A 144,179-nucleotide genomic window follows, 5' to 3' on the forward strand; every position below is an offset into this window, starting at 1 on the left:
TCATGAAAACATAATAGGTTCAGATCTGAAATCATGGCACTCGGGCCCTAGTGACAAGCATTAAGCATAGCAAAGTCATAGCAACATCAATCTCAAAACATAGTGGATACTAGGGATCAAACCCTAACAAAAATAACTCGATTACATGATAGATCTCATCCAACCCATCACCGTCCAGCAAGCCTACAATGGAATTACTCACGCACGGCGGTGAGCATCATGAAATTGGTGATGAAGGATGGTTGATGATGATGACGGCAACGGATTCCCCTCTCTGGAGCCCCGAACGGACTCCAGATCAGCCCTCCTGAGAGGTTTTAGGGCTTGGCGGTGGCTCCGTATCGTAAAACGCGATGAATCCTTCTCTCTGATTTTTTTCTCCCCGAACTCAAATATATCGAGTTGGAGTTGAGGTCGGTGGAGCGTCAGGGGGCCCACGAGGCAGGGGCATGCCCAGGGGGGCAGGCGCGCTCCCCACCCTCGTAGACAGGGTGTGGTCCCCTGACGTGGATTTTTCTTCCAGTATTTTTTAATATTTTCCAAAAAGATGTTCCGTGGAGTTTCAGGTCATTCCGAGAACATTTGTTTCTGCACATCAATAACACCATGGAAAGTCTGCTGAAAACAGCGTCAGTCCGGGTTAGTTCCATTCAAATCATGCAAGTTAGAGTCCAAAACAAGAGCAAAAGTGTTTGGAAAAGTGGATACGACGGAGATGTATCAATAATCAGCATGAATAATAGCACTTACATGTAAGTGGGACAGGAAGATGTGAAAATGGTGGTTGTCTTCACTATAATCTTCCCATGATGGGAATATATGCACGTAGTCCCTAACAACATTGAAAGCATTGTATTTTAAACTGGGAATAACTGGAATGGGGTTCCAATCTGTAGGAATTGGCCGTCTCTGTAGTTGGGATAGGTCTTCGGCCGGTGGACTTGCTGTACTTTTTGCAGGAGTGGGATTTTTCTGTAGTACAGCTGATGCTATGGCAACTGAAATCGGCATACCTTTTGTTGGAGTGCAGGTCCTGTGTGGTGGGGCTAGTGGTGTGGCCAGTGAAGTATGGGTACAGTTTGCTGGAGTCGGTCCTACATTTTGTGTCACTGGTTGTAGAGCCAATATAAGTGGGGTGTTGTCTGATTTCTCCGGCACCACCACGTTTTTCAAGGACTTTGCTGGTGCTCCTTCAGGTTCACCAATCACCCTCTGTAGCGACCCGACCTCAGACGGTCAAGTCTCTGTGCTTAAGTGTCATCCCTGGATCGGTATGCTGACACACACAGTACTCGAGGATTTATAACAGAGGTAAATCACATGTATAAAATAACGTAAATACTATTACCTCAATCCAAATAGCGGAAGTAACAACAAGGTTGTGGATTCCCGTCAACACCAACGGCAAAGTTGAGTGTAGAAATCGTAACCCTAACGTATCACTTACTCGTCGTAAGATATCCTGCAACATGAGACGTTGCAGCCACAAAGGGTCAGTACATTAAATGTACTGGCAAATTCACACCATAGAGAAATCATGAACAAAGGCTATCACTACATGCATATATGGCTGGTGGAAAAGCTCTATGGTTATAAGGTTTTTGCGAAAAGCCAATTTTTCCCTACTACAAAGGAATATGTTTTATTTAACTATCATGGTGGTTGTTAAACATTGAGAAGGTACCTCCAACTCAATCCCAATTAAGAACGTGATTAAACCCAATCAAATTTCAATTAAAGTAACATGATGATGAGATTCACATGATAATCCAAGAACTAGATACTTAGGATGTCCATAACCGGGGACACAGCTAATCATGATTAGTTTGTACACTCTGCAGAGGTTTGCGCACTTTTCCCCACAAGACTCGATCGCCTCCGTTTGATTCCTCGCACTACATGGTGTTTGAGAAACGGATGACCGAGACACAGTCTTTCAGAAACAATACGCTTTACTCCGGGTGGACAATTACACCTACTTGCCACTACATCTGCTAGCCCACCTCTTCAAGAGGTCATGTAACCTACTCAACTATGCTAGAGCCCATAATAGCTTGTGGCTGCACACAGAAGTTTCTAGCATGAATAATCTCATGATCCCTTTGAGCCTGGGTCGCGGTGCATAGGATGATCACACGGGTACTCCGGGATATCCAAAAATACAGGCAACACTGGGTTCTCCAGGTGCCTCAATCCACTCAGATGTAAATTGAAGTAGCCACCTTAAGTTGAACCATTAATTTAACAATCTCACTTCTGTCATGAAAATTTGCTCGAACCCAATCCACGTCTACGAGCATAGCATAGCAATATAAGCAAACGTAGAAGTAACTCCCAAAGGTTTGATAATAAACAGGGCAATAGGTACTACCTCATCTACTTCCCAGAACCCACATATTAATCAGATCCTAATCATGCAGTTCTTTGAGGATTGATCTAATGCAATAAAACTGGGTGGTAAAGAGGTATGATCAAAGTGTGAACTTGCCTGTACTGTTGATGAAGATGATTCGCACTCATAACTCCTGATAGTTCTACTCATCCCACTCCGATCAATCTATCGTAAGCAAGCAATGGTAACCACACATAAGCAATCACTCAAAAGACCGGATAGAACGAAGAAGACAATTCGGAAGACATCAAAACCAACCAAATAACTCTTGCAACATAAAACAATTTCTAACAGTACCAAAATTATGTGAATTTGACCTTATCAGAAAGTTTAGGTCAAGAGCTTCGATATGCAAAAAGAATCAACTTAAACGGAGTTATAAAACTCAAGTTACGATCAAATGAAGTTCAAATACAAATCTGTTTGAAATTCAAACTTTAAAATTTCAAAAACATGTTTAAGTTGTTTTACTGGATAGAGGGGATCATAACGAAGAAGATGGCGCTGGTTTCGTTGGATTTGGACAAACGAGTAAAAAGATGTGAACGTTTGAAAACCAGGGGCTATTATGTAAGAAAAACAAATTGCAACTAGGTCCCTAGACAGAAAATAAAAAAGAAAAACCTACTGAGCGAACGCTCGCTTTCTAACTCTAACCAGCGAACGTTCTCTAAATAAAAACAAAACAAAAAAACGGAAAGATCTGGATCGGACCGGTCGGAGGCGGTTTTTCGTTAAAAACCGGCGGCGGATCGGGGTTAGGGTTTATCGCGGCGGCGGCGGTTCCGGCGGTTCTCCGGCGACTCGGATCCGATCGGGGCGGCGGCTCCGGCGGTCGTCGAGGCCAGCGAAGAGGTCGGGGAGGGGCGGCGCTGGGCGGCAGGTGTAGTGGTGGCATCGGGGGCGGTCGACGACGTCGCGGGCGGCGGCTCCGGCGCTCGACGGCGGAGGCGGCGATGAAGTGCGCCGGCGGCTGCGAGCGGGAGAGGCGGCGGGGCAGGTGCGGGGAGAGAGAGAGGGGGTCCGGCTCCTTTTTAAAGGGCCCTTGGATGCGGCGCCTTGCGCGAGGGGGCAGGGAAAGTCCGGCCTCGGCACGGACGCTCGGGGACGAGCGGTATGGGCCGTTGGGCCGCGGCCTCGCTCGGGCGCTGGGCCGGCCCAGTCGGCGACGGGGAGAGAGAGGAGAGAGAGAGCAGTGCTGGGCTTCGGCCTGGCACTGTTCGAAGAGTTTTTTTTAAACATTTTTCCACAAAAAGGAAAAAAATAAAACCGAAATCAATAAATAAAAAATATTATATAGGCATATAATATATCAAAATTTTCAGAAAAATATTTTCTACAACGTGAACATTTTTATAGCATCAAATAAAATCCACAATAATTCAAATAAAGGAAAGAGTGCTACTGCTCTAATAAAATCCAAAACAAATCATTTTAAAAATACCAAAATTAATTCAAATTTATTTCTCTCCAATTTTCTCATGTAGGGAATCATTTTACCCTAATTTCCATATATTTTATTTTTGGAGAAAAATAATTTGAATAAAAATCAAATAACTCAAAATTGAAAAATAATTTCAAAAGGATTTTAAATTTGATCCTTCTAAACTTCCAACTCCTATTTCATATGTTTTGAAGAAGTCATTTTATCTTCTCTCATGAAAATCATTGAGTTGATTAAAGTTTCTGAATTTGAAATATTTTCAAATGAAATTCAAATATTTTCAACAACCCTTTTCATTTAAATAAATGGAAGAAGTCATGTCATCTTATCTCCAGGGTTTTGTGATGAAAAGAATTTGAATTCATGGAGATCATAAAAGCAAAATGAAAGTTTGGGAAAGTCCTTTTATTCCCTCTCATTTAACTTTCAAAATTTTCAAATTCACTCACTTTCAGTCAATCAATCAAACAATCAATCAAATCTATCTATTTATTATAACATTCCAAAATTTAGAATTTTGGGATGTTACAAACCTACCACCCTTAAAATAAATCTCGTCCTCGAGATTCGGAGAGGCTAGAAAGAAATAGGTTAGGTTTGGGGTCTTCTCAATTTCCAACGATCGTCTCCGGGGTTTGGGGTGCTACCACCCTTAGAAACATGGTTACAGTCCCATCAAAACTTATATACTCCATCCATTATTCTTGACAGTGTCGGTCTTCTCAAAATTCTCGGGAAAATTCCTTCCCTGGGCTTTTCCGGTAGTGGCATAACCTTTATCGCAATTCTTTTGTCCTTTCATCTTGGTAAGGTTATTCTGAGACTGGGTCTTCTTAGCTGACGGGCCTGGCGCCCATACTAAACAACTATCGATATCTCATGGTGGTCAACGATTTATGGTTTCTCCTGCAGGAAATGGGTCTGGTTGATCCTCACCGTATAACCTACGGTTGGCAAAAGCTGCCTTGTACAAGGGAAAAATACTTATACCATTCTAAGGTTCAAACAAGGTTTTGATCGTCGTCTCTCTACTATAGGCAAGTCACTCAGATTTACCATCCCATATAGCAAGGCGAATAATAAGAGTAAGTCGGTATGGTGATCAATCCATCCCGCACCCAAATCATTACCCTGTATACGGTTTAGTGAATCTCGCATTCTAACACTCGGTCATCCTCACGAGCATTGCAGAATTTCTCTTGTCAACGAACTAGGTTCGGATAAATCCATTGATTCTGCAAGCCAAACAAACATCTATCGTTCCTTCATAACTCTCAGGTTTTGCGTTACCCCTATAAAATCGCCTGCTGATAAAATCGTAACTTCTTCCAGGGTTTTTCCTTCAGCAAGAATGTGCTTGGTTCTTGGCAAGTCCTGGGGCCTGTGGGTTATGGGCCCACCTCATCACTTGCAAACCCTGAATTCATCATCAGGGCAACTGATCCTTATTCCAACTTCCAACTTCCTAGTATTCTTAAATCCATCCAATTGTACTGTCTTCCTTCCTTCTATTGGCACCAAACTGAGACGTGATTACTCCGACTCATCATGGAGTTACAATCGTTCCATAGTACCAACATTCTATCTCCTTTATATCCAATAGTGCTTCATCCCTTCATAAACTTGGGATACCCCACATACTGAGATAAAACTTATACTTATGAAGTCCATAATCCACTTCGTGGAACATCATTATCCTTTCCAGGGTCAACCGTCCTTACAGGGGAATATTGGCCATCTCTGCAGGGCACTTCTTCAACTGGGAAACGTGAAACACATCATGAACTCCTGACAGTCCTTCAGGGTGACTCCAACTTGTTGGCCACTTCTCCCATACACTCAAAAACTCGGTATGGTCCTACCAATCTCGGGGCAAACTTTCCCTTAACTCCAAATCGTTTAACTCCTCGCAGAGGGGACACACGAAGACATGCTCTGTCTCCAATTTCATAGACTACCTCCTTGCGTTTTTGAGTCTGCATAACTCTTCTGCCTGGACTGAGCTACCTTCAGTCTATCTCGAATCAACTTAACATTCTATTCTGACTCCTTGATCACATTTGGTCCAAACAATTGACGTTCTCCAACTTCATCCCACATCAACGGTGTCTGGCTCCTTCTCCCATACAAAGCTTCAAAAGGGGCCATCTTCAAACTGGCTTGGTAATTGTTGTTGTATGAGAACTCCGCGTAAGGTAGATTATCATCCCTACTAGATCCATAATCTAGCGCACACGCTCTCAACATGTCCTCCAGAATATGATTAACTCTCTCAGTGTATCCATCTGTCTGCGGATGAAAGGTTGTAATGAACTCTAGCCTAGTACCCAAAGTCTGGTGCAGCTGATTCCAAAACTTTGAGGTAAACTGTGTTCCTCTATCTGATACGATGGTCCTCGGAACTCCATGCAGACACACGATTCCTGGTCATATATATCTTGGCCACCTTCGCACTTGTATAGGTGGTTTTCACTGGGATAAAGTGAGCCACTTTGGTCAAGCGAATCAACTACTACCCAGATGGAATCATATCCCGATCGGGTTCTGGGAAATCCGGTAATGAAATCCATGCCAAGCTTATCCCACTTCCATTCGGCTGTCGGCATAGGCTGTAGTAATTCGGCTGGCTTCTGATGCTCTGCCTTTACTCTCTGGCATACATCACCTATGACTACATACTCCGCAATATCCTTCTTAATACCAGTCGACCAGAAATGCTCCTTCAAATCCAAATACATCTTGGTGTTTCCAGGGCGAATTGAGTATGGTGAGTCATGAGCCTCCTGAAGTATTAACTTCCTGATCTTTGCATTATTGGGCACATATACACGGTCCTCCAACCATAAGGTGTCGTGCTCATCCTTACGAAAACCTTTGGCCTTTCCTTTGCTCATCCTCTCTTTTAACTGAGCAACCTCTTTGTCATCCTTCTGAGCTTCACGGATCTTTCCCAACAATGTAGACTGAACTCCTATTGCTGCAACAAAACCTTTGGGAACAATCTCCAACCAAAATTCCCTGAGATCCTCGGCTAACTCCTTTGGTAACCTCCGCTTATGAGGGTATTCGTCCTTGTTTTCTTTATGGTTGTGTCCTATTTCTCCACAAAGCTTGTATGCACAAGGTTTCTTCATACCCTTTCCATAAGGCCTCAACTTCTGGGACACAAACCGAGACTTTAGCAGAGTCAACTTAAATTCTTTCCAAGTGGTTACTCCTTGCCATCCATTGCTGGTTTGGTACATCCTCCACCAGGTAGTGGCACCTCTTTCAAAGCACTCAAGAGCATGCTGGGTCATATCCTTTCCGGCTATAGGGTTATTCTCCATGTGATCCACCATGTTCTGAATCCATCGGTCCATCTCCAATGGACTCGTCGGTCCAGAAAATACAAGCTCATCTCCATTCATCCTCTGTTGGGTCGAAGGGTTTTGGGGTGGGATAAGAGAGATAGAGAGGGATACACACAATGCAAACAATAGTTTTGAGAAGAAAGATTTTATTTGTGGCTGTCGAAAAAACAACAAACAAAATGACAGCTCACAATCGTCGCATCTAACGTAGTTATATAATAGGGGTTTGGTCTTCTAAAGGTCAATAAATCTTCAAAGTCATCAAACTCTTCAAGTCTTGTTCATGCCTCCAATGGCTTCTTCCAATCATGCTTGTCTTTCTCCAGTTCTTTTGCCAGATCATCTCTATTGACGTGAAGTCTCTCGTGACATCCTTTAATATTTTTCGAGTTGCGTTCCAAACTTCCGGGTTTCAACATCCTTGACATGAACCATGGCACTACGGTCCTTCCGTTCCTGACAAATCTCCTGTATCTCGAGGTTTTGCTCCTCCAGCTTGGCTACTTTCAGCTTCTAGGTCCTGAGTTCTTCACAAAATGCTTCCTTTCAAATACGGCTTCTTGTAGCTCCATCTTAACTTCTTGATGTAACACTCCAGATCTTGGTGATACACCGGCTAAGGTTAAAACTTCACCTTGCTGATAGGTGCTTCATCAGCCTTCTACCATCAAATCCTTCCATGCATATGCATGCTTAACTCAGCATGGTGACAATAGCATAAGTGGGCGATAACATCATGGATAGCCCTGTTTCTGCTCTTGTCATTTCCATGAGCTATCTCTCCATAGTTGATATCTCCTGCCTTAGGGTTTTCTTACAAAACTTTGGATTCTTATGCTCCATGTTTCGGTCTTTCTCCGATACACCTTGTTCTCGGGTATTGACAGCTTCCATAGTCTGCCAAGTTCCATAGGGGTAGCCTTCCTAGGTCATACACATCTGGCAATTCTTCAGAGCCTTCAAATTCTCCTAGTCTTCGGAGTCTTCAACCGTTGTAGTTCCAATTATAAAAAATGCTTGGTAAAAATGCTCTTCATTCCGAAGTAGTCTTGGTTGTCCGATATCTTGTCCTTCTTGGAGTGGTCTCATCAGTCGAATCTTTGTGGTCAAAAGGGGAAAGGGGTATAGTCTCACTAAAAAGGAATATTTGAATAACCTCGGAAGAGTAGGGAGGTAAAATATCCTTTTTGAAAAGAAAGTTGTAGAGAAAATCATTTCCTATGGGCTTGCCAGTTTCTAGGGTCACGTCCTACAGTCAACATGTGCTCTGATACCATCTTGTAGCGACCCGACCTTAGACGGTCAAGTCTCTGTGCTAAAGTGTCATCCCTGGATCGGTATGCTGACACACACAGTACTCGAGGATTTATAATAGAGGTAAATCAAATGTATAAAATAACGTAAGTACTATTACCTCAATCCAAATAGCGGAAGTAACAACAAGGTTGTGGATTCCCATCAACACCAACGGCAAATTTGAGTGTAGAAATCGTAACCCTAACGTATCACTTACTCGTCGTAAGATATCCTGCAACATGATACGTTGCAGCCACAAAGGGTCAGTACATTGAATGTACTGGCAAATTCACACCATAGAGAAATGATGAACAAAGGCTATCACTACATGCATAATGGCTGGTGGAAAAGCTCTATGGTTATAAGGTTTTTGCGAAAAGCCAATTTTTCCCTACTGCAAAGGAATATATTTTATTTAACTGTCATGGTGGTTGTTAAACATTGAGAAGGTACCTCCAACTCAATCCCAATTAAGAACGTGATTAAACCCAATCAAATTTAAATTAAAGTAACATGATGATGAGATTCACATGATAATCCAAGAACTAGATACTCAAGATGTCCATAACCGGGGACACGGCTAATCATGATTAGTTTGTACACTCTGCAGAGGTTTGCGCACTTTTCCCCACAAGACTCGATCGCCTCCGTTTGATTTCTCGCACTGCATGGTGTTTGAGAAACGGATGACCGAGACACAGTCTTTCAGAAACAATACTCTTTACTCCGGGTGGACAGTTACACCTACTTTCCCCTACATCTGCTAGCCCACCTCTTCAAGAGGTCATGTAACCTACTCAACTATGCTAGATCCCATAATAGCTTGTGGCTGCACACGGAAGTTTCTAGCATGAATAATCTCATGATCCCTTTGAGCCTGGGTGGCGGTCCATAGGATGATCACACGGGTACTCCGGGATATCCAAAAATACAGGCAACACTGGGTTCTCCAGGTGCCTCAATCCACTCAGATGTAAATTAAAGTAGCCACCTTAAGTTGAACCATTAATTTAACAATCTCACTTCTGTCATGAAAATTCACTCGAACCCAATCCACGTCTACGAGCATAGCATAACAATATAAGAAAACGTAGAAATAACTCCCAAAGGTTTAAACAGGGCAATAGGTACTACCTCATCTACTTCCCAGAACCCACATATTAATCAGATCCTAATCATGCAGTTGTTGGATTGATCTAATGCAATAAAACTGGGTGGTAAAGAGGTATGATCAAAGTGTGAACTTGCCTGTACTGTTGATGAATATGATTTGCACTCATAATTCCTGATAGTTCTACTCGTCACACTCCGGTCAATCTATCGTAAGCAAGCAATGGTAACCACACATAAGCAATCACTCAACAGACCAGATAGAACGAAGAAGACAATTCAGAAGACATCAAAACCAACCAAATAACTCTTGCAACATAAAACAATTTCTAACAGTACCAAAATTATGTGAATTTGGCCTTATCAGAAAGTTTAGGTCAAGAGCTTCGATCTGCAAAAGAATCAACTCAAACGGAGTTATAAAACTCAAGTTACGATCAAATGAAGTTCAAATACAAATCTGTTTGAAATTCTAACATTAAAATTTCAAAAACATGTTTAAGTTGTTTTACTGGATAGAGGGGATCATAACGAAGAAGATGGCGCTGGTTTCGTTGGATTTGGACAAACGAGTAAAAAGATGTGAACGTTTGAAAACCAGGGGCTATTTTGTAAGAAAAACACATTACAAATAGGTCCCTGGACAGAAAACAAAAAAGAAAAAAGAAAAACCTACTGAGCGAACGCTCGCTTTCTAACTCTAACCAGCGAACGTTCTCTAAATAAAAACAAAACGAAAAAAACAGAAAGATCTGGATCGGACCGGTCGGAGGCGGTTTTTCGTTAAAAACCGGCGACGGATCGGAGTTAGGGTTTACCGCGGCGGCGGCGGTTCCGGCGGTTCAAGGCGACTCGGATCCGATCGGGGCGGCGGCTCCGGCGGTCTTCGAGGCCAGCGAAGAGGTTGGGGAGGGGCGGCGCTGGGCGGCGGGTGCAGTGGTGGCATCGGGGGCGGTCGACGACGTCGCGAGCGGCGGCTGCGGCGCTCGACGGCGGAGGCGGCGATGAAGTGCGCCGGCGGCTGCTAGCGGGAGAGGCGGCGGGGCATGTGCGGGGAGAGAGAGGGGGTCCGGCTCCTTTTTAAAGGGCCCTCGGGTGCGGCGCCTTGCGCGAGGGGGCAGGGAAAGTCCGGCCTCGGCACGGACGCCGAGGTCGGCGCGGCGGCGCACCGTGGCGCGGCTGGAAACCGAGCGAAGCTCGGAGACGAGCGGTATGGGCCGTTGGGCCACGGCCTGGCTCAGGCGCTGGGCCGGCCCAGTCGGCGACGGGGAGAGAGAGGAGAGAGAGCAGTGCTGGGCTTCGGCCTGGCATTGCTCGAAGAGTTTTTTAAAACATTTTTCCAAACAAAGGAAAAAACTAATAATAAAAACGAAATAAATAAAAAATATATTATATAGGCATATAATATATCAAGTTTTTCAGAAAAAGATTTTCTACAACGTGAACATTTTTATAGCATCAAATAAAATCCACAATAATTCAAATAAAGCAAAGAGTGCTACTGCTCTAATAAAATCCAAAAAAATCATTTTAAAAATACCAAAATTAATTCAAATTTTTCTCTCTCCAATTTTCTGATGAAGGGAATCGTTTTACCCTAATTCCATATATTTTATTTTTGGAGAAAAATAATTTGAATAAAAATCAAATAACTCAAAATTGAAAAATAATTTCAAAAGGATTTTAAATTTGATCCTTTTAAACTTCCAACTCATATTTCATATGTTTTGAAGAAGTCATTTTATCTTCTCTCATGAAATTCATTGAGTTGCTTAAAGTTTCTGAATTTGAAATATTTTCAAATGAAATTCAAATATTTTCAACAACCCTTTTCATTTAAATAAATGGAAGAAGTCATGTCATCTTCTCTCCAGGGTTTTGTGATGAAAAGAATTTGAATTCATGGAGATCATAAAAGCAAAATGAAAGTTTGGGAAAGTCCTTTTATTCCCTCTCATTTAACTTTCAAAAGTTTCAAATTCACTCACTTTCAGTCAATCAATCAAACAATCAATCAAATCTATCTATTTATTATAACATTCCAAAATTAAGAATTTTGGGATGTTACACCCTCTTCCTTTCTGATGTCTGATGCACAAGAACAACATTTGAGAGGAAAAACGTGGTATGATGACAGATGGAATATGTATTAATAATGGATAGGCATGGCATCTTGACATATATGATGAGTAAACTAAGCAAATGGCGGTGCTACAAAGTAGAAGAAATGCAAGACAACTTATGCAAGATACGCGCAATCAATAAAACCTTGCCAAATTAGAAAAGGCACCTTGATGGGTGAACAGGACAGGGCATCTGCCTTTGACTCCTCGAGGTCAGAATAGTCATTAGGATCATATTCTGAACAAGAATCTACAGGTGGGGAGTGTATGAATTTCATTGCACCCAGAATGGCACTCAATGCCTTGGTGCCAATTTTGTAAGTCGTTGCAGTGTTCCACAATATTCTTCTGATGCCCCGATACTGATATTCACTATGATTACGTATAATATCTGAGAAGCATGAAAACATAAATAGTACTGAGATTATCTTTGTAATGCAGAGGATATTCTAATATAGGGGCGCCCGTGTAAACCCTTGTGTGCTATCACTGGATTCTGATGAGAGAGCCCATGTGTGCTGTAATATGGTGTGTGCATTAATATAATCTGGCACAAGTACACACAAAAATAGGCTCTAGAAGCAAGGATAGTTGGCAGATGATAAGTTCATAATATACTGTATAGAGAGTTTATTGCCAAACCATGATAACAAGAGCACACAACAACTAGGCAGATCATAGTATACATAAAAGGGGTACACCATAACCAGGATATATAAATCGGGAAAGTGGAACTGGCTGGAAATTACGGTGTTGTATTGCCGCTACTAATTGAAAGCCTATCGATCACGTACAGACCAGATCTATCAGCTGTTGACTGCAGATGTCCCTGCTCCCCTTCCTGACAAGGAACATACTGTACGTACTAAATACGAAATAACAAAAGAGTAACATGTTAAAGAATAGAAGAGGAAGCATATTCTTGAGGTTCCGCTTCATTGCATACAGTGTTGGTTGCCCACTCATGATGAATCACAACGCCCAAAGAAATGCAATTCCATGTTGTCTCTCTATATGTGGCCACATGCATTTGGAAAATCAAGTGGGAGCATTACCTGACCAATTAAATGTGTGTCTGTTAACTAATATCAGTATCATATCACAATTCATATTTGAAGAAGTAAGCTTTGGACTTATGATTGGTGTGTTGTTTAGCTTCAAGAGTGGACTGCTGCTAGTGCGACACAAAGCACCTACGCAGATCATAGTGTAGATATAACGGGAAAACCGTAAGCATCACAAGTAAAATCAGCAATGTGGAACTTGCTAGATTATATGTGCAAGTATTGCCGGTATGGCTAGAAAGGCTTCGGATACCAGCTCTCTTCAACTGAAGGTGCGATACTGTTAATATCTGTGTAACTCTCAAAGGCGACACAGCTCCCTGCATTTCCTTGCTAATCTTATAGGATTCAAGTGGGCAGGCCACTAGAATTCCTATTCCTATGTTTACAAAATCCTACGAATCAAAGAGGCCCGAAGAGTTCAAAGTGTCCATCACAACCGACCGTATAGACCTCTACACTGCAAATGTCCCTGCTCATCTTCACTACAAGGAACATACTGTACTACTATCATACTCCCTCCGTTCCAAAATATAAGTCTTTGTAGAGATTTCCACTATGGATCACATACATATGTATACAGATACATCTTAGAGTGTAGATTCACTCATTTTGCTCCATATGTAGTCCATGGTGGAATCTATACAAAGACTTGTATTTAGGAACGGAGAGAGTACTTATTAAAGAAGAACGAAAGAGGAACATGCTAAAGAAGAGCAAGCAGATTTTGGATAATAAAATGTTCGTTGCGCAGTGCCCACACATGATGAACCAGAGCGCATTAAGAATGCAACTCCCTGCTGCCTCTCTATGTGTGGTGCACGTCCTTTTCGAAAGTAGAGTAGGAACATTAGCTGACCAATTAAACGTTATCTATTTTAGTAATATCAGCATCATATCAGATTCGTATTTGAGCAACAAGTTTGGAATTATGAGTGGCACGCTGTTTAGCTTGATGGATTCAGGAGCAGTGCTAAGCAGGTACGATGATGGTACTGAATATAAAGGCATGTCTGCATGCAAGTCGCGTGACTTTTGTCAATTGGGTCAGTCGACCATTTCAGGCGGTTGGATGAAGATCCTACGTCTCCTAACACTTCTTCTTCCTCGTCTCCGATTCTTCCCATACAGAACACCGTACGGGCCGCCGGCCGAACCACCGGCCCCCACCGCATGTGTTCCTCCGCCACCCCCACCCCACCCCCGCCCCCACCCGCGTCGAGTTTTCTTCGTTCAGCAAGGCCCCACCATCGGCCCCCACAACCACCATCCCCACCCGAACCCCTTCCTTCGCACCGGCGAACTCTGGCGAGCTCTCAAAAATAGACTGACCCAATTTTGAAATTTAGTCTACTGTCATTTAACTAGTGTGGAATATAAAAGGGGAAAACCATAAGCATTGCGGGTATAGTGTTGAGCATGCCATGGCGGATCTGAAGGTGCAAACCGGACAAAGGCAACTTCACAACCAATGTTTGCTTTCAACTAGCAAGTAAGTGATGGATAATAAATCAGAGTAAAGCAGTGCCGATCTATTTTCTTGCTGCGATAAATAAGTTGAGCAGATACGAAAGAGTACCGCCTCTGGTGCGGCGCCGTGTATGCATGTGCTGAGAATTTGACGGTGCTGCGATAGCGATGGTTGTCGGTGGCGTGGAAGAAGATCTAGGAGGGTAGACGGTGGCGGCGGGGCGCGGTGGACGAGACGGTCGTAGGAGCGGCGCCGGCAAGGTGGACAATGGCGGGGATGAAGCGAGAGGACGGGATGCAAGGATCCCGGTTCGAAGCCATGGATGAGAGAAGTCAATCTCTTGTAATGGCCGACGGTGTCGGGGTATCAGCTCCGGCATGGTGGAGGAGGATGCCGGTGGATGGGGTTGCGGACGGAGGAGGCTAGGGTGGAGAGGGTGTTTTGGCGCCCACGGAGTACGAATGGGGAAATGGAGGGAGAGAGGAAGGGGGGAACCATGTCTTCAGGGCGCACTTGTCTCAAATGCGAGGAAATTTACAAACTTAGCCCCCGTTTAAAATTTCCTACATCACAGCAATATTAGTCGGTTGGGGATAGGACGGTAATCTCGCATACACCGAATATTTGCCGATGAGAGTTTGTTTTTGGCACCCACCGTGTATGAATCGGGGAGGGAGTCGATTTCGACCGACGAGACACTGTGTTTTGGCGCCCATCGTGTATGAATCCGGGTGAGAGGCGGTTATGTCACGTTTGAGTGAAATTACAAACCTACCCCTATCGAAACCTATAGAAATTGAGCCGATAGGCTTTGCGTGGTAGGGATAGGCAGTAATTTCCATCTCGCAGATTTTAGTTTCGGGCGGTTACTGCGACTTTCCCCGCTTCGCTCAAATTTTTGCAGAGCAAGAGTGCACGTTTACCGTGCCAACTCAATTCAAATCCAGTTTGTATTCTATTTTTGTTCGGGCAGGATCCATTTTCGATTGGAATAAAATTCTATATACATCATTTTTTATATATACTTTCAAAAGCACAACAAAGAATTCTGCTCCTTTATATGTACAATATGATTTACAAGTACAATGATCTCAAAATCATAAGGTTGAATTCAAAAAATTTGAACCAAATTATGTTCTACTAAAATGTATGGATTAGTAATATCTACATATTAAATAACATAGATGCGCGTGAATTCATATGAGTATGCATGTTTGATAGATCAATTTTGGTTCGAGTATGAATTACATGTATCATCATCTCGAATTCAAATATTTGAATCCCTTTTATGTTGACTCCTTTCACGCCCATCTCTCTCGAATGCATGCTCCTTCATGTAGCTATCACTCTCTTTTCTCCAGCTCACCCGCACGCTCACTTCATGTTTCTCCTATCTTCGCAAACATGGTCTCTTGATGTCTCCCTTGAGAAGTGTCACACTTCCCTATCGTTATCCATTACACGGTTTTCATTATCTCTCACGTCTCTACCGTTCTCTGGTAGCACTAGGTACCTAAGCCTTCTTTTTCACCGCCACACACACAGTCTCACTCGTCTTTCACTTTGTCTTTCTCTCTATGGGGTTCTCTCACACACCCTATATGTCTCTAGATATGAGTCATACCACTAAAATTACTCTCTCCTGCAGACACAACATTTGTTGCGGTCTCCTTTCCGTCTCCATCCCAGTTATAAAGTTGACATTATTCATTTGTTTACCAATCAGACAAACTCCCCCCTCTCTCTCACACACGCACACAACTCCTGCTTCCACTCCCCTTCCCGACTACCGTCTTTCTCTCACACACACAAAACTCTTGCTTTCGCACCCCCGACTCGTATTTCTCTCACAAACATTTATCGACTAGCCTCTAGATAGGTTTATACACCCGCACACTCGTGCTTCCACTATCGCATACATGTCTCTCTCGCGCTCCTTGTATCTATGTAGATTTTTCTTCCCTTCTTGAGACACGCCCTCTCGATCGTGCACACACACACACTATCGCCTCATTTTAAGCTGATACCTCTCGCACACACACTCTTTGTGTCTTTGTCTCACATGCACTCCGTCCTCCTCCTCTCTCCCTCTCTCACACACACATGGGCTTTTCGCAACAACTAGCAAGATGCACATGCGTTGCACGGAACATCAAGATGCCTTTTTATGAGTAGTTTATCTTGTGGGAGAAAAGGATGAACGAGGGAAGGCCTTATTTGCAAATGTGGAGAGGAGTGTGGGTATCTTTTTGCAAAATTTCCATAGTTTCCTTCCTATCCGCCAGATATAAATCGGATGGCCTATATTGCAGGATGGCAGGCACACCATCTTCACCAATTCAATTTTTTTATCTCTACTCTTATAAAAAGCATAGTAGGTGATGATGGTGTGCCTGCCATCCTGCAATATAGGCCATCCGATCTATATCTAACGGATAGGAAGGAAACTATGGCAATTTACCCGCACTCCTCTCCACATTCGCAGATAAGGCCTTCCCTCGTTCATCTTTTCTCCCACAAGATCTTGATGTTCCGTGCAACGCATGGGCATCTTGCTAGTAAGAGTAGAAATTAGACATATACCACTTCTCGAATCTTGAAACCAACAACATTCCTCCCTTATCTCATCAAAACCGCCAAAGGAATATATTTTGAGTGAAACATAACATATTTTTAGTGATATACGTATTTCCAAACTAGACTCTTTTTTCTATCAAATCGGTGAATGTGTATTAATCAACTTTGCTCGTGTGGCAACGCATCGTTCCACAATGTAGTGCCTATAGATTTTTTAAGAAGTCAAACTTTGCAAACTTTGACCAAGTTTGTAGAGAAAAATATTTATATCTACAATAGCAAAAATATATAATGTGAAACTACATCATATGATGAATCTAGTGATATATGTTTCGCACTCTAGCTATAAATATTTTTCTCCACAAACTTGGTCAAAGTTTGTGAGGTTTGACTTTTAGAAAAATCTATAGGCACTACATTATGGAACGGAGGGAGTAGTTATTACCACTGTATAATTTTTTGGACACCAGACAAATGGTGGAGTACATATACAAAGAGAAGAGGCGCACGCATGCAGTCGGTCTCTCGCTGTCTCGCACACATGAGAGTTACGTAGAGGCACCGTTAACAAATAAACCCTAAAACCCTAGGTGCACAATTGCTGCATGCGCGGGTACCGGCTACGTGGTGGAGCGAACCTTTGTAGCAATAGTCAGCTCGCGTGATAATTTGATCCGTAGGAGTGGATGGTCGGGACCACAGGTGAACGACCTGGAGGCGGTGGCTCGCCAGTTGCCACAGATCGAGTAGCCATGTTTAAAATATCATTTTTTAGCGGGGTAAGAGTTCTAATATTGAATGGTGCATATAAGTACTAAGTAGTTTTTAGAACGATTGGTATGGAGCAAAAATGGAATTCATAACTACTACCTCCTTGGCGTATGGTTGTATGGGTTTATGTTGCGAGATGTTGAACCTGGTAGTTCTAGGGCAAATACTATGGTTTAGATGTTGGTTTCCAGTAATGAAAATCAGAAGGGGGAAACCCTTCTTTGATAAAAAAACTACTACCTCCGTTCCAGTTTACTAGTCCCCATCGTAGTTTCGGTCAAAGTTTGTCCACGAATTTTACTTGTAAAATGTGAATGGAAAACGAAATTTTGTTATACCCAAACAAAAAAGGACTGGAGGGAGTGATTGCTCTGACACGGACGCGACCTCTCATAGCGCAGGCATTGAACTGGCCGCCGGCCAAGAGGGTCCCACTCGCTGCAGGCCCGACTGAACACGCCTCCTCACCGCATGCAACCGGCTTCAGACTGCCCCGCCTGCCTCCATTGAATCCGCGCGTGTGCTGGTAAAACTTCCTTCCACGAGCCGGCCGACATTTTAGAACACAAAAAATGACCAAACTATAATTAATTACGCATGGTCTTGACTTGTTGTGCTCGCAGTGGTAGCAGGAACTAGAGGTTTTTCTTTATTTATAACTCTCCTCACATTTTTTTGGCTTTGAAGTGAATCATGGTTGTAGACATTATCTATAAATGTGTAGATATCTGCGAACATGAGTTTGATGTGGAAGTTGAACTTGGAATGTCGGGCTTGCGCGTGAACTATACCATGTCCAATGCTTCGTCTGTTATTGTTTGGAAAGTAATTGTTGTTTTTACATGACCCAAAAAAATTTATTTTGTGCCACTTCAGTAGATGCACGGACATCACAACAGGCATGCTGACTGGATAAACATTTGAACCTAGCTATTATGAAGGAAATTTTGTATTGACAACAATTTTAGATAATAGGAGACGCCTAGCCTGCTCTGCCTCTACTAGCTTATTTCTGGCTTCTTCCATCTCTTCTTTGGCTTGGGTGAAGAGAGCATCTGATTGCTCTTTTCGCTTCTTCAGGAACTCAGCTACATTCTCAAGGGCTGCTGCACGCTTTCTTTTAGCCTTTACTAGAGCCATGAGGACACGAACAGCTCACGACTCCACCTGGCTTGTGTGTAATCCAGCATCATATGGGAATTTGCACCTTGTGTCTAATCCAGCATCATTAGGGAACTGGCACCTTGTGTGTAATCCAGCCTCATTTTGGAAACATGATCTTGAGGTTGACCATACTTCCCTCCTCGCATGAACTACATCCTAACATGAAGTTACTTCTTTTTTAGATCAATACTCAGAGCAACCCAGATCCATTTAGTAGAAGCCAGATAAACAGGACTCGTAGAAGTGAATTCAAAAGGAAAAATATAAAAACAGACTACATGGTGAGAACACCCACTTCCTGCATCAAGCTAAAAACGAAAGCATTAGGACGATTAAGAGTCTTCTTATTACACATCAAAGAACATGAGGCTAAGAGAAACAGAAACTACAACATATACACATCAAAGTACACGAGGCTAAACAAAAGTAATTGAAAGGGTGTTACTTACCAAAGCTCGTTTTACAAGTTCGATGCAGCTCCTCTTTAACTTGCCACGCTCCTTGAAGATGTACCCAATATCATGTGTTTGGTTTTCATTGCTCCTCTACATGTTCGCACTCGTGGTTTTAAAATCTCAACATGGCAAGATAAATATACTACTAGTAATACTCACGCATCTTGTAACATTAAAGCACTCGTCTGCCATGTTAGAGCCTCTCCAACAGAAGCGCAACGCGTGGCGCTTTAAAAAAGCGTTTACAGTGCTGCCATCGAGAAGTAGAGATAGAGAGTAGAGACTAGAGAGTAGAGCATAGTTCTCAGCATAGATAGATAAAAATAGATAGTTCAACTACTCCTCGTCGTCCGACTCCTCCTCAGTGATGTCCTCCTCCGACGTCTCAATGTAGGCGTGAAGATACCGATCGTCGTCGGATTCCCAGGGCGACGCTGCTCCTAGCCTCATTTTGAATTGAGCGTCCGCTTTTCGCGTACGTTTGTCCTCGCGATAGGCGGCTCGCTCCGCCCTCCTCTTCTCCCTCTCTACCCTCCTTTGCGCATAGAACTCGCGCTCGTTGATGATGTCCTGCGGGAAGCATTGGCGCCACAACGCCATGGCTTCCTTGTCCATCTCGGCGAAGCCGAGACAGTGCTCCCGCCTCCGGTTGTCGCGACGATCCTCGTCGGTGATAAGCCGCGGCAGAGACGCAAGCTCCTGCGCCCGCTCCCGCGTCGGCACGTTGGGGAAGTTCAATGTTCTATGAGGCCACCGGAGGCGCCACGCTGCCGTGTCGTACGCGCGGGCGGCCTCGTTGGCGGTGTCAAAATTGCTGAGGCCGAGGCGCATCTCGCGGAACTGGATCTCGGCGGAGAAGCCGCCGGAGGGGCGCGCGCAGACGCCACGGTATCCCCAAGTTTCCCGGCGACGCGGCGGCATGGTGGCGCGGCGGCGGCAAGGCGAGAAAGAGCGGGGAGAGAGCCGTGGCAAGGCATAGAGCGGGGAGAGAGCAGTGGCAAGGCACAGAGCGGTGGGAGGGCGTTGGATTTTATAAAGCACCCCGGACGCCGTGCGCCAAAACTAGCATGCGCCCGACCGATTTTTCCCGCGCGCGCGATCCTTTCCCGACGTCCCTACTATCTCTACTCTCTTCTCTACTGTTATATTATTTTATATTTAATATTTATCTCTACTTCTCTACTCTCTACTCTTTTTTCTTTTAAAAAACAGAGTTGGTGATGATGGTGTGCCTACCATCCTGCAATATAGGCCGTCCGATTTATATCCGACGGATAGGAAGGAAACTATGGCAATTTTGCAGAAAGATACCCACACCCCTCTTCAGATTTGCAAATAAGGCCTTCCCTCGTTCATCCATTTCTCTCACAAGGTAAACTACTCATACAAATGCATCTTGATGCGTGCAATGCATGGGCATCTTGCTAGTTCTGAAAAACTTTTCATCATTTGCCACACTACTGGTTGCAGATGAAGAACCTACCCAAGCACAGCGCGATACAGGAGCGACGCACAATTACAAGCTAATATTCTGTTGGACAATGGAGGCTATAACCAATTACTTTTACGGGAACAATAGCAACTAGGAAATTTGAAGGTTAGGTATGAACAAAATTGGAACTACACATGTATTGCTAAGTGATTCAATACACACATTACCAATCAAGGAGGAGAACGATGGTCGCGGTGGCCTCTGTGCATCATTGTCGGCGTTCTGGGAATGGGGGTCCCCAGACTTGCCTGCCTGCGGCCCACGGCGTGGCTGTGCTAGCAGGCCTGTACGGCCCATCTTCATCAACAAGGCATCCAAGACCCTCACGAAGGGCCAAGCTTCGTGAGGCGGACGACGCAAGACCTCCTCAGGAGAGGCCCCTCTAGGAGGGCTCACGAGGAGCAGAGATATCAAGGCAGGGCAAACCTCGCGAGGCTCAAGTGACGTGAGCCATGACAATCGACACCAGGCGGGCGCTAGCGCGCGCAGCGTCCTTGTTTCCTCTTTGGTGCTAAGGAGGCAAGCGCAAGCGAGGAGTACCGAGGCATCAGGCAAAGGATGCCATATCGGTGCAACGAGACCAAGACCAGAAGGACGGCAAGATCGAGGTCATCGTGGAGCCCAAGACGGCGTCACCGCCAGGGACTTTTGCAGGCAAAGACCACTTTTGTCAGGATAGCTTGTACTAGCTATCCCCTTTCAAATTTTCCGCCGTTGTTGGCTCCCTTCCTGCTCAATATTTGGGGAGAGGACCAGGGCCTGTATAAGTAGAACTAGCCACCACCGTAGGGGGTATCTGATAGATCATCGAGTCCTCACCCACAAGTTTGCAGAGCACAAGAACACCTTGTAACGCCCACGATGCGGCTATATCTCCCACGTGTCGAGGCACGACTTAGGGGCATAACCGCATTGTGGCTTTGTCGCAAGAAGGGTCATCTTCACACAATCCCATGTAATGAACAAGAATGGGATAACGAGAGTTGGCTTACAATCGCCACTTCACACAATATATAAATATAATTCATACATCATCCAAAATGCACACATAGACCGACTACGGTCAAAATTCAAATGAAAATAAGATAACCCCAAATGCTAGATCCCCGATCGTCCCAACTGGGCTCCACTACTGATCATCAGGAAAAGACACATAGTAACAACCACGTTCCTCATCGAACTCCCACTTGAGGTCGATCTCATCATCTGCGCTGGCATCGTCGGCACCTGCAACTGTTTTGGTAGAATCTGTGAGTCACGAGGACTCAGCAATCTCACAACCGTGAGATCAAGACTATTTAAGCTTATAGGAAAGGATGGTGTAATGAGGTGGAGCTGCAGCAGGCACTAAGCATATATGGTGGCTAACATATGCAAAAGAGAGCGAGAAGAGAAGCAACGGAACGGTCGTCATCTAGAAATGACCAAGAAGTGATCCTGAACTCCTACTTACATCATTCATAACTCAAACCGTGTTCGCTTCCCGGACTCCGCCGAGAAGAGACCATCACGGCTACACACACGGTTGATGTATTTTAATTAAGTCAAGTGACAAGTTCTCTACAACCGGACATTAACAAATTACCATCTGCCTCATAACCGCGGGCACGGCTTTCGAAAGATATTACCCTGCAGGGGTGTCCCAACTTAGCCCATCATAAGCTCTCACGGTCAACGAAGGATAAACCTTCTCCCAGAAAGACCCGATCAGTCTCGGAATCCCGGTTTACAAGACATTTCGACAATGGTAAAACAAGACCAGCAAAGCCGCCCGATGCGCCGACAAATCCCGATAGGAGCTGCACATATCTCATTCTCAGGGCACACCGGATAAGTCAAGCTACGAGTAAAACCAGTCCTCGAGTTTCCCCGTGGTGGCCCCGCAGGCTGCTCGGTTCGGACCAACACTTGAAGGAACACTGGCCCGGGGGGGGGGGTTAAAATAAGATGACCCTCGGGCTCGCGAAAACCCGGGGGAAAAGGCTTAGGTGGCAAATGGTAAAACCAAAGTTGGGCCTTGCTGGAGGAGTTTTATTCAAGGCGAACTGTCAAGGGAGTCCCATAAATCACCCAACCGCGTAAGGAACGCAAACTCAAGGAACATAATACCGGTATGACAGAAACTAGGGCGGCAAGAGTGGAACAAAACACCAGGCATAAGGCAGAGCCTTCCACCCTTTACCAAATATATATATAGATGCATTAATATAATAAGAGATATTGTGATATCCCAAAATATCCATGTTCCAACATGGAACCAACTTCGTCTTCACCTGCAACTAGCAACGCTATAAGAAGGGCTGAGCAAAAGCGGTAACATAGCTGTCGTGGAATTGTCACGGCAGATGTCCTGGAGCTAGGACTTAGTCGTGGAGCCATCGCAGCTAGGAAGCTTAAAGGGGTTAAACGGGACAAGGAACACGAGGGTTATACTGGTTCGGCCCCTTACGGTGAAGGTAAAAGCCTACGTCCAGTGAGGTGGTATTGATTAAGGTTTCGATGACCAGGGAGCTTAATTGCTATGCCTGGCTCTCGATGAGATCTTACTTGTCCCTAAACCGCCGCCGGGTCGTCCCTTTATATAGAGAGGTTGGCGCCCAGCGGCCCTCAGAGTCCCGGCCGGCTCATAAGAGTGTCCGGCTCGGACTCTCAACTATTCTTGCCTTACACTACAAGTCTTGCCATACGGCGGTTTATCACTACGGGCCTTAAGCCATCTCCGGGTCTTAGGCCCATCATTGACCCGCCGTCTTCAAGCTCGGTACTAGGCTCCGCGTGGTGACCATTATGAGTAACCCAGCCCCTCCTGGCGGGTGACCTTAAGGGTTATATCCTCAACATTAGGCCCCAGATTGATTTGAACCGGTTCATGTCAATCTTCAATCCCCTTGAAAGAAAATTTTCCGGCTTACATCTGTGTGAAGGTTTTAACCCGCCGTGACGTCATCTTCTGGATTCCTTATAACCCACCATGACGTCATCTTCCATTAAGTTCATTTCTTTATTCCATTAAACCCCAACGGATCTTATATTTAATGGTCATCCCGAAAATCGAGGGGCCTCTGGGGCGAGATAATCACGCCGTGACCTCCTCGTTTCTCGCGCCCACTTATGAGCTTCACCTTATAAATAGCCCGGCCCATGAACCTCTAGTCACTCGTCGACTCCATCTTCTTCCTCCTCTCGCCACTGTGCTGCCGCCCGAGCTCCGCCGCCGCCGCCGCGGGTTCCTCATCTTCACCAACTCAGGCCACTGCATCACCCTGACGTGACCAGAGAAATGCGACGAGCCCCCGCCGTAACTCCGCACCTGTAAGTCCCTGCACCTGTCCACCATAGATCCACATTAGGGTTCCACTGTCTTCGCTGTTCTTCGCGAGTTCCCTGTAGTTCTGCCACTATGGTCATGTTTCGATCCAAGAGTAGCGCAGAGCTCCTGCGGTAGTTGTTGCACATCCATTTTGACACTAGTAGATCCCCTTTGTTTGAAATAAGGCCCCATTCTGAATCCATGGACTTCTTCTGTGTCAGTTCTAGGTCTAGAAATTTTTCCTTTTTATCCAACCGTTTGATCCAAAATAATTACTGCGATCTGTGAAACTTGTTTTCACCACACTTAGTCAAAAATTGCATCTGCTGAGCTATGGCGGCTCACATTTCCGGCTTAAAAGAAGCCACGCGCTGTAAAATTTCCGGCTCATTTATGATAAAGCTGTAGACAATTTGAATTACTCACAATACCTGCAGCGGCTTAGATAACCCGATGTACTTAACCATATGTCATTAGGCCCCTCTTATAAGCCGCCATTGAGTATTAAACTGTAGACGTCTGCCGGCTTATAATTGAACCGGACATTTTTCTTTTGTCATAGGCTTCATCTTTCACAATGCCTCCCGAAGCTCCCAAGGCACCCATCACGTGCAACTGGATGAGATCCAATGTCACCGACGACACTCTAGCTGATTTCGTAAAGACGGGTTACCTACCCAAGAAACGAATCATGTCTTATCGTGCCCCTGACCCGTCGGAGGAGAGACTGCAACCAAGGGATGGTGAGGTGGTGATTTTTGCTGATCACATGAGCCGGGGCTTCGCACCGCCCGGCTCAAAATTCTTTAGAGACGTGCTGAATTTCTTTGATCTGTGGCTGCAAGACAAAGGACCCAATTCCGTGTCAAATATATGCAACTTCCAAGTATTCTGCGAAGTCTATCTTGGAGAAGAGCCCAGCCTGCTGCTCTTTAGAGAGCTCTTTTATCTGAACCGCCAGAACGAGTGCGCCAACGGGCCGAGCCTGGAACTTGGTGGGATCTCCATTCAACGCTGTAGAGACTGCCTCTTTCCTTACGCTGAGCCGCCCAGCCATCCAAAGGACTGGAACCAGACATGGTTCTACTGCCAGGCTTTCGTGCCCTGCGTCTGGAGCCAAGTCACTCCCTGCCGGATAAGCTAACTCAAGCTGAGCGTCAACCTCTGATCCCCACCATCAACAAAATTAAGGCTCTCCTGGGAAATGGCCTCAACGGCATTGATCTGGTCCGGGTCTGGATCTCCTGGCGGGTGATCCCCTTAAGCCGCCGCCCCGGCTTAATGTGTGATTACACGGGCCGGAAAGATGACCCTCTGCGACACAGCCGCAACGATCTACCTAAAGACATTGTTGACGACATGACCAAGTCCCTCTTGAATGAGAGCTTGACATACTGCGGGAGTACCGGCTTAAGCCCCTTCTGCAAGACTAACCCGACCCCAGCGGTAAGCCACTGATCTGAACACCTTATTTTCTCCTTAGATAGTTTTCATCTGAACCTTAAGAAGTCTTCATTGTATTTTTCAGGCTGATGATAAATTCTGGAAGGTCAAGTATGACCATGAGGCGGCTAAAAAAGCCAGAAAGGCTAAGAAAGCTGCAAGGAGAGCCGCTCCCCGCAAGAAGGGAAGCAGGCCTACTGCCTCAGAGCTGCTTCAACTAAGTGACAGCTCCGAGTCAGAGGTAACCCCTGAACCTGTAAGCTCTTGTTTTGTTTCTTGTTTACTCCTATCCACCTTATTGATACTGATCATCAGCAGGATGACACCGGAGCAAGTAACCCGGTGACTGAAGAGGTAATGACACTTTCCTCCGACTCGGAGCCCTTGCCAAGGCTGAAAGTCCGAAGAGTAACCCGGAAAGTAAGATTTTCACATCCTTTAGCTTATCAAGATCCTCAATTTCTTTTGAAGCAACAGATTCATGAGAGCCGGCGGCACACCCGGACCAACAAGGATGCAGAACTCTCCTCCGGCTTACCTGAAGCGTCAAGGAAGCGCCGGACCGAGGTTATCTCCAACTTATATCCTTTTCATCCTTTGGCGGGCGTTATACGTCAACCGCTCAATTCTTCTGATTCAAATTATCAGGAAACTTCACCTTCCTCTGGTCACTCTATGCAATCGAACCTGCCGGCTTTCAAGACCGTACCCGGGTAATGACGATCATCTCTTTTTGTGCTTATCTTTACTCATACTTTTGTACTAACCTTTTGTCCTTTCAGTGCCCAGGCAAAGCTCAGCAAGAGGGCGAAGAAGAACAAACCGGTCGAAGAGCCGGTCTTGACTGAGCCGGAGGTTTCAGTTCAAGAGCCGCCAGCTGCCTCTGCTCCTGAAGCCACCGTTCCAACCGACGAGCCAGCCATGGAGACTTCCACCAACCCGGACATCTCCAGCCCGGCTCAGCCGGCCGATGACCCGGACGTGGTAATCACCCGGACGGAGTTTGTCGAGCCGGGGAGACCCACTGCGCTGGCTAAGTGCTCTGCCAAGGAAGAGTTACTAGAGCGCCGCAGGGCCAAGCTGGACATCACCAACTACGCTAACCTGAGCATTGGAGATATCATCTCTGGCTATGTCAATCAGGTGCACAGCAGCCGGGACCTGGAGATTGACATGGTGAAGTAGATACAGCAGAAGTCTAAGGTACCCCTCTATTGCTTACTGCATAGTCATCTTTACCACACTCTAGCCCCCAAGTCTACTACTTATGATAGAATATGTTGTAGACTTAACTTCCGGCTTACTTTCATGAACCGGTAATTTTGTAGATAGAAAACTTTCGACATGCATTAGCCCCCAAGTGCCAAGTGGCTTTGCGTGGAAAGTGCTTGGGACTTTAAAGTTGCATAATAATTATTCATACTATAACCCTGAAATTGTACAGGCTGCTTGCAAGAAATTTGAGGCTAATATCTCTGAGCTGAAGAACCCGCTGAAGACTCAGGAAACTGAGACCCGGAAGGCCAACATTAAATTTGAATCCAGTGTTGCTGCTCAAGAGAAGCTGAAGAAGAAGTTTGAAGCTGAAAGGAAGACTTGGGCCGAAGAAAAGGCTGCTCTGGTAAGCCGGGCCAAACAGGCGGAGAAGGCTCTGACGGAGAGAACCGCAGAACCCTCCGGCTTAAAACGCCATGTGTCACAGATGGTCGCCGCAATCTTCGGTAAGCCATGCTGCAGGCTTTGAACAAGTTTACAGTCTTTATGTCTCATAACTTCCATCATTGCTAACGGCTTATCCTACTTTGTTAAACAGGTCCCAGAAGCACCAACCTCAATCAGAATGTGCTGACCAAGCTGAAGGCCGTGTACACCCTGGTGGAGCAACTCTACACCAGGTCACAGCGCGCCTTGGCCGTTGTGGCCCTATCCAATGAGGTTCTGACTCACCTGGCGGACGTACTTCGCCAGCTTGCCGTTCTTCCTCAGCATTTCCAAGAGCTGCGACGGGCCTCTGCAAGAGCCGGAGCCATAGCTGCTCTGAGCCGGGCCAAGGCTTTCCTTCTAGAGCTAGACCCGGCTGACATTGCACTTGGATACCCCAGCCTGAAGGAAGACGACACCCCCTTCGACCAAAAAGACTTTGCTGCGTGTGTGAAGATCGTGCGCCCGGTGGCCACCTTGATTGGGAATGACACCGATCTGACCAAGTACCAGCCGGGGTACGACGTAGAGAATCAGAGGATCCCCACACCGCGTTATGAAGCCATCAGCTTGGTCCCGCCGACTCGTAAGCACACCTTTGCCCCAGAAATTGACCCGGCCGGGTTAATTGACGAGGAGGCTCAATTTGAAGCTTTGAGCGGCATTGACTGGAAATCGTCGACCTTCCAGGTCATAGGAACAGCCGGAGGAGTGGAGAGGGATGAGCCGGAATCTTTGACCCAGCAAGCATCTTGACTCTTTAGGCGGCCCATGATTATGCTTGTTAAACAATGCTTCACCCTTTTGGACTCGGGGAGTCTTGTAATAGAGTAGGACCAACACTTTAACTTTATCGTGCCATCATGCATGTGTTGAATGCTTAACTCCATTGAAGTTGCTTCCTTATATTCCTCCGGGTCATAATTGATCATTTATTTTCCTTAAGCTCGAATAGCTGTCTTTAACCATCCTGCATAGAAAAACAAGTCACAAGTCTCTAGGCGGCTTACTGCACTGAGAATCATAGTCTCATACATATAACCCGGAATATGAATCTAAGTCACCATGATAGCATACTTACAGGCCTTCAAGTATACTTCCGGTTTATGTAACCCGGATAATGAGATTGGTACCTCAATTCCGGTTTACCAGTTTTGATAATGCTTATTGTGTGTGACTAACACTGTGAATCAAAGTTAAGCCGGTGGAGTAAGAACCGCCGTGCACATTATTGATACAATCAGAAGAACTTGTTGCAGATCAAAAAATCAAAACTTAGGGGCTTCCAGTTCGAATATGACCAGAGACACGTCCCAAAGGGGTTAAGCAAAGATTCGAATGCGATCATATAGCCCCCAGTGGGTTTGGCGATGCTGATCAAGAGGGTACCGACAGCTATGTTCTCTTTGGTTCGAATACGACCCATGTTTGAACAGGAAGCCCCCAAATGACCTTAAAAGTTGTTTAACGACGCTGATTCGAATACGATCCACGTCGGTTCCCAAAGGGGGTTGAGCTATGATTCAAATATGATCAAAGAAAACTCCCCAATGAGCTCGGCGGTGTGCCAATCAAGTGGGTATCGATAGCTATGTTCTCTTTGGTTCGAATACGACCTATGTTTGAACAGGAAGCCCCCAGGTGATCATATTGGTAACGGCCAGATTCGGATACGATCGTAAGCCGGACTCACCTCCAAGTGATCATGTAATGTAGTAATGGAAATAACACATGTACCTCTGGAGGAGAAAAGGACAGAGGTCCTGCTTTATTATTTATCATAATATATACATGGCTATAGAAATATGTACATTATGAGAGCCGGTGGCTCAAGTGTAATAAGGCCGAAGCTGAGCTATGCTCCACGGCCGACGGGTCTCTTCCTCCGACTTGCGTGAATCCTTGTGCTCCCGAATGTCGATGAGGTAGTATGACCCGTTGTGCAAATTCTTGCTGACCACAAAGGGCCCTTCCCAAGGCGGGGATAACTTGTGCGCATCTGTTTGATCTTGGATGAGCCGGAGCACCAGATCACCTTCCTGGAAGACCCGGGACTTAACCCGGCGGCTGTGATAACGGCGCAGGTCTTGTTGGTAAATCGCTGAGCGAGCCGCTGCCACATCACGCTGCTCGTCGAACAAGTCAAGAGCATCTTGGCGCGCCTGCTCATTATCCGTCTCAACATAAGCCACCACTCGAGGTGAATCATGACGGATGTCGCTAGGGAGGACTGCTTCCGTTCCGTAAACCATGAAGAAAGGCGTGTAACCCGTAGATCTGTTAGGAGTAGTGTTGATGCTCCATAACACGGAGGGTAACTCCTCCACCCAACAACCCGGCGTCCATTGCAAAGCGACCAAAAGTCGGGGCTTGATACCCTTCAAAATCTCCTGATTAGCTCTCTCAGCTTGACCATTGGATTGAGGGTGAGCCACCGATGAAACATCAAGTCGAATATGCTCTCGTTGACAAAACTCCTCCATGGCGCCTTTAGACAGATTGGTCCCATTGTCAGTGATAATGCTATGTGGGAAACCAAAGCGAAATATCACCCTTTTCATGAACTGAACCGCCGTGGCTGCATCACACTTGCTAACAGGCTCTGCCTCCACCCACTTTGTGAATTTATCAACTGCCACCAAGAGGTGGGTCTTCTTATCTTTGGATCTTTTAAAAGGCCCAACCATATCAAGCCCCCAGACCGCAAATGGCCAAGTAATTGGAATCATCCTGAGCTCTTGAGCCGGCACATGAGCCCGTCGCGAGAACCTTTGACAACCGTCGCATTTACTGACCAAGTCCTCTGCATCAGCATGAGCTGTCAGCCAGTAGAAACCATGACGAAAAGCCTTGGCCACAAGGGTTTTTGAGCCGGCATGATGGCCACAATCCCCTTCGTGAATCTCACGTAAGATTTCTTGACCCTCCTCAGGGGAAAAACAACGCTGGAACGTTCCAGTAACACTGCGACGATGCAGCTCCTCATTAATAATGACCATTGACTTAGACCGCCGGGTTATTTGTCTGGCCAAAGTTTCGTCCTCAGGCAAATCTCCCCGGGTCCTGTAAGCCAAGTAGGGCACTGTCCAGTCCAGGGTGATGTGGAGAGCCGCCACCAACTGTGCCTCCGGGTCAGGGACAGCCAAGTCTTCCTCTGTAGGTACCTTAACAGAAGGGTTATGCAGGATGTCCAAGAAAGTATTACGCGGCACCGGTTTTCGCTGAGAGCCCAGCTGGCTTAATGCATCAGCCGCCTCGTTCTTCCTGCGATCAATGTGCTCTACTTGGTAACCTTGAAAGTGTCCAGCAATGGCATCAACTTCACGGTGATAAGCCGCCATGAGAGGGTTCTTGGAGTCCCACTTGCCTGATACTTGTTGAGCCACTAAGTCTGAGTCACCGAAGCATCTTACCCGGCTCAAGCTCATCTCCTTAGCCATCCAAAGACCATGGAGCAAGGCCTCGTACTCAGCCGCATTGTTATTACAAGGAAACATCAACCGTAGCACATAATGAAACTTGTCAACTTTAGGGGAAGCCAATACAACTCCAGCCCCTGAGCCCTCCAATTGCCTGGACCCATCAAAGTGAATAGTCCAGTATGTATTGTCCGGCTTTTCTTCAAGCACTTGTAGCTTTGTCCAATCGTTGATGAAATCCACCAAAGCTTGAGATTTAACAGCAGTGCGTGGTATGTACTTCAGACCATGAGGCCCAAGCTCAATAGCCCACTTAGCCACTCTTCCTGTGGCTTCTCTGTTTTGGATGATATCTCCAAGGGGAGCAGAACTAACCACAGTGATGGGGTGACCTTGGAAATAATGCTTGAGCTTCCGGCTTGCCATGAATACACCATAAACAAGCTTCTGCCAATGTGGACACCGCTGTTTGGACTCTATGAGCACCTCGCTGACGTAGTAAACCGGCCGCTGAACCGGATACTCTCTACCCTCTTCCTTGCGCTCCACCACCACAGCCACGCTGACAGCTCATGTGTTAGCAGCTACATACAGTAATAAGGGCTCCTTATCAACCGGAGCAGCAAGGACTGGGGGCTCAGCCAGCTGTCTCTTCAAATCCTCAAAAGCAGCATTAGCAGCATCATTCTAGATAAAGTCATCAGTTTTCTTCATCAACTGGTACGGTGGCATGGCCTTTTCACCCAAATGGCTTATAAACCGGCTTAAAGCAGCGATACGACCCGCCAGGCGCTGGACGTCATTTATACACGCCGGCTTAGCCAGAGAGGTGATCGCCTTGATCTTCTCCGGGTTAGCTTCAATGCCTCTATGAGAAACCAGAAAACCCAAGAGCTTGCCTGCAGGAACACCAAAAATGCACTTGGCCGGGTTAAGCATCATCTTGTAGACCCAGAGATTATCAAAGGTTTCTCTCAGATCATCTATCAAGGTTTCCTTCTCTCTGGACTTAACCACAATATCATCCACATAGGCATGAACATTGCGCCCAATCTGGTTATGAAGACAGTTATGCACGCAACGCTGATAAGTCGCCTGTGCACTCTTGAGCCCAAAAGGCATAGAGACATAACAAAAGGCTCCAAAGGGAGTGATGAATGCTGTTTTCTCCTGGTCTTTAACTGCCATTTTAATCTGATGGTATCCAGAATAAGCATCCAAGAAACTTAAGCGCTCACAACCTGCCGTAGCATCAATGATTTGATCAATACGGGGGAGGGCAAAAGGATCAGCCGGACATGCCTTGTTTAAGTCCGTGTAGTCCACACACATCCGCCAGGTGCCATTCTTCTTGAGCACAAGCACCGGGTTAGCTAACCACTCTGGGTGAAAGACTTCAACAATAAAACCGGCCGCTAAGAGCCGGGCCACCTCTTCTCCAATGGCTTTCCGCCTTTCCTCATTAAACCGCCGAAGGAATTGCCTGACCGGCTTGAATTTCGGATCAACATTGAGTGTGTGCTCAGCGAGTTCTCTAGGTACACCTGGCATATCAGAAGGTTTCCATGCAAAAATGTCCCTATTCTCACGGATGAACTCGATGAGCGCGCTTTCCTATTTTGGATCCAGATTGGCACTGATGCTAAACTGCTGAGACGAATCACCGGGAACGAAATCAACAAGTTTAGTCTCATCAGCCGACTTAAATTTCATTGCCGGCTCATGCTCCGTAGTCGGCTTTTTTAGAGAGGTCATATCTGTTAGGTCAACATTGTCCTTGTAAAACTTCAACTCCTCTGTTGCACAAACAGATTCCGCATAAGCCGCATCACCTTCCTCACACTCCAAGGCCACCTTCCGGCTGCCATGAACCGTAATGGTCCCATTGTGACCCGGCATCTTGAGATGTAAATACATGTAACACGGCCGTGCCATGAACTTGGCGTAAGCCGGCCGCCCAAATATGGCATGATACAGACTTCTTATCTTCACCACCTCAAAGGTCAAATTTTCCACCCTGTAGTTATACTCGTCTCCAAAGGCCACTTCCAATTCGATCTTACCAACTGGATAAGCCGACTTACCAGACACCACGCCATGGAAAACAGTATTGGACTGGCTGAGGTTCTTATCAATCAACCCCATACGACGGAAAGTCTCATAATAAAGGATGTTGATGCTGCTGCCTCCATCCATGAGCACCTTAGTGAACTTATATCCTCCCACCTGAGGAGCCACCACCAGGGCCAAGTGACCCGGATTATCAACCCGGGGAGGGTGATCCTCCCTACTCCACACAATAGGCTGCTCAGACCATCTTAAATAGCGTGGAACCGCCGGCTCAACAGCATTCATAGCCCTCTTATGAAGCTTCTGATCTCGCTTACACAGACTGGTGGTAAATACGTGATACTGTCCACCGTTAAGCTGCTTTGGATTGGTCTGATAACCCCCCTGCTGCTGTTGATGACCCTGGCCAGATTGCTGATTAAAGCCCCCTAGACCGTTCTGAGGATTAAGATTTGAGCCGCCGCCCGGGCCATGAAAACCGCCAGCGCCTGAGCCGCCGCCCGGGCCATTGTTACCATTAAAGGCATTGGAATTCTTAAAGGCCTTCATGATTGCGCAATCCTTCCATAGATGAGTAGCTGGCTTCTCCCTAGAGCCATGCCTTGGACAAGGCTCATTCAACAGCTGCTCCAGCGTCGGGCCTGACCCACTGGCTCGGGGAGGTGGCCTCCCCTTGCGTCGCTGGTTATTACCCTGTGAGCTGGCATTGGCCATGAATTATAGGCTGCCGTCGGCCTTACGCTTGCCACCTCCTTGGTTCACCGGGTTATGCTGAGGACCCTTGCCATTGCCGTTCTTCTTTCCCTTCCCTGTCCTTTCATCATCCGACGCGGGGTCCTTGGTACTATCAGAGTCGGCATACTTGACGAGAGCCGCCATCAGCGTACCCATATCATTACAATCACGCTTGAGCCACCCGAGTTTCATCTTCAGGGGCAAGAAACGACAATTCTGTTCCAACATTAAGACTACAGAGCCGGCATCCATCTTATCAGACGAATGTATTATCTCTTTGACCTGGCGAATCCAATGTGTTGTAGACTCGCCCTCTTGCTGTTTACAGTTAGTCAAATCCACAATTGACATAGACTGCCTACAGGTATCTTTGAAGTTTTGGATGAACCGGGCTTTCAGCTCAGCCCAAGACCCGATGGAATTCAGTGGCAGCCCTTTCAACCAAGTGCGGGCAGTCCCATCTAACATCATGGTGAAGTACTTGGCCATCGCCGCTTCGCTGACCTCCAGCAATTCCATGGCCATCTCATAACTCTCGATCCAGGCTCCGGGTTGTAAATCAGCCGTGTAATTAGGCACCTTCCTAGGCCCATTGAAGTCCTTGGGTAGACGTTCGTTGCGGAGAGCCGGCACTAAACAAGGGACACCTCCAGTCCTTGTAGGGATACCCACGTCGACGGAAGCCGTCGGATAAGCCGGGGGTGTCTGGTAAGCCGTCAACTGAGGCACCTGCTCCACCTCTTGCCGTGCTCTGTCTTGGTCTGTCGCGTGAAAGGCTCTGTTATGAGCCGGGCCATGGCCCGGTGGCAAGTCATGGCGTTGGACATTACTTGAGCCGGTCACTGAAACCATGTGTCTGCTATAACTCGGGCTTCGGCCTGGACGAGGGGTTGAATGGATCCTGTCCCGACTGTAAGAGTACGCCTCTTGCTGCGCCAGAGCCGTCTGAAGGAGCTCCCTGACCCGGCGGGTTTCAACCGCTGTTGGAGAATCACCATCAATTGGGAGAGCCGCCAGCCGTGCCGCCACGGCGACCATATTTTCCAGCGGGTTGGCATAATGACCCGGTGGTATTGGCACGTACTGAGGCGGGGCAGGGTTCACCCGGGGAGGCCCCATCACCTGGGGTTGAATTGGTGTTCCAGTCCCGGGTGCCATGGTCTCTGGCGGGTTACTAGGCCCTGCACCAGGCGTGTTGAAGAGGTTCTGAGGATCGTAAACCGGAGGGAGTCGAGATTGGGTCTTGTGGTGCCTCCTTCTCATGACCTCATTGGACGCGTTTTGATCCATCGTGAGGTGGAAAGATTGTGCCTGAATCAGCTGAGTCTGGGTGTTGAGAGCCGCCCTCTCTGCAGCCATCCTGATCCCCTCCGCCGCCAGATCCTCCTTGGCTTTTACTAGATCTAACTTTATCTGTGCCACCCCCGCGTCATGCTGAGCTTGATCCACCGGGTGAACCGTAGCGGTCAACAGGGCCGTCATCTTGTCCGTGAGATCCATCAGCACCTGAGCCGGCGAGGGCACCGGGTTTCCTGACCCGGCGGCAGGGTTTTGAACAGGCTGTGCACCGGCCATGAAGATTCCAACCCGGCTCGGCGGCTCAAAAGGGTCCGGAATACTGTCGCTGTCCGAACAGCCCCCGAGCCTGCCATCCTGGAGTTGATATAACGAGTTTGACTCATCCGTAGCCGACTCGCCGTCTGAACCGGCGGCCGCCTCATCACCAGATCCAGATCCTTCAGAGAGTCCTCCATGGACACACCCCACGAAAGCATGCTTCAAGGCAGGTAGAGCCCGGGCGGGTCGTGCCCGCTGTGCCGTCTCGATGAGGCCGGTGCAGAGCTCCGGCTCAGGGCCCGGCTCACCAATTTTGCCAATGAAGACGTGGATTCCACCAAAGGGGACTCGGTACCCGTACTCGATTGAGCCGGCGTCAGGGCCCCAGGTTGCATCGTCGATGTAGAGCTTGCCGCGATGACTCTTGGTCATCCGGCCCATAGCGTATCCCTTGAGCCCTTCGAAGCTGCCCTTCAAGAACTCAAATCCATCGTGCGCTGGCCCCACGGTGGGCGCCAACTGTCGTGGAATTTTCACGGCAGATGTCCTCGAGCTAGGACTTAGTCCTGGAGCCATCGCAGGTAGGAAGCTTAAAGAGGTTAAACGGGACAAGGAACATGAGGGTTATACTGGTTCGGCCCCTTACGGTGAAGGTAAAAGCCTACGTCCAGTTGAGGTGGTATTGATTACGGTTTCGATGACCAGGGAGCTTAATTGCTATGCCTGGCTCTCGATGAGATCATACTTGTCCCTAAACCGCCGCCAGGTCGTCCCTTTATATAGAGAGGTTGGCGTCCAGCGGCCCTCAGAGTCCCGGCTGGCTCATAAGAGTGTCCGGCTCGGACTCTCAACTATTCTTCCCTTACACTACAAGTCTTGCCATACGGCGGTTTATCACTACGGGCCTTAAGCCATCTCCGGGTCTTAGGCCCATCATTGACCCGCCGTCTTCAAGCTCGGTACTGGGCTCCGCGTGGTGACCATTATGAGTAACCCGGCCCCTCCTGGCGGGTGACCTTAAGGGTTATATCCTCAACAATAGCCAAACAACGGTTTGCTAGAAAAGAATGGTTTGGGGCTTGACATGGAAAAAACATGGGAGGCATGATATAGCAAGTGGTAGGTAGCGCAGCATGGCAATAGAGCGAAAACAAGCAAAGCAAAGATAGAAGTGATTTCGAGGGTATGGTCATCTTGCCTGCAAGGTTCTCAGAGTTGTCGAAAGCTTGATCCTCGTAAGTGTACTCAACAGGTTCCTCGTTCACGAACTCGTCTCCCGGCTCTACCAAAAACAAGAACACAAGCAAACGGAACCACAATCAATCAAGGGAGATGCGCAAGCAACATGATGCAATACAAGAATGATATGCAAGATATGATATGCGATGCATATGCGTGCTCCGGAAGAAAAATGATGAACAAGGCAGTAACATGGCAAACCAAGCATGCCACTGGAAAGATGAGATGATTTCGGTCAAAATCGATATAAAGATCACCGGAAACGGATGCACGGTTTGCAAATGGCAAGCAAAACAAGAATGACACGAAACTGCGATTAACAGCATGATAGCACTTAGAATGCAACAAGTAACAATGCTACAGCACTCCAACGTAGCAAAAAAGCATATGGAAGTAATCTACAGGAGATGCTTGACAAAAGATGAACACTAAGCTACGGCTAGATCACAACACAGCAGATTCAAACAAGCACGGAAAAATGCAAAAGATAACAGGTTCCCAGACTTGGTGAAAATTACTGGACATGCCTGAAACAGCATCAGGTAGCAATGTGCAGAGCACGAAATCAACATGCTACAGGAACTTAACATGGCAAAACAAGGCATGGCAGTATTCTACTACATGCATATGACAAAAGTCCCTTACTGACCATAAGCCAAAAAGGGTCAGAAGATATGATGGCAACCATGTAAACATAGCAAGTTTCGTTAACAGGTTCCAGACTTGGCAGAAATAGAGCATGGAAGAAACAGACATTATGAGGGCATCTTTGTGAGCTTTATGCACTCACCACAAAGCAATTCATGACAAAACAAGCATACCTACAGCAAGATGGCATTATGAATCTATCCATGGCAAGAGCAAACATATAGCATGGATGAAACAACTACAACTAGCTTGGCAAAATTGAATATCATGTTAAGAATCTGCCAGAAATATTTTATAGCAAAAGTAGAGTAAGATTGAGTCATGCTATGGCACTCTATAATTGCAAGGAAAGGCATGAATATATCAATTACAACAATAGCTACAAAACATCCTTACTGAACATATCCAAAATATGCATGGATCTCTCTGTAGCATCAAGTTTACATGGAAACAAAATAACAGCAGACAAACTTAGTGAAATCACTGTCCCTGAAATCAGAAACATCACGAGGCCTAGTTTGCATGCTTGTGCTAGTCACCACAGAGATCACAAAAATACATGGCATACACCTCTGTAAATATGGCATGGCATACAACAAAACATATGTAGAGGTCATGCCCATAAGATGCACAGACTAAATGTAACAAAAATAACAAATCCTCAAGTTCGGATAAGTAACTGCAGATAACAGCAACTAGCACTCTTGCACCAGAGATTTGGGTATCCAGATGGACTCAAATGAACATGGTGCATTCGAACAAACTGAAGAGCATCACGAGGCGAACATTTCGATATATTACACGCGCGAAACGGAGCTATATGCAGAGAGTTATGATGCGATGAACAGGACAAGATATTGTATAAATCTCAGGACTGTATAAACAGGGGTTTTGGGCTGTTTGAAGAGGCGTTTTTGCTGCACACACAAACGGACTTTGCGGTTGCCCGGTTAACCGTTGCAGTACCAAACGACCTCCAAATGGAACGAAACTTGACCGGTGGTATACCAAGGCCACTTGACAAGCCTCGGTCCATTCCGAGAACGTTCAACACCCGCTCACGAAAAGAAACAAGAGTGCGCCGGAGGAGGTGGGAGTGCCGGATTGCAAAACGGACAACGGGGAAAATGCTCGGATGCATGAGACAAACACGTATGCAAATGTGATGCACATGATGACATGGTATGTGTCGTGGAATTGTCACGGCAGATGTCCTCGAGCTAGGACTTACTCGTGGAGCCATCGCAGCTAGGAAGCTTGAAGGGGTTAATGCGGGACAAGGAACACGAGGGTTTATACTGGTTCGGCCCCTTATGGTGAAGGTAAAAGCCTACGTCCAGTTTGAGGTGGTATTGATTAGGGTTACGATCACCAGGGAGCTAAACTGCTATGCCCGGCTCTCGATGAGATTGTTCTTGTAAAACTTCAACTCCTCTGTTGCACAAACAGATTCTGCATAAGCTGCATCGCCTTCCTCACACTCCAGGGCCACTTTCCGGCTGCCGTGAACCGTAATGGTCCCGTTGTGACCCGGCATCTTGAGTTGTAAGTACACATAACACGGCCGTGCCATGAATTTGGCGTAAGTCGGCCGTCAAAATATAGCATGGTATGGACTTCTTATCTTGACCACCTCAAAGGTCAATTTCTCCACCATGTAGTTGTTCTCATCTCCAAAGGCCACTTCCAACTCAATCTTGCCGACTGGATAAGCCGACTTACCAGGTACCACGCCGTGGAAAATAGTGTTGCACTGGCTGACATTCTTATCAATCAACCCCATACGACGGAATGTCTCATAATAGAGGATGTTGATGCTGCTGCCTCCATCCATGAGCACCTTAGTAAACTTATATCCTCCCACCTGAGGAGCCACCACCAGGGCCAAGTGACCCGGATTATCCACCCGTGGAGGGTGATCCTCCCTGCTCCACACTATAGGCTGCTCGGACCACCGCAAGTAGCGCGGAACCGCCGGCTCAACAGCATTCACAGCCCTCTTCTGAAGCTTCTGATCTCGCTTGCACAGACTAGTGGTAAACACATGATACTGTCCACCGCTAAGCTGCTTTGGGTTGGTCTGATAACCCCCCTGCTGCTGTTGATGACCCTGGCCAGACTGTTGATTAAAGCCCCCTTGACCGTTCTGAGGACCAGAATTTGAGCCGCCGCCCGGGCCATGAAAGCCGCCGGCGCCTGAGCCGCCGCCCGGGCCATTGTAATTCTTAAAGGCCTTCATGATTGCACAATCCTTCCATAGATGAGTCGCTGGCTTCTCTCTAGAGCAATGCCTTGGACAAGGCTCATTCAACAGTTGCTCCAGTGTCGGGCCTGACCCGCCGCCTCGGGGAGGGGGGCCTCCCTTTGCGTTGCTGGTTATTACCTTGTGAGCTGGCGTTGGCTACAAACTCTAAGCTGCCATCAGCCTTGCGCTTGCTTCCTCCTTGGTTCCCTGGGTTATGCTAAGGACCCTTGCCATTGCCGTTCTTCTTTCCCTTCCCTGTCCTTTCATCATCTGAAGGGGGATCCTTGGTACCATCAGAATCGGCGTACTTGACAAGAGCCGCCATTAGTGTACCCATATCATTGCAGTCGCGCTTAAGCCGCCCGAGTTTCATCTCCAGGGGCACAAAACGACAATTCTGCTCCAACATTAAGACTGCTGAGCCGGCATCCATCTTATCTGACGAATGTATGATCTCCTTGACCCGGCGAACCCAATGCGTCGTGGATTCACCCTCCTGCTGCTTACAGTTAGTCAAATCCACAATTGACATAGACTGCCTGCAGGTATCCTTAATGTTTTGGATGAACCGGGCTTTCAGCTCAGCCCAAGAGCCGATGGAGTTCGGTGGTAGCCCTTTCAACCAAGTGCGGGCAGTCCCATCCAACATCATGGTGAAGTACTTGGCCATTGCCGCCTCACTGACCTCCAGTAGTTCCATGGCCATCTCGTAACTCTCAATCCAGGCTGCGGGTTGTAAGTCAGCCGTGTAGTTGGGCACCTTCCTAGGGCCTTTGAAGTCCTTGGGTAGACGCTCATTGCGGATAGCTGGCACTAAACAAGGGACACCCCCAGTCCTGGTAGGGATACCCACGTCGACGGAAGTCGTCGGATAAGCCGGGGGGGTCTGGTAAGCCGTCAGTTGAGGCACCTGCTCCGCCTCTTGCCGCGCTCTGTCCTGGTCTGCTGCGTGGAAGGCTCCGTTATGAACCGGGCCATGGCCAGGGGGCGGGTCATGGCGTCGGACGTTACTTGAGCCGGTCGCTGAGACCATGTGCCTGCTGTAACTCGGGCTCCGTCCTGGGCGAGGGGTCGAGTGGATCCTGTCCCGGCTGTAGGAGTACGCCTCTTGCTGTGCCAGTGCTTCCTGAAGGAGTTCCCTGACCCGGCGGGTTTCAATAGCCGTCGGAGAGTCGCCGTCAACTGGGAGAGACGCCAGCCGTGCTGCCGCAGCGACCATGTTCTCCAGCGGGTTATTATAATGACCCAGGGGTATTGGCACGTACTGAGGCGGGGCAGGGGGCACCTGGGGAGGCCCCATTACTTGTGGCTGAATAGGGTCCCCGACCCGGGCACTATGACCCCAGGCGGGTTACTAGACCCTGCACCTGGCGTGTTGAAGAGGAAGCGTGGATCGTAAACCGGAGGGAGTCGAGATTGGGCCTTTTGATGCCTCCTTCTCAGGACCTCATTGGACGCGTTCTGATCCATCGTGAGTTGGAAGGACTGCGCCTGGATCAGCTGAGTTTGGGCATCGAGAGCCGCCCTCTCCGCAGCCATCCTGATCCCTTTCGCCGCAAGATCCTCCTTAGCTTTCACTAGATCCAATTTTAACTGTGCCACCTCCGCATCGTGCTGAGCTTGATCTGTCGGTTCAACCGTGGCGGTTAACAGGGCCGTCATCTTGTCCGTGAGATCCATCAGCACCTGAGCCGGAGAAGGCACCGGGTTTCCCGCTCCAGCAGCGGGGTTCTGAACAGGCTGCGCACTGGCCATGAAGATTCCAACCCGGCTTGGCGGCTCAAATAGGTCCGGAATACTGTCACCATCGGAACAACCCATGAGCCTGCCATCTTGAAGTTGATACAACGAGTTTGACTCATCGGTGGCCGACTCGCCGTCAGAGCCGGCGGCCGTCTCATCACCAGATCCAGATCGATCAGAGAGTCCTCCATGGATACACCCCACAAAAGCATGCCATAAGGCAGGCCGGGCCCGGGCGGGTCGCGCAAGCTGAGCCGTCTCGGCGAGATCAGCGTAGAGACCCGGCTCAGGGCCCAGCTCACCAATCTTGCCAATGAAAACATGAATTCCGCCGAAGGGGACCCGGTACCCGTACTCAATTGAGCCGGCGTCCGGGCCCCAGTTTGCATCGTCGATGTAGAGCTTGCCGCGACGACTCTTGGTCATCCGGCCCACAGCGTATCCCTTGAGCCCTTCGAAGCTTCCCTTCAAGAACTCAAATCCACCGTGCGCTGGCCCCACGGTGGGCGCCAACTGTCGTGGAATTGTCACGGCAGATGTCCTCGAGCTAGGACTTAGTCGTGGAGCCATCGCAGCTAGGAAGCTTGAAGGGGTTAATGCGGGACAAGGAACACGAGGGTTTATACTGGTTCGGCCCCTTACGGTGAAGGTAAAAGCCTAGGTCCAGTTTGAGGTGGTATTGATTAGGGTTACGATCACCTGGGAGCTAAACTGCTATGCCCGGCTCTCGATGAGATTGTTCTTGTCCCTAAACCGCTGCCGGGTCATCCCTTTATATAGGGAGGCCGACGCCCAGCAGCTCTCAGTGTCCCGGCCGGCTCATAAGAGTGTCCGGCTCGGACTCTCAACTATCCTTGCCTTACACTACAAGTTCTAGCATAATAATGATTGCAACTACGGGCTTTAAGCCATATCCGGGTCTTAAGCCCATCTTTGGCCCACCGTCTTCAAGCTTGGCGCCGGGCTTCTGGCAATGACCATATGAGTAACCCGGCCCCTCCTGGTGGGTGACTCTAAGGTCTATATCCTCAACAGTATGAGATGCATGACATGAACAAAATGCAAAACGAAAGACAAAACCCGACCACGAAGGGAATATCATAACACATAGCCGAAAATGGCAAAAGTTGGAGTTACAAATATGGAAAGTTACATCTGGGTGTTACACACCTCAACCTCAGGAGGCTGTTCTTCCCCTTGTACTGTTCATCATCAGGCCAAGAGGCAATCCACCACCACCACACTGGAGTAGGGTATTACACCACAACGGTGGCCCGAACCAGTATAAATCTCGTGTCTTTCTATGTTGCGGGTTCGTCGAGTTCGTCCGCGAGATCTTAGCGAGCTAGGGCGTAGATCGGTAGGAAGGAAAGAACTTCGTGTGCACCCTAGAGTTCGAACCTTAAGGGTTTTGCCGGAACCCCAGATCCGACATTTGGCGCGCCAGGTAGGGGTGCGCCGTAGCTCCTCTCCACCAACCTACGCCCCGCGCCGCCGCACTTTGCCACCATGGCAGGTGCCCCGCCATCCGCTCCTTCGGCCAGCATGGACGGTGGGGCCTCGGGGTTCCGAGCCCTGGCCCCCGCCCTGCGACGGGTGCGGTGGCCAACCAAGTTCAAGCCGGAGATGCCGCCGCGTTACGACGGTGCGGTGGACCTGTCGCCGTTCCTGCTGGCGTACGGGTAGGCCGTCCTCAAGGCCGGGGGCGACGACAAGGTCATTTTCAACTGGTTCCCCATGGCCCTCGCCGGCGAGCCGTGCGCCTGGCTGCTCAACCTCCCTGGATCCACGGTGGCGTCCTGGGGGGAGCTCCGCGACCTCTTCACTGCTCGCTACTCGGTGCCAACGCACCACGCAGTCGCGGCCCTGCTGGGCGGCTCTCAAGCACCGCCTTCAGATCACCACGTCAAACCGTTCCTCCGTCAGATTGGGGCTGCTTCCAAGCGCCCGGGGGCTCCGCCGGGTTGGGCTAGGCCAGAGGCCGACCTCACTTTCGGCTCAGAAGACCACCCCGACTCCACTGCCGGCTCGGGCATGCTCCCAATGCTCTGCACGCCCACCATCTCCAATGTGGCTGTTACCAAGACCCTCATCGACGGCGGTGCTGGCCTCAACTGGCTCTCCATAGAGGCCTTTAGCCTTCTTCACGTACCGCTCGAGCGGCTCAGCCTCAACAAGCCCTTCTCAGGAGTTGGTGGTGGCGCTGCCCACTCTCTGGGGCAGATCCGTCTCCGCGTCACCTTCGGCACACGCTACAACTACCGCACCGAGCTGGTTGACTTCGACATCGCCCGTGATGAATAGGGCCACAACAAATTAGATCGGTTCACACCGGTCGTGTGTATGTGTGTCAAACAAAATATAGGTGCAAACGATAAATAGGGCAGCGACATATTAGATTGGTTTACACCGATCATGTATTTTGTTAGCCAGCCTAAGTACATGTACAGATGGACAAGATGCAATGCCATCCTCGGGTACCCAGCTCTCGCTCAGTTCATGGCAGCGACTCACCCGGCCTACAACCTCATGAAGATGCCTGGGAACAAAGGCGTCCTGACCATCAAGGGGGACACCAAGGAAGCCGTGACGGCACTCAGGCTTGCCTTCAAGACCGCGGCGACAGCACAACCCGTCGGCGCCGGTACCCCCGAGGCCAAGGAGGCCGCGCCTACCAAGAAGAAGCAGATGTTCAGCCAAGACAAGGCAGAAATCAAGCAGGTGCCGGTCAACGAGGATGGATCCTCAGGGGCCACCTTTACCATAGGCGCCGGCCTCGACCCGGGTCAAGAGGAAGCATTGGTGAGGTTCTTGCGCTCAAACAAGGATATATTCGCATGGGAGCCTAATCAGCTGGTAGGAGTCCCGAGAGAGGTGATTCAGCATCATTTAAGGGTATGCCCCAATATATGCCCCGTGAAGCAGCGGGCGAGACGGCAGTCCACTGAGAAGCAGGCCTTCATCGTCCAGGAGACCCGCAAGCTAGAGGCGGCGGGTGCCATTCTCGAGGTTTGGTATCCTAAATGGCTGGCGAACCCCGTCGTAGTGCTGAAGAAAGGCGGGAAGGAACGGATGTGCGTCGACTTCACCAACCTTAACAAAGCCTGCCCCAAGATCCGTTCCCGCTCCCGCACATCGATCAGATCGTCGACTCCACCGCCGAGTGCGACCTGTTGTGCTTCCTGGATATATTCTCAGCGTATCAGCAGATCAAGATGGCAGTGGAAGATGTGGAGAAGACAGCCTTCCTGACACCATGTGGGGTGTACTGCTACACCTGCATGCCCTTCGGGCTGCGCAACGCGGGTGCAACTTTTCAGTGGCTGATGCACATTGCCTTGGGGCGGCAGCTCGGGAGAAACACAGAGGCCTACGTCGACGACATAGTGGTAAAGTCTCGGGAGGCGAGAACATTGATTCAAGACTTTGAGGAGACTTTCGAAAGCCTGCGCCAGGTGAACTTGCGGCTTAACCCAGAGAAGTCTGTGTTCGGTGTCCTTTCCGGCAAGCTACTGGGATTCCTCGTATCCCACAGAGGGATCGAGGCAAACCCGGAGAAGATCAAGGCCATTGAGGACATGAGCCCACCACAGACCCTCAAAGAGATGCAGAAGCTAGCGGGACGGGTGACCGCATTGGGGCGTTTCATCTCCAAGCTGGGAGAGCGCGCCTTACCCTTCTTCAAGCTGACCCCAGAGGCCGACCGAGCCTTCCAAGACCTCAAGAAATACCTGACCAGCCCCCCGGTGATGGTGGCACCGCGACCTCTCAAGCCCCTAGTGCTTTACCTTGCCGCCACCCCGTACTCCGCCAGCGCGGCGCTGGTGGCGGTTCGGGAGGAGCGCCAAGCCAAGGGCGCGCTGCGCCAAGCCGTAGCTGAAGCAATGCAGGGTCAGGAAGGCGCCACAAAGGCCTCAGCGGCAGAAGACCAAGCTCGGCAGGACAACGTCACCAAAACTCCCAAAGACAGTCAGGTCTCAGGAGCCCCTCCACCTTAGGAGATGCCCCAATCTCTGCAAGACCCGAGCCTCAACAGTGTGCCAGCCCTCGTCGAACACCCGGTGTACTTCGTTAGCACCGTGTTGCGGGACGCAAGGGCATGATACCCCATGCCTCAGAAGCTCCTGCTCGCGCTCTTGGTGGCCTCACGCAAACTGCGGCACTACTTCCAGGGCCACCCCATCAAGGTCGTCTCGGCCTACCCATTGGAGAGGGTACTCAGGAGCCCCAACTCAGCTGGAAGGGTCGCTGAGTGGAACATCGAGCTGCAAGCATTCCAGTTGGAGTTCAGCACTACAAGGGTCATCAATGGGGTCGCGCTCGCTGATTTTGTGGCGGAGTGGACGGATGCCCCGACACTTGAAGAAGGCGAAGACCGATCCACCTCGCCAGGAAGCGAGGCACCGGACGGTTGGGTCATGTACTTCGATGGCGCTTTCGCGCACCAGGGCGCAGGGGTTGGAGCAGTGCTCATCTCGCCCGCTCAGGACAAGCTCTACTACGCCATGCAACTCTGCTTTCAGCCGGCGGGTCATTATGCCAACCCATTGGCAAACATGGTCGCCGCGGCAGCGTGGCTGGCGGCTCTCCCAATTGATGGTGACCCTCCAACGGCGGTTGAAACCCGCCGGGTCAGAGAACTCCTTCAGATGGCTCTGGCGCAGCAAGAGGCATATTCTTATAGCCGGGACAGGATTCATTCAACCCCTCATCCAGGCCGGAGCCCGAGTTATAGCAGGCACATGGTTTCAGCGACCGGCTCAAGTAATGTCCGACGCCATGACCTGCCTCCTGGCCACGGCCCGGCTCATAATGGAGCTTTTCACGCAGCAGACCAAGACAGGGCACGGCAAGAAGCGGAGCAGGTGCCTCAGTTGACGGCTTACCAACCACCCCGGCTTATCCGACGGCTTCCATCGACGTGGGTATCCCTACAAGGACTGGAGGTGTCCCTTGTCTAGTGCCGGCTCTTCGTAATGAACGTTTACCCAAGGATTTCAAAGGGCCAAGGAAGGTGCCTAACTACACAGCTGATTTACAACCCGGAGCCTGGATCGAGAGTTATGAGATGGCCATGGAGTTGCTGGAGGTCAGTGAAGCGGCAATGGCCAAGTACTTCACCATGATGTTGGATGGGACTGCCCGCACATGGCTAAAAGGGCTGCCACCAAATTCCATCGGGTCCTGGGCTGAGTTGAAAGCCCGGTTCATCCAAAACTTCAAAGATACCTGTAGGCAGTCTATGTCAATTGTGGATTTGACTAACTGTAAACAGCAGGAGGGTGAGTCTACAACCCATTGGGTTCGCCGGGTCGAAGAGATAATACATTCATCTAATAAGATGGATGCCGGCTCTGCAGTCCTAATGTTGGAGCAGAATTGTCGTCCTGCCCCTGAAGATGAAACTCGGGCGGCTCAAGCGCGATTGCAATTATATGGGTACGTTGATGGCGGCTCTCGTCAAATATGCCGACTCTGATAGTACCAAGGACCCCGCGTCAGATGATGAAAGGACAGGGAAGGGAAAGAAGAACGGCAATGGCAAGGGTCCTCAGCATAACCCGGCGAACCAAGGAGGTGGCAAGCGTAAGGCCGACGGCAGCCTAGAGTTTGTGGCCAACGCCAGCTCACAGGTTAACAACCAGCGACGCAAGGGGAGGCCACCTCCCCGAGCCGGCGGGTCAGGCCCGACGCTCGAGCAGTTGTTGAATGAGCCTTGTCCAAGGCATGGCTCTAGGGAGAAGCCAGCTAATCATCTATGGAAAGATTGCGCAATCATGAAGGCCTTTAAGAATTCCAATGCCTTTAATGGCAACAATGGCCCAGGCGGCGGCTCAGGCGCTGGCGGTTTTCATGGCCCGGGCGGCAGCTCAAATTCTAATCCTCAGAATGTTCAAGGGGGCTTTAATCAGCAGTCCGGCCAAGGTCATCAACAGCAGCAGGGGGCTACCAGACCAATCCAAAACAGCTCAATGGTGGACAGTATCATGTGTTCACCACCAGTCTGTGCAAGCGAGATCAGAAGCTTCATAAGAGGGTTGTGAATGCTGTTGAGCCGGCGGTTCCACGCTATTTAAGATGGTCTGAGCAGCCTATTGTGTGGAGTAGGGAAGATCACCCTCCCCGGGTTGATAACCCGGGTCACCTGGCCCTGGTGGTGGCCCCTCAGGTGGGAGGATATAAATTAACTAAAGTGCTCACGGATGGAGGCAGCAGCATCAACATCCTCTATTACGAGACTTTCCGTCGTATGGGATTGATTGATAAGAATCTCAGCCAGTCCAATACTGTTTTCCATGGCATGGTGCCTGGTAAGTCGGCGTATCCAGTGGGTAAGATTGAACTGGAAGTGGCTTTTGGAGATGAGTATAACTACAGGGTGGAAAAGTTAACCTTTGAGGTGGTTAAGATAAGGAGTCCATATCATGCTATATTTGGGCGGCCGGCTTACGCCAAGTTCATGGCACGGCCGTGTTATGTGTATTTGCAGCTCAAGATGCCGGGTCACAATGGGACCATTACGGTTCATGGCAGCCGCAAGATAGCCTTGGAGTGTGAGGAAGGTGATGCGGCTTATGCAGAATCTGTTTGTGCAACAGAGGAGTTGAAGTTTTACAAGGACAATGTTGACCCAACAGATATGACATCTCTAAAAAAGCCGACCACGGAGCATGAGCCAGCAATGAAATTTAAGTCAGCTGATGAGACTAAACTTGTTGATTTCGTTCCAGGTGACTCATCTCAGCAGTTTAGCATCAGTGCCAATCTGGATCCAAAATAGGAAAGCGCGCTCATCGAGTTCATCCGTGAGAATAGGGACATTTTTGCATGGAAACCTTCAGACATGCCAGGTGTACCTAGAGAACTCGCTGAGCACACTCTCAATGTTGATCCGAAATTTAAGCCGGTCAGGCAATTCCTTCGGCGGTTTAATGAGGAGAGGCGGAAAGCCATTGGTGAAGAGGTAGCCCGGCTCTTGGCGGCCGGGTTTATTGTTGAAGTCTTTCACCCAGAGTGGTTAGCTAACCCGGTGCTCGTGCTCAAGAAGAATGGCACCTGGCGGATGTGTGTGGACTACACGGACTTAAACAAGGCATGTCCGGCTGATCCTTTTGCCCTCCCCCGTATTGATCAAATCATTGATGCTACGGCGGGTTGTGAGCGCTTAAGTTTCTTGGATGCTTATTCTGGATACCATCAGATTAAAATGGCAGTTAAGGACCAGGAGAAGACGGCGTTCATCACTCCCTTTGGAGCCTTCTGTTATGTGTCTATGCCTTTTGGACTCAAGAGTGCACAGGCGACTTATCAGCGTTGCGTGCAGAATTGTCTTCATGACCAGATTGGGCGCAATGTTCATGCCTATGTGGATGATATTGTGGTTAAGTCCAGGGAAAAGGAGACCTTGATAGATGATCTGAGAGAAACCTTTGATAATCTCCGGGTTTACAAGATGATGCTTAACCCGGCCAAGTGTGTTTTCGTTGTTCCTGCAGGCAAGCTCTTGGGTTTTCTGGTTTCTCACAGAGGCATTGAAGCTAACCCGGAGAAGATCAAGGCAATCACCTCTCTGGCTAAGCTGGCGTGTATAAACGACGTCCAGCGCCTGGCGGGTCGTATCGCTGCTTTAAGCCGGTTTATAAGCCGTTTGGGTGAAAAGGCCATGCCACTGTACCAATTGATGAAGAAAACCGATGACTTAATCTGGAATGATGCTGCTAATGCTGCTTTTGAGGACTTGAAGAGACAGTTGGCTGAGCCCCCAGTCCTTGCTGCTCCGGTTGATAAGAGGCCCTTATTACTGTATGTAGCTGCTAACACATGAGCCGTCAGTGTGGCTGTGGTGGTGGAGCGCAAGGAAGAGGGTAAGGAGTATCCGGTTCAGCAGCCGGTTTACTACGTCAGTGAAGTGCTCATCGAGTCCAAACAGCGGTATCCACATTGGCAGAAGCTTGTTTATGGTGTATTCATGGCAAGCCGGAAGCTCAAGCATTATTTCCAAGGTCACCCCATCACTGTGGTTAGTTCTGCTCCCCTTGGAGATATCATCCATAACAGAGAAGCCACGGGAAGAGTGGCTAAGTGGGCTATTGAGCTTGGGCCTCATGGTCTGAAGTACATACCACGCACTGCTGTTAAATCTCAAGCTTTGGTGGATTTCATCAACGATTGGACAGAGCTACAGGTGCCTGAAGAAAAGCCGGACAATACATACTGGACTATTCACTTTGATGGGTCCAGGCAATTGGAGGGCTCGGGGGCTGGAGTTGTATTGGCTTCCCCTAAAGGTGACAAGTTTCATTATGTGCTACGGTTGATGTTTCCTTGTACTAACAATGCGGCTGAGTACGAGGCCTTGCTCCATGGTCTTCGGATGGCTAAGGAGATGAGCTTGAGCCGGGTAAGGTGCTTCGGCGATTCAGACTTAGTGGCTCAACAAGTATCAGGCAAGTGGGATTCCAAGGACCCTCTCATGGCGGCTTATCGCCGTGAAGTTGATGCCATTGCTGGGCACTTTCAGGGTTACCAAGTAGAGCACATCGATCGCAGGAAGAACGAGGCGGCTGATGCATTAAGCCGGCTGGGCTCCCAGCGAAAGCCGGTGCCGCCTAATACTTTCCTGGACATCTTACATAACCCTTCTGTCAAGTTGCCTACAGAGGAAGATTTGGCTGTCCCTGACCCGGAGGCACAGTTGGTGGCGGCTCTCCACATCACCCCAGACTGGACAGTGCCATATTTGGCTTACATGACCCGGGGAGATTTGCCTGAGGATGAAACTTTGGCCAGACAAATAACCCGGCGGTCTAAGTCAATGGTCATTATCAATGGTGAGCTGCATCGCCGCAGTGTTACTGGAACGTTCCAACGTTGTGTTTCCCCTGAGGAGGGTCAAGAAATCTTACGTGAGATTCACGAAGGGGATTGTGGCCATCATGCCGGCTCAAAATCCCTTGTGGCCAAGGCTTTTCGTCATGGTTTTTACTGGCTGACAGCTCATGCTGATGCGGAGGACTTGGTCAGTAAATGCGACGGTTGTCAAAGGTTCTCGCGACGGGCTCATGTGCCGGCTCAAGAGCTCAGGATGATTCCAATTACTTGGCCATTTGCGGTCTGGGGGCTTGATATGGTTGGGCCCTTTAAGAGATCCAAGGATAAGAAGACCCACCTCTTGGTGGCAGTTGACAAGTTTACAAAGTGGGTTGAGGCAGAGCCCGTTAGCAAGTGTGACGCGGCCACGGCGGTTCAGTTCATGAAAAGGGTGATATTTCGCTTTGGCTTTCCACACAGCATTATAACTGACAATGGGACCAATCTGTCTAAAGGCGCCATGGAGGAGTTTTGTCAACGAGAGCATATTCGACTTGATGTTTCGTCAGTGGCTCACCCTCAATCCAATGGTCAAGCTGAGAGAGCTAATCAGGAGATTTTGAAGGGCATTAAGCCCCGGCTTTTGGTCCCTTTGCAACGGACGCCGGGTTGTTGGGTAGAGGAGCTACCCTCCGTGTTATGGAGCATCAATACTACTCCTAACAGATCTACGGGTTACACGCCTTTCTTCATGGTTTATGGAGCGGAAGCAGTCCTCCCTAGCGACATCCGTCATGACTCACCTCGAGTGGCGGCTTATGTTGAGGCGGATAATGAGCGGGCGCGCCAAGATGCTCTTGACTTGTTGGATGAACAGCGTGATGTGGCAGCAGCTCGTTCGGCGATTTACCAACAAGACCTGCGCCGTTATCATAGCCGCCGGGTTAAGTCCCGGGTCTTCCAGGAAGGTGATCTGGTGCTCCGGCTCATTCAAGATCAAACAGATGCACACAAGTTATCCCCGCCTTGGGAAGGGCCCTTTGTGGTCAGCAAGAACTTGCACAACGGGTCGTACTACCTTATCGACGTTCGGGAGCACAAAGATTCACGCAAGTCGGAGGAAGAGACCCGTCGGCCGTGGAACATAGCTCAGCTTCGGCCTTACTACACTTGAGCCACCGGCTCTCATAATGTACATTATTCTATAGTCATGTATATATTATGATAAATAATAAAGCAGGACCTCTGTCCTTTTCTCCTCCAAAGGTAAACGTATTATTTCCATTACAACATCACATGGTCACTTGGAGGTGGATCTGGCTCATGATCGTATCCGAATCTAGCCGTAAACAATATAATCACCTGGGGGCTTCCTGTTCAAACATAGGTCGTATTCGAACCAAAGAGAACATAGCTATCGATACCCACTTGATTGGCACACTGCCGAGCTCATCGGGGAGTTTCCTTGATCATATTTGAATCATAGCTTAACCCCTTTGGGAACCGACGTGGATCGTATTCGAATCAGCGTCGTTAAACAACTCTTAAGGTCATTTGGGGGCTTCCTGTTCAAACATGGGTCGTATTCGAACCAAAGAGAACATAGCTGTCGGTACCCTCTTGATCGGCATCGCCAAACCCACTGGGGCCTATATGATCACATTCGAATCTTAGCTTAACCCCTTTGGGACGGGTCTCTGGTCGTATTCGTACCGGAAGCCCCTGCACTCTGATCTTCTGATTTGCAACAAGTTCTTCTGGTTGTATCAACAGTGTGCACGGCGGTTCTTACTCTGCCGACTTAACTTTGATTCACAATGTTAGTAACACACAATAAGCATTATCAATACTGGTAAACCGGAGTTGAGGTACCAACCTTATTGTCCGGGTTACTTGAAGGCCTGTAAGTATGCTATTATGGTTACATAAACCGGAGGTATACTTGAAGGCCTGTAAGTATGCTATTATGGTTACATCAAGGATATAATTGAGGGCCAGTCTTTGGTGACTTTGATTCATATTCCGGGTTATATGTATAAGTTCTATGATTCTCAGTGCGGTAAGCCACCTAGAGACTTGTGACTTGTTTTCTATGCAGGATGGTTAAACATAGCTATTCGAGCTTAAGGAAAATAAATGATCAATTATGACCCGGAGAAATATGAAGAAGCAGCTTAAATAGAGATAAGCATTCAACACGTGCACGATGGCACGGCAAAGTTAGGTGTTTGTCCTACTCTATTACAAGACTTCACGAGTCCAAAAGGTGAGGCATTGTTTTAAAGGCGTAACCATGAGCCGCCTAAGAGTCAAGATGCTTGCTGGGTCGAAGCTTCCGGCTCATCCCTCTCCGCTCCTCCGGCTGTTCCTATGACTGGAACGTTGATGATTTCCAGTCAATGCCGCTCAAAGCTTCAACTTGAGCCTCCTCGTCAATTAACCCGGCCGGGTCAACCTCTGGGGCGAAGGTATGCTTACGAGTCGGAGGGATCAAGCTGATTGCTTCGTAGCATGGAGTGGGGATCCTCTGATTCTCCGAGTCATAGCCCGGCTGATACTTGGTAAGGTCGGTGTCGTTCCCAATCAAGGTAGCCACCGGGCGCACGCTCTTCACACAGGCAGCAAAGTCTTGTTGATCAAAGGGAGTACCGTCTTCCTTCAGACTGGGGTATCCAAGTGCGATCTCCGCCGGGTCTAGCTCTGGGAGGAAAGCCTTGGCCCGGCTCAGAGCAGCTATGGCTCCGGCTCTTGCAGAAGCCCGTCGTAGCCCTTGGAAGCGCTGAGGAAGAACGGCAAGCCGCCAAAGTACGTCCGTCAGGTGAGTCGGAACCTCATTGGACAGGGCCACAACGGCCAAAGCACGCTGTGACCCGGTGTAGAGTTGCTCCACCAGGGTGTACACGGCCTTCAGCTTGGGCAGCACATTTTGATTGAGGTTGGCGCTTATGGGACCTGTTTAACAACGTCAGGTAAGCCGCTAGCAATGATGGGACTTATGAGACATAAAGAAGGTAAACTTGTTAAAGGCTCGCAGAATGACTTACCGAAGATTGCGGCGACCATCTGTGACACATGGCGTTTTAAGCCGGAGAGTTCGGCGGTTCTCTCCGTCAAAGCAGCCTCCGCCTGTTCGGCCCGGCTGACCAAAGCAGCTTTCTCCTCGGCCCAAGTCTTCCTTTCGGTTTCAAACTTCTTCTTCAGCTTCTCTTGTGCAGCAACACTGAACTCGAATTTGGCGTTGGCCTTCCGGGTCTCAGTTTCCTGAGTCTTCAGGCGGTTCTTCAGCTCAGAGATTTCAGCTTCAAATTTTTTGCAAGCAGCCTGTACAAATTCCGGGTTATAGCATGAGTGATTGTTATGCAACATTAAAGTCCCAAGCACTTTCCAAGCAAAGACACTTGGCACTTGGGGGCTAATGTATGTTGAAAGATTCTATTTACAAATTGCCGGTTCATGAAAGTAAGCCGGAAGTTAAGTCTACAACATATTCTATCATAAGTAATAGACTTGGGGGCTAGCATAGTAAGACTGACTATGGACTAAGCAAGAGATTTGTACCTCAGATTTTTGTTGGATCTGCTTCACCATATCAATCTCCAGATCCCGGCTGTTGTGCACTTGACCAATGTAACCCGAGACAATGTCTCCAATGCTCAAGTTAGCATAATCAGTAATCTCCAATCTAGCCCGGCGGCGCTCTAGCAGCTCTTCCTTGGCAGAGCATCTGGCCAGCACAGTGGGTCTTCCCGGCTCAACGTATTCAGTCCGGGTAATCACCACATCCGGGTCATCGGCCGGTTGAGCTGAGCTGGGGATCTCCGGGTTAGCAGAAGTTTCTATGATTGGCTCGTTGGTTGGAGCGGTGGCTTCAGGAGCAGAGGCAGCTGGCGGCTCTTGCACTGAAGCCTCCGGTTCAGTCAGGACCGGCTCTTCGACCGGTTTATTCTTCTTCGCTCTCTTGTTGAGCTTTGCTTGAGCACTAAAAGGACAAAAGGTTAGTACAAAAGCATGAGTAAGATAAGCACAACATAAGATGATCATCATTACCCGGGCGCGGTCTTGAAAGCCGGCAGGTTAGATTGCATAGAATCACCAGAGGAAGGTGAAGTTTCCTGATAATTTGAATCAGATGAATTGAGTGGTTGGCGAGTGACACCCGCTAAAGGATGAAAAGGGTATAAGTTGGAGATAACCTCAGTCCGGCGCTTTCTTGATGCCTCGGGTAAGCCGGAGGAGAGGTCTGCATCCTTGCTGGCCCGGGTTTGCCTCCGGCTCTCATGAATCTGTTGCTTCAAAAGAAATTGAGGATCTTGATAAGCTAAAGGATGCGAAAATCTTACTTTCCGGGTTACTCTTCGGACTTTCAGCCTTGGCAAGGGGTCCGAGTCGGAGGAAAGTATAGTTACCTCTTCAGTTACCGGGTTACTCGCTCCGGTATCATCCTGCGGATAATCAAGTCGATAAGGTGGTTAAAAGACAGACGAAAAGCAGAAACAAAAGAAGAGCCTAAAGAATCAGGGGTTACCTCTGACTCGGAGCTGTCATCCAACTGAAGCAGCTCTGAGGCAGTAGGCTTGCTTCCCTTTTTGCGGGGAGCGGCTCTCCTGGCGGCTTTCTTAGCCTTTCTGGCTTTTTTAGCCGCCTCATGGTCATATTTGACCTTCCAGAACTTATCATTAGCCTGAAAAATACAATAGAGACTTATTAAGGTTCAGATGAAAACTATCCAAGGGGAAGGTAAGGTGTTCAGGTCAGTGGCTTACCGCTGGAGCAGGGTTAGTTTTGCAGAAGGGGCTTAAGCCGGTCCTCCCGCAGTCTGTCAAGCTCTCATTCAAGAGGGACTTGGTCATGTCGTCAACGACGTTTTCAGGGAGATCGTTGCGGCTGTGCCACAGAGGGTCATCTTTCCGGCCCGTGTAATCACACATTAAGCCGGGGCGGCGGCTCAAGGGGATCACCCGCCAAGAGATCCAGACCCGGACCAGATCAATGCCGTTGAGGCCATTTCCCAGGAGAGCCTTAATCTTGTTGATGGTGGGGATCAGAGGTTGACGCTCGGCTTGAGATAGCTTATCCGGCAGGGGGTGACTTGGCTCCAGACGCAGGGCACGAAAGCCGGGCAGAGGGCTCTCGTCAGCCGGAGAAGTATCCTGGCAGTAGAACCATGTCTGGTTCCAGTCCTTTGGATGGCTTGGCGGCTCAGCGTAAGGAAAGAGGCAATCTCTCCGTCGTTGAATGGAGATTCCGCCAAGTTCCAGGCTCGGCCCGTTGGCGCACTCGTTCTGGCGGTTCAGATAAAATAGCTCTCTAAAGAGCAGCAGGCTGGGCTCTTCTCCAAGATAGACTTCGCAGAATACTTGAAAGTTGCAAATATTTGACACGGAATTGGGTCCTATGTCTTGCGGCCGCAGATCGAAGAAGTTCAGAACATCCCTAAAGAATTTTGAGCCGGGCGGTGCGAAGCCCCGGCTCATGTGATCAGCAAATATCACCACTTCGCCATCTCTAGGTTGAGGTCTTTCCTCCGACGGGTCAGGGGCACGATAAGACATGACATCCTTCTTGGGCAAGTAACCCGTCTTCACAAAATCCGCTAAGGTTTCGTCAGTAACATTGGATCTCATCCAGTTGCACGTGATGGGTGCCTTGGGAGCTTTGGGTGGCATTGTGAAAGACGAAAGCCTATGACAAAAGGAAATGTCCGGTTCAATTATAAGCCGGAGGAAGTTTACAGTTCAATGTTCAAGATGGCGGCTTATGAAGGGACCTAATGACATATGGCTAATTGCGTCGGGTTATCTAAGCCACTGAGAGCATCATGAGTAAGTTAAGTTGTCTAAAGCTTTACTATAAATGAGCCGGAAATTTTATAGCGTGTGGCCTCTTTTAAGCCGGAGATATGAGCCGCCATAGCTAAACAGATGCAATTTTTGACTAAGTGTGGCGCAAACAAGTTTCACGGATCACAGTAAACTTTCTGGATCAAACGATCGACTGGAAAGGGAAAATTTCTAGACCTAGAATAGACACAGAAGAAGTTCATAGGTTCGAATGGAGCCTCTATGCAATGAAAAGGGATCTACAAACATTGGAAACGGGTGCGAAACAGCTACCGCAGCAGTTCTGTGCAATCTAAAGATCAAGAAAGGGTGATAACAGTGGAATCTATCAAGAGTTCGTGACGAACGGCGACGAACACCGACGAACTCGAAGATCGCTAATGTGGATCTGAAGAACGGAGAGGAGAAAGCTTACGGATGCGGAGTTACGGCGGAGGTTCGTCGCGTTTTTCTGGTCACGACAGGTTGATGCAGCGGCCTGAGTTGGTGAAGACGAGGAGATTCGCGGCGGCGGCGGTGGAGCTCGAGCGGCAGCACAGTAGCGAGAGGAGGAAGACGATGGAGGCGACAAGTAACTGGAGGCTCATGGGCCGGGCTATTTATAAGGTGAAGCTCATAAGTGGGCGCGAGAAACGAGGAGGTCACGGCGTGATTATCTCGGCACAGAAGCGCCTCGATTTTCGGGATGACCATTAAAGATAAGATCCGTTGGGATTTAACGAAATAAAGAAATGCACTTAATGGAAGATGATGTCATGGCGGGTTATCAGGAATCCAGAAGATGACGTCACGACGGGTTAAAACCTTCGCACAGATGTAAGCCGGAAGATTTTCTCTCAAGAGGATTGAAGATTGACATGAACCGGTTCAAATCAATCTGGGGCCTAATGTTGAGGACATAACCATTAGAGTCACCCGCCCAGGAGGGGCCGGGTTACTCATAATGGTCATCATATGAAGCCCAGTACCAAGCTTGAAGACGGCGGGCCAATAATTGGCTTAAGACCCGGTGATGGCTTAAGGCCCGTAGTTATAAACCGTCGTATGGCAAGACTTGTAGCATAAGGCAAGGATAGTTGGGAGTCCGAGCCGGACACTGTTATGAGCCGGCCAGGACTCTGAGAGCCGCTGGGTGTCAACCTCTCTATATAAAGGGATGACCCGGCGGCGGTTCAGGGACAAGTAAGATCAGATCGATAACCAGGCAAGGCGGTTTTTTATTTCCTGGTCATCGAAACCTCAAGCAATACAACCTCAACTGGACGTAGGCTTTTACCTTCACCGTAAGGGGCCGAACCAGTATAACCCTCATGTTCCTTGTACCGTTTAACCCCTTTAAGCTTCCTAGCTGTGATGGCTCCACGACTAAGTCCTAGCTCAAGGACATCTACTGTGACAATTCCACGACAGGTCTCCAACAACATCGCAGAATACGAAGGCCTCATAGCTGGCCTGAAGGCCGCGGCAGCTCTGGGGATGAAGCGCCTTACCGTTAGAGGCGACTCGCAGCTCCTCGTCAACTTCTCCAACAAGGTATACGAGCCAAAGGACGAGCATATGGAGGCATACCTTGCAGAGGTGCGTAAGATGGAGAAGTAGTTCTCAGGCCTGGAGCTGCAGCACGTGCCCCGGGGCACCAACAAGGAAGCCGACAACATTGCCAGGAGAGCATCCAAGCGGCAGCCGCAAGAGCCCGGCATCTTTGAGGAATGGCTCTTCAAGCCATCAGCTACACCCCCACTTTCAAGCACGGCTCGGCCTCGGGAGGAGCTCCCACAGCCTCCAACCACGGGAGCCCCAGCCTGTGGCCCGACCTCAAGACTCGCCTGCTCTTGGCGCTCGAGCCCCAGGACGAATGCTGGACCAAGGAATTCAAGGAGTACCTGATGCAAGGGACGCTGCCGGAGAAGGAAGAGGACGCAGAGCGCGTGGCCCGGCAGGCCACGACATTCTGTATATAAGACGGAGAGTTGTACAGGAAACGACAGAATAATGTCACGCTGCGCTGCATCTCCAGTGACCAAGGAAGGGAGTTGTTGGTTGATATACACGGTGGGGACTGCGGGCACCACTCGTCGTCACGGACACTCGTCGGCAAGGTGTTCCGCAGCGGATTCTACTGTCCCACAGCACTCAACGACGCGGCCGAGCTGGTGAAGTCCTGCGAAGCTTGCCAATTCCACGCCAAGCAAATTCATCAGCCAGCTCAAGGCCTCCAGACCATCCCGCTCACGTGGCCGTTTGCGGTCTGGGGGCTGGACATCTTGGGCCCGTTCCCTCGAGCGCCATGGGGCTACCGCTATCTCTACGTCGCCATCGAGAAGTTCACCAAGTGGGCGAAAGTGGAAGCCGTCCGTACCATCCCAGCCGGCTCTGCTGTCAAGTTCATCAAGGGCCTCATGAGCTGTTTCGGGGTCCCCAACCGCATCATCACAGATAACGGCTCGCAGTTTACTAGGAACCTCTTCAAAACCTACTGTGCTAACCTTGGAACGCAGATCTGCTACGCTTCGGTGGCGCACCCCAGGAGCAATGGTCAGGCCGAACATGCCAACGCGGAGGTCCTGAGGGGCCTCAAGACCAGGACCCTCAAGAAGAAGCTAGAGGCCTGCGGCAGGGGCTGGCACGACGAGCTTCAGTCCGTGCTGTGGTCCATCCGCACCACCGCCACCAAGCCAACGGGCGAGACTCCATTCTTCCTCGTCTACGGAGCTGAAGTAGTCCTTCCTCATGAGGTCAAGCATCACTCTGCACGGGTCCTGGAGTTCGACGAAATGCAGCAGGACGCCACGCGGGGGGATGGATCTCGTGCTAGGGGAGAATGCCATCGCGAAGTTGCATTGAGGGCGGCAAGGTACCAGCAAGCGCTGCGGCGATACCACTGCCGCAACGTCCACTCCAGGACGCTCGAGGTGGGCGACCTCGTCCTGAGGCGGGTCCTCTCCAGGGAAGGGCTGCACAAGCTTTCACCCATGTGGGAGGGCCCGTTCAGGGTCGTCCATGTCTCCAGGCCTGGCGCCGCGCGTCTGGAGACGCAGGACAGGATGCCCATCCAGAACGCCTGGAACATCCAGCACCTCCGGAAGTTCTACCCATGAAGCAAGGCCCAGAGCCTGTGAAGAAATGCCCAGAGCCTGTGAAGAAGGCCCGGAGCCTGTGAAGAATCACCGCCCGTGACACTCTCACGTAATAATGAGTGGGGCTGTACACGCCCCGGAGTCTCAGGAGCACCGGCCTCAGGCCCTAGGGCTTCCTCCCACGCCTAGTGGCAGTACTTAGCTCCGCGCTGGTGAGAAGACTTGAAGACTAGATTAGGTGCCGGACGCGACTTTTCATTTGCTTTCCGTAGTTGGCTCGCTTTTCCTTAATCGAAGTTTGCCTTTGGTGTTCCTTGCTAATTCAATTCCCTCGCCTCTTACTGCGTTTTCCGGCTCTGGTTCGCTCGTGTTCTGTCTCTCGCATACCTCGCGAGGGGGCTAGGCAAGTGCCCTCACGAGAATTTTTCTCCTCTCTACCTTCTCGCGAGCCACCCTCGTTCGAGGCCAAAAACTGGCGCATCTCTCCTAGTCTGTGCCCCTCGGGTACCGTGATACAAGCGCCAGGTCAAGGCTCGGGTGAACGGCGAATCTCCTAGCGCACCTTCTAACGATTTTTCGCAGTTCCTGAGCAAACAGGTCAAGATGGACACGAGGAAACAAACACCTCATAAGGAAGAGGGCATCCTGAACGCACCAGGTTAAGTTATCTTTGCGCAAAATAACAACACGGCACAGGAACAACACGCATAGTGCAATAACCAAGGAACCACAGTTCGATACACGCCCCTCTGGGCCCATACTGTTTTCATCTTTGATACAGGAAAAAGAGCAAAACGAAAGCAATGTTGCAGCGATCCACGGAGGCAGGCCCCTAGCAGCGTCCCGAGCCTAGCCAGACCCCTCCTCGCGCTTCACGGAGGCGCGGCGATGAGACGACCCGCTGCCGCCTTCGAAGCGGGCGCGGCGGCGCGACAGCTGGTCGCACATGTCCACAGATAGCAGATAGGGGCTGACATCTAACCGTATACATCAAATGTCTGCCTACGGTCCGGCCACCTCCATTTGACATGGATATGTAGATCAATAGCAATTTAAGAATATGTAAATATAGTGCAAACATATGCAACCGTACCCACCGCTGCTGAAGCTGTCGCCAGAGGAAGACCCGCCGTAGCTGGACGAGACACGGTCGCCACCAAGGGTGGGCTCGCCCTCATCCTCGCCGCGACCGTCGCCAAGGCCAAGCACCTCCTCGCCGTCGTTCGCCTCGGGGCAGCACCCGGCGCGGCGACCATCTTCCCCAAACACCCTCACGTAGAGGGTCGTCCCACCATCATACTTGAAATGGAGGGTGCACCGCCTGCCCAAGCCGCGCGCGGGGGCGAACGTCTGCCAGCCGCAGGCCAGGGCTATGTTGCCCGCGGCGGAAGTCTCGACTGCGACCCAAGAGGCCTTGCTGCAGCAGCCATCCACCTGCAACCAGAGCCCGCCTGGACCAGAGGCCGGCAGTTCGTCGACGAAGAAGCGCGGAAGCTGGAGCCAGTTGCTGGCCGGGTTCTCCGACCAGACGACGAACTCCGGCGACACTTCCGCCGAATGGAAGCGCGGACGGGGAGGCCACGCCACCATGGCATGCCTCCCTTCGTCAACTGGACCGCCATGGCTGGGACGACCCCCTCCGCGTGCCGCGGCGCCGTCATGACAGTGGGCCGTGGCGGGGGTCGCGACGTGTTTGCGCGGACGGCCGCGTCCGCGCTTGCGCGCCGGGGAGCCGGGTCCCTCGCGAGGGCCTTTCCCCTTCTCGGCGGCAGAGAACTTCCTTCGTGGCACCATTGGTGGCGCTGCTAGCAATGGAACGAGGAGGAAGAAGCAAGCGAGCAAGGAAGAAGGCCAACCGGCGCCTGGCACGATCGTAGTAATGATGGTTTTCCTTGCATGTCGCAGGGACTTGTCAAGTCGAGCAGTTGCCAAGGCAGCGTGGGGAAGCGGAGACGCCCACGTCCAATCAACCGCCGCATGTCGACCGAGGCCGCAGGCTTTTGGGGCCCACGGCGCTCCGTACTTGACCTTTGGCTTCACCTCGAAGCCAAGCCCGAGCGCACCTTGGGCCCGGGGGCTACTGTTAGCGTTTTGGGAACGGGGGTCCCCGAATTTCCTGCCTGCGGCCCACGGCGTGGCTGTGCTAGCAGGCCTGTACGGCCCATCTTCATCAACAAGGCCTCCAAGACCATCAGGAGCGGCCCCTCTAGGCGGGCTCACGAGGAGTGGAGATATCAAGGCGGGGCAAACCTCGCGAGGCTCAAGTGACGTGAGCCATGACGATCGACACCAGGCGGGCGCCAACGTGCGCAGCGTCCTTGTTTCCTCTTTGGTGCTAAGGAGGCAAGCGCAGGCGAGGAGTACCGAGGCATCAGGCAAAGGTTGCCATATCGGTGCAACGAGACCAAGACCAGAAGGACAGCAAGACGGAGGTCATCGTGGAGCCCAAGACGGCGTCACCGCCAGGGCCTTTTGCAGGCGAAGAGCACTTTTGTCAGGATAGCTTGTACAAGCCGTCCCCTTTCAAATTGCCCGCCGTTGTTGGCTCTCTTCCCGCTCAATATTTGGGGAGAGGACCAGGGCCTATATAAGTAGAACTAGCCACCACCGTAGGGGAAATCTAATAGCTCATCGAGTCCTTACCCACAAGTTCGCAGAGCACAAGAACACCTCAACCTCAGGAGGTTGTTCTTCCCCTTGTACTGTTCATCATCAGCCCAAGAGGCAATCCACCACCACCACCACACTGGAGTAGGGTATTACACCACAACAGTGGCCCGAACCAGTATAAATCTCGTGTCTTTCTGTGTTGTGAGTTTGTCGAGTTCGTCGAGTTCGTCCGCGAGATCTTAGCGAGCTAGGGCGTAGATCGGTAGGAGAGAAAGACTTCACGCGCACCCCAGAGTTCGAACCTTAAGGGTTTTGCCGGAACCCCACATCCGACAATCATGGTGGGCAACGGGAGTTAGTTCATTGTCCATGACGGTGGTGCTTCTGCGCTTGGCGTCGGCTTCCGGGAAGCAGATCTGAGACCGTGGAAGACGGTGCCGGGGAAGAGGCTCCGTGTACGACGACGACAGTGGACCGGCTCCAGTGCGGCGTACGAGGTTGTCGATGAGGCAGATGCGTTGCGATGGTCGAGTGCGCCGATGTAGAAGGGGAGGAGCACGAAGGCTGCGGTGCCGTGGAGAAGTCTATTTTGCGGTGGGTATAGAAAATGGGGAGTATTCAGGTGTACTACTCTGGGTGCCGGGATGGGGTTGGCTGGGTGATAACCCACACGTATAGGGGATCAATTGTAGCCTCTTTCGATAAGTAAGAGTGTCGAACCCAACGAGGAGCTAAAGGTAGAACAAATATTCCCTCAAGTTCTATCGACCACCGATACAACTCTACGCACGCTTGACGTTCGCTTTACCTAGAACAAGTATGAAACTAGAAGTAATTTATAGGTGTTGTTGGATAGGTTTGCAAGAATATAAAGAGCACGTAAATAAAAAGTATGGGCTGTTTAGATAAAGACACAACTAAATTAGTTTTAGTAAAGAGCTTTTTGTCACGAGAAAGTTATTTGTCCCTAGGCAATCGATAACTAGACCGGTAATCATTATTGCAATTTTATTTGAGGGAGAGGCATAAGCTAACATACTTTCTCTACTTGGATCATATGCACTTATGATTGAAACTCTAGCAATCGTCCGCAACTAGTAAAGATCATTAAGGTAAAACCCAACCATAGCATTAAAGTATCAAGTCCTCTTTATTCCCATACGCAAACAACCTACTTACTCGGGTATGTGCTTCTGTCACTCACGCCACCCACCATAAGCAAATCATGAACATATTGCAAACCCTACAGCGGGAATCCCTCACGCTTGCGCGACATGGAGAGCACCATAGGCCAGCACCAATTATAAAACATGCAACTCAAACCAATCACGATCATCAATTAACCCATAGGACAAAATGGATCTACTCAAACATCATAGGATAGCCATACATCATTGGGAAATAATATATAGCGTTGAGCACCATGTTTAAGTAGAGAGTACAGCGGGTAAAAGAGGGGTTACACCGCTGCATAGAGGGGGGAAGAGTTGGTGATGATGGCGGTGAAGTTGTTGGTGAAGATTGCGGTGATGATGATGGCCCCCGGTGGCACTCTGGTGCCACCGGAAGCGAGGGGGAGAGAGCCCCCCTCCTTCTTCTTCTTCCTTGACCTCCTCCCTAGATGGGAGAAGGGTTTCCCCTCTGGTCCATGGTCTCCATGGCGTGGGAGGGGCGAGAGCCCCTCCGAGATTGGATCTGTCTCTCTGTCTCTCTCTGTTTCTGCGTTTCTTTCTACTGCCCTTTCACCGTTTCATATATATATGGAGATCCGTAACTCCGATTGGACTGAAATCTTCAATGTGATTTTTTCCTAAAAATTAGCTTTCTTGCGGCCGAAGAAGGGCATCAACCGCCTTACGGGGGCCCACGAGGGTCAGGGGCGCGCCCAGGGGGTGGGGCGTGCCCCCTGCCTCGTGCCTCGTGCCTCCCTCGGGCACCGTCTCGCGTGGATTTTCCTTCCCATATTCTCCGAATATTCCAAAAATAATCTCTGTCCATTTTTATCCCGTTTGGATTCCGTTTGATATGGATATTCTGTGAAACAAAAACATGCAACAAATAGGAACTGGCACTGGGCACTGGATCAATATGTTAGTCCACAAAAATAGCATAAAAAGTTGCCAAAAATATATGAAAGTTGAATAATATTGGCATGGAACAATCAAAAATTATAGATACGGCAGAGACGTAACAGCATCCCCAAGCTTAATTCCTGCTCGTCCTCGAGTAGGTAAATGATAAAAAAATTGGTGTGGAATGCTACCTAACATAATCTTGATCATGTATCTAATCATGGCATGAATATTAAGACACGAGTGATTCAAAGCAATAGTCTATCATTTGACATAAAAACAATAATACTTCAAGCCTACTAATAAAGCAATCATGTCTTTTCAAAATAACATGTCCAAAGAGAGTTATCCCTACAAAATCATATAGTCTGGCTATGCTCCATCTTCACCACACAAAATATTCACATCATGCACAACCCCGATGACAAGCCGAGCAATTGGTTCATATTTTTTAACGCGCTTCATCTTTTTCAACCCTCACGCAATACATGAGCGTGAGCCATGGACATAGCAGTATAGGTGGAATAGAATATGATGATGGGGGTTATGTGGAGAAGACAAAAAAAGAGAAAGTCTCACATCGACGCGGCTAATCAACACGCTATGGAGATGCCCATCAATTGATGTCAATGTGAGGAGTAGGGATTGCCATGCAACGGATGCACTTGAGCTATAAGTATATGAAAGCTCAAACTGAAACTAAGTGGGTGTGCATCCAACTTGCTTGCTCATGAAGACCTCGGGCATTTGAGGAAGCCCATCATCGGAATATACAAGCCAAGTTCTATAATGAAAATTCCCACTAGTATATGCAAGTGACAACTCAAGAGACTCTCTATATGAGAACATGGTGCTACTTTGAAGCACAAGTGTGGTAAAAGGATAGTAACATTGCCCCTTTTTCTTTTTCTTTTACGGGCTTCTTTGGCCCCATTTTTTTATTTAGGCTTCTTTGGCCTCTCTTTTTTTTGGGCAATGCTCTAATAATGATGATCATCACACTTCTATTTACTTACAACTCAATATTACAACTCGATACTAGAACAAAGATATGACTCTATATGAATGCCTCCGGCGATGTACCGGGATGTGCAATGATCTAGCATAGCAATGACATCAAAAAAACGGACAAGCCATGAAAACATCATGCTAACTTTCTTACGATCATGCAAAGCAATATGACAATGAATGCTCAAGTCATGTATATGATGATGATGGAAGTTGCATGGCTATATATCTCGGAATGGCTATGGAAATGCCATGATAGGTAGGTATGGTGGCTGTTTTGAGGAAGATATAATGAGGCTTATGTGTGATAGAGCGTATCGTATCACGGGGTTTGGAAGCACTGGCGAAGTTTTCACCAACTCTCGAGGTGAGAAAGGGCAATGCACGGTACCGAAGAGGCTAGCAATGATGGAAGGGTGAGAGTGCGTATAATCCATGGACTCAACATTAGTCATAAAGAACTCACATACTTATTGCAAAAGTTTATTAGCCCTCGAAGCAAAGTACTACTACGCATGCCCCTAGGGGGATAGATTGGTAGGGAAAGACCATCGCTCGTCCCCGACCGCCACTCATAAGGAAGACAATCAATAAATACCTCATGCTCCAACTTCGTTACATAACGGTTCACCATACATGCATCCTACGGGAATCACAAACTTCAACACAAGTATTTCTATAATCCACAACTACCCACTAGCATGACTCTAATATCACCATCTTTATATCGCAAAACTATTGCAAGGAATCAAACATATCATATTCAGCGATCTACAAGTTTTATGTAGGATTTTATGACTAACCATGTGAATGACCAGTTCCTGTCATCTCTCTAAATAGATATAAGTGAAGCAAGAGAGTTTAATTCTTTCTACAAAAGATATGCCCGCGCTCTAACAAATATAAGTGAAGCAAAAGAGCATTCTACAAATGGCGGTTTTCTATGTGAAGAGAAACAAGCAATCCAAACTTCAAATGATATAAGTGAAGCACATGAAGCATTCTATAAAGCCATACTCAAAAGATATAACTGAAGTGCAAAGAGCATTATATAAATCAACCAAGGACTATCTCATAACATCATGGTGCATAAAAGAAAAATGAAAACTAAATGCAAAAGACGCTCCAAGATTTGCACATATCGCATGAATGAAACGAATCTGAAAACATACCGATACTTGTTGAAGAAAGATGGGATGCCTTCCGGGGCATCCCCAAGCTTAGACGCTTGAGTCTCCTTGAATATTTACTTGGGGTGCCTTGGGCATCCCCAAGCTTGAGCTCTTGCCTCTCTTCCTTCTTCTCACATCGAGACCTTCTCGATCATCGAACACTTCATCCACACAAAACTTCAACAGAAAACTCGGTAAGATCCGTTAGTATAATAAAGAAAATCACTACTCTAAGTACTGATGCAAACCAATTCATATTTTGTTTTTGCATTGTGGCTACTGTAATATAACTTTTCCATGGCTTAATCCACTGATTTAAATGGATAGTTTCATCAAAACAAGCAAACTATGCATCAAAAACAGAATCTGTCAAAAACAGAACAGTCTGTAGCAATCTGAACATTCACCATACTTCTGGTACTCAAACAATTATTCCAAAATTAGGAAAAATAAAAAATTTGTATGGAAAGACAGTGCAAAAAGTTTTAGAACCATTTAACGTTCCAGTAAAAAATGTAAAATCGCGCACTACAGCCAAAGTTTTCTGTCCTGCACCGTACAAACCAACAAGCATTGTAAACATCCTAAAGGCAAACCTTGGCACATCATTTTTATAATACAATGGAATTGTACAAGGGGATAATTATTTTTGTTGAAAAGTTTCTGTAATAAAGATTCACAAAGTTTCCATGAGCATGAACAAAGTTCAAGGAGCTCCCCCACTTCAACAATGCTTGTCTCTCTCACTTTCACTTTCCTTTTTGAAAAAGTTTTGGGTTCCCCTCTTTATTTTTTTCGTTTTTAAACTATAAGAAAGCACTCAACAGAAATAAATGAATCTCTAAAAATTCCGGGTTGTCTCCCTAGCAGCGCTTTCTTTAAAGCCATTAAGCTAGGCATATAGTGCTCAAGTAATGGATCCACCCGGATCCCAAGGTATATCAAAGCCAATTTTAATTAACAATGATTTGTGATTTAGTAGTGAGAACAAAGTAACATATATCATGCAACAACGAAGTCTAACTCTCTTCCTATGCATCGGCATGTCATAGAAGAACAATTCATGCACACAAAGTAAAGGCCAATGCATGGTATAATCAATTTCTTGCAATTTTATCGTGTTGGAAACATAGAGAGGTGGAGGTGTAGTTCCTCTCTCATAATAATTGCAAGTAGGAGCAGCAAGCACATGCATATTATATCTATCAAAATCATCATGTGCAACAGTAAAAGGCAACCCATCAATATAATCCTTAATAAGCACAAACTTCTTCGATATAGTGTAGTCGGGAGAATTCAAAAAGATAATAGGACTATCATGCATGGGTGCAATAGCAACAATTTCATGTTTAACATAAGGAACTATAGCAAGTTCATCTCCATAAGCATCATTCATATTGGCATCATGGCCACAAGCATAGCAAGCATCATCAAAAAGGGATATTTCAAAAGAATCAACGGGATCATAACAATCATCATAGCAATCATCCTTCGGTAAGCACGAAGGGAAATTAAACAATGTATGAGTTGAAGAGTTACTCTCATTAGAAGGTGGGCACGGGTAGCTAATCCGCTCTTCCTCCTTTTGTTCTTCGCTCTCCTCATCATCTTTTTCATCCAATGAGCTCATAGTTTCATCAATTTCTTCTTCCATAGTTTCCTGCAAAATATTAGTCTCTTCTTGGACAGCGAAGACTTTCTCAATAAAAGCATCAATATCGGAATTATATTCATAATTCTCATAGCAATATTTCAATATAGCAAAATTTTCAGGCCTATAAACATCATCATCAAAAGCTTCATACTTTTCAAACAAACATTCAATTTCATAAGCACCCTTAAAAGCAACAAATTCTTCAATTTGTTCAACATCATAGTAATCATATTTACCATTAGCATAAGAAGCTAAGGTTTCATTATCATTAAATTTGCATGAAAAGGGGAGGTGTGGAGCCTTCATCCTAGAGCAACAAGTATAATCATATCTTAAGCATAGTTGCCGAGCATACCAACGCAACATATAAATTTGATCCCATAATAGGGTCCCTTTTTGTGTCAAGCGATAATCCCTAAAGTATTCACGTTGATCCAACATGTCTCCCATTACATAATTGAATGAGGTTTTCTCAGGATTATCAAAGTAGTACATAATATTTTTCACATAATGATCATCGAGGGTTTTAGGAGGTTCCTCATCTCCATGAGTAGCAAGTACACCTAACTTTTTTGGTATTTCGTGTTCTATATCCACAACTAAAGATAAAGAACAACTAAGAACATCAAATAAAAATTACTTAGTGATAAAGCAAACAAGCACACACGAGAATATTCACCCCACGCTATTGCTCCCCGGCAACGGCGCCAGAAAAAGGTCTTGATAACCCACAAGTATAGGGGATCAATTGTAGCCTCTTTCGATAAGTAAGAGTGTCGAACCAAACGAGGAGCTAAAGTTAGAACAAATATTCCCTCAAGTTCTATCGACCATCGATACAACTCTACGCACGCTTGACGTTCGCTTTACCTAGAACAAGTATGAAACTAGAAGTACTTTGTAGGTGTTGTTGGATAGGTTTGCAAGAATATAAAGAGCACGTAAATAAAAAGTAGGGGCTGTTTAGATAAAGTCCACTAAATTAGTTTTAGTAAAGAGCTTTTTGTCACGAGAAAGTTATTTGTCCCTAGGCAATCGATAACTAGACCAGTAATCACTATTGCAATTTTATTTGAGGGAGAGGCATAAGCTAACATACTTTCTCTACTTGGATCATATGCACTTATGATTGGAACTCTAGCAAGCGTCCTCTTTATTCCCATACGCAAACAACCTACTTACTCGGGTATGTGCTTCTGTCATTCACGCCACCCACCATGAGCAAATCATGGACATATTGCAAACCCTACAGAGGGAATCCCTCACGCTTGTGCGACACGGAGAGCACCATAGGACAACACAAATTATAAAACATGCAACTCAAACCAATCACGATCATCAATTAACCCATAGGACAAAACAGATCTACTCAAACATCATAGGATAGCCATACATCATTGGGAAATAATATATAGCTTTGAGCACCATGTTTAAGTAGAGAGTACAGCGGGTAAAAGAGGGGTTACACCGCTGCATAGAGGGGGGAAGAGTTGATGATGATGGCGGTGAAGTTGTTGGTGAAGATTGAGGTGATGATGATGGCCCCCGGTGGCACTCCGGTGCCACCGGAAGCGGGGGAGAGAGCCCCCCTCCTTCTTCTTCTTCCTTAACCTCCTCCCTAGATGGTAGAAGGGTTTCCTCTCTGGTCCATGGTCTCCATGGCGTGGGAGGGGCGAGAGCCCCTCCGAGATTAGATCTGTCTCTCTGTCTCTCTCTGTTTCTGCGTTTCTTTCTGCTGCCCTTTCACCGTTTTGTATATATATGGAGATCCTTAACTCCGATTGGACTGAAATCTTCGCCTTGATATTTCCCTAAAAATTAGCTTTCTTGCGGCCGAAGAAGGGCATCAAACGCATTACGAGGGGCCCATGAGGGTCAGGGGCGCGCCCAGGGGGGTGGGGCGCGCCCCCTGCCTCGTGCCTCCCTCGGGCACCGTCTCGCGTGGATTTTCCTTCCCATATTCTCTGAATATTCCAAAAATAATCTCCATCCGTTTTATCCCGTTTGGACTCCGTTTGATATGGATATTCTGCGAAACAAAAACATGCAACAAACAGGAACTGGCACTGGGCACTGGATCAATATGTTAGTCCCCAAAAATAGTATAAAAAGTTGCCAAAAATATATGAAAGTTGAATAATATTGGCATGGAACAATCAAAAATTATAGATACGACGGAGACGTATCACTAGGTAGGGTGAACCTGAAGTTACGAAATAGCCCCCTACCAAGCGTCATCCGTAGGCCTGTTCCGAATGCTATGATGGTAACTTCGCACTGCTCGAATCAGGGTCGAGGGAGATTTTCCCAGCGACCTCAAAATTTTGTGACACTAAACTCCCCGTGTGGCGTGCTGGGTGATTGGGCTAAGCAACTAGCGAGTAGTACTAGTAACTACTAGTACTCCCTCCGTTTTTATTAACTTTGCATATTAGGTTTTATCGAAGTCAAACTTCCTAAAGTTTGACCAAGTTTATAGAAAAATATAAACATTTACCATAACAAATATGTATGATGTGAAAGTATATTCAATAATGAATCTAATGGTATTTATTTGTTACTATATTGTATATGTTAATATTTTTTGTTATAAACTTTCTGAGAGTTTACAAAACTTGACTTTGACCAATGCTAATACGCGGACTTAAATAAAAACGGAGGGAGTACACATTTGTTTTCTTAGTTTGTACTGAATTAATCATTTGTTGTAATTGTGAAATAAATATATTAGGCTACTGACTTCGAATTTAATGGTCTATACAATTCAATAGTTACAATTATTGTTGAATTCCAAGATGTATACGAGGTCTATAGTACTTCACAATATGCTCAAACTCACATAATCCCAGTCAAATGAGAATCTAAATGCGTTTCATAGTTATTACTTTGTAGGATGCAACAAAACCAACCATAACTCTACATCATCCATTATAAAAGCAACATTTTGAACACATCCCAATGTGTGAATGAAACGTGTAGAGAGAGCTTGCGAGGATGGAGCAGATGGGGCGGGAAAGATTGTATGTATGTGGACAAGAGAGTAGGAGACAAACATAACGAGACAGAGAGAGATAGAGAGAGAAAGAGAGAGGAAGAAGTTAGGTCTATGAGAAAGATGGAGACATGTAATATACATGAGATGCGTGTGCATCGGGATTCTGTACACATGGAAGGAGAAGAGACAACAGGTTTGATGAGAGAGCTAGAAAAACATGGACGAGAGGGGAAGGATCTTGTGGGTTGAGGGATTGATAATTTTGTGCGGGGGGAGAGGGATTGGTAATTTTGTGCAGGAGAGAGAGGGGGAGGAGTCAGTCAGCCGTCGTCACATCATCCTGCTTCCAAATGGCCCCGCATTCTCTAGTGCAGTGTGATCGCCGTCTTCGATCTCCTTGATGCCCTCTTTGAAGATTGAGGTGATGTGCATGCTGGGGTGCAGAGAAGCACAAGCGAGAGTGGTCGCCATATAACCTTGGATGGGGATGAATTGTGTGCTCGGGGGAGGGGGTGTGTGTGTGCGGTGTGTGTGTGTCTGTGTGTGTGTGTGTTAGATATTGAGAGAAATAAAACCTATGGAGAGAAATGTGTGTGTATGTGACGGAAAGCTACATGCTAAATAGGGTTTTCACGAAGAGATTGTGCGTGCGAGATAGAGAGCGATGTGCGGGCCTTGAGGTGGGCAGGGGCCGGGTGAGGGTGTAAAAATGTGTGCGTTGATGCATGTGTTACATGCGATCGTGCGAGGGACGGACGAATCGAGAGAGATGGTTGTTGTGTTACGGATGCTCCTCTCTCTCTCTCTCTATCTCTTTCTCTCTCACACACACACCCAAGTAAAATAGAAGACCGTTCTCTCATGTATACACAACGTATTGGCATCTGTCTATGTCTCACTCATGCATGATCATTTGCAAATTCACACCTCTCTATGTCTCTATCACACGCACACCGTCTCCACATTGCCCTTCCACCACAACACACATTCGGACACATACACACGTTCTCTCTAAGTCACACACACAAAATCAGTATTAAAAAAACTAGGGCGCACCCAAAACGTCCAAATCCAAATAAACATGAACTGGAGCTAAATACAAATATATGGAAATAGCGTCAAGAACTTTTACAGGAAAAAAAGTTGAGTAATATTTGGGGATTGTTTTCACAAAAAGGTTCAGTGGATGTCCTTCGAGCCCGACACGGTGACGCGCCATTCGATCGACCGCGCGGCCGCGGTTCACGCGCTTGCACAGGATTCCGTATCGTGGCTGTGGTAACTAATATGCGCTGCCTGAGTCTAATGTTTACGTGTACTAGTACGGTTTTCTTTTAAGTTTGACCAACCATATATAAAACTAAACTAAACTCCCATACGCGCACTCATCAATATGCCGCCGCCGCCATTGCGCATGCCGGCGCCCTCCTGCTCCGGCCAACAATTTCTCACCCATCATCGCCATGTCGCCGCCATCCCTGTGCCATGAAGCCGAAGGCTCGCCCACTCACGTCGTCTGCAGTCCCTCCTCGCGATGCCGCCGCGCTGCCAAGCACGCGAGCAGCTGGTGGAGCCGCGTCTATGCACACAGCGTACGAAGAGGAGGACGAGTGCATTCTCCAGCACGCCGACGAGGAGGAACTAGCGTGTCATTGTCGTCTTCGCCCGCGCGGAGGAGGCGCACATGGTGGTTGTCGCGCCGGAAGCCGGTCGCGCCCGCGCTGAGCCCAAAAATCGGGTGCGGACGCGGAATCTACCTTCGAGACCTTGAATGCCACGTGGATCCTGCAATCTAAAGGAGCAATCTTGTGAGCCGTTGGATGCAACATGGATGGCTAGAAGGGCTTCTTCAACCCCCGAAATTGATGCACTTTCATCTTCTCAGCCCGCCACACGCCTAACCACCTGCCGCCGCCTCGCCCTCCCCTGAACCGCCTGCCACCGCCATGCTCCCCCCACCCCCGCCATCCATTTAACCCCGGGCACGATCCATTTTTTCCGGCGAACTGCATTCCACACCCCAACACTCATAAGATAGATCATGGGTACCCTGCCACCCTAATATAGATACTGGGGTAGCTTCTCTGTCGTCTTCTTCCGTCGCTCCGTCGAACTTCTTTCACAAATCGACTGACCCAAATTACACTACTAGTACGAACGTATTAAGTACAGTAGGAACACGAAGATACGAGTAGTAGTACCAACTTCAAGAAGAACAGTAGTAAGACATAGTACTAGTACTATTGTACGTACTAAAGAGTTCAAATAACGAGAAAGAACATAAAGTTCAAATAATGAGAAAGAACATAAACATAGTTTTGCTGGGGGCTCAGCACAACAAAACCCTGAAATAAAACTGAGCAACTAGTCCGCTTGACACTGCAGTAGAACCAGCATGAGCGACGACACTGCCACCTTACTCGGAGTCCGAGTCCGAGTCCACGTCCTCGACTTCGTCCTCATCCCTCTTCCTCTTCCTCTTCGCCGACGCTTCTTTGCTTAAACAGGACACTGGGCTCTGCTTCTCCATCCAACCCTTGTAGATATTTAAACAAAGGTAGGCATCCATTGCTGCGTACAGGATGTGATCTTCATGTAATGTCTTCGACTCCCATGCATGATGAAACTCGTGGTGAGGTTTCTTCAATTTAGCGTACGAAGGATCAATCATGGCTGCTGCTAGGGTCAGCATTGAAGGCTGAGAGGAGGACACCAGGCTTGCCTTCTGGAGATCGAAGGGCTGGCCTACAACGAGGCCTATCCGACCCAGGACATCCCTGTCGTTCCTAAAGTCTACAGTAACGAATTTCACTCTTTCGTCCTTGAGGAAGTTCTTAAAATCCTGGCACTCAACGCCGGCATGGCATATGTGGTAGACCAAGCACACGTTATGTACGCAAACCTGGAGCACGGTGGGCTTCTTCTTCTCTGCCTCCTTTAGAATCTTCTCTCTTTCCAGGACTGCGGTGTACTCAACATCTAGCTCAGCGATCCATTCATCCTTTGATGGAGCGAACTGTTGTAAGGTAGTAGTAGAAGACGGGGACGAGTAGGGCGTGCGAACGGCGTGGGGTTGTTGGCTTGCCCGATGGATAAATGGCTGCAAGCCCCCAAAGAGTTCTCGAGTACTATGCAGGACCCACTAGATGTCATGTCTACTAGACCCATATCGTAGGCCTGAAGGTATTGCTTCTGCATGTTTGCACGCCTTGCTGGCGCGTGGATGTAACTTCACTTAATTCCGTCAACCGTCGCGCCTCCCACGACCTTCGCCTCCCTCGCGCGGTCGCGCCCTTTGAGACTTCGACCGGCTATAAATGAGCATTTTTTTTGCCTAGTCCGCATGCATGATACTCCATCTGGTCCTTTTTACTTCCGTCAACCTTTTGCAAAGTGTTTGACCAAATTTATACTAAAAATATCAATATCTACAATACTGATTATAATGAGTATAAGAACTATGTTTCATAATGAGTATAAAAATATTGATTTGAAATTGTGAATGTTGATACATTTTTCTATAAGTTTGGTCAAAGTAGAGGTACATTGACTTCAGACAAAACTTAAGTGCACAATGCGGACTAGTTCCTCCGTCCAAGTGCGTGCCATGTCCTATCTAGTCATCACAACAAGGTTAGCTATTAGAGTACTACTACCTCCCTTCTAGTTTAAAGGGCTCGATTCAAAAATTTCACCTACTCTTACCAAGATAGAGGCGGTGGAATAGTTTTTGTAGTATGCAAAAGTACTCAACTAATGTTGTCGTTCTTCACAAAAAAATGTGTTTACCAATGCATTATCACATTGCATGCATGCATGAACACTAGTTACTCTAACCCCCCTCTCTTCTTTAATTCTTTGCCACATCAGCATGTTTGCTATTCCCGTGTGCATGATACCAGCTAAGATACCACCATTATGGCCAGCCTTAATCATCGCATGCAATAATTTAGGGCACCTTGAAATATGAACATGTGTGGGGCGTGTATGTTTTTAATGACTTGAGACTATACCTAGCCCGGCATGCAAGATGACTTATTATGCACCATTCCCCATACCTGCAGGAAGCCCATTCGTCTCCAAATCTTTTCCTCTCCACGTGTGAAAACAATATGCCTGCTTGACTCTCCTTCTCTCTCCGGCGGTCCCACCACTCCACCCCGTGTGGAAAAAATCTGCATGCATGACTCTTCTCCCCCCGTGCTCATCCAATCCGTTATGACCAGCAATATTTCCACCCCTTCCCTCCCCCGTAATTTACTCCAACAAATATGCCCACGTAGCTGTTATGTTAATCACGCAACATATCTTACAGGATGCTGCTTCAGTTACTTAACTGCAGTGCATTGGGTCACTGACATATGGGCCCAACAGGGGTCTGGCCCACATGTCAGTGGCGCAACTGGACCTGCAGTTAAGTCAGTGCAGCTCAGTCCATATCTTACGTAGGTGTGCCATTGCTCGCTATAAATACTGCGCCTCCCATGGCATTCAGAAGAACGCTCACATTCATCGCTATCTCCTCCCCCTCCCTCTCACGTCGACCACCATCGCATCGCCCCTCCCAAGCCCTAGGGGCCCCTCGCTGCACCGCGCGGACGGTCACGCATCGTTGTTCCGTTCCTCGCCGCCACTAGTCGAGGAGGACGCGTCGGTGTTCCGCTCCTCGCCGCGACGCGTCAAGGTGGACGCGTCGGCTTTTCCAATCTCGCCAGCATGCGCATCGGAGGACGCGTCGGTTCCCTACTACGAGGAGAACGCCGCGCCGCCCGTCGAGCCCCCCCAGCCTTGAGGAGCTTTGGAAAGAAATGGATGCCGCCTTGTGGGAGGCTTTGCCTCCGGCAGAGCGCGCCAAAATAGAGGCGGAGAAGAAGGCCGAGGAAGAGAAGCGCGCCGCCGGGCAAGCTGCCTGGCAGGCCTATGTCGCGTCCGAGAGAGTCATGCAATTGGCTCTTTGGTAGAAGGCTCGTGCGAGGGCCGTGAGGGTGGCGGAGGACGCCCGTGCCAAAGCCCTGAGTGCAGTCGGGCCCAAGCGCCTCATCTACGCTTGGCGGTACATGGACCGGTGCACGCTTCCAGCGAGGAGGAGTACCTGTTGGCGCCGGATCACCACACCGGTGAGATCGCGCTCGCCCGCCGGCAAGCCGCTAATCAACACCTCACGAGTTGCGAGGCTGAGGAAGAGGCATTGTGTCGGCGCGCTGGGAAACGGCCTCGCACCAGGGCACTCGTGGCGTGCCGCAAGCGCTCCTGCGAGCGCCGTGGCTTTTAGTAGGAGTATAATTTAGTTTCGTAAGGTGATCTCATTAGTTTTGGGACGCAAATGATAAATCCCGAACGTTCAGGAATTATTAGCGTCCTTAATTAAGTATGTAAAAGGGAAAGTTTGGAAACCTTGTGTATCCGTACACATTTTGTAAGTACATGCATATAGCACAAACTTTACTATATACTATCGCACTACACGTCTGTCTCTATATATGCTTGCAGACTGTGCTACCCCCTCCATCCAGGTGAATAAGTCATCTTTGGTTGTGCACCGTGACCAAGGAGGGAAGACTTATACACCTAGACGGAGGGAGTACTACTATTACTTATGTACGTGCAAATGGACGTTTTAACATTATGATGTCGTTTTTGTAAAAGTAGAAAAACAGCACTAGTCAAGCTTGTGAAACGATTCAATGCAAAACAAATGCAAAAATGCTCGTTTGATTGTTTACTTTTAGCTTCCTTCTCTATGGTTATTTCTCTGTCGTACTTTGTACGGAGTATCTCAGTGGTCGGAAAGGCATGCAAATTCCGAAACCGCTTCCTACACCCTGTATCGAATTTTTTGCCTAACAAGTTGTGCCATGCAATTGGAATTCCAACTTGAGTACTACTACTAGTAGGAGTACCAGGGGCCAGTTCTTTTAGGCTTCTAGATTAGTAATCCCATAACTACTACCTCCGTCCTGGTTTATTGGTCCCCATTGTAATCTGTGTCAAATTTTGATCATAAACTTAACTAATAAAATGTTAGTGCATGTCACGTGCACTAATTTTTTATCAGTTAAATCTTTGGTCAAAATTTAGCACAAATTACAATGGTGACGAATAAACCAGGACGAAGGTACTAGTAGTAGTTTAGAAGACCAAATAAATGAGTGAGGCACCTTAATGCTACTCTCCACTGTGACTAGTCTTATGGGAAAGCTGGGGAAGAGAAAGCTTATTTTTTAAGCCGCCAAAAGAATTGGCACTAGGAGTAGTAACTAGGGATACTAGGAGTAGTAGCTAGGGATCGAGTGTGCGAGATGAACCGGAGAAAGTAAATGCAGAGGGATGAAATGCAAAAAAAGACGGAGGGATGTGATGGTTGCTTGTCCTTTTATTTTTACCAGGCCACTTATTTCTCGGAGTAGTTGGGTTTTGTGATATGACGGCTTTACTACCACGCCACGAGCGGGGTGAGACTCCCGTGCAGCGCTGCCCTCTATGCTAGTACTACATCGGTCGTGGTTTATCCCCCATTCAATTTGACTGAAGATTTAACTGACAAAATGTTAGTGCATGTCAACAAAAACAATATCGTTTGATTCGTATTTGAACATAGTTTTCAATGATATAATTTTAGGTGACATGCATCAACATTTATCGTACTATATATAATGTTAGTTCAATTTTTGGTCGTACTAATCTATAGTAAGGTGCCCGTGCGTTGAACGGAAGAGTGAAATGCATTGATCGGGGAGTTGTTTATTTTGACAAAGGATGTGGGGGTCATCTCATGTGTAACGGTTATCGATAGGTTTCTTCGGATATTATTTCATCTCTAGAGCTCACAAATATCTGGGTGAAATAGATAAAAAAGTATCTTTTGCAAACAAAAGCATTCAACTGTTCAACCTGCATCCAAAACTTGTGAAGAAATAACACTTATTGTGCTTTGCAAGAAATGATCTTCAAGAATTAGTTTTTGAGTATCCATTGTTATACATGTTGGCTACAGATGACATGGCACTTTCTTATAGTCAACAGTTGGCTATACTATTAACCATGCCCATATACACCTAGACGGAGGGATTAAATAAGGATGACTTCGAATGGGGCAGAGGAGATGTAAGAAATGGTTCATCATAAGTCTTTCACCAGTACTGTAGTAAAAATTCATACATGGAAGATTCTAGACTAAACCATAAATGGATACACTTTTATTCATGCGCGATACTCCAATAGAGCAAGATCATGCATGGAAGTCTCCACATTCATTCTAGACTAAACCATAAATGGATACACTTTTATTCAGGGGGCAGCTGGAATTCTGGGCTGGAAAAGGAGCAAATATTATAGACCTATTCTGCACTACTCCAAAAGTCCTGAAACTCCACGGAGGCACTTTTTGGAATTAATAAAAAATACTGACGAAAGAATCAACCAGAGGGGGCCCACACCCTGGCCACAAGGGTGCGGGGCGCGCCCTACCCCCCTAGGCGCGCCCCTGCCTCGTGGGCCCCCTAGCAGGCCTCCGGTGCCCATCTTTTGCTATATGAAATCTTTCGCCCTGGAAAAATTAGAAGGAAGCTTTCGGGACGAAGTGCCGCCGTCTCGAGGCGGAACCTTGGCGGAACCAATCTAGGGCTCCGGCGGAGCTGTTCTGCCGGGGAAACATCCCTCCAGGAGGGGGAAATCGTCACCATCGTCATCACCATCGATCCTCTCAGTGGGAGGGGGTCAATCTCCATCAACATCTTCACCAGCACCATCTCTTCTCAAACCCTAGTTCATCTCTTGTATCCGATCTTTGTCTCAAAACCTCAGATTGGTACCTGTGGGTTGCTGGTAGTGTTAATTACTCCTTGTAGTTGATGCTAGTTGGTTTATTTGGTGGAAGATCATATGTTCAGATCCTTTATTCATATTAATACCCCTCTAGTTATGAACATTAATATGATTTGTGAGTAGTTACGTTTGTTCCTGAGGACATGGGATAATTCTTGCTATAAGTAGTCATGTGAATTTGGTATTCGTTCGATATTTTGATGAGATGTATGTTGTCTTTCCTCTAGTGGTGTTATGTGAACGTCGACTACATGACACTTCACCATTATTTGGGCCTAGGGGAAGGCATTGGGAAGTAATAAGTAGATGATGGGTTGCTAGAGTGACACAAGTTTAAACCCTAGTTTATGTGTTGCTTCGTAAGGGGCTGATTTGGATCCATATGTTTCATGCTATGGTTAGGTTCACCTTAATTCTTCTTTCGTAGTTGCGGATGCTTGCGAGAGTAGTTAATAATAAGTGGGATGCTTGTCCAAGGAAGGGCAGCACCCAAGCACCGGCCCACCCACATATCAAATTATCAAAGTAACGAACATGAATCATATGAGCGTGATGAAAATTAGCTTGATGATAATTCCCATGTGTCCTCGGGAGCATTTTCTTTATATAAGAGTTTGTCCAGGCTTGTCCTTTGCTAAAAAAAGGATTCGGCCACCTTGCTGCACTTTATTTACTCTTGTTACTTGTTACCCGTTACAAATTACCTTATCACAAAACTATCTGTAACCAATAATTTCAGTGCTTGCAGAGAATACCTTACTGAAAACCGCTTGTCATTTCCTTCTACTCCTCGTTGGGTTCGACACTCTTACTTATCGAAAGGACTACTATAGATCCCCTATACTTGTGGGTAATGAAGACTCTTTTCTGGCGTCGTTGCCAGGGAGTGAAGCGCCTTTGGTTAGGAAAATTTTATAAAGTGTGCTGAAATTTACTGTCACTTGTTACTATGGAAAGTAATCATTTGAGGGGCTTGTTCGGGGTATCTTCACGCCGACCAGTGGAGCAAAGAGTTGCTCCTCAACCTACTGAACCTACTGAAAATGTTTACTTTGAAATTCCTTCGGGTATGATAGAGAAACTTCTAGCTAATCCTTTTACAGGAGATGGAACAATGCATCCCAATTTGCACCTAATCTATGTGGATGAAGTTTGTGGATTATTTAAGCTTGCAGGTATGCCTGAGGATGTTATCAAGAAGAAGGCCTTTCCTTTATATTTGAAGGGAAAGGCATTGACATGGTTTAGGCTATGTGATGATATGGGATCATGGAACTACAACCGATTGAAATTGGAATTTCATCAGAAGTTTAATCCTATGCATGTTGTCCATCGTGATCGTAATTATATATATAATTTTTGGCCTCGCAAAGGAGAAAGCATCACTCAAGCTTGGGGGAGGCTTAAGTCAATGTTATATTCATGCCCCAATCATGAGCTCTCAAGAGAAATTATTATTCAAAAATATATGCTCGGCTTTCTCTCAATAATCGCTCCATGCTCGATACTTCTTGTACTGGTTCTTTTATGATGAAGACTATTGAATTAAAATGGGATTTATTGGAAAGAATTAAATGCAACTCTGAAGATTGGGATCTTGACGAAGCTAAGGAGTCAGGTATAACTCCTATGTTTGATTGTGTTAAAACTTTTATGGATACCAATGTTTTCCGTGAATTTAGCACTAAATATGGACTTGACTCTGAGATAGTAGCTTCTTTCTGTGAATCATTTGCTACTCATGTTGATCTTCCTAAGGAGAAGTGGTTTAAATATCATCCTCCCATTGAAGTAAAACTAGTTGAACCTATTAAAGTTGAAGAAAAGACTATCACTTATAATGTTGATCCTAATGTTCATACTGCTTATATTGAGAAACCACCTTTCCCTGCTAGAGTAAAGGATCATGCTAAAGGTTCAACTGTGGTTTGTAAGAGTTATACTAGAACACCTACACCCCTGAGCAAATTAAAGTTAAACCTAGTATTGCTATGTTTAAAGATCTCTTGGCCGATAATATCGATGGGCATGTTATTTACTTCTGTGATGAAGCTGCTAGGATTGCTAGACCCGATACTAAAGGTAAACATAGACCTGTTGTAGGCATGCCTGTTATTTCTGTTAAAATAGGAGACATTTCTATCATGGCTTATGTGATATGGGTGCTAGTGTGAGTGCAATACCTCATTCCCTATACAAAGAAATTATGCATGATATTGCACCTGTTGAAATAGAAGGTATTGATGTTACTATTAAACTTGCCAATAGAGATACTATTTCACCAATTGGGATTGTTAGAGATGTTGAAGTCTTGTGTGGGAAAGTTAAATATCCTACTGATTTTCTTGTTCTTGGTTCTCCACAAGATGACTTTTGTCCCATTATATTTGGTAGACCCTTCTTGAATACTATTAATGCTAGGATATAATGCGAAAAGGATATTGTTACTGTTGGTTTAGGGGATATGTCTCATGATTTTAATTTTGCTAAATTTTGTTGACAACCCCATGATAAAGAATTGCCTAGTAAAGATGAAATTATTAGTCTTGCTTCTATTGTCGTGCCTCCTAATGATCCTTTAGAACAATATTTGCTAGACCATGAAAATGATATGTTTATGAATGAAAGAAGGGAAATAGATGAAGTATTCTTTAAACAGGGACCTATTTTGAAACACAACTTGCCTGTTGAAATTCTAGGGGATCCTCCTCCACCCAAGGGTGATCCCGTGTTTGAGCTTAAACCATTACCTGATACTCTTAAATATGCTTATCTTGATGAAAAGAAGATATATCCTGTTATTATTAGTGCTAACCTTTCAGAGCAAGAAGAACAGAAAATATTGAAAACTCTGAAGAAGCACCGTGCTGCTATTGGATATAATCTTGATGATCTTAAGGGCATTAGTCCCACACTATGGCAACATAAAATAAAACTGGAGAAGGATGCTAAACCGGTTGTTGATCACCGACGACGGTTAAATCCTAAGATGAAAGAAGTGGTAAGAAAAGAAATACTAAAGCTTCTGGAGGCAGGTATAATTTATCCAGTTGCTAATAGTCAGTGGGTAAGTCCTGTCCATTGTGTCCCTAAGAAGGGAGGTATTACTGTTGTTCCTAATGATAAAGATGAATTGATCCCACAAAGAATTGTTACAGGTTATAGAATGGTAATTGATTTCCGCAAATTAAATAAAGCTACTAAAAAGGATCATTACCCTTTACCTTTTATTGATCAAATGCTAGAAAAATTATCCAAACATACACATTTTTGCTTTCTAGATGGTTATTCTGGTTTCTCTCAAATACTTGTGTCAAAAGAGGATCAAGAAAAAACCACTTTTACTTGCCCTTTCGGTACCTTTGCTTATAGACGTATGCCTTTTGGCTTATGTAATGCACTTGCTACCTTTCAAAGATGCATGATGGCTATATTCTCTGACTTTTGTGAAAAGATTGTTGAGGTTTTCATGGATGATTTCTCCGTTTATGGATCTTCTTTTGATGATTGCTTAAGCAACCTTGAACGAGTTTTGCAGAGATGTGAAGAAACTAATCTTGTCTTGAATTGGGAGAATTGCCACTTTATGGTTAATGAAGGTATTGTCTTGGGGCATAAAATTTCTGAAAGAGGTATTGAAATTGATAAAGCTAAAGTTGATGCTATTGAAAAGATGCCGTGTCCCAAGGACATTGAAGGTATAAGAAGTTTCCTTGGTCATGCCGGTTTTATAGGAGGTTCATTAAAGACTTCTCAAAAATTTCTAGGCCTCTGACTAATCTCTTACAAAAAGATGTTTCTTTTGTCTTTGATGATGATTGTGTAGAAGCATTTGAAATACTTAAGAAAGCCTTGATTTCTGCACCTATTGTCCAGCCATCCGATTGGAATTTACCCTTTGAAATTATGTGTGATGCTAGTGATTATGCTGTAGGTGCTATTCTAGGACAAAGATTTGATAAGAAATTAAATGCTATCCAATATGCTAGTAAAACTCTAGACAGTGCCCAGAGGAATTATGCTACTACTGAAAAAGAATTTTTAGCGGTTGTATTTTCTTGTGATAAGTTCAGACCTTATACTATTGATTCTAAAGTAACTGTTCACACTGATCATGCTGCTATTAAATATCTTATGGAAAAGAAAGATGCTAAACCTAGACTTATTAGATGGGTACTCTTGCTAGAAGAATTTGATTTGCATATTATTGATAGAAAGGGAGCCGAGAACCCCGTTGCAGACAACTTATCTAGGTTAGAGAATGTTCTTGATGACCCACTACCTATTGATGATAGCTTTCCTGATGAACAATTAGCTGTCATAAATGCTTCTCGTACTGCTCCATGGTATGCTGATTATGCTAATTACATTGTTGCTAAATTCATACCAGCAAAAGAAAAAGTTTTTCTATGATTTAAGATATTACTTCTGGGATGACCCACACCTTTATAAAGAAGGAGTAGATGGTGTTATTAGACGTTGTGTACCTGAGCATGAACAGGAACAGATCCTACGCAAGTGTCACTCCGAGGCTTATGGAGGACACCACACTGGAGATAGAACTGCACATAAGGTATTGCTATCCGGTTTTTATTGGCCTACTCTCTTCAAAGATGCCCGTAAGTTTGTCTTGTCTTGTGATGAATGTCAAAGAATTGGTAATATTAGTAGACGTCAAGAAATGCCTATGAACTATTCACTTGTTATTGAACCATTTGATGTCTGGGGATTTGATTATATGGGACCGTTTCCTTCCTCTAATGGGTTTACACATATTTTAGTTGTTGTTGATTACGTTACTAAGTGGGTAGAAGCTATTCCAACTAGTAGTGTTGATCATAACACCTCTATTAAGATGCTTAAAGAAGTTATTTTCCCGAGATTTGGAGTCCCTAGATACTTCATGACTGATGGTGGTTCACATTTTATTCATGGTGCTTTTCGTAAAATGCTTGCTAAGTATGATGTTAATCATAGAATTGACTCTCCACATCACCCACAGTCTAGTGGTCAAGTAGAACTAAGTAATAGAGAGACTAAATTAATTTTGCAAAAGACTCTTAATAGATCTAGAAAGAATTGGTCCAAGAAACTTGATGATGCATTGTGGGCCTATAGAACTGCATATAAAAATCCTATGAGTATGTCTTCGTATAAAATGGTTTATGGAAAAGCATGTCAGTTACGTCTCAAAATAGAACATAAGGCATATTGGGCCATTAAAGAGCTGAATTATGATTTCAAACTTGCCGGTGAGAAGAGGCTATTTGACATTAGCTCACTTGATGAATGGAGAACTCAGGCCTATGAGAATGCCAAACTGTTTAAAGAAAAAGTTAAAAGATGGCACGACAAGAGGATACAAAAACGTGAGTTTAATGTAGGTGATTATGTTTTGCTATACAACTCTCGTTTAAGATTTTTTGCAGGAAAACTCCTCTCTAAATGGGAAGGTACTTACGTTATCGAGGAGGTCTATCGTTCCGGTGCCATAAAAATCAACAACTTCGAAGGCACAAATCCGAAGGTGGTGAACGGTCAAAGAATCAAACATTATATCTTAGGTAATCCCATAAATGTTGAAACTAATGTTATTGAAACCGTAACCCCGGAGGAATACATAAGGGACACTTTCCAGAACGTTTCAGACTCCGAAAAGGAATAGGTATGTGGTATGGTAAGTAAACCGACTCCAAAATAGTTCTAATAGCAATTTTTCTCCGTTTTGGAATATTTAAGAAAATAGGAAAATAAGAAGTAGTCCGGGAAGGACACGAGGCATCCACAAGGGTGGAGGGCGCGCCCCCTGCGTCGTGGGCACCTCATGTGCTCTTCGGACTCTGTTTTCTTGCATGATACTTCTTTTGGTCGGTAAAAATTCATTATATAATCTCCCGAAGGTTTTGACCACCGTACCACGCAAATATCCTCTGTTTTTGTCTCGAGCTGTTTTTCTAACAGATCTGGATCGCCATGACGTCTCCAAGCGCCCCCAAGGACAAGTTCTTCGAGAAGGTCATCAACCCCTACCTCGCGGAGGTGCTGCAACACCCTCAAACCATTGAGATGCGTGAGGGGTTGCTGCACATCCGAGATGTTGAGGGACCAAGGAGGACCGGAAGCGTGGAGAGAAGACTCGAAGCAATGGAGCAACAAGTTTTCAAGTGCCAGGAGATGGTGGAACGTGGGCTCAACGCCAACCACATAATGATCACGGAGTTCACCAACAACCACAAGCTAGATGTCAAGGACATTGGGGAGACCATCTTCAAGCTTCATGAGAAAATCGAGCATCTCCAAGCCCAGATCTATGACCTGCAAAACCAAAACTGTGAGTATGAATATAGATTCAAGAGGATGAGTTTGGCTGCAGATTTGAGGATCCCGGAGAGTCGACCATCCTTCTATGATGGTGAGCCTATGCCTTGGAAGATGGACGAGAATCCTACATCATCAACAACTACATCATCACCACCTCCGAGGAAAGAGACATAATCACAAGGGTATGGGCACTCCCCCTGGCAACAGCCCAGCTTGGGGGAGGTGCCCCGGTGTCGTATCACCATCACACTCCTATCTTTACCGTTTTTCTTAGTTCGATCCTTTTGGTAATATCTTGATCTAGTATAATAAAGTTTTAGTATGATCTAGTTTTGAGTTTTGCTTTATGATTCCTCTATGTAATCGAGTCCATGAGCTGAATAATAAAGATTAATTTTGAGTCAAGGGCTTGGTTACCTTGCTATGATCTTGAGAAATAAAATAAAGAATAAAAAGAAATAAAGAGATCATATTGATCTTATGGAGAGTAATGACTTCACATATAAAGAGTATGATGAATAAAAGTTGTTGAGAGTTGACAAACTTAGTTTTGGTCATCGTTGCAATTAATAGGAAGTAATAAAGAAAGAGAGGTTTTCACATATAAATATACTATCTTGGACATCTTTTATGATTGTGAGCACTCATTAAAATATGACATGCTAAAAAGTTGATGTTGGACAAGGAAGACAACGTAATGGGTTATGTTTTCTTGTATCCGAAATAAAGTATATTGTCATGGATCATCCAACATGTTGAGCTTGCCTTTCCCCCTCATGCTAGCCAAATTCTTTGCACAAAGTAGAGATACTACTTGTGCTTCCAAATATCCTTAAACCCAGTTTTGCCATGAGAGTCCACCATATCTACCTATGGATTGAGTAAGATCCTTCAAGTAAGTTGTCATTGTTTCAAGCAATAAAAATTGCTCTTTAAATATGTATGATCTATTAGTGTGGAGAAAATAAGCTTTATACGATCTTGTGATATGGAAGTAATAAAAGCGACTGAGTGCATAATGAAGGACCTTATCACAAGTGGCAATATAAAGTGACGTTCTTTTGCATTAAGATTTTGTGCATCCAACCCTAAAAGCTCATGACAACCTCTGCTTCCCTCTGCGAAGGGCCTATCTTTTATTTTTGTCTTATGCCTTATGCAAGAGTCATGGTGATCTTCACCTTTCCTTTTTACATTTTATCCTTTGGCAAGCACATTGTGTTGGAAAGATCTTGATATATATATCCAATTGGATGTAAGTTATCATGAACTATTATTGTTGACATTACCCTTGAGGTAAAAGGTTGGGAGGCAACACTATAAGCCCCTATCTTTCTCTGTGTCCGATTAAAACTCCATACCCATAAGTATTGTGTGAGTGTTAGCAATTGTGAAAGACTAAATGATGGTTGAGTATGTGGACATGCTGAAAAGCTCTTATATTAACTCTTTCCAATGTTATGATAAATTGCAATTGCTTCAATGACTAAGATTATAGTTTGTTAGTTTTCAATGAAGTTTCTGATTCATACTTGACATTGTGAATAGATTATTACTTTAGCATAAGAAATCATATGACAATATATATTTATGTTGCTGTTATAAGAATGATCATGATGCCCTCATGTCCGTATTTTATTTTATCGACACCTCTATCTCTAAACATGTGGACATATTTTTCGTTATCGGCTTCCGCTTAAGGACAAGCGAGGTCCAAGCTTGGGGAAGTTGATACGTCCATTTTGCATCGTGCTTTTATATCGATATTTATTGCATTATGGGCTGTTATTACACATTATGTCACAATACTTATGCCTTTCCTCCCTTATTTTACAAGGTTTACATGAAAAGGGAGAATGCTGGCAGCTGGAATTCCAGGCTGGAAAAGGAGCAAATATTAGAGACCTATTCTGCACAACTCCAAAAGTCCTGAAACTCCACGGAGGCACTTTTTGGAATTAATAAAAAATACTGGCGAAAGAATCAACCAAAGGGGGCCCACACCCTGGCCACGAGGGTGGGGGCGCACCCTACCCCCCTGGGCGCGCCCCCTGCCTCGTGGGCCCCCTGGCAGGCCTCCGGTGCCCATCTTTTGCTATATGAAATCTTTTGCCCTGGAAAAAATCAGAAGGAAGCTTTTGGGAGGAAGCGCCGCCGTCTCGAGGCGGAACCTTGGTGGAACCAATTTAGGGCTCCGGCGGAGTTGTTCTGCCGGGGAAACATCCCTCCGGGAGGGGGAAATCGTCAACATCGTCTTTACCATAGATCCTCTCAGAGGGAGGGGGTCAATCTCCATCAACATCTTCACCAACACCATCTCTTCTCAAACCCTAGTTCATCTCTTGTATCCGATATTTGTCTCAAAACCTCAGATTGGTACCTGTGGGTTGCTAGTAGTGTTGATTACTCCTTGTAGTTGATACTAGTTGGTTTATTTGGTGGAAGTTCATATGTTCAGATCCTTTATGCATATTAATACCCCTCTGATTATGAAAATGAATATGATTTGTGAGTAGTTATGTTTGTTCCTGAGGACATGGGAGAAGTCTTGCTATAAGTAGTCATGTGAATTTGGAATTCGTTCGATATTTTGATCAGATGTATGTTGTCTTTCCTCTAGTGGTGTTATGTGAACGTCGACTACATGACACTTCACCATTATTTGGGCCTAGGGGAAGGCATTGGGATGTAATAATTAGATGATGGGTTGCTAGAGTGACAGAAGCTTAAACCCTAGTTTATGCGTTGCTTCGTAAGGGGCTGATCTGGATCCATATGTTTCATGCTATGGTTAGGTTCACCTTAATTCTTCTTTCGTAGTTGCGGATGCTTGCGAGAGTAGTTAATCATAAGTGGGATGCTTGTCCAAGGAAGGGCAGTACCCAAGCACCGGTCCTCACCCACATATCAAATTATCAAAGTAACGAACGCGAATCATATGAGCGCGATGAAAACTAGCTGCACGATAATTCCCATGTGTCCTCGGGAGCGTTTTCCTTTATATAAGAGTTTCTCCAGGCTTGTCCTTTGCTACAAAAATGATTGGGCCACCTTGCTGCACTTTATTTACTCTTGTTACTTGTTACCTGTTACAAATTACCTTATCACAAAACTATCTGTTACCGATAATTTCAGTGCTTGCAGAGAATACCTTACTGAAAACCGCTTGTCATTTCCTTCTGCTCCTCGTTGGGTTCGACACTCTTACTTATCAAAAGGACTACGATAGATCCCCTATAATTGTGGGTCATCAATCGGCCTTGTGTCAGCGGCATCGCCCCTGACGCACACTACACAGATGGGGCGGCGGCCTGCGCGGGCCTCGCCGGAGCCCACGATCAAGAGGAAGACGCTGCCGTCCTCCTCCGAGACTAGCAGGCGGCGGCGATCCTCCAGCGACACCGGCACGGTGAACGGGTAGCACATCTCGTACTTGATGCTCTTCGCCGCGGGCCAGTAGTGATAGTCGGACGCCTGCGTGAGGTGATGCACGAGGTCCGCCGGCGAGCCCCAAAACAGCATCGGGCACTCATAGCAATAGACAAAGGGCTCCTTGGAGGCATCGACCAGGCCGTCCATGAAACGGGAGTGGCTGTAGGGGATGGTGTGCCAGTTGAATATATGAGCAAGGTACTACGAGATTTTGTCTGAATAAGCACAAAATAAATCATGACGGCCATAACAGAGATTAAACTAATCATGTGGACTAGCATAGTAGATGAACAGATCGAATCTAGGACACAGACTAGAAACATGAATTCTACCACGATTTCAAATAGGAAGGACAAAAACACATACGGTGGGAGCAGCACCGTTGGCGTTGAGGTTGTCGCCCATGTCGTTGAGGAAGAGGTTGCCGAGGTCGGGGAAGAAGTCATCGTCGGTGAAGTCGTCGCTGCCAGCAGTCGCGAGAGTGCGCTCCCCAAATTTCGACAGCGCCTGCCGAATGGAGCGCAGGAGGGAGTGGCTGTAGGGGACGTTGCGGCCGCCGAATGGAGCGCAGGAGTAGCCCACGAAGCAGTAGATGGTGCTCCTCCCTAGTCTCTACTCTTATCTGTATCTCTACTACTCTTCTTCGTTGTTTATAATATACTAGTTGTAGCTGTCAAATCGAATAGTACTGCGCCGTCCGCTGCACGCCCGGCTGAACACGCCTCCTCGCCTCCATCAAACCCCTCCGTTAAACCCGCATGCAAACCGAGAAACCTACTCCGGCCCGCGGGAGGAAATTTGCCGGTTGCCATTGGAGAATAATAGAGTCACGTCCAATCCATTTGAGTTAATTGCGTGTATGATTCTCCCTCTATAAAAAGTTAATTGCATCCTTAATCTTGTATTCTAAGTACTCTGTGGGTTCCACTGTCAGTACAGTGTACATGACTTGCAGGCTGGCTACAGATTCATACAGAAAGTTAAAAAGAAACAAATCCATCCTTAATCTTGTATTCTAAGTACTCTATGGGTTCCACTGCCAGTACAGTAGCGAAAGAAGTATATATTAATTTTTTTTATAAAAAGCTAAAGTTTAGGACAGAATTCGAACTCAGGTCATCGCGCTGCGAGCATCCGGCCCGGACTAGTACACTAAGTGTTCGTTGTGGACAATGCAGGAGATAAACCTTTATAACAATGAGCCTGTCCGTTGCAACGGATCCAAAGTAGAATAATACATATTCACAAATTTGAAAGAAAACAGTTTAGTTTTGATATACATATCACTAAAAATATCTTATGTTTCACTCCAAATATATTCTTTAGGTTGTTTTGATGAAGTAAGGGAGGAATGTGGTTGGTTTCAAGATACTAAGGGGTTTTGTGTAAACTGGAGAAGAGAAGTGGGAATTGTTGCAAAAGGCCACAACTTACATCATAGCCGTTAGATGCAGATCTAATGGTCAGAAATGGCGGATGGCAGACACACCATCATCACCAACTGAGTCTTTTATAGGAGTAGGAGTAGAGAAAAAACTGAGTTGGTGATGCTGGTGTGCCTGCCATCTTATAATATAGACTGTCCGGTCTATATCTGACGGATAGAAAGCAAACTATGAAAATTTTACAAAAGATACCCGCACCTCTCTCCACATTTACAGATAAGGCCTTGCCTCGTTCATCCTTACACTACAAAAAAAGACACATCCGTGACATTTTGGGCCGAACGAAAATCTTGTCTGTCATACTTATGACACTTCTATGACGATAATTGTGACAAAACCCGGTATCATCATAGATGTGGTGGGGTCCTACTTCTTGCGAAAAAATCATGACAGAAATGGGCTTTTCGTCCTGGGCGGGCCGGGGACGCAGCTGCATGACATTCTTTGGGTTGTCCATGACGGAAAAAACCATGGTAGAAGCGAGGGCGAGGAAAGTATCGGGGTGTTCCCGGTTACGGTGGGTGATCGGGGCCGAGCGATGCGCGTTTCTCTCGTACACGCATGCGCGTGGGTGCGAGGCGTTGGGCTCTAACTGAACCCGAGCGATTGCACTGCAGGCTACGCGTTACTGAACCCGAGCGATCGATCGATGGCTGTTAACTGAACCCGATCGAGCGATTCCTTCGCTACTGCTGCTAACTGAAGCCGATCGATGCTGCCTCTGGATGAACAATGAGCGTTGCTGGGGGGGGGGTTTGGATGAACAGTTCTCGGTGGGGGTGGATGAACAGGACCCCATGGTGTTGCCTCTGGATGAACAGGACCCCGATCGATCGAGCCGGTTGGGGCTGGATGAACAGGACCCCGTGGAGGGCAGGATGAACAGGACCACCCCGTGGAGGGCAGGATGAACAGTAGACAGTGGAGGGATGGATGAACAGTAGCCCGTGGAGGGGTGGTTGAACAGGAGCCCGTGGAGAGGCCTGGTTGAACAGTAGCCGGTGGAGTAGCGCGCGGTGGAGGCTAGATGAACAGGAGCCCGTGGATGAACAGTCGCAGGTGGAGGCTGCAGGAGGTCGACGGTAGATGAATAGTAGCCCGTGGAGGCTGGAGGGGGTCGACGGTGGAGATGAACAGTATCCCGTGGAGTCCCGTTTTGCGGTACGCCACACCCCTCCCGATGAACAGGACCCCCGTTTCGACCGGAGCGCTCCAACACAAGTCCGTTTCCTCTGTTTTGCGGTACGCCACACCCCTCCCGATCAACAGGACCCCCGTTTCGACCGTAGGAGGTCCGTTTCCTCCATTTGCGGTACGCCAGACCCCTCCCGATGAATAGGATCCCGTTTCGAACGTGGCCGGTCGAACACAAGGCCGTTTTCTCCGTTCTGCGGTATGCCAGGCCTCGTTCCATCGGCTGTTCCATCCAAGCCCTCCTGATGAACATGACGACGCATTACGTTCCGACCCAGCCGGTTGGCTCCCCATGAACACGACGACGACGTTGTTTCTCCGTTCCGACCCAGCCATGTACACGAGCCCTGGCCGTACGTATGCACGAGTAGGCGTTCAAAACCCTGCCCGTATGTACGTACGTGGCCGTATTTTTCTTTCTTGCACACTAGCCGTTGTACGTAAGTGTACATGCTACGTACACGCCTCTACTACGACACGTGCGCGCCTCTACATCGACCAGTATGTATGTACACGTTCGTGACCAGAATGACAACGCTACGTACGCTTCGACCAGGTGGGTCCCGACTGTGAGACACTTCCTTGCGTGCGAAGATGTAGCTGGTGGGTCCCAGCAGTCAGGGGGCGAATCGTTTTTTTTACCCGGACGCACTTCCTTGCGTGCGAAGATGTAGCTGGTGGGTCCCAGCAGTCAGGGGGAAACATTTTTTCACGAAATACGGTGGCCCGTCCGGTGGGTCCCCGCTGTCAGGTGGAGGAATATTTATTTTGCGTGTAATAAGGAGGCACTTCCTTGCTGCGGCCGTGGACCCAGCTGTCAGCCTCTCCACGTACAGTACTCTTCCAATGGAAGTCGGTCATTGACCAGATTGACCACGCCGCGCCGAGAGGACCAAGGCGGTGGACGACGTCGAGGCCTAGGAAGGGGACGACGCGGAGCCTGGGAGGACGCGGCAGTGGAAGCCCGCACGGAGAGGAGTACGAGGGTTCACTGGTTTGGCTGCGGTGTGAGGCTGTCGTCGCCGCACAGAATGGCCAGCGGTGCGAATAGTAGGGAGTGGTGAGGCCTCCGTGGCAGCACAGCTGGCCACGGGAGGCAGGAGCATGCGGCACGACCGGCACTGCTTTGGGCGGCTGGAGCAAGAAGACCAGAGGTTGAAGAAGCACAACGGCCGTTGGATGGACATCGTATGGTCCCTGGAGCTAGAATCCTTCATATTGACTAAGTTGACAAAGCACTCCTCCCCATCAAATTAGTAGGCCCACAAGTCAGCCACCCACCAAGGTGGGTCCCAACTAGCAGGGGGAGTATTCATTTTTTGTGCGTAATAAGGCGACACTTCCGGTGGGTCCGAGCTGACAGTGGGGGGAACGTTTTTTCGCGAAATACGGTGGCCCGTCCGGTGGGTCCCAATAGTCAGGGGGAAACGTTTTTTCACCAAATACGGTGGTCCGTCCGGCGGGTCCCTGCTATCAGGTGGAAGAATAATTATTTTCTGCGTAATAAGGAGGCACTTCCTCGCGGCTGCCGTGGACCCAGCTCTCAGCCTCTCCACGTATAGTACTCTTCCGATGGAAGTCGTTCCTTGACCACGTTGACCACGCCGCGCCGAGAGCACCAGGGCGGTGGACAACAGCAAGGCCTAGGAAGGGGACGACGCGGAGCCGGGGAAGATGCGGCAGTGGATGCCCACACGTAGAGGAGTATGAGGGTTCACTGGTTCGCCGTGGTGTGAGGCTGCCGTCGCCGCAGAATAACAGGGGGTGTGGGTGAGTGCAGGGATGGCTTGGCCAGCGGTGGGAGTAGTAGCGGGCAGTGAGGCCTCCGCCGCATCGCAGCCGGCCACGGGAGGCAAGAGCACGAGGCACGACCGGCGCTAGTTTGGGTGGCTGGAGCAAAAAGACCAGAGGTTGAAGAAGCACTACGGCCGTTGGATGGACATCGTACGGTCACTGGAGCTAGAATCGTGCATATTGACTAAGTTGACAAAGCCCTCCGTCCCCGTCGACTTAGTAGGCCCACAAGTCAGCCTGCCACTATACTGGGTCCCAGCTAGCAGGGGGAGTATTCATTTTTTGTGCATAATAAGGACGCACTTCCTTGCGTGCGAAGATATAGCTAGTGGGTCCGAGCTGTCAGTGGCGATAACATTTTTTTCGTGAAATACAGAGGCCCTTTCGGTGAGTCCCAGATGTCAGGTGGAGGAATCATTATTTTGCGCGTAATAGGGAGGCATTTCCTTGTGTGCGGCCATGGACCCAGCTGTCAGCCTCTCCACGTACAGTCCACTTCAGATGCATGTCGGTCGTTGACCATGTTGACCAGGCCGCGCCGAGAGCACTAGGGCGGTGGATGAGGGCGAGGCCTAGGAAGGGAACGACACAGAGGCAGGGAAGACTGGGCAGTTGTTTCCCACACGGAGGGGAGTACGATAGTACGAGGGTTTACTGGTTCGTCTGCCGTCGCCGGAGAATAACAGCAGGTCTGGGTGAGTAGAGTGATGGCTAGGCCAGCGATGGGAGTACGGTGGGGCGGTGAGGCCTGCGCGGTAGCGCACCCGGCCGTGGGGAGGAGGGAGCAGGCAGTCCCGCCGGCACTTGTTTGAGCGGCTGGAGCAGGAAGAGCAGAGATTGAAGAAGCACGACGGCCATTCGATGGAAATCCAACAGTCACTGCTTGTGCGTCAACCTTTTTTTTAGGAAAGCCTCAAATCTGTGGAAAACAGCATACAACCCATCTGCCACTATTTCTAATAATTTATAGCCCATTTGCTAATTCTTAAGGTTTTTTGGAGCCCATATTCTTTTTGTTAGCATTACAGCCCATATTGTGGCCATGGTTAAAAAATTATACGAAATTTTACATATTTCGGTGCGGTCCGAACTGTTTTTAATCCCGAAATTTCGAGTCACATTCAAACTGATTTTAAAAATAAATGTATATCAATATAAAATCCAACAAATTGTCCACGCATAAAAATTAATGCAATTTAAAATCTTGAAATGAAAAAAAGAAATTTGAAAGTAACTGTCGGTTTGATTTGTTTTAAAAATGTACAGCCCATTTCTCATTACTGATAGGCCATTTTCTCGTCCAGCCGAATGAAGCTCTCCTCGTCTTGAAAGATTTGCAGCCCAACAGGCCTGACGAAGCGACTTACTTGGCAAATCACAAAAAAACTGGGCTAGCCATTTTCAGAAAGAAAAAAAACTACTGGGCTGGTCTGTGGTAAACATAAAAGAGAAGGTTGTCTAGACAGGCCAGAGTGCCCCCCACAGCCCAGTTGACACCCTGCTTATGTCTCAAAAACAAACTAGATAAATGCCACAACAAATATGGCGATTCATAAAAATGCTACTGCAATTTCAAAACTTTGGAAAATGCCACTGCAATTTTTGCAAACTTTGGAAAACGCCACTGCAATTTGCAAACTTTGAAAAACGCCACTCCAGACTTCGAAAAATGCCACTGGAAATGGCATGAAATGGCATTTTCAAAGTTTGGAAATTGCAGTGGGATTTCTCAGAAACACCAGATTTGGAGTGGCATTTATCAAATTAACCCAAAACAAAAATACCTGGGCGAGCTGTTGGGTCCCTGGTGTCAGCCGCTCGTTGTGCAACTCTCTCGTTTATTGACTACGTTGACAATGGCATGGGACCCAGATGTCAGAAATCCATTAGGAGGAGCCATTTTTTTATTGGGTTGAAATAAGGAGGCACTTGCTTGCATACTGCCATGACCTTGGTGGGTCCCTGCTATCATCCTCTCCATGTACAATCATCTCCTGATTGTGTACGCGTCAACTTGGTAGGCCCACAAGTCAGCCTCTAAACCCGTGGAGGACAAATACAACCCATTTAAAAAAATAACAGCCCATTCCATACGTTCAAACAGAAAGTTCAACATTCAGAGCAAAGTAACAGGTCTGATCCACATATAGAGTACTGAACTTCCATGTTGACAACCATCATAGCCAAGTTAACTATCTACTGCCACTAATACTCTAGTAGCGTACAAGTACTAACTTACTCTTAGCTAACTAGACGATGCCGGCCGCCATCTGCGATACACGCTACGCCGGCACCAGTGTCCTCCACCTCGCCTCGGACTTGCCAGAGGTGCGATAGGGCGCATTGCTCGCGCGTGTTGGCCCTTTCCATGCCGGTGTGGTCCACCGAAGCTTCAGCTTCTAAGCGGGAAACCCACTTGACGAGCTGGTAATAAAAATTGGCATCGCGAATGCGTGTGTGCCCGACAGCCTCTAGGGCTATTTGTCGAGCGCCGGCCTCCACGTAGTCGGCCCAGGTGCGGGCGCTCTGCTCGCGACTCAGAGCGTCGGTGCGCTGCTGCTCCATGTCCCGCTGGCGGCGCAAATCGGCGATACGCTGCTCCTCCGCCAAGCGGTCGCGCTCCAACAACTCCTGCTCCTCCGCCAGGTGGTCGTGCTCCAACAAGTCCTCGATCTCCGCATTGCCATCTAAAGACCGATAGAATGCCTCCTCCCTCCGTCTGTCTTCTAGTGAAAAACTGAACAATAGTTCCGGCGGTGACCGCCTCCGGCCTCGCCTATCGCGGACGGGCGGGGGCATGGCGGACATGGCAAGAGCGAGGTAAGTGGCGAGCAACATCGGGCCGGTGGGGGCTTATGAGGATAGGGCGAGTTGGGTCACAGTGCCACCATAGAAGGCCGGGAAACAGTACTTATAGGCGGAAGGTAGCGCGATGGTCATCGGAATTTAATGCATAATTAAGCAGGCATGGCTTAGCGCGCCAGCTTGCCGTGGAAAACTAGAGAAACTGAAATTCTGACTGTGTCGTCCCGTCCCGTCCGTGTTGGGTCGCACGCCGGCATGACGGTCAAACGAGTGCACTCAAATCATCTCCCTCCTTGTCAATAATTATTCCACGGATTTAAAAGGCCCGCAACAATTAAAGCGCATCTTTTTCGCATCAGTTAGCTGCCTTAATTACGGCCGGCTGCATGCAGGCACTCAAAATCGCTCGCAGCCAGTACGCGGAGCAGCATGCAACGAGTCGCAGCCGAGGGCATTAGTTGATGAACTTTAGCTGGGACATAAGGCTTTGCGAACGTTTTCGCTGGCAGTTTCTTCAGATTCGCATGGCATTTTCTTCAGAGCAGCTCGGCAGTTTCTTCAGAGATAGGCATTTTTATTCAACAAACTACCACTTCGGATCTTGCATCGCAACTAAAACAGCCAGGAGCGCATTAGTAGGCTAGCTAGTGATCGATCAGTAACTTGTAAACACTGAGCGAACAGATATAAGGAACTGTTAATGCATCTCAATGATTCGCAGATCATATACAAATATGTAGCTCCAAAAGCAAAGATCAGCCACAACTAAAACCAACTAGTACGATTCCCATACATAAGATCAACATGTTAATGCATCTCAATGATTCATAGATCATATACAAATATGTAGCTCCAAAAGCAAAGATCTAGAAAAAAATATGTTCTTCCTACTAACATGGATGCTTCTCTTGGCCAACATTCAGTACAGACTGAAAGACAAATTTGTTTGTGAAGTCTACAATTCCTCTTGCAAATGTAAGTGGTTTCACCAACAGCTGGAACCATGAGAATGAACCGCACATGATGGAGGAACATCCACTGCAATATGATTTGGTCTTCTCTTGATCACACGCGAGACTATTTTCGAAATACAAACTTTAACTTAGGCAAAATGATGCCCATTGTATAATCAGACCAACTAAATGAATCACCTAGTGTTGGCCAATAAATAGTATAGTACTACTTTTCTGCAGTCCATGAAGTGACTATCCAATCTTTCTGTGTCTATTTTCAAATGGCACTGCATGCAGTGACTATACTATTCTCTTGTGCAGTTCAACCAAAATTGCGGTCACTTTGTGTGTTTGCCAAATAGCAACGTGCAGACATCTCTGTCTGCACAAATATCAAGCAGCTAGTAAACATATACCCCACCTTGTATTTTCGGTTTAAACATGTCTCTTCCGCTTAGCATCTGTCATGTTTTGCAGTGGACAATTTGATACAGTCATGTTTTGCCCTGGACAATTTCATACTGAATTGATTTGCTTGTTCAGAGCAGAAATATAGCGCCTATTCTTCATCAGACCAAGGATATCCATGTTCGCAGTGATGGAAGAGGTGAAATCGATACAACTGAAATTGAGCATCCAATCATTGAATCATGTCCTGCACCTCCAATGTAGGTCCACCCTGCCAATAAATTCACATGAAAACCACTAGTATTACTATCTAATGACAGTACAAAAAGAGTAGCAAGGTAGTAGAAAACCATGTACCTTATTAATGAACAGCTCATAGTGCCACCAATTGGATATAAAGGTTTGGAAGAAAACATGCTCCTAATGTTGAACCAGTTCGACTTTTTGTGCAGTTCCACTAAAATCGAGCATCCCTGTTTGCATAGATATTGAAAGTGTGATTACTATAAAAGTGGCACTAGTTGAAGCATAGACTCACAAATATAAGCATTCCAATTTCTTAATGGGAAAAGGTAGCAAGACTGTTTCTAACCACCTGTTTGAAGGAATAAATAAGGCAACAGAGGCTGATGTCAGAAAGGCATATATAGTTCTTTCTGAAAGAATGATCGATTCCTGACCTTTCCTCTTCTTTTAAGCATATTTTGTGTAGTTCAATTAAAATAAAATGCCATCACCACCTTGACAATTCAGTGACACTGTACAAAAGGAAATGACTTAACATTACATCATGATGTCAGGTATGTAGTCGACAGGCATTAGAGGCAAACTTACAGACCTCCTCCGATAACATAATGAACATTAATTTTAACAAAGGTGTGACTAGCTTTACCGGGATAATTTGAGTGAACTCTACACCCTCTGTTCCTTAATATAAGACGTTCCGCAGTTCAATTTAAAGTACCCAAACGTCTAATAGTATTTAGAATAACAGGTAGTAGTTTTCTTGAGCACGTATCTGGGAAAGCCTGCCACACTTTATTTATGTCCATACGCTAATGCAACACCATTCGAAATTTTGAATACTATAAATATACACTAATCCAGTGGCTAGTGCAATAGTAGAGTAGTTATTTTATTACAGGGTACAGTACAATGGTTTTACTGAACAGATTTCAATAAACTCTGGCACTGGAAGATTTCTATAAGAATTAACAATACAAAATGTAAAGGTAACACGTTTCCGCATTGGTATACTAGCTGTGCATAAGCATTAAACCAATTACAAAAGTCTGAAGGTAACTAGCATTATTAACTAATGACAGTATAAAAAAATTGCAAACCATGTACCTCCAAGGTAAATATCATTTCGAACTCGGGGGGACCTTAAAAATTGCTATCCCAATCTTGATAATCGATCAAACATAAAAACTTGATCGAACGAATCAAGAGAACAGCCGGAGGAGGAGATGCCCACTCTTGACCTTTCCTCTTGTCTTCATAATTTTTTGTGCAGTTTAACCAAAATAAAATGACATCAGTGCCTTGGCATTTTGGTGACACTGTACAAAAAATTTAACTTATCTCATGAAAGTGAGGTATGTAATCTATAAGCATTAACAGTGCAAAAATCTGAAGGTAGTAACAAGTTTCATCGTTGGTATACTAGCTGTGCAACAGCATTAGAATGCCTTAGCTGGAAAATCTTTAATACATCCACAATCAACGGCTAACCCTAAAATAATCCAGTGACATTAAATGGCATTGCTTAAATTTATCGGTGGCATTAGACTGAGTGCGGCATTAGTTAAATGTGGCATCACTTTAGCAATAGCATTGCTTGACTTGACTGCTGGCGTTATACTAACAGCAAAAAAGTGACACTAAGAGCATGGGAGGCCCATTCGGACAGTGGGCGCACCAGTACGATGTACCTCCACGGACACATAGAGTGGTGAGGGAGGTATGGTTGCCCAGGTCCCATTTTTGTTATGTTTAGCCACCTTTTTCCTATGTGAGGACAACAAACCGATCGACCTGGTCATTCTCTATTGCGTTGTCATGCCTTTCTACCCTTCTTCAACCAAGAGACATGAGACTCATTCCTTAGCTACTGATTTTCCCCTTTTCAACCTAGATGCGGGTTCGATGCCTACTCTCTTGGACAGTACAGTCTCCCTTCCTTTCCTTATTCAACCCAGACATGGATTAGTCTGCATGAAGTAGGGTTTCCTTTAATAGTGCAAATTAAGGTTTTCGTCTGCGTGACCAGCAGAGCAGAGGATAGCAAATTGGGAAGATGGTGGAGTGGAAAAAGATCCACATGCAGTGACATGGCAGATGGGGCAATAGAACAAGGGTATGGTTCGAAAAGAGGTAACATACCTGAGGGTCGGCGGGAAGTGGCTTCGCTCGTGGTCGTCATCCTCCGCACGCACTACGGCAGCGAGCTTGGGGACGGAGGCCATCCCACGCGGGCGCTAGGTATGAGAGGACGGCCTTGTCGTCAGTGCATGACCTCGCTCGCCGACGACGAGTGTGTCAACGCTGCACGTCCTTTTCTTCCCCGGCGGATCTGTGACCACCGGTGAGGAGGGAGAGAGAGGCCATCTTTTTTAGATCTGGAGAGAGGGTGATAGTTTGAGAAGCAAGTGGGCAGCCCTTAGCAAGAAAGCTCTGAAGCTCCAGCCTATATATCTTTTTTATACTACTAGTACTAGAGGTGGAGTAGTGGTAGAGTAGTTTATATTTTCTCTGCAAACAGTACCAGTTAGTCGTGCTTCAAAACTGAACGGCACGCCATTAAAAAAATAAAGTCGAGAAATAATGCGGCACCTCGGGCCAACGCGGCCAGATCGCATTTTGCACGAGAAATTACACACCATGTTTCGTTGACATGTGGTCCCGTTCCAACATGTCAGTGAGACGACGGCGAGTCCTTTTGTACAATTTCTGAAAGGACGTGTAGGCCGGGGCGCCTCTTCGTGTACCGTGGCAAACTGGCAACCGTCTGCCGACTCTTCGCCTTTCCCTCTCGATTTGGAACTGCTGTCGCATGCTCTTCCTCCCTCCTCCATTTGCCTTCACCCTTCCTTATACCACAGTTCGATCGTCTTCTCCATGGAGGGAACAAGCCGGAAATGACCCCGTTATTCTTGCCCGATCTGAAAGATGACGTGGTGGGGGAACTCATTGATCGGTGCGACGTCATCACCTCGGCTAGCATGGCAGGTTCGTTCAAGCCCATTCTCGACTCAACTAATAACATCATTACAAGGAACCCAAGGGTCCAGGAGCGGTTTGATCTCCCTTATCTTCTTCGCTATAAGCCTGTTCGCATGGGCACGGACGACGGAGGCCTTGCCTTGTGCAAGTTGATGCCGCTTGATAATGATACGTGTGATATCAAGATGCCATCGCTTAAGGGTAAGTCCTGGGCTGGCGCAAATGGAGATTGGGTTGTTTATATTGGGCACAATTGCAAGTTGGAACTTGTTAATGTGTACACTCGTCAGCGGATTCCACTTCCAAAAATCTCAGAGTGCCCTGAGGTTGAGCACACAGATGATCTACGTACGTTCAAATACGATCATGGTGACTGTCGTCTACTGAAGATAGCAATTTGTCGAGTTCCCAACCGCTCTTGGAATTACAAGAACTATCAAGTTGTTGCTATCTTCGACAAGCTTGTTGCCGTCCTTCGTGGTTCGACTGGATGGATATTGCTCAAAAATCAGTTTCTATACACGGATCTGTACTGTGATGCAATTGAATACGAGGATCTTGTGTTTGCTGCCACCACTCGTGGCACTGTTTTTGCATGGGATCCTCGTAGTTTCGGTACGTTTGTCTTCCATCGTAATTATAATTGTTTCATCCACATGCATGTGGGTTAGCAAGTTTCCCTTTACTAATTAACCTTCTTCTTGTGTTTCCAAGGTCCTGTGAACATTCCACCACCTATACTTGAAAACTTTTATAAGCAAGGGGGAGATGACGATGGTGATGATCACGAGCACGAGGAGGAGCAGAACTTATATACTCAGTGGCGCCTGGCAACTAATTCCGATGGATCACCTCTTCTTGTCTGTATACAGTGCACTCAGACTGTTACTACTGAGGAAGCAGGTGTTGTCTCCCATGGTCGCCCTCTCCTGACCTATTCCAACACCCGTTGCATGGTATTCAGGATGGATACTAGTGTGCTAGCGCCAACACCTTCTCCTTGGTTCAGTATTGATAGTCTTGGAGCAAACTCGCTCTTCCTTGGACCAAACTATCCAATGATGGTGAAAGGCGATCCAGCTGCTGTTGACACAACATTACTACCATTTATGAGAAGCAACGGTATCTATACCTCGGACATTTCGGTGGTTCCCTACCCTGGTCCTGATATATGCTGCTTCAGCCTGGATGATTAGTCCTGCATTGCTATCGATATTGACAATAGCTGGCCCTTCCTAGAGCACCTATGGTTCAAAGCAAGCGTTTCCAACGCCGAGGATTGGTTGAGTTGAAGTTCATTTCATTGCTTGTTATTTGTTGTGTGATGAAAACTTTAGTATTTGCTAGAATGTTTTGTTGGAAATAATCTATAATCCAACATGTATCCTCGTTGTCGTTGTGTGTTGATGACTTGTTGTATTTAATGAATGGTACATTTTAGTTGCAAATGCATGTCATAGACTCAATTAATGAATGGTTTTCGAGTCACTTCTTGGAGTGTGAGTACCATAGTAGTATAGCCAGCATCCGGTTAGTACATGAAGTTGCCACATCACATAGAGCCAACCTAATATTGGAGTATGCTAGCCCTCCACTGGAGCACCGCTTCAAATGGCGGAGGAAGTGAGAGGTCGCGTCGCCTTGTGTCCAGATCTAAGATGCCACATGTACCAGATGAATGACTCCAAGTTCAACCACCGTGATGCTAGGTGCGAGCCAAGGAACACTGTTGGAGAGACCCCCCTCATAATTTTCCTACATTGGTCGTTTGATTCATAGGATAGAATGCTATAGGATTTTTTTCCCTATGTAATCATGTTTTAATTGGCAATCTAGCATCCACTCCAACTTCTGTTTCACTTCCTTTGTTCCTACGAAGAGAGTACTTGCTCTAAATGATGTGCTGCTGCAAGAGCCGCCTATACTAATTAACCATGCTCTAAAAAGGTGGACCAGCTTTGGCTGTAGTAGTACTGTACTAGGTTAGTAGGTAACCTTGCGCTTGGCTCTTCTCCTCTTCCGGAAGTCGAACAATAATGATGGTACTACAATAGTACTTCTGGCAATCTGACACCAAATGAACTGTTGCACGTCCACCGCTTGTAAGCAAAAGTTTCTCCTCGTGCTGCGAGCCACCGCGCACGCGTTGGCAAGGGAGAAGGCGTAGTAAGCAAGCTTCTCGTTGTTCTGCAGCACGACTTCCATATGACACCATATTTCTTGGAGTCCATGCTACAGCAATCTCTTCAACCTCGTCGTTTCTCTAACTCAGCCATCGCGCGGCTGGCGAGGTGGGGGTTTGCCGATAGTCAGTTTCATCAACTGCGGTCCCACTTGTAAGGCCAACTCCAACGCATGACCCCAAACAGACCTCTGTTTTGCCCGGATTCTGTCCGTTTGGGTAGGGCAATGGGGTCGTGTCCGGGCCATTTCTCGGATGCGGTGGTCGTGCACCGAACGCGCGACCGCATCCCGGCCGCGTACATTTTTCTTTGCAAACACATATCTTTTTTCATCATTGATTTTTTGGTACATGGAAATACATCACCAAAATTTTGACGAGAAAAGAAAGACCAAAGAAAACAAGAACCACAAGAATACATTTCAGAAGATATCCAACTTCCATAACTGCTCCTGTAAGTTGGATTAGTGCCTTCTCGATGCATTCATTGTTGATCTGCGGAGGCTCGATCTTGCGTGCTTCTTTCTTCTTTGAGTGTAAAGAAGTAGACATGTCTAGCCTCTATTCTATCAACAAGTGCACTAGTCTCATCTCTAGACTCTATGCTAGCTAAAAGTGCTAGAACATCTACTAAATTGCGCTCTATCAATATATCGTTGTACTCTTGTTCCCAATACCAAAACTTGCATCCATTCTACACAATAAAATTTTAAGTTAGCACAACTAGTCTAATCCGAGAGCACAACTTAAGATTTGGTCGAGTTCTTCCTCCTTTTGCCGACATGTGGGACATCCAGCATCCAGGTCGTGTCATGCAAGAAAATAGAGTGGTAGGTGAAGCCACGTGATGTGCATCTTGGGTTAAACTGTAAATAGAATCTTACTACTCTTGAGTAACTCCAAAAGCGGCCACCAAAGATCTTTATTGGATTTGTTTTTCATCACCAGCACGTCGGGGTGACAGATGTGCAGGTTCAGTGGGTCCTCTTGCGTTTTCACTGACATGTGGGACCGCATATGAGCAAACAGACGATGGGCTCCGCGTCTGCTGGCTGGCTGAGAAGAGAGATAGAGGAGGGCTGAGCACGGACTCCAGGAAAGTTGTTCTACGTAACCAGCACCTCGATATAGTGGGGTGGCATGGGCCATAACTAGCATTCATGTCTAGCAGTACGGCACACGCCACCCACACGAGTCCCATCTGACACCAATTTTCTTGGAGTCCGTGCTAGCTACAGCCGTCTCTTCTCCCTCATGTTTTCTCAGCCATCGCGCGGTGGGCGGGGTGGGGGTTTGCTGATAGTCGGTTTGCTCAACTGCGGTCCCACTTGTATGTGAAAATGCAACACATCACGCATTCCCCCTTGAGCGGTGTGCCGGACAAACCGTGTGGGGGTGCGACACGAACACGGCAGGCTTTTCCTTTTGAACTTGTAACTTGTAAAATTTGGTTCTGCTCCATGGGGCGACCGTTAGATGGAAATAACGATTTTCCCTAGAGTAATGAGAGATTTGGTTCTGGCGCGGTTCATGCACGGAGTACGTAGGAAAATTATGAAGTTGATGCGAAAGGTAAGATAATTACTAGTAGTACCATATACTACTACATGGATTTGACGGAAAGATAAAGATACATACGGATCCATCAACGACATCCTCACGCCCTAGTGCACCGGGTCACCAACCGACGTGTGAGGAGCAACGGCGTTAGCAGCAAGCTTAACGTGCTTCTGAACAATGCCGTCCAAGGTTGCCTTGCGGTCCAAGAAGGCCAGCGTCCTATCGTCCTCCTCTTGCATGTAGTAGTCCTTGTGGACGATTTGCGCGTAGACGTGGGTGATTATGTCGATGGTGTCTTGCTGCGCCAGGCGCTGCACGGCGAGCGCGACCTCGAGGTGGACATTCTCCGGCACGACGGCGGGCAGTCGCAGGTCCACCAGTGCGTCAAAGAGGTTGTCACCATAGAGGCCGTTGAGGGTGGCAGGCATCGCAGAGCCTGGGCACATGAGCTGGAGGCATACGTCAAGGTCGTCCATGAGATTCTTGACGACGGTGAACTTGTCGAGGAAGCCGACGAGGACCTCGTCAAACAAGGAGACGAAGTTGTCGTCCAAGCGTGTGACGCCCCCGATTCAATCGTACACTAATCATACACGCAAACGTGTACGATCAAGATCAGGGACTCACGGGAAGAGATCACAACACAACTCTAAAAATAAAATAAGTCATACAAGCATCATAATACAAGCCAGGGGCCTCGAGGGCTCGAATACAAGTGCTCGATCATAGATGAGTCAGCGGAAGCAACAATATCTGGGTACGGACATAAGTTAAACAAGTTGCCATAAGATGGCTAGCACAAACTGGGAAACAGATCGAAAGAGGCGCAGGCCTCCTGCCTGGGATCCTCCTAAACTACTCCTGGTCGTCGTCAGCGGCCTGCACGTAGTAGTAGGCACCTCCGGTGTAGTAGGAGTCATCGTCGACGGTGGCGGCAAGCTCCTAGGCTCCAGCATGTGGTTGTGACAACCAGGTAGAATGGAAAGGGGGAAAAGAGGGAGAAAAGCAACCGTGAGTACTCATCCAAAGTACTCGCAAGCAAGGATCTACACTACATATGCATGGGTATCTGTGTAAAGAGGCAATATCGGTGGACTGAACTGCAGAATGCCAGAATAAGAGGGGGATAGCTAGTCCTGTCGAAGACTACGCTTCTGGCAGCCTCCATCTTGCAGCATGTAGAAGAGAGTAGATGGTAAGTTCACCAAGTATCATCGCATAGCATAATCCTACCCGGCGATCCTCCCCTCGTCGCCCTGTGTGAGAGCGATCACCGGGTTATATCTGGCACTTGTAAGGGTGTGTTTTATTAAGTATCCGGTTCTAGTTGTCATAAGGTCAAGGTACAACTCCAAGTCGTCCTGTTACCGAAGAACACGGCTATTCGAATAGATAAACTTCCCTGCAGGGGTGCACCACATTAGCCAACACGCTCGATCCCCTTTGGCCGGACACACTTTCCTCGGTCATGCCCAGCCTCGGAAGATCAACACGTCGCAGCCCCACCTAGGCACAACAGAGAGGTCAGCACGCCGGTCTAAATCCTATGCGCGCAGGGGTCTGGGCCCATTGCCCATTGCACACCTGCACGTTGCGTACGCAGCCGGTGAGCAGACCTAGCCTCCCTTATACAAGAGCAGGCGTTCCAGTCCAACCCGGCGCGCGTCGCTCAGTCGCTGACATCAAGAAGGCTTCGGCTGATACCACGACGTCGAGTGCCCATAACTGTTCCCGCGTAGTTGGTTAGTGCGTATAGGCCAGTGGCCAGACTCAGATCAAATACCAAGATCTCGTTAAGCGTGTTAATTGAAGTATCCGCGAACGCAGACCAGGGCCAGGCCCACCTCTCTCCTAGGTGGTCTCAACCTGCCCTGTCACTCTGCCACAAAGTAACAGTCGGGGACCGTCGGGAACCCAGGCCCACCTCTACCGGCATGGAGCCACCTGCCCCTTCAGCCCCCATCTCCGAGCAATATCATAAGTAAAGTAATAGTATAAAGTATATAGCATATGCCTGTGATCACCTCCCGAAGTGATCACGGCCCAGTAGTATAGCATGGCAGACGGAAAAGAGTGTAGGGCCACTGATGGAACACTAGCATCCTATACTAAGCATTAGGATAGCAGGTAAGGGTAACAACTGTAGCAACAATGACAGGCTATGCAGCAAAATAGGATTAACCGAAAGCAGTAACATGCTACACTACTCTAATGCAAGCAGTAGAGAGAAGGAATAGGCGATATCTGGTGATAAGGGGGGGCTTGCCTGGTTGCTCTGGCAAGAGAGAGGGGTCATCGGTGACGTAGTCGTACTCAGTGGCATCAACGCCGGTCTCGAGGTCTACCGGAGAAGAAGAGGGAGAAGAAACAGTAAATACGGAGCAAACAAAGCATCACAAAATATAATAAGGCAATACGCGGTGCTAGGATGATCTAACGTAGGGATAGGTGACACCAGCGAAGGGGGAAAACATCCGGGAAAGTATTCCCGGTGTTTCGCATTTTCGGACAAATGAAAGAGAGGGGAAAAGTTGCGTGTTCGCTACGCTAGAGATGTGCGGCGGACGAACGGGCTGCGTATCCAGATTCGTCTCGTCGTTCTGAGCAACTTTCATGTACAAAGTATTTTCATCTGATAAATGGCTTATTTTATATGAATTTTCAAAGATTTAAACAAGTTCTAGAATTTCTGGTTTTATATTAATTCGAATTAAAAACAGAATATACTATTGTCACCTAGTTCTAGCCTAGCATGTGAGTATGACAGTGGGGCCAGTGGGGTTGGGTTGACCCGGTCAAAGGTTGACTGGTCAACACATGAATAGTGTAAGAGGGTCCCGCGTGTCATTGGCACTAGTTGTATGTAAGGATTTATTTAGACTGTTAATTAAGTGGGACCCTTATGTCATTTGTACATAGACTAAGCTTTGCCACAATTGATCCCTTAATCTAATCTACCTCTAATCTAAATAGGCCGGCCACCCTGGGCAGTAGCAAGCCGATGCATGGCTAGAAATACGCATGCACTGGAGTGCATGGCTGCTCAGCATGCAGTAGTAGAAAACAGCGGCAGCGGGCAACAGTAGTGGCAAGTAGCAGCAGGCACGCAGCCTCGCGCGCACACGCAAGGCGCGGCCGACGCGCGGGCTGGGCGCGGTCGTGGCCTCCAGCAGCAGCATCAGCATCAGCGCACAACCAGCAGCGCCATCGGCAGAAGCAGAGCAGCAGTGATGTAGCAGCAACAGCACAAGAGCAGTAGCAGTAGTGAGCAGCACAAGCAACAGTAGCTGCGACAGCAAGCAGCAGGGAGTGTGCAAGCAGGCGTCATGCGGTCGCCGCGAGGGCGCGCGGTAGGGAGCGGGGCGAGGACGCGGCCGGGCAGAGCGGCCGCGGTCGGGCGCGGCGCGGGCAGCAGCAAGGCGCGGTCCGGGCACAAGCGCCGCACACGAAGGCATTGCTGGGGCGCACGGGGGTCGCGAGCCAGTAGCAGTGGTGGCGGGGCAGTAGCAGGAAATAGCGCAGCAGCAACAGAAGGTAGCAACAGCAGCATGAGAGCAGTAGAGAAGCTGTGGACAGAGAGCAGTGGCAGCAAGTAAGCACGTACGCGTACGCGGGAGCTCGGACGAGCTCGGGGATGGCGGCTACGACAACGAATCGAGGGGGAAAGCGGGGGGAATGGGAAAGGAGCTCACGGTGAGCCTGTAGGTGTGCATAGCGGGGTCGGGGGAGGCTCGGAGGCGACGAGTTCCGGCGATGGCGTCGGCGGTGCAGAGAAGGGGAACGACGCAATCCGGTCGAAGCAGAGGCACTCGGCTCGCGTTCTTCAGCGTAGAGGAAGCAGCGGAGGCGGGAGGAGCTCCTCGCGCAGTCCTAGGCGATGGGGAGGGCAGTGGCCATGGGATCGACGAGGGCCATGGCGATGACGGCGTTGGGCACGTCCAGAACGGGACGAGGGAGCGAGGGGAGGGGCGAATGGAGGCTAGGGTTTGCACGGGGGTCAACGGCGACGAATTTATAGGCGGGGGCAGGGGCGGATGGCCACCACGCACGGCCATCGCCGGCGGATGGCCGCCACGGCGCCCCTGTCTCCTGTAGCGAGAGATGGGAGGCAAGTGTGGGTTGGCCTGGGCCGTTTTGCTAGGTGGGCCAAGGGCCCAGTAGATTAGGTTTCTTTTCTCCTTTACTAGTAATTTTCCATTTACCCTTTTGTTTATTTTTTGTCTTTTGTTTTATTTCTTTTCTTTTCTATTTTAATTTTATATTTTAAATACCTTAGTTTTATAAAATACAATAGTTGTACCTAATTTAGTATTAACAAATATGCCACCACCATAATTCACTTGGCACCTACAATAAAATAGTTTGTGATTGTTTACTATTTTAATAGATTTTAAATATTTGGTTTTGTTACTGTTTTGTTCATTTTAGAGTTTTAAACACTTTATAAAAGTGGGGTTTCTCCACCAACATTTACTATGGATTATTTGCCACAAACCGAACATTTTAGTTTTGATGTTTGAAATTTTTTGTTGTTTGTCATATTTTGAATTTGAATTTTGAATCCGTTTTAAACTAACGTGAGGTTAACAACAGTAACTATGGTGACGTGACATCATTAGTAGGGAATTACTGTAGCTTAATTACCCGGGCGTCACAATTCTCCTCCACTACAAGAAATCTCGTCCCGAGATTTAAGAGGTGGGATAAGGGGGGAAGGCCTGGTTACGAAATTCTAACGAATCTTGTCGGTCTTGGTTGCTCTTCTCGAAGAGGTCGATCCATAGCGTTGATTTCTTCATACCTATGCATCAATGCATCATGATGAAGTTGTCGTCCTTTCTTCGGGAACTCCATCGTACTTACGGAAGAATAAAGGGTGGGTATTCCGAGAGAATGGACCTCTGCAAGTTTGACTATCTGGTCGATAACATCGGGGAGGGTGGCGGAAGTAACTCTCGAATTGAAACTTAAGGAAATATCAAGATCAAAGTAAGGAGGTATCATGGGAAGTTTCGAGCGGGCGGGCAATCGTTCGATGCTTGAAACAGGGCGTGAAAGGGGTTCAATCAACAGGGATAAGTATTTCGTCTGATACCAAAGTAGATTACTAGGAAGATGACCCATGAATTACATACGAAATCAAGCGCGAAGAATAACTTTGGCAACTTGGGTGTACAGGAGAGTCAGGTTTCGATCCTGTGAAACTATGGGTTATGGGCCCACCATGTGGGTTAAAAGTAGGAAGGGCGGTGACATCTTGCACGATCATGTAAGGAAGGCATGTCAGAGGATAGTATGTCAGTTATGTCGGCAACAACATCGGTACCAAGGGCGAGGGACGAAGAGAACCATTTTCCTGCTCGTTGAACGAGGCAGACCAATAGGTAAAGTTCTCGTCCATCAGCGGTTATCGGAAAGTCATCAACAGTAGAAACAGGGTCTCGCTGACAGAGCTGTACACCGAGATGTTTGCATAAGCAGTGAATTATTACTGCTTAGATCATGTAGATCACAAGAAAGGTTACACCAAACAACAGAAAGGAAAATATGGTTATCAAATTAAATAGAACAATGGAAAGGAAAATGTGTTTAAACACATATTTCAGGGGTATATCCTTCCCAAGGACAAACAGAGCATGGTATACATGATAGGATATAAAGTAGAAAACCATTTAGGTAAGGGGAGATAAATTTCATGACATTACCCATACAACGGTGTTTAGATCATTGATCAAGAACAATTTAGTATTGTGCTTTAAATAGTTTTATTTTGAAATCAGAGTACCACAGACATGCTTCGAGATAGCATTGACATGGTCTTCAAGTGAAGATCAAACTTTGGATACACAAAGGATCCATCAGGAACAACTTATAGAATAAGTCTTACAATTTCCTCATGGAAGAATGGTTAACCTTGCTAAAAAGGAAACTGTAACAACAGTTCCTCCGGGCAGGAGTGCTAGGCATGACATCACCTTACTGGGTCACATAAAGACCAATTTTATAACTCTTGGAAATATTAACAACCATCATATCTGACCGAGATTCAGATCTGATTGGTGTTAGGATAACTCAGATTCAGGATGCCCGAGAAGAAAGTGCAACACAAATTGTCGAGATGACATTGTAAGGTTCTCGGGGAAATGAACTATGGAAGCGAGTTCCGAAACAAGAGTTCATCATTAAACCAAGGAGAGGATGAGGAGGTGGCTAAAGGACTCATCGACAATCCCTTGAGATTTCCAAAAAGGTGGATTTCCACAATCATGTGAACATAACATTTGTCAGATCAATTGATATAATGATGTATGTTCGAGGAAAACATACACAATTAAACATTGGTTGAAAGGTGCACCCGAGATATGGGCTTAGGTAGGAATGATGTCAGATTGGTGTTTCAATAACCAATGGTCTAAGAATGAATTGTCGACCATTAACTTCAAGCAATAGGGTTGCTAGAAGTTTTGGAATTACACCGCACATTTCATTAGTGTGTATTCCAGTTAGCAACAATACAGGGACCAAGAATTGAACGGAGATTGTGAGAAGTATCACTTGAATCCAGAATTCTTAAGGGGTGGTGAAATTATCACGACATTCTTGACATAAAAGATGGTAATACTTCAAGGTAAAGAAGAACAAATGATGGGTAGAAAGGAACTCAAGGTATAACACAAAACACGAACAAGTGTGTGTTGGAGGGAAGACAATAAAGTGGTCGATGATAACACAAATCATCGAGGCAAGGATGGTATTTCTCATCATGAATTCAATTGATATCCTGGAAAAGCTCGGAATATTGATGATGATCATGACACATTTGTCGAGCGATTTCACGGAGATGTAATCGATCGACGATGACATCAAGTCAAATGAATGATGAAGCGAAAGGTTATTGGAACCACGAGTAGGACACAAACTCGAAATCAAGTTTGTTGTTCAAGGCAAAATGACATGACGAGGAAAATCGACGTAAGCTTAGCTCATCGTCGAAAGTGGTGCTCCGAGAATAAGGACCAGGTAGCACAGTTAAAATTATCACGACAATGATATAGCCAAACAGGCTAGGAATGGCGTGATCGGGTACAAACTCATACTTAAAGAAGATTACTAAGAGTTGTTGAACCGTAGTGCGGACTCGATTCAGTTATCGGTGTCTTTGAGTGTTTAATAACTTAGAGCCCATGAAAAATTGTAATTAGTGAGAATGTAGTAGTTGATGAAGATCTCATAAGAAGTTATGCAGTTCCCAGATAATCTCGAGATACCAGGGGGTAATACTCGACAACAGATCAAAATAGAGGTTGGACTAGGGTATTGCTCTACAGAAAACAAGTGCTTAAACTTGCACGAGAAATGGTATTAAAAGGAGAACATGGTCAGAACCACGATTGCAAAGGATCAATTCACCGATATCAAAGGATATTATATCAAAGAAATAGTTGTTATTACAAGAAGCTTCCATGATAGGATCTACATCATGTCCATGGGCATGAACACAAAGGTCCAAGGTCGACTCCCACCTCCTCAATGCATAACCTTCCATTCACCTCTCGCATTTTGAAAATGACATTAGTTGTTGAAAGTTTTACCTGGTGCAATACCAGCTAAGTATGACCCGTGAAATCTTTCGGGTTCAGACAGATTAGGGAAGGTGTTGGCTCAACCCATCGGGGCATCTTAGGAACATATACCACAAACTTCAGAGTAATTAATACGAGCTTGAAAGTAGAGCATGGTTTAGAAAGCAGAGGATACAATTTACCAAAGGAATTATGTATCCGACAAAAAGCTCACAAGGTTATTGAATATGGAGGAAGTTGTCGGATAAAATCCAACAAAGGATCTGCCGGGCCAAAATGGAGCTGATGTGAGTATCGGCACACAAGTGATACGTCTCCAACGTATCTATAATTTTTGATTGCTCCATGCTATATTATCTTCTGTTTTGGACATTATTGGGCTTTATTATTCACTTTTATATTATTTTTGGGACTAACCTATTAACCGGAGGCCCAGCCCAGAATTGCTGTTTTTTGCCTATTTCAGAGTTTCGCAGAAAAAGAATATCAAACGGGGTCCAACGGAATGAAACCTTCGGGAACGTGATTTTCGGAACGAACATGATCCAGGAGACTTGGACCCTACGTAAGAGAAGCTTCCAGGAAGCCACGAGGTAGGGGGCGCGCCTACCCCCCTGGGTGCGCCCTCCACCCTTGTGGGCCCCACGTTGCTCCACCGACGTACTCCTTCCTCCTATATATACCTACGTACCCCCAAACGGTCAGATACGGAGCCAAAAACCTAATTCCACCGCCGCAACCTTTTGTACCCACGAGATCCCATCTTGGGGCCTGTTCTGGAGCTCCGCCGGAGGGGGCATCGATCACGGAGGGCTTCTACCTCAACACCATAGCCCCTCTGATGAAGTGTGAGTAGCTTACCTCAGACCTTCGGGTCCATAGTTATTAGCTAGATGGCTTCTTCTCTCTTTTTGGATCTCAATACAATGTTCTCCCCCTCTCTCGTGGAGATCTATTCGATGTAATCTTCTTTTTGCGGTGTGTTTGTTTAGACCGATGAATTGTGGGTTTATGATCAAGTTTATCTATGAACAATATTTGAATCTTCTGAATTCTTTTATGTATGATTGGTTATCTTTGCAAGTCTCTTCGAATTATCAGTTTGGTTTGGCCTACTAGATTGATCTTTCTTGCAATGGGAGAAGTGCTTAGCTTTGGGTTCAATCTTGCGGTGTCCTTTCCCAGTGACAGTAGGGGCAGCAAGGCACATATAGTATTGTTGCCATCGAGGATAACAAGATGGGTTTTTTATCATATTCCATGAATTTATCCCTCTACATCATGTCATCTTGCTTAAGGCGTTACTTTGTTCTTATGAACTTAATACTCTAGATGCATGCTGGATAGCGGTCGATGTGTGGAGTAATAGTAGTAGATGCAGGAAGGAGTCCGTCTACTTGTCTCGGACGTGATGCCTATATACATGATCTTACCTAGATATTCTCATAACTATGCTCAATTCTATCAATTGCTCAACAGTAATTTGTTCACCCACCGTAAAATACTTATGCTCTTGAGAGAAGCCACTAGTGAAACCTATGGCCCCCGGGTCTATCTTCCAACACTTAGTTATTTTCTTTGCCTTTTATTTTACTTTGCATCTTTATCACAAAAATACCAAAAATATTATCTTATCATATCTATCAGATCTCACTCTCGTAAGTGACCGTGTAGGTATTGACAATCCCTTATCGCGTTGGTTGCGAGGATTTATTTGTTTGTGTAGGTGCGAGGGACTTGCGCGTAGCCTCCTACTGGATTGATACCTTGGTTCTCAAAAACTGAGGGAAATACTTACGCTACTTTGCTGCATCACCCAATCTTCTTCAAGGGAAAACCAACGCAATGCTCAAGAGGTAGAAAGAAGGATTTCTGGTGCCGTTGCCGGAGAGGTCTACGTAAAGTCAACATACCAAGTACCCATCACAAACCCTTATCTCCCGCATTACATTATTTGCTATTTGCCTCTCGTTTTCCTCTCCCCCACTTCACCCTTGCCGTTTTATTCGCCCTCTCTTTTTCGTTCGCCTCTTTTTTGCTTGCTTTTTGTTTGCTCGTGTGTTGGATTGCTTGCTTGTCACCATGGCTCAAGATAATACCAAATTATGTGACTTTACCAATACCAACAATAATGATTTCCTTAGCACTCCGATTGCTCCTCTTACGGATACTGAATATTGTGAAATCAATGCTGCTTTGTTGAATCTTGTTATGAAAGATCAATTCGCCGGCCTTCCTAGTGAAGATGTCGCTACTCATCTAAATAGCTTCGTTGATTTGTGTGATGTGCAAAAGAAGAAAGATGTTGACAATGATATTGTTAAATTGAAGCTATTTCCTTTTTCGCTTAGAGATCGTGCTAAAGCTTGGTTTTCGTCTTTGCCTAAAAATAGTATTGATTCTTGGAATAAGTGCAAAGATGCTTTTATCTCTAAGTATTTTCCTCCCGCTAAGATTATCTCCCTTAGAAATGATATTATAAATTTTAAGCAACTTGATCATGAACATGTTGCACAAGCTTGGGAGAGGATGAAATTAATGATACGTAATTGCCCTACACATGGTTTGAATTTGTGGATGATTATACAAAATTTCTATGCCGGATTGAATTTTGCTTCTAGAAATCTTTTAGATTCGGCAGCGGGAGGCACTTTTATGGAAATCACTTTAGGAGAAGCTACTAAACTCCTAGATAATATTATGGTTAATTATTCTCAATGGCACACTGAAAGATCTACTAATAAAAAAGTGCATGCGATAGAAGAAATTAATGTTTTGAGTGGAAAGATGGATGAACTTATGAAATTATTTTCTACTAAGAGTGTTTCTTCTGATCCTAATGATATGCCTTTGTCTACTTTGATTGAGAATAATAATGAATCTATGGATGTGAATTTTGTTGGTAGGAATAATTTTGGTAACAACGCGTATAGAGGAAACTTTAATCCAAGGCCTTATCCTAGCAATTCCTCTAATAATTATGGTAATTCCTACAACAATTCTTATGGAAACTTTAATAAGATGCCCTCTGAATTTGAGACTAGTGTTAAGGAATTTATGAATTCGCAAAAGAATTTCAATGCCTTGCTTGAAGAAAAATTGCTTAAAGTTGATGAATTGGCTAGGAACATTGATAGAATTTCTCTTGATGTTGATTCTTTGAAACTTAGATCTATTCCTCCTAAGCATGATATCAATGAGTCTCTCAAAGCCATGAGAATTTCCATTGATGAGTGCAAAGAAAGAACCGCTAGGATGCGTGCTAAGAAAGATTGCTTTATGAAAGCGTGTTCTTCAAATTTCTATGAAAATAAAGATGAAGATCTAAAAGTTATTGATGTGTCCCCTATTAAATTGAAGTATTGCAATATGAATCTTGATAATGATGGGACTGAATATGATCCACCTTTACCTAGAAAGCGTTCCAAAAATTCAGAGTTTTTAGATCTTGATGCTAAAATTGATAAAAGTGGGATTGAAGAGAGCAAAACCCTAGATATTAATAAACCCACTATTTTGGATTTCAAGGAATTTAATTATGATAATTGCTCTTTGATAGATTGTATTTCCTTGTTGCGATCCGTGCTAAATTCTCCTCATGCTTATAGTCAAAATAAAGCTTCTACCAAACATATCGTTGATGCTTTGATGCAATCTTATGAAGAAAAACTTGAGTTGGAAGTTTCTATCCCTAGAAAACTTTATGATGAGTGGGAACCTACTATTAAAATTAGAATTAAAGATCATGAATGCTATGCTTTGTGTGATTTGGGTGCTAGTGTTTCCACGATTCCAAAAACTTTGTGTCATTTGCTAGGTTTCCGTGATTTTGATGATTGCTCTTTAAACTTGCACCTTGCGGATTCCACTATTAAGAAACCTATGGGAAGAATTAATGATGTTCTTATTGTTGCAAATAGTAACTATGTGCCCGTAGATTTTATCGTTCTTGACATAGATTGCAATCCTTCATGTCCTATTATTCTTGGTAGACCTTTCCTTAGAACGATTGGTGCAATTATTGATATGAAGGAAGGGAATATTAGATTCCAATTTCCATTAAAGAAAGGCATGGAACACTTCCCTAGGAAGAAAGTAAAACTACCATATGAATCTATCATGAGAGCCACTTATGGATTGCCTACCAAAGATGGCAATACCTAGATCTATCCTTGCCTTTATGCCTAGCTAGGGGCGTTAAACGATAGCGCTTGTTGGGAGGCAACCCAATTTTATTTTTAGTTTTTTTGCTTTTGCTTCTGTTTAGGAATAAATATTTCTTCTAGCCTCTGGTTAGATGTGTTTTTATGTTTTAATTAGTGTTTGTGCCAAGTTAAACCTATAGGATCTTCTTGGATGATAGTTATTTGATCTTGCTGTAAATTCCAGAAAATTTATGTTCACGAAAATAATTGTTAAAATTCACCAGAATGTGATAAAATATTGATTCCAATTGATTCTGATCAATAAACAAATTGTATAGGTCTTCCTATTTTGGCTGATGTTTTGGAATTCCATAAGTTTGCGTTAGTTACAGATTACTACAGACTGTTCTGTTTTTGACAGATTCTGTTTTTCGTGTGTTGTTTGCTTATTTTGATGAATCTATGGCTAGTAAAATAGTTTATAAACCATAGAGAAGTTGGAATACATTAGGTTTAACGCCAATATAAATAAAGAATGAGTTCATTACAGTACCTTGAAGTGGTCTTATGTTTTCTTTCGCTAACGGAGCTCACGAGATTTTCTACTAAGTTTTGTGTTGTGAAGTTTTCAAGTTTTGGGTGAAAGATTTGATGGGTTATGGAACAAGGAGTGGCAAGAGCCTAAGCTTGGGGATGCCCATGGAACCCCCAAGATAATCTAAGGACACCAAAAAGCCAAATCTTGGGGATGCCCCGGAAGGCATCCCCTGTTTCATCTACTTCCATCGGTAATTTACTTGGAGCTATATTTTTATTCACCACATGATATGTGTTTTGCTTGGAGCGTCTTGTATGATTTGAGTCTTTGCTTTTTAGTTTACCACAATCATCCTTACTCTACACACCTTTTGAGAGAGACATACATGATTCGGAAATTATTAGAATACTCTATGTGCTTCACTTATATCTTTTGAGTTATATAGTTTTTGCTCTAGTACTACACTTATATCTTTTAGAGCACGGTGGTGGATTTGTTTTATAGGAACTATTGATCTCTCATGATTCACTTAGATTATTTTGAGAGTCTTAAATAGCATGGTAATTTGCTTAAAATCCTAATATGCTAGGTATTCAAGAATAGTAAAAACTTTATTATGAGTGCGTTGAATACTTAGAGAAGTTTGATGCTTGATGATTGTTTTGAGATATGGAGGTAGTGATATCAAAGTTGTGCTAGTTGAGTAGTTGTGAATTTGAGAAATACTTGTGTTGAAGTTTGCAAGGCCCGTAGCATGCACGTATGGTAAACGTTATGTAACAAATTTGAAACATGAGGTGTTCTTTGATTGTCCTCCTTATGAGTGGCGGTCGGGGACGAGCGATGGTCTTTTCCTACCAATCTATCCCCCTAGGAGCATGCGCGTAGTGCTTGGTTTTTGATGATTTGTAGATTTTTGCAATAAGTATGTGAGTTCTTTATGACTAATGTTGAGTCCATAGATTATACGCGCCCTCACCTTTCCAAAATTGCTAGCCTCTTCGGTACCGTGCATTGCCCTTTCTCACCTTGAGAGTTGGTGCAAACTTCGCCGGTGCATCCAAACCCCGTGATATGATACGCTCTTTCACACATAAACCTCCTTATATCTTCCTCAAAACAGCCACCATACCTACCTATTATGGCATTTCCATAGTCATTCTGAGATATATTGCCATGCAACTTTCCACCATTCCGTTTATCATGACACATTCATCATTGTCATATTGCTTTGCATGATCATGTAGTTGACATAGTATTTGTGGCAAAGCCACCGTTCATAATTCTTTCATACATGTCACTCTTGGTTCATTGCATATCCCGGTACACCGCCGGAGGCATTCATATAGAGTCATACTTTGTTCTAGTATCGAGTTGTAATCATTGAGTTATAAATAAATAGAAGTGTGATGATCATCATTTTCTAGAGCATTGTCCCAAGTGAGGAATAAAAAGAAGAGAAAGGCCATAAAAAAAGAAGGCCCAAAAAATGAGAGAAAAAGAGAGAAGGGACAATGTTACTATCCTTTTACCACACTTGTGCTTCAAAGTAGCACCATGATCCTCATGATAGAGAGTATCTTGTTTTGTCACTTTCATATACTAGTGGGAATTTTTCATTATAGAACTTGGCTTGTATATTCCAACAATGGGCCTCCTCAAGTGCCCTAGGTCTTTGTGAGCAAGCAAGTTGGATGCACACCCACTTAGTTTCTTTTGTTGAGCTTTCATATATTTATAGCTCTAGTGCATCCGTTGCATGGCAATCCGTACTCCTTGCATTAACATCAATCGATGGGCATCTCCATAGCTCATTGATTAGCCTCGTTGATGTGAGACTTTCTCCTTTTTTGTCTTCTCCACATAACCCCCATCATTATACTCTATTCCACCCAAAGTTCTATGTCCATGGCTCACGCTCATGTATTGCGTGAAGGTTTATAAAGTTTGAGATTACTAAAGTATGAAACAATTGCTTGGCTTGTCATCGGGGTTGTGCATGATGAGAGCATTCTTGTGTGACGAAAATGGAGCATGACTAAACTATAGGATTTTGTAGGGATGAACTTTCTTTGGCCATGTTATTTTGAGAGGACATAATTGCTTAGTTAGTATGCTTGAAGTATTATTATTTTTATGTCAATACAAACTTTTATCTTGAATCTTTCGAATCTGAATATTCATACCACAATTAAGAAGAATTACATTGAAATTATGCCAAGTAGCACTCCGCATCAAAAATTCTGTTTTTATCATTTACCTACTCGAGGACGAGCAAGAATTAAGCTTGGGGATGCTTGATACGTCTCCAACGTATCTATAAATTTTTATTGCTCCATGCTATATTATCTTCTGTTTTGGACATTATTGGGTTTTATTATTTGTGACGCCCCCAATTTGACCGTACACTAATCATGCACGCAAATGTGTACGATCAAGATCAGGGACTCACGGGAAGATATCACAACACAACTCTAAAACATAAATAAGTCATACAAGCATCATAATACAAGCCAGGGGCCTCGAGGGCTCGAATACAAGTGCTCGATCATAGACGAGTCAGCGGAAGCAACAATATCTGAGTACAGACATAAGTTAAACAAGTTTGCCTTAAGAAGGCTAGCACAAAAGTAGCAACGATCGAAAAGGCAAGGCCTCCTACCCGGGACCTCCTAACTACTCCTCGAAGACGAACTCCATGTAGAATCACCCTCGGGTTTTCTAGCTCCTGGACTCCAGCATCTGGTTGCGACAATCCGGTATAGAAAGGAAAGGGGGAAAAGAGGGAGAGAAGCAACCGTGAGTACTCATCCAAAGTACTCGCAAGCAAGCAGCTACACTACATATGCATGGGTATATGTGTAAAGGGGCATATCAGTGGACTGAACTGCAGAATGCCAGAATAAAAGCGGGATAGCTAGTCCTGTCGAAGACTACGCTTCTGGCCATCTCCATCTTGCAGCATGTAGAAGAGAGTAGATTGAAGTCCTCCAAATAGTATCGCATAGCATAATCCTACCCGGCGATCCCCTCCTCGTCGCCCTGTTAGAGAGCGATCACCGGGTTGTATCTGGCACTTGGAAGGGTGTATTTTATTCGGTATCCAGTTCTAGTTGTCATAAGGTCAAGGTACAACTCTGGGTCGTCCTTTTACCGAGGGACACGGCTATTCGAATAGATAAACTTCCCTGCAGGGGTGCACCACATAACCCAACACGCTCGATCCCATTTGGCCGGACACGCTTTCCTGGGTCATGCCCGGCCTCATAAGATCAACGCGTCGCAGCCCCACCTAAGCACAACAGAGAGGTCAGCACGCCGGTCTAACCCTATGCGCGCAGGGGTCTGGGCCCATCGCCCTATGCACACCTGCACGTTGCGTACGCGGCCGGAAGCAGACCTAGCCTAGTGGCGTTCCAGTCCAATCCGGCGCGCGCCACTCAGTCGCTGACGTCAAGAAGGCTTCAGCTGATACCACGATGCCGGGATACCCATAACTACTCCCGCGTAGATGGCTAGTGCGTATAGACCAAATGGCCAGACTCAGATCAAATACCAAGATCTCGTTAAGTGTGTTAAGTAACCGCGAACGCCGACCAGGGCCAGGCCCACCTCTCACCTGGGTGGTCTCAACCTGCCCTGTCGCTCCGCGACAAAGATCCACTTGCGGGTACTCCTACGAGCCGACCCGACTTTAGTCATCACATGTGTCATGTATAAAGTATATAAGTATATACCCGTGATCACCGCCCAGGTGATCACGACCCGATAGTATAGCACAGCAGACGGACAAGAATGTAGGGCCACTGATGGAAATCTAGCATCCTATACTAAGCATGTAGGATTGCAGGTAAAGGTAACAACAGTAGTAGCAAGGATAGGCTATGCATCAGGATAGGATATCGGAAAGCAGTAACATGCTACACTACTCTAATGCAAGCAGAATAGAGAAGAGTAGGCGATATCTGGTGATCAAGGGGGGGGCTTGCCTGGTTGCTCTGGCAAGTAGGAGGGGTCGTCAACTCCGTAGTCGAACTGGACAGCAGCAGTGTCGGTCTCATAGTCTACCGGAGAGAAGAGGGGGGATGAAACAGTAAATACAATGCAAACATAAGCATGACGATGCGTGACATGACAATGAGCGGTGCTAGGTGCGTCCTAACGCGACAGTAGGTGGTACCGGCGAAGGGGGGGAACATCCGGGAGGTATTCCCGATGTTTCGTGTTTTCGGACAGACGGGCCGGAGGGGGAAAGTTGCAAGTTCGATAGGTTAGGGGGTTGTGGTGGACGAACGGACTGCGTATTCGGATTCGTCTTGTCGTTCTGAGCAACTTTCATATAGAAAACATTTTCATCCGAGTTACGGTTTAAAAGATATGAGTTTTCAAAGTTTATTTGAATTTCTAGAATTATTTAAATTAAGCAAAAATGAATTATGACGTCAGCATGAGGCAATGCTGACGTCAGCAGGTCAACAGGTCGGCTGACCAGTCAAACCAGACAGGTGGGTCCAGTGGGACCCACATGTCAGCCTCTGTTAGTCTAATATTAATTTAAACTAAACTAACAGTCTAATTAGAGGGATGGGCCCCATATGTCAGTGAGTGATTAGTTAATCTAATTATTTTTATTTATAAAACATTTCTCTTTTTATTAATTTTGCGGCGGGGCCCGCATGTCAGTGGCTGGGCCTGCCCAGTCAGCAGTTGACTGGGTCAACCCAGTCAACTGGGACCCACGGGGCCCACTAGCAGTGGCCCTGGGGTGGCCCCAGGCCGGCCACGTCGGCGGCCGGCGCCGGAGCAACTCCGGCGACCAAAACAGCGGCGGCCCCTCGCCGGAATTGGCCGGAATCGCGCTACGGGGCTCGGGGAGGAGCGGGGCTAGGCCCATTTGAAAGGGCTCGCAGCGCCGCATCCAGGGGTGGCCGAGGCTTCGCCGGACATGGCCGGAATCGGCGCCGGCGAGCGGCGGAGGCGGCGGCGCGCACGGGTGCCCGACGGAAACGAGGCTACGGCGGGCTATCGAGCAAGCGGAGGGGCTGGGGGGCATCTACGCGAGGTGGGGAGTGCAACGGGCTTGAGCCCGTGACCAACAGGTCACCGGAGCCTCGCCGGCGGCGAGCTCCGCGGCGCGGCGTTCGGGCGCGCGTGGGGAAGCAGCTAGGGGGCGCGCGAGAGAGAAAAGACATGGGAGGAGGGGGGAGAGGCTCACCGCGCGGCACACGGAGGCCGGTGAGAGGCTTAGGAGCAGCAGGTCGGCGCCGGGGAAGAAGGGGGTCGCCGGCGTCCGAAGTTGAAGACGAGCTCGGTGTGCTCGTTGTAGGGGCTCCGGTCTGCAACGGCCTGCACCAGACGAAGCAGCGGGCGACGGCGGTCCTTGGAGACAACGTGGGGCGGCGAGGTGGGCACGGTGGCCGTGTGAACGACGGGAACGGCGGCGACCGCGTCGGGCGTGGGGAAGGAGAGAGCGGCGCGAATCTGGGGGGGGAAGAGAGAGGCGCAGGGGCCAAGAGGTGAGCGGGGGGCGAGTGGGAGAGAGGCCCGAGGAGGCGGGGGGAGCTGGCGTCCTTATCCTCCCCGTCGCCGGCGAGAGGGTGCAGCGGGGACTGCCCCTGTTCCGACCCCGGTCGGGGGAACAGGGAAGGGGGCGAGTGGGAGAGGTGGGCTGGGCCGGGGGTCGGCCCAGTCGGGCCAGGGGTCCAGTGGGGGGGGAGGGCCTCCTTCTTTTTTTTCTTTTTTTTTGTCTGTTCTGTTTTCTGTTGTATTTTCTTTTTATTTCTTTATTTTCTTTTCTGTTTTATTTCATTTAAAAGTATTTAGGTATTTTATAAAAATGTGTTTTCTCCACCATAATTATCAGTGCAATTTCTGGCATGGCCCGAACATTTTTGTTTAAATTTTTGAAAACTTTTATTTTCCACTTTAAATTTAATTGAAGTTTGAATTAGGAGTTTGAAAAGAAATGTGTTCCAAATGTGATCAAGCCCTGTTTAGCAACATGATTAGCTTAATCACAGAGGGTTACTGTAGCATGATCCTCAGGGTGTTACAAATCTCCTCCACTACAAGAAATCTCGTCCCGAGATTTAAGAGGGGAGTAAGGGGGGAAGGTTTGGTAACGAATCTAGCGGGTCTTCTCATCCTGGCTTGCACTTCTGGAAGAGGCTGGTCCAATACATTGATGTCTTCATTTCTCTGCTGCGGTCATCATGATGAAGTCGGCGTCCTTTCTTCAGGAACTCCATCGTACTTACGAAAGAATAAGGGGTGGGCATTCTGGGAGAACGGGCCTCGACAAGGTTGTCTATCGGGTCGACAACATCGAGGAAGGTGGCGAAAAGTAACCCTCGAATCGAAACTTAAGAAAATATCGAGAGCAAAGTAAGGAGGTAACCTGGGAAGTTTCGAGCGGGCAGGCAATCGTTCGATGCCTGTTATAGGGCGTGAAAGGGTCAAAGCAACGGGAATAAGTATTGTGTCCGATATCAGACCTGAAGGTGGCTCGTGAATTACATACGAGGCCAGGTGCGAGGAACAACCTTGGAAACAGGGGGTGCACAGGAGAGTCAGGTTTCGATCCTGTGGAACTGTGGGTTATGGGCCCACTATGTGGGTTAAAAGTAGGAAGGCGGAGACGCCTTGCGTGATCATGCAAGCAAGGCATGTCAGAGGGTAGCCTGTCAGTTATGTCGGCAACAACGTCGGTACCAAGGGCGAGGGACAAAGAGAACCATTTTCCTGCTCATTGAACGAGGCGGACCAGTAGGCAAAGTTCTCGTCCATCAGGGGTAAACGAAATGTCACCAACAATATTAACAAGGTCTTACTGACAGAGTTGTACACCGAGGTGTTTACATAAGCAGGAGAATATTATTGCTTAGATCATATAGATCACCAGAAAGGTTAAATCAAACAATGGAAAGGAAAATATGATTATCAGATTAAACAGAAGAATGGAAAGGAAAATGTGTTAAAACACATATTTCAAGGGTATATTCTTCCCAAGGGTAAGCAGAGCATGATATCCATGACGGGATATAACGTAGAAAACTCTTTAGGTACGGGAGAGAAATTTCATGACATTACCCAGACAACGGTGTGTGGATAATTGAGCAGGAAACAATTAGCTTTCGGCTTCAAATGTTCCAGTTTAAAATCAGAGTACCATAGACATGCTTCGAGATAGCACTGACATGGTCAACAGGTGAAGATCAGACTTTGGAAACAAAAAGGATCCATCAGGAACAACTTATAGAGTAAGTCTTACAATTTCCTCATGGAAGAATAGCTAACCTTGCTAAAAAGTAAAACTTATAACAATAGGTCCTCCCGCCAGGTGTGTTAGGCATGACATCACCTTACCGGGTCATAAATAGGCCAATGTTATAACTCTTGGAAGTATGTTCCAACCATCATATCTGACCGAGATTCAGATCTGATTGATGTCAAGATAACTCAGACTCAGGATGCCTGAGAAGAAAGGTGCAACACAAATTGTCGAGGTGACATTGTATGATTCTCGGGAATTAAACTATGGAAGCGAGTTCCGAACAAGGGTTCATAATTAAATCAAGGAGAGGTGAGGAGGTGACTGATTGACGCAGCGACAATCCATTGAGATTTCCAAAGGATGGATTTCCACAACTATGTGAACAAGGAAATAACATTAGCTAGATCGAATGACTTAATGATGGATGCTCGAGGAAAACATACACAGTTAAATATTGGTTGAAATGTGCACCCAAAATATGGGCTAGGTAGCACGATCAATGTTCGAATGATGATTGATTAAGCCATAGACGTAGAATGAAACTATAGACCAATGACTTCAAAGCAATAGGGTTGCTAGAAGTTTAGAATTTACACATCACAGACCATTTGTTGGTATTCCTTTTAGAAACAACACGGGGACCAAGAAGAATGGTGATGGGGAGAAGTATCACTGTACCAAGATGTCATGCGAGGTGGTGAAATTCTTACGACATACTTGACATAAAAGATGGTATTACTCCAAGGTAAAGAAGAACAATTTCTGGATAGCAAGGAACTCAAGGTGTAACACCAAACACGAACAAGCTTGTGTTGGTGGGAAGGCAATAAAGTGGTCGATGATAACACAGATCATCGAGGGCAAGGATGGTATTTCTCATCATGAACTCAATCGATATCCTGGAAGAGCGCATAAGGTTGATGATGATCACGACACATTTGTCGAGGGATTTCATGAAGATGTAATCAATCAGCGACGACATCAAGTCAATGGAATGATGAAGCAGACGGTTATTGGAACCATGGGTAGGACACACGCTTGAAATCAACCTTGTTGTTCCAGGTGAAATGGTATGAGAGGAAGATCGGCGTAAGCTTAGCTCATCATCGAAAGTTGTGCTCCGGGGTTAAGGACCAGGTAGCACAGTTAAAATTTAGCACGCTAATGATATAGCCGATCAGGCTAGGAATGACTTAATGATTATTAAACTCGTAAGCAACGAAAATTACCTAGAGTTATTGAATCGGAGTGCGGACTTGATTCACTATTCGGTGTTCTCGGTTGACAAACAACCCAGAGCCCATGAAGTGACAAAGACAAGGTAAGGTAGTACTTCATCAAAGTTTATAAGATGTAGTGCAATGGTAAGATATCCCCGAGATATCAGGGGTAATACTCAAAGGTAGATCATAATAGAGGTTGGGCAGGCGTATTGACCTGCAGAAGACAAGTGATTTAACTTGACCAAGAAATGGTATTTAAAGGAGAACATGGTCGGAACCACGATTGCAAAAGGCCAGATCCCAGATATAAGATGAACTTATACCAAGGGAATAATTAATTTAAGAGAAGCTTTTAATGATAAGATCTACATCGTGTCCATGGGCATGAACACAAAGTTCAAGGTCGACTCCCACTTCTTCAATGCATAACCTTCCCTTCGCCTCTCGTATTTTGATAATGACATTAGTTGTCGAAAGTTTTACCTGGTGCAATACCAGATAAGTATGTCCCGCGAAATCTTTCGGGTTCACACAGATTAAGGAAGGCATAGGTTCAACCCATCGGGGCATCGAAGAAAGATATACTACAAACTTCAGGAGTAAATAACACAAGCTCAGAAGTAGAGCATGGTTGACAAAGTAGAGGATACAATTTACCAAAGGCATCATGTATCCGAGGAAAAGCTCACAAGCTTATTTAATATGGAGGACATTGTCGGATAAAATCCGACAAAAGGGTCTGGTGGTCCACAAGGGATCTGATGTGAGCATCAGTACTCAACCAGAGGAAGAAAGAATGCAAGGAGATCTGATTAAAGAAACAACTGACTAACTCAAAGTTCAAATGCAAAAGAATTATGATTTCCAAATCATGGGGTCAGAAGCAACGCTCTGATCAAGGATGGATAAGTTGAGTAGGCTTAGGGGTACAATCGATGGAAATTTGATAGGTCGAGATCCAGCTCACGTTTAAAATGTCGTCTGAGCCGGAAGAATGAATTCTAGGGTATGATTGAGGATTGCGAGCATTCGCAACAAATTGAATCAACGGACTCAAAATGATAATGACAAGAGATGCCAATAAGATTACGAGACTTATGGGATTAACCATAAAGCAAGCAAACAAGAATTTCAAGAGCAATAGGCTCCTGAGGATTTTCGAAGATCGAATAGTATTTTGAAGACTATTGTGGAATACTTGAATCAACTGGGGATGACCGGATACTCGGTAAGTGCTAGAAATTATCCGTAGTGGTATTCATGTGGCAAAGAACAGCAAGGCAGTAAGCTCAAAAGATTCTCGGAGCAGCAAAGAGAATTTCGGGGTATCTCGTAATAACAAGAACAACTGGGAAACATTGTATGAATGGCGAGTATACGTGGATATCCATAGGAGTTTATCGATGAAAGGGAATTGTAAAAGCGATGAACACAAGTTCTCGGGTTATCAGCGGAGAGTATCTTCAGGGTCTTCACGTGCAACAGACGATCATCAGTAATAAGGGGCTTTCCGGGTGAAAGTGATAACGAGATCCTAATGTTAGATTTAGAAAAATCATTTAACCCGAATAGAAGAGATGATAGAGTACCAGAGTATAGGTTGAGGAATAAAAGATCCTACTACCACCCAATGGCGACGTGGGCCCGTAAGCCGCACAGCCATGTTAGTAAAAGTTTTGTAATGTCTAGACTCGACTTCGGCCAAGGAGTTGGAAAGGGGTATTCCTACAGGCAGTTGGCTCTCATACCAACTTGTGACGCCCCCAATTTGACCGTACACTAATCATGCACGCAAATGTGTACGATCAAGATCAGGGACTCACGGGAAGATATCACAACACAACTCTAAAACATAAATAAGTCATACAAGCATCATAATACAAGCCAGGGGCCTCGAGGGCTCGAATACAAGTGCTCGATCATAGACGAGTCAGCGGAAGCAACAATATCTGAGTACAGACATAAGTTAAACAAGTTTGCCTTAAGAAGGCTAGCACAAAAGTAGCAACGATCGAAAAGGCAAGGCCTCCTGCCCGGGACCTCCTAACTACTCCTCGAAGCCGAACTCCATGTAGAATCACCCTCGGGTTCTCTAGCTCCTGGACTCCAGCAACTGGTTGCGACAATCCGGTATAGAAAGGAAAGGGGGAAAAGAGGGAGAGAAGCAACCGTGAGTACTCATCCAAAGTACTCGCAAGCAAGGAGCTACACTACATATGCATGGGTATATGTGTAAAGGGGCATCTCAGTGGACTGAACTGCAGAATGCCAGAATAAAAGGGGGATAGCTAGTCCTGTCGAAGACTACGCTTCTAGCCATCTCCATCTTGCAGCATGTAGAAGAGAGTAGATTGAAGTCCTCCAAATAGTATCGCATAGCATAATCCTACCCGGCGATCCCCTCCTCGTCGCCCTGTTAGAGAGCGATCACCGGGTTGTATCTGGCACTTGGAAGGGTGTATTTTATTCGGTATCCAGTTCTAGTTGTCATAAGGTCAAGGTACAACTCCGGGTCGTCCTTTTACCGAGGGACACGGCTATTCGAATAGATAAACTTCCCTGCAGGGGTGCACCACATAACCCAACACGCTCGATCCCATTTGGCCGGACACGCTTTCCTGGGTCATGCCCGGCCTCGTAAGATCAACGCGTCGCAGCCCCACCTAAGCACAACAGAGAGGTCAGCACGCCGGTCTAACCCTATGCGCGCAGGGGTCTGGTCCCATCGCCCTATGCACACCTGCACGTTGCGTATGCGGCCGGAAGCAGACCTAGCCTAGTGGCGTTCCAGTCCAATCCGGCGCGCGCCGCTCAGTCGCTGACGTCAAGAAGGCTTCGGCTGATACCACGACGCCGGGATACCCATAACTACTCCCGCGTAGATGGCTAGTGCGTATAGACCAAATGGCCAGACTCAGATCAAATACCAAGATCTCGTTAAGCGTGTTAAGTAACCGCGAACGCCGACCAGGGCCAGGCCCACCTCTCACCTGGGTGGTCTCAACCTGCCCTGTCGCTCCGCCACAAAGATCCACTTGCGGGTACTCCTACGAGACGACCCGACTTTAGTCATCACATGTGTCATGTATAAAGTATATAAGTATATACCCGTGATCACCGCCCAGGTGATCACGGCCCGATAGTATAGCACAGCAGACGGACAAGAATGTAGGGCCACTGATGGAAATCTAGCATCCTATACTAAGCATGTAGGATTGCAGGTAAAGGTAACAACAGTAGTAGCAAGGATAGGATATCGGAAAGCAGTAACATGCTACACTACTCTAATGCAAGGAGAATAGAGAAGAGTAGGCGATATCTGGTGATCAAGGGGGGGCTTGCCTGGTTGCTCTGGCAAGTAGGAGGGGTCGTCAACTCCGTAGTCGAACTGGACAGCAGCAGTGTCGGTCTCGTAGTCTACCGGAGAGAAGAGGGGGGATGAAACAGTAAATACAATGCAAACATAAGCATGACGATGCGTGACATGACAATGAGCGGTGCTAGGTGCGTCCTAACGCGACAGTAGGTGGTACCGGCGAAGGGGGGGAACATCCGGCAGGTATTCCCGATGTTTCGCGTTTTCGGACAGACGGACCGGAGGGGGAAAGTTGCTAGTTCGATAGGTTAGGGGGTTGTGGTGGACGAACGGACTACGTATTCGGATTCGTCTCGTCGTTCTGAGCAACTTTCATATAGAAAACATTTTCATCCGAGTTACGGTTTAAAAGATATGAATTTTCAAAGTTTATTTGAATTTCTGGAATTATTTAAATTAAGCAAAAATGAATTATGACGTCAGCATGAGGCAATGCTGACGTCAGCAGGTCAACAGGTCGGCTGACCAGTCAAACCAGACAGGTGGGTCCAGTGGATCCACATGTCAGCCTCTGTTAGTCTAATATTAATTTAAACTAAACTAACAGTCTAATTAGAGAGGTGGGCCCCATATGTCAGTGAGTGATTAGTTAATCTAATTATTTTTATTTATAAAACATTTTTCTTTTACTCTTTTTTTTTTAATTTTGCGGCGGGGCCCGCATGTCAGTGGCTGGGCCTGCCCAGTCAGCAGTTGACTGGGTCAACCCAGTCAACTGGGACCCACGTGGCCCACTGGCAGTGGCCCTGGGGTGGCCCCAGGCCGGCCACGTCGGCGGCCGGTGCCGGAGCAACTCCGGCGACCAAAACAGCGGCGGCCCCTCGCCGGAGTTGGCCGGAATCGCGCTACGGGGCTCGGGGAGGAGCGGGGCTAGGCCCATTCGAAAGGGCTCGCAGCGCCGCATCCAGGGGTGGCCGGGGCTTCGCCGGACTTGGCCGGAATCGGCGCCGGCGAGCGGCGGAGGCGGCGGCGCGCACGGGTGCCCAACGGAAACGAGTCTACGGCGGGCTATCGAGCAAGCGGAGGGGCTGGGGGGCATCTACGCGAGGTGGGGAGTGCAACGGGCTTGAGCCCGTGACCAACAGGTCACCGGAGCCTCGCCGGCGGCGAGCTCCGCGGCGCGGCGTTCGGGCACGCGTGGGGAAGCAGCTAGGGGGCGCGCGAGAGAGAAAAGACAGGGGAGGAGGGGGGAGAGGCTCACCGCGCGGCACACGGAGGCCGGTGAGAGGCTTAGGAGAAGCAGGTCGGCGCCGGGGAAGAAGGGGGTCGCCGGCGTCCGAAGTTGAAGACGAGCTCGGTGTGCTTGTTGTAGGGGCTCCGGTCTCCAACGGGCTGCACCAGACAAAGCAGCGGGCGACGGCGGTCCTTGGAGACAACGTGGGGCGGCGAGGTGGGCACGGTGGCCGTGTGAACGACGGGAACGGCGGCGACCGCGTCGGGCGTGGGGAAGGAGAGAGCGGCGCGGATCTGGGGGGGGGAAGAGAGAGGCGCAGGGGCCGAGAGGTGAGCGGGGGGCGAGTGGGAGAGAGGCCCGAGGAGGCGGGGGGAGCTGGCGTCCTTATCCTCCCCGTCGCCGGCGAGGGGGTGCGGCGGGGACTGCCCCTGTTCCGACCCCGGTCGGGGGAACAGGGAAGGGGGCGAGTGGGAGAGGTGGGCTGGGCCGGGGGTCGGCCCAGTCGGGCCAGGGGTCCAGTGGGGGGGAGGGCCTCCTTCTTTTTTCTTTTTCTTTGTCTGTTCTGTTTTCTGTTGTATTTTCTTTTTATTTATTTATTTTCTTTTCTGTTTTATTTCATTTAAAAGTATTTAGGTATTTTATAAAAATGTGTTTTCTCCACCATAATTATCAGTGCAATTTCTGGCATGGCCCGAACATTTTTGTTTAAATTTTTGTAAACTTTTATTTTCCACTTTAAATTTAATTGAAGTTTGAATTAGGAGTTTGAAAAGAAATGTGTTCCAAATGTGATCAAGCCCTGTTTAGCAACATGATTAGCTTAATCACAGAGGGTTACTGTAGCATGATCCTCAGGGTGTTACATTATTCACTTTTATATTATTTTTGGGACTAACCTATTAACCGGAGGCCCAGCCCAGAATTGCTGTTTTTTGCCTATTTTAGAGTTTCGCAGAAAAAGAATATCAAACGGAGTCCAAACGGAATGAAACCTTCGGGAACGTGATTTTCGGAACGAACATGATCCAGGAGACTTGGACCCTACGTAAGAGAAGCTTCCAGGAAGCCACGAGGTAGGGGGGCGCCTACCCCCTGGGCGCGCCCTCCACCCTCTTGGGCCCCACGTTGCTCCACCGACGTACTCCTTCCTCCTATATATACCTACGTACCCCCAAATGATCAGATACGGAATCAAAAACCTAATTCCACCGCCGCAACCTTCTGTACCCACGAGATCCCATCTTGGGGCCTGTTCTGGAACTCCGCCGGAGGGGGCATCGATCACAGAGGGCTTCTACATCAACACCATAGCCCCTCTGATGAAGTGTGAGTAGTTTACCTCAGACCTTCGGGTCCATAGTTATTAGCTAGATGGCTTCTTCTCTCTTTTTGGATCTCAATACAATGTTCTCCCCCTCTCTCGTGGAGATCTATTCGATGTAATCTTCTTTTTGCGGTGTGTTTGTTTAGACCGATGAATTGTGGGTTTATGATCAAGTTTATCTATGAACAATATTTGAATCTTCTGAATTCTTTTATGTATGATTGGTTATCTTTGCAAGTCTCTTTGAATTATCAGTTTGGTTTGGCCTACTAGATTGATCTTTCTTGCAATGGGAGAAGTGCTTAGCTTTGGGTTCAATCTTGCGGTGTCCTTTCCCAGTGACAGTAGGGGCAGCAAGGCACGTATAGTATTGTTGCCATCGAGGATAACAAGATGGGGTTTTTTATCATATTGCATGAATTTATCCCTCTACATCATGTCATCTTGCTTAAGGCGTTACTCTGTTCTTATGAACTTAATACTCTAGATGCATGCTGGATAGCGGTCGATGTGTGGAGTAATAGTAGTAGATGCAGGCAGGAGTCGGTCTACTTGTCTCGGACGTGATGCCTATATACATGATCATACCTAGATATTCTCATAACTATGCTCAATTCTGTCAATTGCTCAACAGTAATTTGTTCACCCACCGTAAAATACTTATGCTCTTGAGAGAAGCCACTAGTGAAACCTATTGCCCCCGGGTCTATCTTCCATCATATTAATCTTCCAACACTTAGTTATTTTCCCTGCCTTTTATTTTACTTTGCATCTTTATCACAAAAATACCAAAAATATTATCTTATCATATCTACAACTTATTGAATCAATGGACTCAAAATGATAGTGACAAAGGCTGCCAATAAGATTACTATACTTATGGGATTAACCATAATGCAAGCTGCTAAGTATTTTCGAAAGATCAAATATTATTTCGAAGACCTTAGTGAAACATATAAACAACTGAGGATGAGCGGATACTCGATGAGTGCAAGAAATTATCCGTAGGGGTATTCAGGTGGCAAAGAACTGCAAGGCAGTAAGCACAAAGGATTCTCGGAATAGCGGGAATTAGTTCAGGGTATCTTGTACTAACAAGAGTAATCAAGAATGAAGGTATGGATGGCAAGTACAAGTAGCTATCCATAGGGATGTCTCGGTGGTGGTGAAATGTCTCGGTGGTGGTGAATTTGCAAAGGCGGTGGGCACAAGTGTCTCGGTAAAACATCAAATAGCATTTTCGGAAACTTCTGGTGCAGCAGGCGATCATCTGAACTGAAGGGACTCTCCGGGAGAAAGTACTATCGAGAACCTAGAGTCAGAGTTAGTAAAATCATTTAACCCGAATAGAAGAGATGTCAGAGTCCCAGAGTATAGATCGAGGAGTAAAAGATCCTAATACCACCCAATGGCGACGTGGGCCCGTAAGGCACACAGCCATGCTAGTAAACGTTTTTCAGTGACTAGACTCAACTTCGGCCAAGGAGTTGGAAGGGGGATTCCTACAGGCAGTCGGCTCTGATACCAACTTGTGACGCCCCCGATTCAATCGTACACTAATCATACACGCAAACGTGTACGATCAAGATCAAGGACTCACGGGAAGAGATCACAACACAACTCTAAAAATAAAATAAGTCATACAAGCATCATAATACAAGCCAGGGGCCTCTAGGGCTCAAATACAAGTGCTCAATCATAGACGAGTCAGTGGAAGCAACAATATCTGGGTACGGACATAAGTTAAACAAGTTGCCATAAGATGGCTAGCACAAACTGGGAAACAGATCAAAAGAGCCGCAGGCCTCCTGCCTGGGATCCCCCTAAACTACTCCTGGTCGTCGTCAGCGGCCTGCACGTAGTAGTAGGCACCTCTGGTGTAGTAGGAGTCGTCGTCGACGGTGGCGGCAAGCTCCTAGGCTCCAGCATCTGGTTGCGACAACCAGGTAGAATGGAAAGGGGGAAAAGAGGGAGAAAAGCAACCGTGAGTACTCATCCAAAGTACTCGCAAGCAAGGATCTACACTACATATGCATGGGTATCTGTGTAAAGGGGCAATATCGGTGGACTGAACCGCATAATGCCAGAATAAGAGGGGGGTAGCTAGTCCTGTTGAAGACTACGCTTCTGGCAGCCTCCATCTTGCAGCATGTAGAAGAGAGTAGATGGTAAGTTCACCAAGTATCATCGCATAGCATAATCCTACCCGGTGATCCTCCCCTCGTCGCCCTATGTGTGAGCGATCACCGGGTTATATCCGGCACTTGGAAGGGTGTGTTTTATTAAGTATCCGATTCTAGTTGTCATAAGGTCAAGGTACAACTCCAAGTCGTCCTGTTACCGAAGATCACGGCTATTCGAATAGATAAACTTCCCTGCAGGGGTGCACCACATTACCGAACACACTCGATCCCCTTTGGCCGGACACACTTTCCTCGGTCATGCCCGGCCTCGGAAGATCAACACATCGCAGCCCCACCTAGGGACAACAGAGAGGTCAGCACGCCGGTCTAAATCCTATGCGCGCAGGGGTCTGGGCCCATCGCCCATTGCACACCTGCACGTTGCGTACGCGGCCGGTGAGCAGACCTAGCCTCCCTTATACAAGAGTAGATGTTCCAGTCCAACCCGGCGGTCGTCGCTCAGTCCCTGACGTCAAGAAGGCTTCAGCTGATACCACGACGTCGAGTGCCCATAACTGTTGTCGTGTAGTTGGTTAGTGCGTATAGGCCAGTGGCCAGACTCAGATCAAATACCAAGATCTCGTTAAGCGTGTTAATTGAAGTATCCGCGAACGCCGACCAGGGCCAGGCCCACCTCTCTCCTAGGTGGTCTCAACCTGCCCAGTCGCTCCGCCACAAAGTAACAGTCGGGGGCCGTCGGGAACCCAGGCCCACCTCTACCGGGATGGAGCCACCTGCCCCTTCAGCCCCCATCTCCGAACAGTAGCATAAGTAAAGTAATAGTATAAAGTATATAACATATGCCCGTGATTACCTCCCGAAATGATCACGGCCCAGTAGTATAGCAAGGCAGACGGACAAGAGTGTAGGGCCACTGATGGAACACTAGCATCCTATACTAGGCATTAGGATAGCAGGTAAGGGTAACAACTGTAGCAACAATGATAGGCTATGCAGCAAAATAGGATTAACCAAAAGCAGTAACATGCTACACTACTCTAATGCAAGCAGTAGAGAGAAGTAATAGGCGATATCTGGTGATCAAGGGGGGAGGCTTGCCTGGTTGCTCTGGCAAGAGAGAGGGGTCGTCGGTGACGTAGTCGTACTCAGTGGCATCAACGCCGGTCTCGAGGTCTACCGGAGAAGAAGAGGGGGAAGAAACAGTAAATACGGAGCAAACAAAGCATCACAAAATATAATAAGGCAATACGCGATGCGAGGGTGATCTTACGCAGGGATAGGTGACACCGGCGAAGGGGGAAAACATCCGGGAAAGTATTCCCGGTGTTTCGCATTTTTGGACAGATGAAACAGAGGGGAAAAGGTGTGTGTTCACTATGCTAGAGATGTGCGGCGGACGAACGGGCTGCGTATCCAGATTCGTCTCGTCGTTCTGAGCAACTTTCATGTACAAAGTATTTTCATCTGATAAACGGTTTATTTTATATGAATTTTCAAAGATTTAAACAATTTCTGAAATTTCTGGTTTTATATTAATGCGAATTAAAAACAAAATATACTGTTGTCACCTAGTCCTAGCCCAGCATGTGAGTATGACAGTGGGGCCAGTGGGGTTGGGTTGACCCGGTCAAAGGTTGATTGGTCAACACATGAATAGTGTAAGAGGGTCCCGCGTGTCATTGGCACTAGTTGTATGTAAGGATTTATTTAGACTGTTAATTAAGTGGGACCCTTATGTCATTTGTACATAGACTAAGCTTTGCCACAATTGATCCCTTAATCTAATCTACCTCTAATCTAAATAGGCCGGCCACCCTGGGCAGTAGCAAGCCGATGCATGGCTAGAAATACGCATGCACTGGAGTGCATGGCTGCTCAGCATGCAGTAGTAGAAAACAGCGGCAGCGGGCAACAGTAGTGGCAAGCAGCAGCAGGCACGCAGCCTCGCGCGCACACGCAAGGCGCGGCCAAGGCCCGGCCGACGCGCGGGCTGGGCGCGGTAGTGGCCAGCAGCAGCAGCATCAGCATCAGCGCACAACCAGCAGCGCCATCGGCAGAAGCAGAGCAGCAGTGATGTAGCAGCAACAGCACAAGAGCAGTAGCAGTAGTGAGCAGCACAAGCAACAGTAGCTGCGACAGCAAGCAGCAGGGAGTGTGCAAGCAGGCGTCATGCGGTCGCCGCGAGGGCGCGCGGTAGGGAGCGGGGCGACGACGCGGCCGGGCAGAGCGGCCGCGGTCGGGCGCGGCGCGGGCAGCAGCAAGGCGTGGTCCGGGCACGAGCGCCCCACGCGAAGGCATAGCCGGGGCGCACGGGGGTCGCGGGGCAGTAGCAGCGGTGGCGGGGCAGTAGCAGGAAATAGCGCAGCAGCAACAGAAGGTAGCAACGGCAGCGTGAGAGCAGCAGAGAAGCTGCGAACAGAGAGCAGTGGCAGCAAGTAAGCATGTACGCCTACGCGGGAGCTCGGACGAGCTCGGGGACGGCGGCTACGACAACGAATCGAGGGGGAAAGCGGGGGGAATGGGAAAGGAGCTCACGGTGAGCCTGTAGGTGTGCATAGCGGGGTCGGTGGAGGCTCGGAGGCGACGAGTTCCGGCGATGGCGTCGGCGGTGCAGAGAAGGGGAACGACTCGATCCGGTCGAAGCAGAGGCACTCGGCTCGCGTTCTTCAGCATAGAGGAAGCAGCAGAGGCGGGAGGAGCTCCTGGCGCAGTCCTAGGCGACGGGGAGGGCAGTGGCCACGGGATCGACGAGGGCCATGGCGATGACGGCGTTGGGCACGTCCAGAACGGGACGAGGGAGCGAGGGGAGGGGCGAATGGAGGCTAGGGTTTGCACGGGGGTCAACGGCGACGAATTTATAGGCGGGGGCAGGCGGCGGATGGCCGCCACGCACGGCCATCGCCGGCGGATGGCCGCCACGGCGCCCCTGTCTCCTATAGCGAGAGATGGGAGGCATGTGGGGGTTGGCCTAGGCCGTTTTGCTAGATGGGCCAAGGGCCCAGTAGATTAGGTTTCTTTTCTCCTTTACTAGTAATTTTCCATTTACCCTTTTGTTTATTTTTTGTCTTTTGTTTTATTTCTTTTTTGTTTTAATTTTATATTTTAAATACCTTAGTTTTATAAAATACAATAGTTGTACCTAATTTAGTATTAACAAATATGCCACCACCATAATTAACTTGGCACCTACAGTAAAATAGTTTGTGATTGTTTACTATTTTAATAGCTTTTAAATATTTGGTTTTGTTACTGCTTTGTTCATTTTAGAGTTTCAAACACTTTATAAAAGTGGGGTTTCTCCACCAACATTTACTATGGATTATTTGCCACAAACCGAACATTTTAGTTTTGATGTTTGAAAACTTTTGTTGTTTGCCATATTTTGAATTGGAATTTTGAATCCGTTTTAAACTAACGTGAGGTTAACAACAATAACCGTGGTGACGTGGCATCATTATCAGGGAATTACTGTAGCTTAATTACCCGGGCGTCACAAAGCGGCCCCTCGCCCTGGCGGCCTCAAGCACTACCTGAAGACGTTCCTCGGCGCCGGGCCGCAGGCCGGCGTCGTGGACCATCTGGCACAGCTGGCTGATGCTCGCGCTCGTCGCCTCCATGGGTCTAGCTTCTAGTCAACTGATCTTGCGATTGGAGTGATCACTCTTGCCCTTGGGTGCGTAGGTGCGTAGGATTTCGTAGATTGGACTGGCGGGAGCCTTTATATGAGAACTGCAGAGTGCGTTGAATTCACGTGCGTGTTGGCCATCTACTCCTCGCCCCTCTACTGCACCTGCCTTTGGCTGTATGACAGGTTGGCCAGCCACCCGTTGGGCCCACGTGTCATACACCCAAAGGCAGGTGCAGTAAGTCAATGAAGCTGCGTCCCCCTCCGTGCCCGTGCATGCTTTCAATGACTTGAGACTACCAAACATCACATGCAGTGGTTAGTTCATTGCATGTAATCCTATTAAGTAGCAAAAAGACATTAAGTTACCTCGCCGATCAGAATAAAACAATACACCATGTATTTATTTACAAAGGGAGTAGTACATTTTTGTGACGTGCATTACTAGATATTGTTAGTCAAATACTAAATCCAGATGGACGTGGTAGTACTACTAAATCCAGACGGTGGTGCTAGTACTAGTAGTAGTAGTACTAGTAGTAGTACCAATGTAGCAGCACTGTACTACCCGTTGGTCAAATTATTATGTGCTGCTCCTCACAGTGAAGTGACAAGACCCTACACCGGAGATGACACCTGAGTATAGGCGCCGTGTTCGGCATACCATAGTCAGCCTCACCGTCTGCAGTCACTATCATCATGGTTGTAGACCTAGCCTACTTACAACTAGCCGTGTTCGACATAATTTCCCGTGCGTAGATCGTGCCAGATTTTTCTATGGCCTTCTAGATGTGGTGGGGAGGAGATAAGGCTGATTGTGAGAGACAAGAAGTTGTTTGTAAATAGGGAAAAGTGCGGGCATATTTTTGCAAAACTGGAGAAGTTTGGTTTGTATGCGTCAGATCTAGATCCGACGGCTATTGGTGAAAGATGGCAGGCACAACATCATCACCAACTCAAGACCTGTTTGATTCGCAGGATTTTGAAAACGCGGGAATAGGACACGGCAGTATTACAAGTTTCAAACTGATATTACAAATGTTAGGAGTAATGCTGCACCTACGAAGAGGGAATTACTAGGAAGTTTATGTAAGAACATTCGTTACTTCAGGTGGATGCAGCATTATCGTACAAACTAAAATCCACCGCCCTGACAAGTCACTAATGGGCAAATAAGTTTTCGAGTCTCTGGCCACTTGATGTTTCAAAAACAAATTCAGCTTCTGCGGAGACTTTGTCATTTAGGCTTAGACGCTTGCGATGATCAGCACGCCATTCATTGTTGCGCCAGAGAACGCCAAACCTCATTACCTTGAGCACAATTGCCTCCAGAACAAAGAACCTGGCCAATTTAATCTCAGCTGTGCTGCCTCGGTAGTCGTTCAAATCAATTTCTGTAAGATGGAGATCAAGGCATTCGATGAGATTGTTATAGTGCAGCACATTTTTCACTTTCGGGTCTTTTTCTATCTGCAAAAGAAGAGAACATATTAGAGCAGCTGGCTGTATAAGATTGCCGTGTCATCAAGAGGTACCAATATCATTCGCTCATACGATAGGGTTGGCTGGCTAGTGATATTTTTTCACACACACACTCTCTCTCTTTCCTCTCATTTACCTAGGAGTACGTGAAGAGCTTGGGCATTTGTTGCCTTCCATTATGTGGTCGATGCCATAATACGCCTCGATGTCAAATCAAAAGATTTTGGCACCGCTCTCGCGATGTGAGAGAGTTGGCACCGCTGTGCACACAGACCCACATGTATAAACAAATCAATCAAACCAACCACACCAGCCTCTCACTCTCCCAAACAAGTGTTTTTTTATTGCCTCGGTCCTCTCTCTCCCACGCAAGTGTTTTTTCATTGCGTGAGTTAATTTGGCACCGGAGCGAAGTAGGTGATCTAGATTGGGGCACCAGGTGAGCAATGGAGGGGCATCGATGCCAAATGCATCACAAGTGAATTTGGCATGTGTTTTGGCCTACATGGTGCAGGGCCGTCATAGCCCACTTTTGTACTACCTCTTATTTAGTATAAAATTTTGACCATATATTTATGTAAGAAAATGCCAATGCATGTCACTAAAAATTACACCATTTGAAATTATTTTCAAATACGAATCCAACGATATAGTTCTTAGTGACATGCATTAACATTTTGTCAGTTAAATCTATGGTCAAATTTTGATACTACAAAATAGGAAGAGTAAACCAGAACAGAGGTAGTACTTGCTCTTAGGGTAACCATAGAGTTACTGGAGTAGTCTAAGTTACTTTCCACTATGACTAGCCTAGGCTACTATAGTAGTACAACAACAAAACGATGCAGGTGATCACGTGAAAAAAAATACTAAAAACATTTATTTCGGTGCAGTGCGTAGATGCAGTTTTGAACACTACACTTGTCATCATAATTTGGGAAAATTACGAAAAATTTGAGCTACGTTGTGATTACTGTTTATTAATAGGAAAGAAGTTTCACCTCGATGAGTAGCTTCTCCGTGCATGGAAAGCATGTAAGGAATCCAACAACTTGATCCAGATTGGGGCCGATAGATTTTATTGCCAAGATCTTCACTGTGCGCATAGACTGGGTCAAGCTTGTGGGAATCATTTTCTAGAAGACGGTCGTAAATACATCAAGAAGAAATTTAAAAATGTGAATTTCAAGAAGACGGAGAAGAAGATGAGTGATGTACCTGAACGATTACGGATCCAATAAAGAGTTCGGAGAATTTGGCAGACGAGTGCACCAACGCTGTCGATTTCGGCGCGTTAATGACCCTGATTTTTGTTGGACCTTCTAGATCTGATACAAGCAATCTCTCAAGGAAAGGCGCATTCTCAATGACCATAACGTGGAATAGATGGAGTGATCTCTTCCCAATTGATGTCTGGTTGCAGGGCCAGCAAGACACATAAATCCATCGGAGATTCGTCGAGGCGATGTGGAGGCTAATGAACCCGTGGATCTACTCAAGACGAAGGTACTCGAGCGCAGTACAGCTGCGGAGCTGGTGCTTCATAGCCTTCTTCGAGATGACAATGTCGAAGAGGTCGAGCTGCTTGAGTTGAGGGAGAAGAAGGGCAGGCGCGACATTAATCTGGGGAAGCTAGCAGGAGCTGAAGCTGGTGCGGCGCTGCGTTGGCGCGAGGCAGAGCGCGGACGGCGGCAGAGAGCGACATCGTCCAGCTTCAAAGCTGAGCTCCTCGAGCTGATCTAGGGCGGGGGATAAGAACCACTCGTCGAACTTGGGTTGGACCTTCCAGTTGGTACTGAACATGCGGATGTCAAGGCGTCTGGCTGGCCCAGGGTGCGATGAAGGATCTTGGAGACTGCGGCCATGCGTTTGCTATCCCCGTCGCAGAGGCAGCTGTCGACGGTGAGGTTGAGGGGGGCGTGGCGCCAGAGGGGGCGCCACCGCCAGGAGAGCAGGGCAGTCTGCATGGCAGATTTGGTGGGGAGGGGGCCGATGATGACGAGCAGCATGTCGTCGGGGAGGCTGCTGATGAAGTCCAGGCTCGCCAGATGCGGTTTTGGCTCGAGCCGCCTCCGCTTGTTGGCTGCCTCGCCGTCCATATCAATCGGCGGCGACGCCAGTGTACACGTGTGCTGGTGTGTGTTGTGTGCTGGGTGTGCGCGAGTGCGTCCTTCTGTGCATGCCGCCGCGCAGTGGTGAATTGTGCGCAAGTGCGTCCTCCACGCGGAAGAAGTGTGTCCTCAATGCGCCCTCAATTTACTAGCGTGTGGGGTGCTACCCCGAGTGGTTTCAACTTTGTTTACTTCACCACGTGTCAGATGGGCCTCTAGTTTACTTATTTTCACCCAGTGCCACATGGGCCAGCACACGAAGATACAGAACACGAGTTGACAAAGCAGCATGTAGAATGGTTGACCGGTCCACTAAACAATATACGGAGCTATACGCTTACACAGTGAGTGTATAATCCATCGGTATAGAGTGTTCGTGTGAGAGGGGAGGCCCGTGAGAGATAGCAGAGAGAGAGAGAAAGAGCTACTCCCTCCGTTCGATAATGTAGTTCCAACATTTTTTTAAAGTCAAACTTTTGAAACTTTGACCAAGTTTATAAAGAAATTACTTATATCTACAATACCAAAGATAAATGATAGTATGAAGTAAGTACATGTTGTGATGAATCTAATGATCTTTCCAGATGTAAATGTTTTTCTCCACATATACCTGGTCAAACTTTTCCGAGGTTTGACTTTTCAAAACATCCATATGCTTATGGACGTGAGAGAGTCCCTAACTAGAGAGAGAGAGAGAGTGAAATAGAAAGAGTGAGTGAAAAAAGTGTGTGTGCGTGTGTGAAAGAGACATGGAGAACACTCGATAAAAGTCGAGAAAAAACATGTGTGTCTTATGCAAACATATCACACATGCATCTTCGACAACGGAAGCAAGGTGAGGAGATAGTGTGTGGTTGTTTGCAACCGAGAGAGCAAGACCCCTAGCACGTGGCCAAGAGGGGTCTGACAAACAAGGGAGAGAGGTCGAGAGAGACGTACGGAGAAAATGCAGACATGGGGAGGAGAGAGTGTATGTTTGTCATAGAGAGATCCCCTGGAGATCGTGATGGGACTACATGGGTGGGAGATCGAGTGACAAGGTGTGTGCGCGATATAAGATACCACGAGAGATATCGAGATAGACGTATGGATGGAAGGAGACAATACATGTGTTCCTGATGGCTAGTGAGAGATAATCATACTTAGGGGGGAGTGCTTGCGCCTATGATGGAGTGAGGGATTATGGTACTTATTAGGGGGTGCGTGTCACATAGAGAGAGAACAAGGGCGGAGAGTGTTGGATGGGTCTATATTTATAGCGCGAGCGAGACATGTGTATGTGTGAACTAGGGAGATATAAAGTTTGAGAGAGATTGAGGAGCCCCGATAAGGCTGAGTGGTGTGTCAGATAGCTGAGAGGGGGAAAGAGATATCCATCCGCTCGATAATGCAGTGCATGTAATTTTTTTAGAAGTCAAACTTTGGAAACTTTGATCAGGTTTACACAAATGTTATTTATATCTTCAATACCAAAGATACATCATACGAAACTACATCTCATGGTGAATCTAATGGTATATGTTTGCCGTTCCAGATGTAATTGTTTTTCTCCACGTACATGGTCAAACTTTGTGATGTTTGACTTTTCAATAAATCAATATGCTATGGACCGAGGAGAGTGCCTATGTCGAGAGGGATCAAGTGCGTGTGAAGGAGAATGAGTAAGTGTGCAAAAAGAGTATGTGTGTGAAAGATAAAGTGACAACAAACGATAAATTAGAGAGAGAGTGTGTTTTTTCGTCTTAGGCGAACATATCACGCATGCATCTCCGAGATAGAAAAGCGAGGCGAGGAGATACACGAAGATAGCTAGTGTGTGATTGTTTGCAACGGAGAGAGACACCCCTATAGCACATGTCCAATAGAGGTCTGACCAACAAGGAACAAAGGTCGAGAGGGACACATGGAGAACATGGACACATGGGGAGGGCGAGAGGGTGTGTTTGTGATAGAGAAACCCCCTAGAGATCGTGAGGGGAATATATGGGTGGGAGATTGAGGGAGGTGCGTGCGCAAAAGAAAGATGCCCCGAGAGAAATCGAGATAGACCATGCACATGTTTGTGATGGAGACTAAGATTAGCTAGTCATATACATATAGGGGGGACTGCGTGTGCCTACAATTGAGTGAGAGACCATCATACTTGGCTAGCTAGGCATGAGATTGTGTGTGTGTGCGTGTGAGATGGAGAGAGAACGAGGGAGAGAGATAGAGTTTTAGATGGGCCTATCGAGTGCGAGTGAGATATGCATGTGTATGTGTGACCCAGGTAGATGGAGAGTTTGAGAGAGAGGAGGAAGATCTCCGAGACAACAGAGTGGTGCGTGAGAGAGTTACGGGCAACGAGCCAAGGAATTTGTGTGCGTACGATGAGTGCACCCAAGATATCTAGCTTGGACTAGAGAATCATACATAGTGTGCGAGAGAGACCTATAGATGGAGTATATATGCATGCGAACTAGAAAGACCCCCCCACGCACACACACAAAGAGAGAGAGAGATGGAGAGAAAGAGAGAGGACCAACAAGGTTTGTGTGTTGGATGCGTGCGACAGAATTGAAGATTGTCGGCGAGAGAGAGAGAGCAGGAGTCCGGGTGTAACGCCCACGATGCGGCTATATCTCCCACGTGTCGAGGCACGACTTAGAGGCATAACCGCATAGTGGTTTTTGTCGCAAGAAGGGTCATCTTCACACAATCCCATGTAATGAACAAGACTGGGATAAAGAGTTGGCTTACAATCGCCACTTCACACAATACATGATTATAATTCATATATCATCCAAAATACAAACATATAGACCGACTACGGTCAAAATCCAGATGAAAATAAGACAACCCCAAATGCTAGATCCCCGATCGCCCCAACTGGGCTCCACTACTGATCATCAGGAAAAGACACATAGTAACGACCACGTTCCTCGTCGAACTCCCACTTGAGATCGACCCCATCATCTGCACTGGCATCGTCGGCACCTGCAACTGTTTTGGTAGAATCTGTGAGTCACGAGGACTCAGCAATCTCACACCCGCGAGATCAAAACTATTTAAGCTTGTAGGAAAGGATGGTGTAATGAGGTGGAGCTGCAGCGGCAATAAGCATATATGGTGGCTAACATACGCAAAAAGAGAGCGAGAAGAGAAGCAACGGAGCGGTCGTCTTCTAGAAATGACCAAGAAGTGATCCTGAACTCCTACTTACGTCATACATAACTCAAACCGTGTTCACTTCCCGGACTCCGCCGAGAAGAGACCATCACGGCCACACACACAGTTGATGTATTTTAACTGGGTCAAGTGACAAGTTCTCTACAACCGGATATTAACAAATTCCCATCTGCCTCATAACCGCGGGCACGGCTTTCGAAAGATAATACCCTGCAGGGGTGTCCCAACTTAGCCCATCATAAGCTCTAACGGTCAACGAAGGATAAACCTTCTCTCGGAAAAACCCGATCAGTCTCGGAATCCCGGTTTACAAGACATTTCGACAATGGTAAAACAAGACCAGCAAAGCCACCCAAATGTGCCGACAAATCCCGATAGGAGTTGCACATATCTCGTTCTCAGGGCACAACGGATGAGCGAAGCGTACAGTTACCAACATAACCCAAGTTGCCAAGGGACGGTCCCGCACGGTGCTCTAGTTTGGACCAGCACTCAGAGGAACACTGGCCCGGGGGTTAAAATAAGATGACCCTCGGGCTCGCGAAAACCCGGGGGAAAAAGGCTTAGGTGGAAAATGGTAAAACCAAGGTTGGGCCTTGCTGGAGGAGTTTTATTCAAGGCGAACTGTCAAGGGGGTCCCATAAATCACCCAACCGCGTAAGGAACGCAAACTCAAGGAACATAATCCCGGTATAACAGAAACTAGGGCGGCAAGAGTGGAACAAAACACCAGGCATAAGGCCGAGCCTTCCACCCTTTACCAAATATATATAGATGCATTAATTAAATAAGAGATATTGTGATATCCCAACATATCCATGTTCCAACATGGAACCAACTTCAACTTCACCTGCAACTAGCAACGCTATAAGAAGGGCTGAGCAAAAGCGGTAACTTAGCCAGACAACGGTTTGCTAGGAAAGGATGGTTAGGGGCTGACATGGTAAAATGGGAGACATGATATAGCAAGTGATAGGTAGCGCAGCATGGCAATAGAGCGAACAACTAGCAAAGCAAAAATAGAAGTGATTTCGAGGGGTGGTCATCTTGCCTGCAAGGTTCTCAGAGTTGTCAAAAGATTGATCCTCGTAAGCGTACTCAACAGGTTCCTCGATCACAAACTCGTCTTCCGGCTCTACCCAAGACAAGAACACAAACAAACGGAACCACAATCAACCACGAGAAATGCACAAGCAACATGATGCAAAACATGTATGATATGCGATGCATATGCGTGCTCCGGAAGGAAAATAATGATCAAGGCAGTAACTTGGCAAACCAAGCATGCCACTGGAAAGATGAGATAATTTCGGTCGAATTCGATATAAAGATCACCGGAAACGGATGCACGGTTTGCAAATGGCAAGCAAAACAAGAATGACACGAATCTGTGATTAACAGCATGATAGCACTTAGAATGCAACAAGTAACAATGCTACAGCACTCGAACATAGCAACAAAGCATATGGCAGTAATCTACAGGAGATGCTTGAAAAAAGATGAACACTGAGCTGCGGCTAGTTCGCAACATATCAAGCTCAAACAAGCATGGCAAAAGGGCAAAAGATAACAGGTCCACAGACTTGGTGAAATTACTGGACATGGCAGAAAACAGCATCAGGTAGCAATGTTCAGAGCATGAAATCAACATGCTACATGAAGTTAACATAGCAAAACAAGGCATGGCAGTATTCTACTAATTTCATATGATAAAAGTACCTTAATAACCATAAGCCAAAAAGGACCAGAAGATATGATGGAAACCATGTAAACATAGCAAGTTTCGTTATCAGGTTTCAGACTTGGCAG

This window comes from Triticum aestivum, chromosome 1D (assembly GCF_018294505.1).
Source record: "Triticum aestivum cultivar Chinese Spring chromosome 1D, IWGSC CS RefSeq v2.1, whole genome shotgun sequence".
In the NCBI taxonomy this organism is placed as follows: Eukaryota; Viridiplantae; Streptophyta; class Magnoliopsida; order Poales; family Poaceae; genus Triticum; species Triticum aestivum.